We start from the raw sequence: 102,105 nt of genomic DNA, 5'->3' as shown, positions 1-102,105 counted from the left end.
AGTTTACTTTTGTGTATGATGTGAGATAGTGACTACCTTCCTTCTTTTGCACGTGGCTGTCCAGTTTTCCCAACACCGTTTATAGAAGAGACTATCTTTTCTCCCTTGTATGTTCGTGGCACCTTTGTCGAAGATTAGCTGTCTGTAGATGTGAGGTTTTATTTCCGGGCTTTCAATTCTGTTCCATGGGTCCGTGTGTCTGTTTTTGTACCAGTACCATGCTGTTTTGGTCACTATGGCTTTGTAGTACATTTTTAAGTCAGGAATTGTGATGCCTCCAGCTTTGTTCTGTTTTCTCAGGAGTGCCTTAGCAATTCGGGGTCTTTGGTTGCCCCATATGAATTTTTGTATTCTTTGTTCTGTTTCTGTGAGGAATGTCATTGGGATTCTGATTGGGGTTGCACTGAATCTGTAGATTGCTTTGGGGTGTATGGACATTTTAACTATGTTTATTCTTCTGATTCATGTGCATGGAATCTCTTTCCATTTCCTTATGTCATTGCCTATTTCTTTCAATAATGTCTTATAGTTTTCTTTGGATAAGTCCTTCACCTCCTTGGTTAAATTTATTCCTAGATATTTTATTCTTTTTATTGCTATTGTAAATGGAATTGTGTTCTTGAGTTTTCTTTCTGTAAGTTCGTAATTAGAGTATAGAAATGCAACTGAGTTTTGTAAGTTGATTTTGTATCCTGCGACTTTACTGTAGTTGTTTATTATTTCTCATAGTTCTCTGATGTATTCTTTGGGGTTTTCTATATATAAGATCAAGTCGTCTGCAAACAGTGAGAGTTTCACTTCTTCACTCCCTATTTGGATTCCTTTTATTCCTTTCTCTTGCCTAATTGCTCTGGCCAAAACCTCCAGTACTATGTTAAATAAGAGTGGTGATAAAGGGCACCCTTGTCTCGTTCCTGTTCTCAGAGGGATGGTGCTCAGTTTTTGCCCATTGAGTATGATGTTGGCTGTGGGTTTGTCATATATGGCCTTTATTATGTTGAGGTAGTTCCCTTCTATGCCCATTTTGTTCAGAGTTTTTATCATAAATGGATGTTGGATCTTGTCAAATGCTTTCTCTGCATCTATTGAGATGATCATATGGTTTTTATTCCTCATTTTGTTAATGTGGTGTATCACGTTGATTGATTTGTAGACGCTGAACCATCCGTGTATCCCTGGTGTAAATCCCACTTGATAATGGTGTATGATCCTTTTGATATATTGCTGTATTCGGGTTGCCAACATTTTGTACAGGATTTTTGCATCTATGTTCACCAGTGATATTGGCCTGTAGTTTTCCTTTTTTGTGTTGTCCTTGTCAGACTTTGGTATCAGAGTGATGCTGGCCTTGTAGAATGTGTTAGGAAGCATTCCATCTTCCCTAACTTTTTGGAATAGCTTGAGAAGGATAGGTATTAAGTCCTCTTTGAAACTTTGATAGAATTCACTAGGGAAGCTAGTGGACTTTTATTTTTTGGAATGTTTTTGATTATTGTTTCAATCTCTTTATTGTGATTGGTCCATTCAGATTTTCTATTTCTTCTTGATTCAGCTTTAGGAGGTTGTAAGACTCTAAGAATGTATCTGTTTCCTCTAGATCGTCCATTTTGTTGGCATATAGCTTTTTGTAGTATTATCTTATAATCCTTTGTATTTCTCTGGTATCCATGTTATTTCTCCTCTTTCATTCCTAATTTTATTTATCTGAGCTTTGTCTCTTTTTTTTCTTTGTAAGTTTGGCTAGGAGGTTGTCAATTTTGTTTATCTTCTCAAAGAACCAGCTCTTTGTTTCGATCCTTTGTACTGCCTTTTCTAATTTCAATTGCATTTATTTATGCTCTAATTTTTATTATTTCCCTCCTTCTGCTGACTTTGGGCTTTGTTCTTCTTTTTCTAATTCTTTTTTTTTTTTTTTTTTTTTTTTAAAGATTTTATTTTTCCCTTTTTCTCCCCAAAGCCCTCCGGTACATAGTTGTATATTCTTCGTTGTGGGTCCTTCTAGTTGTGGCATGTGGGACGCTGCCTCAGCGTGGCCTGACGAGCAGCGCCATGTCCGCGCCCAGGATTCGAACCAACGAAACACTGGGCCGCCTGCAGCGGAGCGCGCGAACCCAACCACTCGGCCACGGGGCCAGCCCCTCTTTTTCTAATTCTGTTAGGTGTAGTTTGAGATTGTTTATTTGGGATTTTTCTTGTTTCTTAAGGTAAGCCTGTATTGCAATGAATTTCCCTCTCAGGACTGCTTTTGCTGCATCCCATATGAGTTGGTATGGTATGTTTTCATTTTCATTTGTCTCCAGGTATTTTTTTATTTCCACTTTAATTTCTTCAATGATCCATTGCTTGTTCAATAGCATGTTGTTTAGTCTCCACATCTCTGTCCTTTTCTCAGCTTTTTTCTTGTAATTGATTTCTAGCTTCATAGCATTGTGATTGGAAAAGATGCTTGTTATTATTTCAGTCGTCTTATGTTTCTTGAGGCTTACCTTGTTTCCCAACATATGGTCTGTCCTTGAGAATGTTCCATGTGCACTTGAGAAGAATGTGTATTCTGCTGTTTTTGGATGGAGTGTTCTATGTATGTCTATTAAGTCCAACTAGTCTAGCTGTTCATTTAATTCCACGGTTTCCTTGCTGACTTTCTGTCTGGATGATCTATCCATTGATGTGAATGGAGTGTTGACGTCCCCCAACTATTACTGTCTTATTCTCACTATCTCCTTTTAGATTTGTTAATAGTTGCTTTATGTACTTTGGTGCTCCTATGTTGGGTGCATAGATATTTATAAGTGTTATGTCTTTGTGGTGGGGTGTCCCTTTGATCATTATATCTTGCCCCTCTTTGTCTCTCTTTGCCTGTCTTATCTTGAAGTCTACTTTGTCTGATATAAGTATTGCAACACCTGCTTTCTTCTGTTTGCCATTAGCTTGTACTATCATCTTCCATCCCTTCACTCTGAGCCTGTGTTTGTCGTTGGAGCTGAGATGTGTTTCCTGGAGGCAGCATATTGTTGGGTCTTGTTCTTTAATCCATCTAGCCACTCTGTGTCTTTTTATTGGAGAATTCAATCCATTTATGTTTAGGGTGATTATCAATATATGAGGGCTTAATGCTGCCATTTTATCACTCATTTTCTGGTTCTCCTGAATTTCCTTTGCCTCTTGTCCCATGTGTTTTGGTCTACCAATTGAGTTGTGTGGTTTTTTATGCTAGATTTCTTAGTCTTCTCTTTATTTATTATTTGTGTCTCTGTTCTGCTTTTTTGTTTAGTGGTTACCATGAAGTTTGTATGCAAAATCTTATAGATAAAATAGTCTGTTTTCTGATGGCCTCTTATTTCCTTAGACTAAACTGATTCAGTTCCCTTCTTCTTCTTCTTATCTTTAATGTTATACTTGAGTATTTGCTAACCTTTTCTGATGTATAGCTACAATTTTCTGATTTTGTCTACTTATTTATCTCCTTACTCTGGGCTTTCTCCTTTCTTCCTCTTTTTTCCAGGTATGAGGGCCTTCTTGAGGATTCCTTGTCAGGGGGAGTCTTGTGTCTATGAATTCCCTTAGCTTTTGTTTATCTGGGAAAGTTTTTATTTCTCCATCATATCTGAAGTGTATTTTCACTGGATAGAGTATTCTTGGCTGAAAGTTTTTGTCCTTCAAAGATTTGAATATGTCATTCCAGTCTCTCCTAGCCTGTAAGGTTTCTGCAGAGAAATCCACTGAAAGCCTGATAGGGGTTCCTTTGTAGGTTATTTTCTTCTGCCTTGCTTGCCCTTAGTATTTTTTCTTTGTTATTCACTTTTGCCAATTTCACCACTATGTGCCTTGCAGTAGGTCTTTTTACATTGACATATTTAGGAGATCTGATAGCTTCTTCCACATGAATTTCCATCTCCTTCCCTAGGTTTCGGAAGTTCTCTGCTGTTATTTCTTTGAACAAGCTTTCTACTCCATTCTCCTTTTCTTCTTCCTCTGGAATACCTATAATTCTTGTGTTGCATTTCCTAATTGAGTTGGACATTTCTCAGAGACTGCCTTCATTTCTTTTTAGTCTTAGTTCTCTCTCCTCCTCTATCTGGAGCATTTCAACATGTCTATCCTCAATTATGCTGATTCACTCCTCTATGATGTCTGCTCGAGAGTTTGGGGAATCCATATTTTGTTTTATCTCATTGATTGAGTTTCATCTCCAATATTTCTGATTGGTTCTTCTTTATCATTTCAATCTCCTTTGTGAAGTAGCTCATTGAATTGTTTCTCTACATTCTCTTTTAACTCGTTTTTTGATGATAGCTATTTTGAACTCTCTGTCATTTAGATTATATATCTCTGTGTCTTCAGGACTGATTTCTGGCTACCTGTCATTTTCTTTCTGGTTTGATATTGGTAGAGGGCACAGCTTTGCCATTACCACCTATCACCACTGGGTGGGGTTGAAGAGCTGCATATTCTGAGCCCGCTGTGTTCTGCCAGGATCCCATGCGCTGGGGCTGGTGCAGGAGCCGAGACTAGGAGGGTAGGGGGCAGAGGTGCTTTTTTCTGCAAGCTCTTGGGGGCTTCTCGCTCTGCCCTTACTATCTGCTCTCCTGGGGTGTTGGCTTGATGAAGTCACCCCCATGATAACTAGTCAGCTCAGCAGGGGGCTTTCCCCTAGCCTCCGAGGGACCTCAGGGATCTATGATTTTCCAGCAAAGCGGTGCCCCTTCCGACCTTCGGCCCAATCCCTGAATTGCAGTCTTTTGGGGCAGGAGCGAAGCTTTCTCTTACCCAGTTCCACCTCCTCTGAGGGGGGCTCCAGCACCTCCGCTTTCCAACGTGCAGCTGCCTGGGTCTCTCAGACATCTTCTGTGTTGAGTGGATGTCCTCTGTTGGAATATGAATGTCCTTTTCCCTATATTATGGAGCAGAGGGTCCACTGGGAGAACTCACTCCACCAAGATGCTGACGTCAGTCTTAAAGGCTTTTTCTGTGTCATTTCCACTCACCTCTCACTGGCAAAGCCCATTTTATTCCTGCCCCAAAGTGGTTGAATATGGGCTAGAGGCCAGTGGTGGCAGCTGTGGTGACAAGACCAGCCCCTTATCCCGCTAGGTTGAGGGTGTCCTGGAGGGCGGCAGGCTTCCCTTCCTTGGCTCAGACGGTACAGCAACCGGACCAGATCCAGCCAGCTTGCCAGATTCGCCTGGGATAGCTTCCTCACGGTGCCCCTCGACCTCCCTCCACCGGCCTCACCCCCGCTCTTCCCAGGAGGCCTGTCTGTTGCCAGAAAACCCACCCCTCCTGCCCCACCCAGCATGCCAGAGACTCCAGCCTCAGACCCAGCACGGATGCTGGAGCCACAGTGCAGAGGTGCTGGCTCGCTTGGAGGACCTGGGCCCGGGCCCCGCCTTCTGCCTCAGTGATGACAGCCCTCCCCAGAGCTCAGGCCTGCAGCTCAGTGGCTGCCCTGAACTTTGGCAGGAAGAGCTGGAGGGGGCCCACCTGGGCATCCTCTCCTAACGGCCTGGCCTGCCCCTTCTCAGCCAGGAGTCAGGCCTGAGGTGTGGGGCGCCCTCCTCACTGCCTACCTCAGTGGTTTTCCAGCTTGCCTTTGGCCAAGGCTCCTTTTCTACGTGATGTCTGATGGAAGAAGTGATTGAAACAGGTCGTGGGTGGCCTCCCGGCTGGAGTCAGGGCTGGAGCAGTGCCCGCCACTCCAGACTCCCCCAGAACGACGGATGCTCTGCAGAACACAGCCTGAGCTGCAGTGACATAGTGGCTGCTTGACCGAGAAGTGGCCGGGCTGGACTGGGAGGGGAGCGGGTTCAGGGTGGGGGTAGGGCAGACGCTGATATGCTTTGATTTTGTACTTGAAAACAGAACACCAAAAATCTGGCTTGATCTGTTTTGCTTCTACCAACCTGGGTTTTTGTTGCCTCTGGAAAAGAAGTGTTCCCATCCTGTGGGGAAAAGTCACGCTGCTCTTCCCCTCCTGGACTCCAGGCCTGCCAGGGCGGAGGGGGGCCTCACTTGGTGGTTTGACGGTCTTTATTGCATCTGGCCTGCTGTGCAGGTGGCCCAGGCGGCTTCACACTCGGGCCTGTGCACTTGCCTCAGACCCACGGCCACTGCCCTTCCCGTTCCTCTGGGGCATTCCTGCTGACCCGCAGGGCTCTCTCATGACTATATGAAATCGTTTCCAAAGGATGCTCGGGAGTGGCTCCCGCATGCTAGGCCCAGTGTGTTAGGTTGCTAGGGCTGCCTCAAGAAAGTACCACAAAGTGGATGGTTTAAACCACAGAAATGTATTTCCCACGGTTCCGGAGGCTGGAAGGCCCAGATAAGGTGTCAGCAGCTTGGTTTCTTCTGAGGCCTCCTTGGCCTGCAGACGGCGCCTCTCACTGCGTGCTCACACGGGCTCCTGAAGGCTGTGTGTACGTCTTAATGTCCTCTCCTGAGGACACCAGGCCCACTGGATCAGGGCCCATCCGTGTGACGTCGTTTTACCTTAATTTCCTCTTCACAGGCTCCATCTGCAAATACATGCACATGCTGAGGTCCTGGGGGTTAGCACTTCACCCTGAGTCTGAGGGGAACACAGTTCAGCCCACAACACCCAGGATTAGGTGCCAGAGAGCAGCATTGCCCAACTAACAGTGAGTTACAGGGAAGTAACGATCAGAGCCCAGATCAAGGGGGCAGTGGTATACCAGGTACTTTGGGATCAGAGAGGATGTGACATCCTGGAGGGAGACGGTTGACAAGCTGGTCTCATTCTTGAGTCCCTGATCCATCAGTCCTGCTGCCTCGAGTAAGAATAAGAGGCCCTCCAGGAGCCCGGGGAGGATGCTGGGATGCACCAGCAAAGGCTGCCGTGGGCTTAGGACCAGCGGTGGGGGACTTCCTTCTGTGTCTGCTGACACGGGTCGGGGAGGGTCGCAGGTGTTGGAGCCGGGTGTTGAGGGGTGTGCAGGAGTTGGCCAGGAGGAGGGAGGGAGGAGTGACCCAGGCAGAGGAAACGGCCTGAGCCAGGTTGAAACAAGCGGCAAACGTCTAGAGTTGAGGGAGAAGAACGGATAGAGTTGGAAAAGGAGCTCGGAGGCAGGGTGGCGAGGCGCCCTGCATGGTGGGGTGTGGGCCTCTGTTTCCAAGGTGATGGGGAGGGACGGAGGTTGGGGAGGGGTGAGCTGGTCGGAGCCGCTCTAGGTCCCTCTGGCTGCTTCACAGAGATGGAGCTGAGCAGGGAGGCCCTGTGACGGTGCCGGGCGAAGACGGGGAGGAAGACCAGAGCACGGGCTGCCTGAGCTCTAGGCCACATGCAGGGCCTCCATCTGAGGTGCTCTGTAACATCAGGCAGGGCATTCCCTCTCTGTGCCTCAGTTTCCCCATCTCTGAAAGTGGAGCAGGCTTAGGTGACCACTGTGGTGCCTTCTTCCCCTAACTTTCTAAGAGTGGCTTCTGGTTCCTACCCCAGGGCCCTCATGTCCGCACGGGCTGCCAGGGGGTTTGTCATCCCCCTCTCCAGGTTACACACAGCAAGGAGACGGGTCCAGGGAGCGACTGCCCTGGGCGCATGTTCCATTCCGCTCTCACCTGCCGTGTAGCGTGGGCATGCTGTGACGCCTCCCTGAGCCTCAGTGTAGTGTCCTCAGCTCTGAGGTGGAGACAGGAATGGGCCCTATGGCTCCGGGCTCTCAGGCTTCGCTCATGGTCACTGCCCGACACGCAGGAGCCAAAGAGAGTCACACGAGCTGAGAGGGGACGCAGGCCTGTGCTTCCCTGCCCTGACTGTGTGGTGAGCCATCTGGCTCCAGGGTCCCCTGCTGAGGGTGATTCAGTGCCTCTGGGCCCTGGGGTTGTAACAGGATCCCCCAGGGCTCTGAGCCCCCACCAGGTTGGGAGTGTGGACACAGAATGACCACTAGCCATTCAATGAATGAGAGGAATAAGGTGAGTTTTACTTGAGCCAGGGGGAGGACTAGAGCCGCGAGGCCTTCTGCAGAGAAGAGGGAAGGGTTCCAGGGAAGCGTGGCTTTCAGGACACTGTTGTGTCTTGTAGAATGGAGAGCATACGTTCAACACACCCAGGAGACGTTTTCAATGTTTCAAAGAAGTATTTACTTGCAAATGAGCAGGTCAACGTGACCTGATGTGGGGAAGGGAAAGGCATTAATATGGGGAGCATTACCAATGGGGCGAAGGAGGGGAGGGTGCACTCCTGTCTTCAGAGGGTGCGCTCTCTGATGGTTACGCAGGTGTGCAACGTGTGTTTGATAGACTTCTTTTTGTTGTTGTTGAGGAAGATTGGCCCTGAGCTAACATCTGTGTTGCATGTGGGACACTGCCACAGCATGGCCTGGTGAGCGGTGTGTAGGGCTGTGCCTATGAACCCTGAGTCACCAAAGTGGAGCAAAACTTAACCACTATGCCCCCATGACAGCCCCATAAGCCAGGCTTCCTTAGTTCAGGCTGCATCAGTTTGAACCCCAACGGTTACCCCATATTCCTCAGAATATATACCATCTTCTTCACCCCTCACTTCACAGGAGAGGACACACGCCCAGGGAGGGGAGCAGCTTTCCCTCGCCCCCAGCTAGGTACGGACACCAGGCCCCTGACTCCCTGTCCAGTGCTCTCTCCTTCCTGAGCAGACCCGAGGTCTCGGCTCCACGTCTCACAGCATCTATGCAGAGGCAGACCCGAACAACCGCCCGTCTGCCTCCTCTGGCTCCTGTCTGTCTGCGGCGAGTCCTTACAGGGGCAGAGAGAGGCACTGCCTGGTCCAGTCGCTGACGGCCACACTCCAGCTCTGAAGCCCGGCAAGGGCTGGAGTGGAACCAGGAGAGTCCTGGCCTTGCCCAGCAGCGGCCGGAGCTGAGCATCTTCTTGGACTTGGTGCCTAGTTCTCCCGGCTCCCTCCAGAGGCCTCCCCAGGAGGTGCCAAGGCAGAGCCCAGAGGCCACCCTCCCCCAGCTGGAGCTTCCGGGGACATCTGAGATGCTGCTGGAGTGAGGGGGCAGGCCCCGGGCTGGGTTATTCTGTCCCCCTGTCCTCCCCTCCAGGAGGGAGGCCCACCCAGGCCTCTGGGGAGCAATAGCCTCTCGCCTCCATGCGTGGCTCTGTCCCAGGCCCCTGCTCTTGGCTGCTCCTCCCTGCTGGGGGCCGGGCAGGAGAGGAAGAGGAGCTGATGCTGGTGCCCTGCTGGGGATGCCGGGTCTGCCCACACCTTCCTGGGGACCCCGGTCACCATCCCTAAGAGACTGCACATGGGCTGAGTCCCTCAGCCAGGCCTTCCCTGGACCCTGTGGTGTAGAGGTCGTGCTTCCTGAGGAGCCTTCCAGAGGCTGGGGAGGTGAGAGGGCCTGACACCACAGAGCCTCTCTCTGGTCTTCCGGGCTCGCCTTTCCCTGCTGGCCCTGAGCCGTCAACCCATCAGCAGGCGGAGCCCTGGGCAGGGGGCAGCAGCCTGGGTTCTAGTCGGCTCCTGCCCTGCGAGTGCCCTGAGCAAGGAGACAGGTGGGTCTCTGGCTCTGCATCCCTGGGGACTGGTTTTCTCCTGCTTCTCGGGGCAGGCCGTGATGAAGGCCTGGCTGTGGGCTCTCAGGCGGTGTGAACACGAGTGTGGATGTCACAGGCCTGGCCGGCTCCCAGTGGAGGACAGGCTTCCACTCACATGTGGGCTTTGGACCTGGGGTCTCCTCCCAGCTCCACTGAGCTGTGGCTTCACCTCCCCAGCTTCAGTTTCCTTATCTGCTGAGATGAAGACTGCCCTTATCTCCAGGGACTGTTGAGACAGAATGTGATAATGTGCATAAACGCTTGGCCAGGTGCCAGGCACAGAGGCTGGGATCCCTGCCGACTCTTCTCCCTGGAGGCAGCCTTCCCCAGAGACCCTAGATGGCGGGCTGGCTCCTCCCTGAGCCGGGGCCACCGGAGGGGGCCTGCCCTGTGGTCCCCAGAAGGTCAGGTGCCAGCCACAGGCCGCTGGGCACTGGCGACAGGAAGGGCTGGCCCAGGGGCCTGGGCTGGAGGGAGCATCCTGGTTGGGGAGGGCTCCACCCCTGAAGCATGGCTGACCCCGCCCCCTGGCCCGCCCCCCTTTGATGCGCAGAAGGGGTAAAAGGGGAGGAGCCTGCAGGCCCCAGACACCCTGCTTCTCGCAGGGGGCGGGGCTGTGAGGGAGGAGCTCAGGCAGGGCCTTGAGCCAGGACACAGGGCTGAGGAGGGCAGCGCCCAGCTCTCCTGATGCCTCGGGCTGTGCATCCTGAGATTCACGCACCAACCCTGTGGTCAGTGGTCTTCAACCGAAGCCCGGGGGTTTGGGTCACTTGCCCTGAACGGTGGCTGAGCTGTGATCTGTAACCAGGCCCCTGGGCTCCAAGACTCCAGCCCAAAAGGTCGCTGTGGTGTCAGTTGGAGGTGACCCCCAGGCGCCCTGTTGTCTCTCTGCCTCTCTCTCCCTCCCACCAGCCTCGGAGGCTCAGCTGGGCCTCCTGGAGCTGAGGCTGAGGTGAGCTTTCTATAACCGGCTCCAATGCCAGGAAACTACCACCCAGACCTGTGTGGACCACGAGGCCTGTGGGTCGCAGACTTGTCCTCAGAGTGGCCTGGCCTCTCACTGCCCTGGGTGACCTGGAGGGCACCTGCCTTTTTCTGCACACCAGCCTTGAAAACCACCAGTTGTCAAATAGGTATCTCCCCCACCCACCAGGGATTCTGGAGACATGGTGGGACGTGCCCCTGCCAGTGAGCCGTCATGCCAGGCCTGGGACGCAGGGCCTGCTGCCCCCCTGCCAGCCCCCTTCTCTCACTGCCCCCGGTGTCCCCGGTGTGCAGCTGTGGTGCAGGAAGAGGGGCCTAGCCACAGCCCAGCTCACTCGCCTCACGTGAGGGGGTTGCAAACCACAGCTTCTGGGACTATGGACACTCCTGCTTTCTGGAAAAGCACTCACTCTGCTGTCAGGACTGGCTCTCTGCCTGGCATCCAGCCCAGGCTCTCCCATCTCCACACGGGAACCACTTGTGTCCAGTAGCCAGCCCCCTGCCCCCACCAGGGTTCCCCAGCAGCAGCATCTCAAGCCCGCCATGGAATCTGGGGGAGATGAACACCACAGGCAGACCACACCACACCGGCGTCCTGTAGGAAGGACCAGCGGGCTGGGTGCTTCTCCTGTCCTAGGCTCCCTGGGGGTCCCAGGCCCCCCAGTGGTTCCCATACACTCCAGCCTCCCTCCATCCCGCTCTCCCCAGCTGTGGTGCACACCCACCCTGCCCCACTTTAGTTACTAGTCTGAAGCTGATCCAAAAACCCTTTATTTACATTTTCTCTTAGACAAAAATATACAGATCTGCTGCCCTGTCGATTCCTCAGGCTCAGGGTCTTTACGGGAAGGTGGGGGGGTGGGGGGGCAGGCAGCCCCAAGGCTGTTCTTGTCCATCGAGGACTCCTGCTCATCTGGCTCTGGGGCGGGGCTTCCCTGAGATCAGCCCCAGGGCCCTGGGGTGGGGCTGGCATGAGGGGCAGGGGCTGGGAGGTGCTTGGACAGTCTGGCCAGCAGGACTGGTCGCACAAGTGGAGAGAACGTGGGCCAGAGCCATCGTCCCTGAGGGCAGGACGCGGGTGCCTCAGGCTCCAGCACTGGGGGCCCTGCTGCGGGACCCTGGGACAGACGCACATGGGCCTCTCACACGGGGCCAGGTGACTGTGGGGATAGGACTAGTCGCTGTGCTCGGTGAACCACCGGAGCACCTCGTCCTTGTTCTCGTTCACCCACTTGATGTTGGATTGGGTCTTCTCCAGGGCTTGCTCCAGAGCCCGCGTGCCGGAGCCAAAGCCTATGTCACTGTTGTCCGCCTGGAACTTCTCCAACTGCCAGGAAAAGGGAGAGTCTTAGCCACAGGCGGGGTCTTCACACAGCCCGGAGGAGAGGGCCGCCCGGCCTGCGTCCTCCCTTCCACATCAGCCCCCTCCCCAGCCCCAGCGGGGACCACGGTCTGTTCTCCAGGACAGGAGCCTGCGGCCAAGTCCTCATCTAGGGCAGCGGTGGGAGATGACAGCCCCGGGGCTAAATCTGGCTCCTCAAAGGGTTTGCCCTTCACTGATGCTTCTTCATGGAGTCGACCTCACTTTGAATTGAATTGCAATCTTGATCCCATCCAGGTAGGAGAGGGGGACACATTAAACAGACACTGCAAGGACGCTACCCGCCACATTCAGAATGCGGCCCGTTCCAGACTACAAATGGCACAGTGGCTTCAACAAATAAATGGTATTTTTTTAAAAAAACAGATGTTACAGACTGAAAGATTATATTAGTACCAGAGGTTGTCCTCAGGGCAATTAGGCAAGAAATAAAAGGAACCCAGGAAGGAGGAAGTGAAACTCTCTATTTGCAGGTGACGTGATTGTGTATACACAGAACCCTCAGGGAGTCACAAAAAAACTATTAAAACTACTGTATTTGGCAAGATTGCAGGATCATAGAGCAAGATACAAAAATCAGTTGTATTTCTATACACTAGCAATGAAACATCTGAAAATGAATTTAAGAAAACTGTTCTGTTTCCATAGCAATGAAAACAATATAGTACTTAGGAATAAATTTGACAAAAGAACTGCTATATGGGTATGCTGAAAACTACAAAACATTGCTGAAAAAAATTAGGAAGGCCCAAATAAAAGGAGAAAAGACCCAAATAAACCTGTGTTAATAGATTGGAAGATTTAATATTATTAGCATGGCAATACTCCCCAAACCCATCTACAGATTCAATGCAATCTCTATCAAAAATTCCAAATGCCTTTTCTGCAGAAATTTGCAGAATGTGATCCTGAAATTCATAAAGAAATGGAAAGGACCAAGAATAGCCAGACAATCTTGTGAAAAAAAAAAAGCTGGAGGGCTCACACTCCCAATTTCAAAACTCACTACAAAGCTACAGTAATGAAGACAGTGTCCACTGGCAACGGGATAAACAGAGGGATCAAGGACATAGAAGTGGGCCCAGAAACCAATCCCCCCTTTATAATCAACTGACTTTCAACAAGGGCGCCAAGACCATACACTGGGCGAGAGAACAGTCTCTTCAAAACGGCACTGGGACAACTGGATGCCACCTGCAAGGGAAGGAGGCTGCACCCCTCCCTTCTCCACACACAAAAACTAAGTCAAAACTGATCAAAGTCCTGAATGCAAGAGCTACACTGACAAGACTCTCAGGAAAAGCGCGGGTGTGACTCTCCACGACCTTGGATCAGGCAACTGTTTCTGAGACATGACACCTAAAGCACCAGCACCAGCTGGACCTCCTCAAAATTGAAAACTTACGTGTATCTAAAGATACTATCAGGAGAGTAAAAAGACAATGCACAGAATGAGAGAAAATATTTGCAAATCACGGATCTAATAAGGGCGGAGTATTCAGAATATATAAAGATCTCTTACAACTCAACAATAAAAAGACAAATATCCCAATTAAGAAATGGGCGAAGGATTTGAACAGACATTTCTCCAAACAAGATACACAAATGACTAATAGGCACCTGCAAAGATGCTTAACATCATTAGTCATTAGGGAAATGCAACGCATAACCACGATGAGATACCACCTCCTGCCCACTGGGTTGACTATAATTCAAAAAGAAAGAAAATGAAAATAACAAAGAAATTGATTGGACCCCTCATACATTGCCGGTGGGAATGTAAATTGGTGCAGTCACTTTGGAAAACATTTTGGCAATGTTTCAAAAAGTTAAACTTAGAGTTACCAAATGACCCCAAAATTCCACTGCTAGGTGTATACCCAAGAGAAACCAAAACATATGTTCACTCAAGTATTTGTATGTGAATGTTCATAGCAGCGTTATTCATAATAGTCAAAAAGTAGAAACACGCTAACATCTACCTACTCATTAATGGATAAACAAAAGGTGGTACATCCATACGGGGGAATATTACTCAGCTGTAAAAAGGCATGAACCTGCCACAACGTGGAGGAATCTTGAAAACACTGTACTAAGCGAAAGAAGCCAGACACAAAAGGCCACATAGCATATGATTCCATTTCACGAGATATTCAGTATAGGCATGTCCACAGAGACAGAAAGTGGAGTAGAGGTTGCCAGGGGCCGGGGACAGGGGAAAGGGGAGTGACCGCTAATGGATATGGGGTTTCTTTTTGGGGTAATGAAAATATTCTAGAATTAGATAGTTGTGATGGTTGTACACCTTCAAAATATACTAAAAGGCACTTAAAATGGTGAATGTTATAATATATGAAATATATCTCAATTTAAGAAAATGACGGGGGGCCGGCCCCATGGCCGAGTGGTTAAGTTCTCATGCTCTGCTACAGTGGCCCAGGGTTTCTCTGTTTCGGATCCTGGGGGGGACATGGCATCACTCATCAGGCCATGTTGAGGCAGCATCCCACGTACTACAACTAGAAGGACCTTCAACTAAAATATAGAACTATATACTGGGGGGATTTGGGGAGAAAAAGCAGAAAGAAAAAAGAAAATGACAAATCAATCTAATGCAATAAGTTAACTTCGTTTGGCTTCTGATTGAAACATACGTGTCAACTGCAAAAAGAATTTTTTAAAAAAACAACTTAGAGAATTTGAAAATGGCCTGAGTATAAGATGGGAGGAAGGAATTGTTGATTTTCTTGGGTTTGCTAATGACAGTGGGGTTACGTTTAAAAAGTTCCTTTGTTTGAGATATGACTGAAGTATTTACAGGTAAAATTACATGATATCAGTAATTTGCTTGAAAATCGTCCACCCGAAAAAAGTGTTAGAAAATGTTGATAATTGTTCGGTCTGGGAATGGATCCATGGAGGGTCATTATATTATTCTCTTTACTTTTTGCCTACACAAAAATTCCAACGTGAATCTTTTTAATTGAATTGTCATCATGCAAAACGTCTGGACCTCCAGCCGCCCCTGTCAATGAGGAAGGCCTGGCAACACGGAGCCCAGGCTCCCCCGTGACCAGGTTTGGGGGAGCTGAATGGCGGCCCCTCTAGACTGGGGTGGCGCCCCAGAGCCCAGGGCTCCGTACCTGCTTCAGCTCATACTCGGTGGAGAAGCGTCGCGTCACTCCCCGGATGAGGTTGGAGAAGGAGAAGGACCCTCCACCGTAGCTGCAGGGCAGGGAGAGAGAGGGACCGTGAGGGGGCCGGGGACCAACGCTCAGTGATGGCAGGCAACACTGAGTCCACACAACTACGCTGTGACTGTCCCCGTCTTGTCGAGGAGATGAGATGACACGCCCAAGGAGACACGACCAGGGACCTGAATGCAGGTTGGGCTGCAGTGTCCCCGCTCCCATCTCTCCAGAGAACACTCCCACCGGCCTGATTCTTTCCCCCACGTGGGAAACAGATGGCATGGACCCGCCCTGTCTTCAGTTCCTGCCCCCCAGCCGACCTCCAGCTCTGCTAACTTCTGACCGCTCCTAGGCAGTGTCCACTGCCCCCAGCCCTGTGATGGCCCGTGCACACAGAGCACCCCGGGCCCCCCAGCCTGGGCACACACATCTCCCGCACGCTTCTGCAGACTCACTCCAGAAAGAGCTTCCTCCAGTTGCTCTGGATAAAGTCCCAGGCCAGAGTTTGCCCCACGACGTTGTTGGCGATGCTGATAATGGTGGAGGTGGCGTCCTGCTTCCGGATGAGGTCAGGGTTCAAGGTGTAACTCAGGTACCTGTGAAGGCAGGGTGCCATGTTAGTGACTACTTCCAAGGGCTGCCGTCGGACGACTGGAGAGAACCGAGGACGGCGAGGGCCCTGCCCTCCCCACACCCCTCCCCACATCCTCTCAATGTCCCTTCACAGAGGGGAGGGCTGAGGACTCCTTGGTCCTACCTCCCTCTTGTGGATGGGACACTGAGTTCCCTAAGCTGGGTCACTGGCTACGCCAGGTGTCGTGGCCGACACGACCTGGTGCCTGATAAATATCTGACAAGGAAGGAGCACTGGGCTTCGAGCCCTGCACCGTTTGGGCGGCCACTCCTGTCTCTGACGCTGAGGGTGGCTCCTCTGTACTGGGGCCCAGCTGACGGCACATGAGGCACGCAGTGGGAGCAGGAGCCCTCGTCCACGGGCTTGGGGAGCCAGCTGGACGTCCAGAAGGACTCAGGTCCAGCTGCACCGGAGCCCTCGACAGACAGGGGGACTGAGCTGCTGTCAAGTAAAGGCTGAGAGGCTGCAGGAGGTAAAGCGCAGGACACGCACGCAGACCTGGCTCCCATCTCCACTCTCACTGAAGCGTGCGGACCTTGGGCGAGTTGCTTTGCTTCTCTGAGCCCCAGCGTCTTTCTAATGGGGAGAGTCCTGCCCCACCCGCAGGTTTGTAGGACCCCAGGAACGAGGTGTGGAGGCCTGGCTGGTGCCTGCTCCTCCACAGCGGGCCCCTGATCCCGGGACGAGGGGACTCCCCTGCCCGCTCGGTCCTCACCTGTTGAGGATCCAGACCTGGGTGCTGCAGGCCAGGCCTGTGCGGAGCTTGTCAGCCTCGTTGACCAGCGTGGCGTTTCGGAACTGCTCCCAGGCGAAGCCCCACTCCCTCTCGCCACCCTGGGCGATGGCTTTGCAGTAGACAGTGGAGCGCAGGTTGGGGTGGATCCTGGCATGGGGGTGGGGGCGTCAGGGCTGGAGCAGCAGCGGGGAGGGTGGGGAGGGGCTGGGGAGGACAGGGTGTGGGCTTGAGGCACAGAGGAAGGTTGAGGGGACACACTCACGGGTTATTATCGGGGTCTCCCATCCACTGGGCGAAAAGGTTTGAGACCAGATCCTCACACGCAGAAAGCCCGTTGGAGCAGGCGGTGTTGATGGCATTAATCTCGTTGTACCTGCCCAGAGGCGACAGGTGGTCAGCATGCCTGGCCCCGACTCTGGCAAAGGGCCCCCTGCAGACACAGCTCCTGGCAGGGCGTGGGGCTGGGGCTCTGTCTACGCTGCAGCCCATCAGGCCCTCTGGGGTCCCCCGATTTGCTTTCGGCCTTGGGCCCCAGCTTCCTTGGTCCCAAAGGGAGCCCGGGGACACAGAGGGGCCCCGACAGGCTCCAGCCCCAGCTTCAACACCTACAGTCTGAATGACCAAGCCGGTGAGGGGACCTCGGAGTTTCCAGTCTGGTCCTTTGTACAAAGGGGCCAGATGGGCCCAGGGGCCCCACAGAGCCTCAGGCTGGGAAATCTCCCTGGTGGGGGTGTCTCCCTGCAGGTGGCCCTGGTCTGGCCAGGAGTCAGGAGCTCCAGGGGAGGACCCTGCCAGGGTGGCTGGGCCACCCGTGCCCTCCAGACCAGGAGAGGTCATACTCACTGGTCCATCAGGGTTTCTGGGCGCTGAGTCCAGTTGCTGGTGGTGGCCTGGAAATACTCGAAGAGGGGTTTGACCTGCTTCTGCAGGTATTTCTGGGGAAAAGAAAACATAAACAGCTTCAAGTGGGGCCTGACCTACCTGGACCCCACACAGCCTCTGACGTGGTCGGGCCCGTGGAGCCGCGGCTGATGGCTGCAGAAGCAAAGAGGCCAGAGATTCCGGCCTCACAAGGCCAGGCGTGCCCGCAGGAGCCAGCCCTCGGCCAGGATTCGGATGACTGCCCCGAGGTTCTTTCTCCCCAAAGCCTCTGTCCATTCTAACACCCCACGTCCACATGTCACCATTCTTACTGTAGCGTGGGACCCACCCACCCCCCTCACCCTCCCATCCTCCCCACACCCCGCCGTCTGATCATATCATCATACATATTCCGCAAAACACAGAAAAGCATGGGCAGAGGATAGGACTGCCCGGAGCTCACCAAAACGATGATTTCCGAGTTAGGGAGTCCACCCCTTCGTTTCTCTGCTCTACCTGGCACGTCTACAATGCTGCCCGCTGCTCTTCTTACCTCGCGTTGTACCGTAAGCCCCACCCACGTTATTAAGATCCTTTGCGACGGGCTTCCACACAGTAGATGGTCATGTGTGCCAACGGGAAGCCACTTCCGTTTGACAAAGGAGCAAACCCCGAAGAACCAAGAGAACAGAAAGGGATGGACAGCGGATGAGAGGCTGCACAGTGTGAGAGCAGAGGGCGCAGAGCAGGAGACGAGGGGGAGGGCGGAGTGGGCCCATCCCGGGGATGGGACGGGAGCAAGACTCGTGGGGACAAGGTCAGAATTAGAGGGACGGGACAGCAGGACAGGAGTGATGCAGGGCTGCAAACAGGGTGTTGGAGCCTCAGTCCGTAGAAGGATTAACTAAGCCCTGAGTCCCCCTTCTCTTCATGCAGCAGGCAGCCCCGCCCCTATCTCAGGTCAGGCTGAGCAGATGGCTAAGAACTGGGGTCCCCAGACACGTGGGAGGGTCGTTGGGCTGCAGAGAGGGCCAGAGGGGAAAGCTCACATAGGAAAGGGGTGCCCAGTTTCCTTCCCCACTCCTCTCCCAGAGTGTGAGCACCACCAGCCCAATCACAGGACAGAGGCCCACCCTCTGCAGATGCAGTGCTCTCAAGGGAAAACACTGACAGATACGCTTTTTTTTTCTTTTGCTGGGGAAGATTGGCCCTGAGCTAACATCTGTTGCTAATCTTCCTTTCATTTGTTTTTTCACTTCCTCCCCAAAGGCCCAGCACATAGTTGTATATCTTAGTTGTAAGTCTTTCTAGATCTTCCTTGTGAGCCACCACCACAGCAAGGCTACTGACAGACAGGTGGTGTGGTTCTGTGACCAGGAATCAAACCTGGGCTCCTGAGGCAGTGAGAGCACCAAACTTTAACCGCTAGACCATGGGGCTGACTCTCACAGACACTAATTTTGAGGGTCCTCATGAGGAGGGACTTGGCCACCCCATCCCCCCACAGCAAGACCCCCATCGAGAAACTCCCCTCCCCACGGGGCTTCCAATTGCTCTTTCCTGCCACACGCTCACATCCCAAGGGGCAGCTCAGCCTCCCACTTGAAAGGAGACCAAACACACAGGAGAAAAGGAAAACCAGGTAAACGCCCCGGGACTTCAGAGATGTTGCAGAGGACGCGGGAGCCGGGGCCAGCACCTGGATTTGAAAAGAGGATCCAAGAAGTGCAAACGGTCTGTCAGGAGGGGTGGCGAGCTGGGCTGAGGGCGCGCCCCCCAGGGCAGAACAAAACGTCAACAAGCTGGAAATGGAAGGACCAGAAGCCTGGAGGACCAGCGTGAGAGCAGGAGGATGGAGGACCAGGACCAGAGAGAGAGACCCGAGACAAAGGAGGGGAAGAGAGTGTGAAGGAGCCACAGAAACGTCGTGACTGAAGAGCAGGCGGCTGAGAAACGCCCAATGTCGGCCGCCCAGGTGGGAGCAGAGCCCACTGCCTCCAGGAGGGGACGGCCCCATTCAAGGAACGGAAATGAGAATGTCTCCGGGCTTCTCAGCAGCAACACCAGAGGCTCGACGTGGGTGGAGCAGGACCTGAACTTTCTGAGGATAATTTCCAACCCGGAACCTTCTAAACCCAGGAAAACTGTCAATGCAGTGGGAAGGGAGAAGAAGTTTCAGACAAGCGACCTCAGCAAGCCCACCTCTCACGAGCCTTTCCCAGGAACTCCTGGGGGACGTGCGCCCCAGGAAGGGGGAAAATCGAGGAAGAAGTCACGGATTCAGGAAAGAGGAGAGGCAACTTGGGAAAGCCTCCCAGCATGGAGCCGAATAGAAAGTTCTGGAAAGTTCTAGAAGGGAGCTAGGGACAGAGGGCTCCAGGAGGGATCCCTCCAGGAAAAAGCAAAGGGATGCGACATCTGATACCTTCGCACAAGATGTGTGAAGAAGGAAACATGACCCTAGTCCTCATAAGGCTCAGCAGAGGAGGATCTGTAAACAACCACAACGAATGAAGGCTGATTACCGCTTTCACAAACGTCGTGACTTAGCTGCATCAGGAGGATGGGGTGGATGCGAGGAAGGCAGGTAAATGAGTTAGAAAGAGTTAAACCTCACTCCCATCATACTTCTTCTACCATACTAGGAAGTTAATAAGTAATGTGAAAATAGTCTAAGAAAACATGATCTCAAGTGTGATCTCCAGGATATTCCATCAGACGGATGTGCTAGTTTCCTTAACCAACCGCAGCTGTTGGACATTCGTGTGTTTCTGTTTCTTTGTGTTTTATAAACAGCACTGCCGTGGACATCCTCGTGAGTCTGGCTCCATCCAGAGCAGGCGAGTTTTCCTGGGCCCCTGGCACGGGCTCACCCCTGCCTCTCTGCGTTAAGGCGCCTCCACCCCCTCACCTGGGCCTCACCTCCCAGGGCCTGCTCTGGGCTGAAGACGGAGCCCAAGGCCACGGCTGGAGAAGGCCAGGCCACCGCCCCAGCCCAGCCCATGTCCCGTGCCTCCTGAAAGTGCTCATTCCCCATCTGCCAGCTGAAAGTCTGTGTCCTCCTCGCCCCACCCCCCTACCCTCATCCCTTCCTCCCCTACTCCCCTTCTGGAGCCCGCGCCCTCCAGCCCTCTGTCCCTCTTGCCCCTCCACCATGAGCCAAGCTGCCCTCAACAAAGGACTGAGTGTGGTGCCCCCACCCCGGCGAGATTTGCACCAGCTCCCTCGCCGCCACTGCAGAGCTGCCCCGTGGCCACCACTGACCTGCATGGGGCCGTAGACCTCGGTGCGGTCGAACATGAGCTGGAAGTAGCTCAGGCTGCTCAGGGCCGCCTGCCAGGGGATGTACTCTGTCTCTCCACTCAGGAAGAGGGTGTTGTTTAGCGCCAGGGTGACAGGGACCTTTTGGGCACTGGGGACAAACAGAGTCAGCAGCCCCGCCCAGTCCAGCCCCACCAAGGGAACCCCAGCCCCGTCCTGGAGCTGAGTCCCTGAGCCCCAAGCGAGCAGCTTCAGCGGTCATGGGGTGCGGGGCTTGGGGGGGGCCGTGGATGCTGTGGGTACCACCAACCAGGCCAGCCCAGACCCTGCCCTCACCTACCGCCAGTCACCTTCAGTAAGGAAACTGAGGCTCAGCGAGGTGAAGAGACTGCCTAACGCCACACCGCCCGTAAGAGACAGAGCTGAGATTCCAAAGGACCCAAAGGCCCTGCTCTTTACTCTGCCCGCCTCTCCTCCGAGGGACTCAGGCCTCGGGCCTCCCTCCTCCCCCTCCTCAGGCCGCCTGTGCACATTTGTTCACAAATGCCCACGTCTATGGGTGACATCACTCCTGTCAAAGAACTTAGCACCTCTCGGGAACACAGTAGGCACTCAATAAATGTTTGCATATCCATGCTGCATCTCTCCCGTCCTGTCCTACCCAGAGTGTTAGGACTTAGCACGGCGGCCTGGCACTCAAGTGGCCCTCAGGCAGAGCCTGCTGCCCTGGAGGACATGTGGTTTGGAACCAGACAGGCCGGTGTCCTGCTGTCATGGGCCCCAGGACCTCAGGTGAGTACTCGGACTCTGGGACTCAGCTCCCTTACTGGGAAGGTGGGCTGGAACACTAACAGTCTCGGGGCGAAGGGCCGAGGAGGCTGGAGCTTGGGGAGCCGCTGCGTGGTGCCTGGCTCACGGGAAGACCGACAGGAGGGGGCCCTCACTCTGGCTGATGTCACCAGGCCCTCCACTGCTGAGCCAGGCGGCGCCCAGGAGGAAGGGGGCTCTCACCTGGCCAGGTTGAAGGCATCGTAGATGACCTGCGCACGATTGATGACGGGGATGGCCTAGGAGGGCAAGAGAGCACGTGACTGCAGGGCGGCGGTGGGGGAAGGACCTGCCATCTGGTGTCATCCTGGAGCTGGGTTCAGGCAGGGGACAGGATGGGGTGGTGACACCCACCGAAGGGTTTGTCTGCAGCTGAGTCTGAATCTTCCTCCAGTTGTCCTCATCGTAGTTCACCTGGTAATAGCCCGTCACGTTGAGGTTCAGCAGTACCCACTCGTCCCCTGTGGTTCTGAACAGCTCGCTCTGGTCTGCGGGAGAGTCAGAGCTGGGGCAGCTGCTCAGGAGGCCCAGGCGGGTCCTTGGGCCTCCTCTCTCTGGGCCTGGCCAAGGCAGCCTCCTCTGCAGCCTGGCGCCCAATGGCCCTCGGCCCCGGTGATGCCGAGGAGAGGGGAGGAGGGTGTGGGGCTCGGCTGCCAGGCCCACCTGCCTCTGGCTGGCCGGGGCCCTCAGACAGACCACAGGCTGGCTCAGAACCTCAGTGCCCGCCCGCCTCCCACGGGCCGGAAGGTGACAGCTGCCTGGACACCTCTATCGGCACAGCCTGGTCCCCTGAGAATCCCCTCCCCGCTGCCCCTCCTCCTCCTCCCTCTCTCTCTCTGTCTTTCTGTCCGTCTCTCTGTCTCTGCCTCTCTCAATCTCTCTCTGTCTCTATCTCTCTCTCTGTCTCTGACTCTCTCAATCTCTCTCTTCCTGTCTCTCTCTGTCTCTCCCTTCTTGTATCAGCTCTGTCACACCCCAGTGGCCGAGCGGGAAGCCCAGGGAAAGCCCCCTGTCCCGTCAGCCCCTGCCCGCTCATCTCGTCCTTCCATCGGCCCTCAGCACTCACCCTCATGGCCTCCTTCCCTCCTTTCTCCTGGCTGCCAGAGGGGAGCCTGCCACCCCTGCAGGTCAGACCTAATCGTTTGCCCACCTCCCGCCTGGCCAGCTTCCCTGGCCTGAGGACACAGCCCCTGTGGCCTGCAGCCTGCAGGGACCTCGGGCGCCAGCTTCCCATGGAGGGTGCACCTCTGCCCAGGCCCCCTCAGTCCATGCTCTCTCCCACCTCATTCCCCTGCAGTTGCCATTTCTTCTGCCTGGGGTGCTTTTCTCTGCCACCATTAGTCTGGATGACTCTGGCTCTTCCCCTGAGACTCAGCTCGCCTCCTCCAGGAAGCCTTCCTTGAACTCTCCGTGGAGTAGACTCTCCCCACTCCAGCTCCCTGCCACGGCGCCCCATAGCCCAGAGGCCTCACAGAGCTCCGGAAAGCACTCTGCCCAGATCTGGAAAGTTTCAGCTGCCCCTTCCCTCCATCAGCAGCTTCGGCCTGACAGAGGACGAGCCGCTCTGACCTCGGGTTCCTCAGTGCCTGGGCTCAGGGCTGCTCACACTCTGTGCTGGGCACTGATTAAACAGTTCCCGTGGATGCTCACCTTTAATCCTCACACAACTCCATGGGGTAGATATTATGCTCAGCCCCATTTTATAGATGAGGAAATGGACATCAGAGAGGGATGGTAACTTGCCCAGGGTCACACAGCTGGGCAGCAGCAGAGTAGAGGTTACACCCAAAGAAGTCGGCTCCATTTGTTGAATGAAACCATGAAGGAAGGCCTGGCTGAGGCCCGCCCCGACGCCCAGAACATGGGCCAGGAGCTGGGAGGGGGTGGTGGCTGCTGTGCACTAGGGCGGGGCTGGCTTACTTTGGGCTTCGCCCTGCAGCCAGTATTCCTTCTGCTGTGCACCATTTCTGATGGATGAGATGGGAACAATCCACAGGTAGCTGCAACGAGAGAGCCACAGGCCAGCTGGTGGGAGACGGCCGCTCATGGCCACCGCCAGCAGATGGCATGCCTGCCCGGGCTCACAGAGTCTGCCTGACTCCAGCACCGGGGGCCAGTCCTCTCGGCCCCAGAGGGAGAGCCCGCCTGCAGTCCCCGGGCTGGGACCGCAGCAGGCCAGGCCCTGGCGTGGTCGGGGGCCCAGAGCCACTGCCCCTCCGAACACTGGCTAGGACACCTGCTCAGTGACCCCATCTGCTCACTTGAACTCTGAGGGGCGGGTGACGTTGGAGTCAGGGTCAAGGAGGAAGTGCTGCTGGGAGATGTCCCCTGTCTTGGTGTCCACGGTGATGAGGGGGAAGCCCATCTGCAGGATCCAGCGGTCCATGATGGTGCGCACAGTGGCAGGCAGCCTGATGGCGGTCTGGTTGTCCACAGCCTGGGCAGAAGAGATGGGCGGCCCTCAGTGGACCGCCTGCCCCCCGCCCCGCCCCACCCAGGGCCACCCTGCAGCCCCTGGCCTCCCCCGACTGCTGCCCTCTGCTGGGAGGCAGTGGAGGAACATGGGGCCGAGGGCAGGAGCCGAGAGCGTCCCAGCCTCCGGTTCATCCCATACTGATGAAACAAATCCATGGGTGCCCATCCTGGGCCCCGACCTGAGGTGGGTGCGTGTTGGGAGGGGCACCCGGGCTGCCCAGGTTCAGCCTCAACAACCCTGGGGAGAGGAGACGGAGGGGAGGGAAACCAGTGTCCTTGTCACAGGCCGGCGGGGGGGTGGTGCCACCGTGGTGTGAGGAAATTGCTCCCAGGCGGGCTCTGGGGACAGGCCTGGGGGGGCGTTACTGTCTTCTCTCAGCTTTTCCCACCCACGTGCATTGCTTTCGTAATAGCAACAAAAAGCCAAGGACATGTGTCAGTAACTGAGAAAGTGAAACGCTCAGAACAGGGCAAGAGAGAGGGAGCAGAGCAGGGCAGGGGGACACGCTGAGGGTGGGGGGCTCCGGGGCTGCAGAGACAGGGCTCAGGGACAGAGGCAGGGCGGGGGTGCTGCAGGGGCGCCTGGCATGGAGGAGGGCTCAGCTCTGGGGAGGAGGGAGCAGGAAACCAGGGCAGAGCAAGGAAGACAGAGGCCCTGGAGGGAGCACAAGGCAGTGAGTGCCCCCTGTCAGCCGGCTGGGGCAGGTGGCGTGGGCACCAGGCTCAGGGCAGATGCAAGCTGGGCTGGAGACTGGCCAGGAGGGCACTGGAGCCCAGCTGTGACTCTGTGACGAGGCCCTGGGTCCCCCTCCCTGGTCAGACTGGCCGTGGAGCCTGAGCATCTGGGACTGGAGGGACCGTGCCAGCAGTGGGGGAGAGCTGGGGAGGAGGCCTGGGGCCCAGGGTTCTGGGGGTCAGTGGGGCTGAGGAGGGCCACAGAGAAGGGGCGGGGACAGCCGTGAGGGAGCGGAGATGCCGGGAGATGGAGGCGCAGACCCCAGCCCCAGGAGAGGCGGGGAGGGAAGGCAGGAGGCTGGAGGCGGGCAGAGGGTGTGCCCACCGACAAGGAACGCTGGGGTGTCAGGGCAGAGGAACACAAGGTGGGCCGGGAGGAGGGTCAGAGCTTGCTGAGGGTGCTGGACTGTGCAAGGTCTTGCCCGGGAGGAGCCAGTCCGGGCACAGGGCAGCCGCAGTGCTGCTGAGGACGGATGGGCTCCCAGGGTCCTGGCAGAGGAAGGCTCGGCACGTTCCCACCTCTGTGCTGGGGCCTCCGCGGCCCCTTCTGAGCTCCCGCAGCAGGAGGAGGCTGCCTGCCCAGGCCCTGAGCCCTGCCCTCCCACAGCCCTTCAAGGAGCCCTCGCGGCACCCAGTTTACAGAGAAGCACCCAGGCTCCCACTGCCGGCCCGGCTGGTGAGCAGCGGAGCTGGGCTGTGATGCACCAGCCACCCTGAGACCTCGGTGTCTCAGGGCCCAGCACGCAGCTCAGGGCGCGCCGGTACCCACCTTCTGCAGGTGCTCCCACAGGTCCAGGTAGGTGGTGCTCTGGTAGGAGAAGGCGTGCAGGTAGGACTGTGGGGAGACGGGACATGGTGAGGGCTGGCTGCGCCCCGGTGCTGCACTCAACCTCCATGGCAGGGGCTCCGGGACAAGGGTTGGGGCCGGAGGAAGCCCCCCTCCAGGGCTGGCCAGGGGCTACTCACCGCCAGGCCCTTCTTGAACAGCTCCTCAGTCAGGAAGTCGGACAGCATCCTGAGGACCGAGGCTCCCTGGAGGAGAGGCGGCTCAGAGGGCTGTGCTGAGCGAGCAGAGCCCTGTGCCCCCATCGTGCCAGCACAGATGCTCCTCCGCGGGGGGAGTCCCTCCTCCCTCCCCACACCCCCACTGTCTCAGGACCAGCACCGAGGCTGGGCAGCACCTTGTTGTAGGCGATGGAGTCGAACATCTCGCTGATCTGTGCCGGCGTGTTGACCTCATCAGCAGGGGTCGTCAGCGGGTGGGAGGAGGCCAGCGCATCCACGGCCATCACAGGGTACACGTCGTTCACCACGATGAGGTCTTTCTGCAGATCCCCGCACCCATCAGGGGACAGGCCGGGAGGGGGTGACCCGAGCTTCCCCCGCCCTCCCAGACCCCACAGACTCACCAGATTCCAGGTGGGCTCTGCGTAGTCAGCACCCAGGTACTCCACATAAGAGGCAAAGCCCTCGTTCAGCCACAGGTCGTTCCACCAGGCCACGGTCACCAGGTTCCCAAACCACTGCAGGGGAGGGAGGTCAGCCGGCCAGCCGCTCTGGCCTTGTGGTCACTAACAGTGCCCAGAGCTGCCATTCACTGTGGGCCCCTACGAGCCAGGCACGGGCTCAGGACTTCCCCGACGTCAGGGTGACTCCTCCCTGCTCCGATGGCCAGTGGGCCCTCCTCCCTTCTCAGCGGCCAAGGGCAGAGCTGGGACTGCGCCCTCTCCTCCCAGAGCCCCTCAGTGTCCTCCTCTGCCCTCCGCACGATGGGGCGGCTACCTGATGGGCCAGCTCGTGAGCAATCACGGTGACCACGCGCTCCTTGTTGCTGCTAGAGGAGGAGAGCGGGTCGAACAGCAGAGAATTCTCCCGGTAGGTCACCAGCCCCCAGTTCTCCATGGCGCCGGCGTTGAAGTCAGGCAAGGCAATCTGGTCTGGGGAGACCGGCCGTTGGCAGCGTGGCCTCTGGGTCTGGAGCCCCATCCACCACCCCCCGGTGCACAGGCCCCTCACTACCGGATTTGTCAAGTGGGTAGGGTGTGTCATAATGTCCAGCGAAGAAGCTTAGGATGGGGCCTGTCACATTCAGGGCGTAGCTGCCGTGGCCCTCTGCAGTGGCGCTCGGCCGAGCCCAGATCCGGATCTGCAAAGAGGATGGATGTGGCTCAGGGCCCCTCTACAGTCCTGGTGCAGACGGCCCGAGTCCCGGGGCCCAGCAGGCTGGCGGGGGCACCAACTAGGTTAAACTGGGAGGCCTGGTCAGCAAAGGAGAGGCTGGGGGCCTCTGAGGGGCTCTGAGTCCTAGGGAGGAGCCTTTGGGGAGTCACAAGGGTCAGAGCCACCATCGTCTGGTGGCCGTGAGCTGGGAACACCCGTCACGAGTTGGGACCCATTTTTCAGAGGCAGAGACTGAGGGTCAGAGAGCTTAAGACTTTGCTGAGATCCCTACCCTCAGAGCTGGCATTGCATCCTGGCATTGAACACCTCAGGCGCTAGGACAGGGCTGAGGATCAACAGGAATGCCCCTCAGGCCAGGACCATGCCATCCGGGGAAGGACGGGATGGCCCAGCTCCGTACCAGGACATCATCGGGTGACTTCGACTCCACATACGTGAACTCGCTCACGATGAAGGCCAGCAGGTATGTGGACATTACAGGTGTGCTCTCAAACTCGGTGATGCTCCAGTTGGGGTCTTCAGAAAGTGGGACACTGGGACCTGGGCATGGAGAATCCAAATAGCTGAGGACGCACAGCCCCCACCCGGCACTCCAGCCCAGGTCCCTGCTTCCCAAGGCCGTGAGGCCCCGGACAGCCCCGCTCACCTCTGGGCTGCATGTTGGACAGGGCCGTGAGGTCTCTGGGGTGGATGAGGGTGATGTTAAAGCTGGCCTTCATGGATGGCTCGTCAAAGCACGGGAAAGACTTCCGGGCATCTGGAGCCTGCATCTGTGTCGTGGCCAGCACCCTGCCCAAACCACGGTGTTAGAGGCTGTGCCGGCAGAAGGCCTGCACCCCATGGGGGTGGGGGGGAGAAGGGGGGCTTTAGGGTGTTGCTGGGCATGCAGAGGAAGGGGTGCACAGCAGGCTGTTCCGGCCTAACCCTGCCCCCCGCCACAGCTTCTGGCCAGGCACACCCGCTGACTATGGGGGCTCAGAGCTCCTCTGGACTCAGGATCAAAGTCCTGGCAGGCTCCATCCCCGTATTAGCTGGGAGACCTTGGGCAAATTTCTCTCCTCTGAGCCTGCAGAGGGAGGGATGGGCCAGCCTAGGGCTCCAGAAGGTTCAAAGGCCTGGAATCCAAGCCCTTCCTTGGCCCTCAGGCACCGACTCTGCCTCCACATCTCGGATCTGCCCCCGCCAGGCCGGCCCCTCCACTTACTTCCTGACATCGCCATCCATGTACTCGCTGCGGTAGAAGCCTGCCAGGTCATCAGCCAGCTCCCCCTGAAACTTTGTGTCCATCTCGTACAGGCTGCCCGCCTCCAGTGGGCCCTTGAGGTGCACCACCAGGTACTGGGTGAGCTCCACCAGCTCAGTTCTGTCGATGTCGGGGGCCTGGGCGCCACCCACACCCCGCAGGACCACCCTGTGCTCCTCGGTGGTGGTGTAGTTGAGCTGCTTGCTGTGGATGATGATGACGTCGGTGGGCTCCTTGCAGGTGAAGCGGACAGTGCTGGAGCCCGTGAAGATGTACAGGCCCTGCTCATTAGGGGTGAGGTAGGGCCTCAGGGTGACGTTGTAGGACTCTGGCACCAGCGTCGGGGGTAGGCGGTATCGGTTCCATGGCTGGCTTTGGTCCAAGGTGGTGGCCGCGGTGGTGCTGGGGCTCGTCGGGGGGCTGGTGCTGGCCGCAGTGGAGCTGGCAGCATTCTTGTTCTTCTCCTGGGTGTACACCACAGACAGAGCAACGATGGTGCACACGGCCGCCACGCACAGGACGATGCCCAGGATGCCCAGGGTCTTGGAAATGTAGAAGCCCTTGGCCATGGCTGGGAGAGGGAGCTTGGGGAGGCTGAGGGCAGGTGGGGACCAGAGCCACCTTGGGCCAGGCTTATATCCCCAAGGGGGAGGAGCCCCACTGCCTGAAGGCTGGGCAAAAATTAACCAGGGCTCAGACAGGCGAAGGTCACTGGACTGGGCAGGGGCACGCTCTGCCCCGGCTCAGGAGCGGAGATCAGGGAACAGCTTGTGGACTGCGGCTCAGGGCTGCCTGCTGGGAGCAAATGGTGTCTGGTTACAGGCTGCTGGCTGCCCAGGGGTCTGCCCCAGTGCAGAAGGGCAGGGAGCAGGCTTCAGGCTCAGCAGGTAGAGGGAGTGGCCAGGTGGCTTTGGTCAGCCTGCCAGCCAAGGCAGTGGGGACAGAGGCAGGAAGACCTAGGTTAGAGTCAGGGAAGCACTTCCCAGGAGCTCGAGGGGAAAGATGCAATGACCAGGAGAGTCGGCGTGTGGCTTGGTCAGGAGCACACTGGGCAGCCCGTGGTGGGAGCCTGGAAGGATGCCCGGGCTGCTCAGCGATGCGGCCCTTGTATCTCCCGGAGGAGGGAGTCCCCCCTCCAGCTTCCCCTCCCTTTCCCTCCCTGCCAGAACTTTTCCCTCAATTATCAGCTCACTGAGTCGGAAAAAACAAGTTGTTTCTCCTTTTTTTGTTTCAGAGAGGAGGCTGGGGGAGGATTAACCTCTTCCCAGTCGAGACCTCGGGCTGATAACTTTACCTTTCTGAGACCTCTCTCCTCATCAATAAATAGCAGTATTCCCCTCTCATGTGTGTTCAAAAGATCGAATGAGAAAACATGAAATGCCACACAGCAGAAACGAACAATCGGTCCCTTCTTTCTCAGAGCTCAGCCTTTGCCTCTTTTCCGATTGTGGTAGAAATGAAGACACTGTGTAACGTAGTCAGTAAAATCCGTCCTCACAGGAGAACGATGCTCATCGTCACCCTTGCCATCCAGCAGCCCAGTTTCCAAGGACTTGACCTGTCCTGACCCTCACTCATTTCCAAGTCCCTGTCCCCTGATCTGGCCATGTCCTCGGGCAAAGCCACTCCACTGTTTATGTGGACACTGCGGGACCCTCGTCCACTCCCCACTTCCACTCGGGACCCCGCAAACCTGCTCGCCACACAATTGGGTCATTTTCCACCACTGCTTAAAACCTTCCTTTTGCCGGTAGAATCCAGACCAAATACTCTAAAGGGACCCAGAATTCAGCGGCTGTCAGCCTGCCCACTTCCCAGCCTCGTTCTCACCACGTTCCCCTGTGTCATGGCACTCCAGCCACTCTGGCCTTCATCCAGCCCTTCCACCACAGAATCTTTGCACGTGCTGTTCCCTCCACCTGGCTCATCTTCTCTCCCTTGTTGCCTTGGTTCATTCCTACTCATCTTTCAAGTGTGTCTCAGAGAAGAGGCCTCGACCTCACTGACCTGCTCTAGCCCCATGAGCTCCATCAGCACCACAGACCTCTTCTTCAAAGCCCCATAATGCAGTGCAGTTTCCCATTTGATCTGTGTGGTGATGACTTGAGTCCTGACTGTCTCCCGCACCACCTGAGGCCCCGCGGAAGCAGGTCCTTGGCTGCTTCTGCTCTCCAGCACTCGGCACGGTGCCTGGCTCGCACGCAGCAGGTGCTCAATACACATCTGTTGCGTGAACGCACACACGCGTGAACGGGGAATGATACTTGAGTGAGTCGGGTCAGGAGTGGCTTCTTATCCAGTCTCTCTAGCCCCTGTCCACTCCTGTCCCCGCCGCCACTCTTGCCTTGGGAGAACCCTCTGCCCCCTTCTCGAGCCTCCTGCAACCACGGCACACAGGCAGCACTCTTGTTGGAGCCACACACATCTCAGGTCCCATTTGACTGCCCCGTCAGCTTATCAGCTCCTAGGGACCAAGCTCGTCCGCCGCTCCCTGCCCTGGCTTGGGCCTGCCATCCTGACCCTGCGGGAAGGCTCAGTGAGTGACCGCACGCTGGAACGCAGCGCACGCACAGATGAACTCATCCAGGTACAGCTGCAGAGGGATGATTGCCAGCCACCCCCGTCAGGCCCGGGCTGTTGGTCAAGGGGCATCAGAGGGAAGGCAAGTGCCCGGGAGAGGGCTCCAGCTCTGGCACGGTGACAGGGACCAGCAGCACCCGAGGGTGACGTAGCATGTGCTCCCAGTCCCCCTCCATCAAGGCCAGAATTTGCCAAGGGAGCCGTCTTTACGGTGCCCCTGTGGGCTGGCACCCAGGGCCCTGCCTCCCCGACCCCAGTCTCCCATGTCCCTGACTGGGCCCGCAGCCCCTCCCATCTCTGCAGAGAAAGATCCCCAAGCCACTTGGACTGATCGCTTCTCCAAACAAAGAAGGAGGCCCTGCCTTGCCCACCCTGGGCGCTTCCTGTTTGCCTTGGACTCAGACCACGGGCCCAGCTGCCTGGAAGCTTCACCCTTTTGGAAAAGGCCTGTGGTCTTCAAAGTTGGCGTGGCATGCAGCCCACCGCCCCGTGATGAGAGCTCCCTGCTCCGGGTGCCAGGCCGGCCCTGGCTGGGACGCAGAGAGGGCATGCTCCGCAGCCCCCACCTTCTGTGCTCCTGCACAGGGCCCGCCTCCAGCCCTGGCCGTGGCCCAGGCCTGGCCATCTTCACACCCCTCTGGGCAGTGGTGGCAGTGCTGTCCTGCCCATCACCCAAGCTCACCACACCCCTCGGCAGAGGCATCTTCCTCTCCTGCTCAAACCTGGTCTCCAGTCCTGGCTGCCTGTGGAGGGAAACCTCAACTCTGGCTGGAGCCAGAAGACTTCCGTGGACTCGATCCCCTGGCCTCTCCTCTTCCTAGTGCCTACTATGGCTCCAGCTGCCGGCATTTCCCCAAACCCTCTGGGTTTTTTCATAGCTCTGTGCCTTTACTGATCGTGGTTCCGCTGCCAGGAATGCCTTTCCTCTCTCTCCTGTGAAACTTCTACTCATCCTTCAAAACCCAGCTCAAATATCACTGCCTTCTCATACATGGCAGCCCCTCTCCCCTCTGTGCTCCCCTGGCCTCCGGTTCACACCTCTATCACAGCACTTATGAAAAGGCCATCTAGGTGTTCAGAAGCCTGCCACCAGTCCGAGGCACCTGAAGGGAAGGCTCTGTGACTTTGTGCACCCCTCCAGGCCTAGCCCAGGGCAGGAACATGATAAATGTCGGCTAAATGCGTGACAGCATCCACAATCCTCGCCATGGCTTACAGGTCCAGCCAGATCCAGCCCCCAGTGACTCTCTGGTCTCATCTCAAGCCCTCTGCCCCTGTCGCCCTCTGTGCCCCTGCCCCGCCCTCAAGACCACCACACTCTTCCCTCCCTCACCGCCCCACCCCAACCCAAGCTGCTGGAAAGCCTTTGTCTTTGCCTCACCTACCGCCCACTCGTCCTGGAGGCTCACTACACTGATGCCATCCCTGGACAGCCCTCCCAGACCCCAGGACTCTGAGTGCCACGGGGGTGGCATCCTCTACACCAGGAAGGACATAGGACACAGCAGGGGGCCACACACACTCGTGGGATGGACACATCAGTAGGAAGATGAGAGACTGCGGGTAAAGGCGGGAGGCGCAGTAACTCCGAGCCCGGCTCCCAGGACAGCTTCCCCACACACGCACGCCTCCCTGGGCCCCCAGACTGTGCGCACGAACCACCTTTGAGAGCTCTGCCCCATGTGCTCCTCCTGCACATCATTCACTGAGTGCTTTTCTTTAAATCAATTCACTGCCTACTCTCCTTCTGAGCAATAGTGACCAGGGAATCTCGTTGGGCCTCTCGTTATATTTCCTCCAATAGACATGTCAACTCATGACTGTCGGTTTAAAGCTATTCCTCTAGGTGGCCCCTAAAATCACCCTGAATAGCTGCCCCCACTTTGGGACTCACTCTCCATCCTGTATGGCTCTGGGACGGTGTCACCTGCAGACTGTCCCAGGAGGGGCTTTCTGCAGGCCAGCAGAGTGTGTGCGCCCCTCCTCCTGTTGGGCCCGCGATGGGGAGAAGCTGAGCACCTCTAGCCCCGTCTCGGCTGAAGCAGCCTCTCCGCGGGTGTTCACATTTCTGCCCTGTCTGCGTTTTGGTCCAGAGAACAAAAGTTCTCCTAAATTTAAAAAACAATTAAGGCTGACAACGATGATGCTAGAGAACATTTAAGTCATAGCCACACGTGTAGAAGACATGGATCAAGTAGAAAAAGGCAGCTTTGTCTCAGAGGTGGGATACTAGCTGCCTTCTGTGCAAACACGAACCTGCCAGGAGCTGGGCGGGGCTGTGGGGGGAGAGCCGAGGGCCAGAGGAGGGCAGTCAGGCAACCGCCCTGTGATGCAGGCCCCTGGCAGACCGCGGGGCCTGGAGATGCTGCTGGTCACCTCATGCAGCTTCCCCCATCGGCTGCAGGGCTGGGCCAGCTGGGAGCTTCGGGACATCCTGAAGCCACCTGTCTGCTCTGAAGGAGCAGTGAGTGGGGGCGAAGACAAGCCTGGGGTCCCAGCACAGGCCACACTCTGGCCCCGCAGGCCCCTGCCTGCTCCCAGGCTTCTGTTCTAAAGCCTCCACCCACAGCTTCAGGAGGCTGGGCCTGGGCCAGGCCCCAGGGTGCTTCCTGTGGGAGCCTCCAACTTCGTCCCTCCTGTGGGAACCTCAGGAGGCCCCAATGGAAAGTCAGCTGCTCTCTGGCCTCAGCCTCCTGAGCCCAGGGCAGGGCGCTCAGGAGGGAAGCAGCAGAGGGGCCCTCATGGGGCGGGGCAGAGACAACCGGCCGTGCAGGGTCCATTCTGGGCTGAAATCCTACCTGGCAACTCCCATCTGTGTAATTTGAGCACCCACTAAGTGCCCCCCCCCGAGATAATCACCACCATTTGGCTGCTGAGGAAACCAAGGCAGAGGGTAAGTGACGTGCCCAAGGTCACATAGCTAGTTAATGGCAGGTCCTATAGCCTTCACTACACATGCCTCGGAAAGCACCCTCCACAGAGCCCCCCACACTGTCTACTGCACAGCGCCCAGGGGGTTAGAGACGCGGGAGGAGACGCACGCCTTCAGCACACCGACACGTGATAACGAGTCACAGAAGCAGATCTGGGCAGGATGGAAGGTCTGACCATCTTTGAGAGGAACTGGGTGTCCCTTCTTTGGAATGTTCTAGGCGCACACTAAGGGGCATGGAGAGGGCGTGGCTGCTGCGAGGAACAGCTGGGAGACTGGAACCTGGTGGAAGCCTGCTTGGGGGCTCTGCAAACGGGCCAGGAACTCCAAACCCCCAGACCAGGCCCAGGAGCTGCAGGTGATTTTGGGAAATAGAACTTCTCATCAGCAGGGGAGCGCTGGGGGCTGCCAGACACAGGCCTGTGGAGGACCCTGGCCCTGCCTCCCGGTGGGGGGGGAAGCCAGAGCCACTGCAGGATCTCTGCTGACAGCACCCCGGGTGGGGCCCAGGCTGGGTGATGGCTGTGGGCTGGTGTGAACAAAGGCACCCAGGGGCCTCAGTGTGAGCAGCTGGCCCACGGTCCTTGTCACCCGCTCCTGGACTCTCAAATAACCCCCAGCACAGGGTCGCGGATCTTCCTCCAGAGCCACAAGCCCAGGAACTAGGCCCAATTCCAACACCTCAGCCCCTTCCCACGAGGGGACCCCCACGCAGCTCCCCAGAATTCTTAGCCAGAAAACTCTTGAAGCAAAGGGGCTGGAGGACTTGGCTTAAGGGCTGTGGGAGTGATGAGGGGCTGGCGCCCCATGCCCAGAAGGCCCCCGGGGAAGCAGAGAGAGGCGCTGGGCTGCCTCCCACTGGGGGGCCTGTTACCCCATCTGTGAAATGAGAGCAGCTCTCCCAGCATCCTTCCTGCGATAGGCCAGCCTGAGATTCCAGGGCTCCTCAGGACATGGGTTGGTGGCCGAGGTCTGACATGGCCCAGGATGCCAGCGCGCTGCCGGGAGGGAGGAGTCGAGAGGGGGCGTTGCCTGGCTTGCCCAGCCTGCTGCCCTGGCTGGCGGCCAGTCTCTGGTGGACTGGAACCCCACTTCCTCTCGGCCTCATCCTTGTTCTTGTTCCCCTGCTGGCCCAGGTCTGCTGCCCCTGCTCAGAACCAAATGACCCAGGGGCCCTGGCTGAGCCTCACCTTTTGCAGGTGAACAGACCGAGGCCCAGAGAAGCCCGGGGCGTCTAGAGACCCGGGGACTAAGCCTCAGTGGGCGCTCAGGTCGGCCTGGGACCAGGGCTCTGACCACGCGAACCACAAAACCCGGCCGCTGAGGTCCCGGGCTCGACCGGTCCTCCACCCCCTCAGATGCCAGTGGGACGGGGTCCGCGGCACCCGCGGGGTCTCTCCATCTTTCCTCCCCAGAGGGTCTGCGCCCCCGCCCCTGGGGCCGCTTCTCCATGTGGGAGGCCCCTGACCGCTGACAGGCCCACTGGGGGCTGCCTGGGCCGCGACATTGGAGCGGGATCTTGGCCACAAGAGTTCACCGCACCCAGTGGGACTCGGTGCGCCCACCCGGGAGGGGGCGTCGGCAGCAGACGTCGGGGCTCCGCACACGCTCGCGTCCAGGTCCCTTCCCGACCTCGGCGGCGCCCCCGGACCGCCCCACAGCCCCGGCGCCCCCCGACTGCCCCGCAGTCCCGGCGCCGCCCGACCGCCCCGCAGCCTCCGCGCCCCCCGCCCGCCCCGCAGCCCCGGAGCCGCGCTCCACTTGCCTGCGGCCGTCCGGGTGCTCAACCTCGGCCGCTCGGAGCCCCCTCCCGGGACGAGGAGCCGGCCAACCACCGCCACTGCCCCACCAGGACCTGACTCCTCCTTCCCCGACTGTGTAAAGGGAAGTAACCTGACCCGACCACCGCTCCTCCGGGGTTAACTCCTTAGGCCGCCCGACCAAAGCGCCGCCCGATTCCCCGCGCCTGCCCGCCCGCAGCCTCCCCGGAGCCCCCCGGGGTGGGGGTGGAGGTGGGGGTACCTGGGCTCCTGCTCCCCTGTGGCCCCTGAGCCCCGCTGTGGCTGCAGCCCCAGGGCTCCGGTCCCCCACATCTGGACAGCTTCTGCCACTGGGGGAGGCGCACAGAACCTCGCCCTTCGAGTTGAGGGGAGAGCCCGGTTCACCCAGAAAAAGAAACCACGCATCCTCCGGTTAACTGAATAATCTCTCCAGGGGACATAATTTACCTTTCGGGATACCTGGGGCTCAGCATTAAAAAGGTAGACGTGCGGCAGGACCGAGTGAAAAACAGACCCGAGCTAGAGGTTTGTGCCTCTCATGCGGATCCTGCTTCCAGAGGCCGCGCCCCGGGACAAGGACTCCTCCGCTCTGGGCCCCTGTTTTGCGCAGTGCTGGATCCTGTTTGTGGTCGTCTCCTAGGCTGCCGTGAGGAGCTAACACAAATTGAAACCCTGCACATTTATCCTCGTGCAGCTTTGTCAGTCAGGTCCAGAACGGGTCTCACTGGGCTCAAGTCAAGCACGTCCCCAGGCTTCCTGCTGGACGCTCTGCGGAGCATCCTTTCTTTGCCTTTTCCAGCTTCCAGAGGCAGCCCACACTCCTGGGCTTGTGGCCCCACCGTTTTCAAAGCCGGCGCGGCCCATGCAGTCTCTCTGACTTTGTATCACTCCGACGGAACCCTTCTTCTGCCTCCTGCTTCTGCTTTTTTTTGTTGTTGTTAGAATTTTTTTTTTTTTTTTTTTTTTTAGGATTTTATTTTTTCCTTTTTCTCCCCAAAGCCCCCCGGTACATAGTTGTATATTTCTCGTTGTGGGTTCTTCTAGCTGTGGTATGTGGGACGCTGCCTCAGCGTGTTTGATGAGCAGTGCCATGTCCGCGCCCAGGATTCGAACCAACGAAACACTGGGCCGCCTGCAGCAGAGCGCGCGAACTTAACCACTCGGCCACGGGGCCAGCCCTCCTGCTTCTGCTTTAAAGAATCTTTCTGATTACATAGTGTCTATTCAGATAGTCCAAGATAATCTCCCTATTTTAGGGTTTAAAATGAACAATTTTGGTTCCATCGGCAACTTTAATTCCCCTTTGCCACACAGCCTAACAGAGTCTCAGATTCTGCGGATTCAGGTGACAAATAAAAATGGCAAGTAATAGGATATATTGGAGTATATGAGGAAGCCATTTTGTGTGGACCTAATTCGGCCTGACCTTGTCTTTCCAAAACGGCCTGAAGGAGGCCATTGAGCATGCATTGTATATCTGCTTTAGAGAGTCCCTATGGCAAGAGCAAAGGCCCTTGAGATAAAGGTGCAACGTCTCTCCCCCTCCCAACGTTGGCATCTCCTTGGGGATTAAGCATCTTTCTTTAGGCTGGGAACCGATTGCAGCGCTCATCTGTGACCCCCTAGCCCAAGGCAACACATCTGCCACCCCGCGGCGGTCACTGAGACGGCAGACCTATCTGCTGTTTCCATCAATCGCTATGCTGACGGAGCAGCCTCGTGACTATTGTAAAAGGGACATTTCAATCATATGTGAAACATACTCTTTGAGGGTATATAACCACCCTGTATACCCCACTTGTTTGGAGTGCTCTGTTCCTTTGTGGAAAGACTCTCCCGGGTTATAATCCTCAGATTTAAGCTCAGAATAAACTCACCCACATTTTCATTTATAGATTGGTTATGGACTATTTTCGTCGACACGGGGAGAGGCCTCTTTGGGGAGGGGGTGTTATTCCGCCTACCACAATGTTCAAGATGCCTTCAGAATCTCAGGTTTAGAAGCAAATTCAGAGATGGCCCAGTCGAATGTGCTCCTCCTCGTCATTGCTGGGACCTGTGGGACGGCTCAGCCCTGCGCTGAGTGGTCCAGGCTGTTTTCTGACTGATGCCTTTTACTCTGCTCGTACTGGCTCCTCCTTTGGAAACTACAGGGGCCCCGGGGCCTCTCAGGAGCAGCCTTACCCCCTTCTGCATGTGTTGCCTTGCTCCTAAAGCCAGGCGCAAGCTGACTGGAGTACAGAATTCCGAGTAAAGGAGGCTCTGAGTGAGACCCCAGCGGCTATTCCGGGTTTCCCTGCTCCCCCTCCAGGCTCCTCCTGCTGGCCCCCTCCGCCAGCATCTTGGACACAATCCCCTCTGTGGCTCACAAGCCAGGAAAGGTGCAAGCAGGCCGGGAGGGAGTCTCCCCCTGGGTTCTCGCCTCTCTGCCTTGGGCTCCAAGGGCATTTTAAGAGGCATAAATGTGCCCCGAGGCGGAAGTGCAGCCCGACATTCTGGAGGGCCATTTGGGGAAAGGAATGAGGGTCACTGTTGGGAACGTAACCTAATAAAACAGAATATTTACGGACGAGGCTTTCTACTGCTGTGTTGTTTGTAATTCAGGAAAATCAGAAATAGCCTAAATGTTCAGCTGTGGGGGACTGGTTAAATGAAGGGTGGTCTCCCCACCTGATTATGGGCCATCCCACGTGAAAAGCAGACCATGTTTTGTAATACTCAGTGAAACCCCGGAGAATGAAAAAATAAAGATCCCGGAGTGGGGAGGCCTTCCTAGGTATCACACAAAACCTGAAGCCTCAAAAGAAAAGATTGATAAATGTGCCTACATAAAAAAATAAAAATTTCTGCATCGCAAAAACTACCACAAGCCAAGTCAAAAGAAAAACTTTAAACTGGGGAGAAACTGCAACTCATAACGTAGGCAAAGGGCTGATTTCTCTAATATATAAAGAGTTCCCAGAAGTCATTTAAAAATGAACCAACTATGACTCAAATGGAGGAAAATGGGCAAAGGCTATGAAGAAACAATTACTGGAAAAGGGGAAATTCAAATGGGCCCTTAAACACGTGAAAAGATGCACAATAACGCTCTTAAAAAGACAATTGAAAAGTATGTCTCCTAGCATACTGTTCTTCACTTACCAGATCAGTGGAGATTAAAAACATGGTGACACGCGCCATTTGCAAGAGCAGGAGGAGGAGCACTCCTGCTCTACTGGCCAGTGTGTAAACTGACTCAGCCGCCAGAGACCAGTTGGCACCGTCCATCCATCGTGAACACGTGCCCGCCTTGAGCCGGCACTTCCGCCCCCAGAAACTGACCCTGCAGACACCCTCACACACAAGAGCGAAACGGTGTGTGTACAGGGCTCGTCCCTGCAACACTGTCCATGCTGGAAGGCAGCCAAATGTGCGCCAGTCGAGATGGGGCAGCTGAACTCCGCTCCACATCCACGCAAGGGGAGGGATGGAGCTAGAAAAAAGAACTAGGATGCTCCCTATGAAACAATCTCCAAGGCATGTTGTTAAGTAACAAAACCTGAGCGCAGATCATTGTTCAAGTAGCTTAGCTATTGTATTTTGAAAGGGGGAAAGCACATAATTCGCTTTTATATGTGGTATATAATGACCCTAAAGATACACAAGACGCTGATAATGCTGGTCATTTCCCAGGAAAGGACCCGGGCAGCTGGAGAACGGGGTGGGAAACGAAGTCTTCAGTGTATTCTTTTGTTCTTCTGAGTGTTGAACCCTGTGAATAGGCTGTCTATTCAAAATATAAATAAGATTGAAAGTGCAAGACAAAAAGACCAGAGGATTAACAGATTTTATGATAGAAAAGGTTTTAAGGTCTTGTGTTTGTGGATGAAATGATTTGATGTCTGAGGTTTGCTTTGAAATAATCCCGGTGAGGAGGCAGAAGTCAGCCTGGCTGCTCAGTACAGCGTGACTTACAACAGAGGGGAATCAAAGCCAGCTCGTGTTCAGGAATGAGGGCTGGGTCAATAAACGACGGCCCTCCACATGGAAGACTGCCACGCCACCATTGCAAAAATAAGAAGTCATGTTTTAAGAGGACTAGAAGAATCTGTTTGGCTTGGTTTGGTTAATAATCGTGGAGAGGGAAGACCTTTCTGAGTAGCATATGAAGCTCAGAAGCCACAAAAGGAAAGACTGAGAAACTCGACTACGCACCAGCAACCACCTCCGGATTGCAAAAGCCACCACAAGCAAGGCTGACAGGGAGCTTCACAGTGGGCGCAAAGCTGCCTCATCTCCGTCACGGCTGGAGCTGGGAGGTGGGCGAGGGGGCAGTCCATCATGCTATTGCTACTCCTTTTGAGTATGTTTTAAAATTTCCACAATAAGAAGTTAAAAAATTATTTAAGTATATAGAAACTTCCGTATAGCAAAAGACAACTGTTACCCTGGAGTATAATATTTGCAACACATATAACAAAGGATTAATATTGTCGATGAAAATAATCCATAACCAATCTATAAATGAAAATGTTGGTGAGTTTATTCTGAGCTTAAATCTGAGGATTATAACCCGGGAGAGTCTTTCCACAAAGGAACAGAGCACTCCAAACAAGTGGGGTACACAGTGTGGTTACATACCCTCAAAGAGGGTGTTTCACATATGATTCAAATGTCCCTCAAACAATAGTCACGAGGCTGCTCCGTCAGCACAGCGATTGATGGAAACGACAGATAGGTCTGCCATCTCAGTGAACGCCGCAGAGTGGCAGGTGTGTTGCCTCGAGCCGGTAGGTCACAGATGAGCGCTGCAATCAGTTCCCAGCCTAAAGAAAGATGCTTAATCTTTAAGGAGATACCAACGTTGGGAGGGGGAGGGGAGTTGCACCTTTATCTCAAAATGTCTAAGCAGATATACAGTACATGCTCAATGGCCAGAGTCAGGCCGTTTTGGAAAAACAAAGTCAGGCTGAATTAGGTTTATACCAAATGGCTTCCTCATATACTCCAATATATCCTATTGCTTGCCCTTTTTATTTGTCAATATCAATAATGTTCAAACTGGTCCTATAAGGTAATTTTTAAAAACAAAGACACCACAGTTGAAAACTGGGCAAAGGATTAGATTCAAAAAGTCACGGAAGAGGGGGACCAGCCTGGTGGCGCAGTGGTTAAGTGCGCATGGTCCGCTTTGGTGGCCCGGGGTTCGCCAGTTTGGATCCCGGGTGTGGACACGGCACCACTTGGCAAGCCATGCTGTGGCAGGCATCCCACATATAAAGTAGAGGAAGATGGGCACAGATGTTAGCTCAGGGCCAGTCTTCCTCAGCAAAAAGAGGAGGATTGGCGGCAGATGTTAGCTCAGGGCTATTCTTCCTCAAAACAACAACAACAAAAAAGTCACAGAAGAGGAAATAAAAGAGGCCAGTTGACACATGAAAAGATGCTCAACCTTAGTCGTATTTAGGAAACACAGTTTCAGAAGAATGCGCCGCCAGCTTTTGCCCACGACACTGGCACAGGTGTAGACAAGTGAGAGCGAACATCTAGGGCGGCCAGGGCAGGGGCAGCGGCACGCACGGGCCGGGAGCGCTTGTGAATGCTCTGAGCACTTGAGGCAGTAAAATGGCAAGATCTGTTAAAAATGGAAATGCGCATACCCTTTGATCCCGTGACCCCTCGGTGGGGAATTTGTCCTAAGCCCAGGGGGAACCCAACCAGAACTTAAGGAAGAGTAGCAGGACGTTTAGTGCAACAGTCCTTGTCACACGGGGGAAAAGGCCGAGGTGTCCATAGCGTGCCATTTAAACAATTACACGCCCCCAGGAAGCACTACACAGCAGTTAGAGAGAAAGAGTTAACTCTGGATGCATTACCTTGGGGTGATGTCCATAGTATATTTTTAAGTGCAAAAAGCAAGTGTCAAAGTAACGCATTTCCTAGTATCCCACCTTCCCAAGGACTCGGTGCACGCACACCATGTCGTGTCACAAGTGTTGGGATGGAGCGGGAACGCACCTGCCAAATGATTACCCAGATGGGGCTCAGGTCGACTTGATGCGGTGGGATTCCAGAGACAACCATTCATCCTTAGGCACTGGTGTCTGCTTCAAACTGATGGAACAAACGTATACTATTTCTGCAGCGACCACCAAACCATTAAAATACTATTTAAAAAAGAAAAGCAGACAAGAAAGCATTGGGAAGGGGGAGACAGTAGGGGCCAGGCCCTGCCTGCACCACGTGGGGCCCTCAGTGCCCCTGCACCTGCTCTGAGCTCGAGGCGTGGGCAGAGCTGGGGAGAGGGCTGGACCTCAGGGAAGGGCAGGGACCAGCTGGAGGAGCTCAGCCAGCCTCCCTGGAATCCCCTCCTCTGAGCTGGAGGCCCTTGGGGACAGGCCACCTCTCCCCGTGAGTTCAGAAATAGTTGGGAGTAGAAGGGAGAGGGCTGCAGACTCCTGGGCTCCCAGCCCTGAGGACCCAGAGCCCTCAGTTTCCTCACCCCTCACTGCCCCCTTCCCTACTCGCTCCTCCCTCTCCCAGGGGAGCAGTGTGTCCTAGGACTGAGCACCTCCTGTGAGCAGGTGACTCAACTCAGGCCAACGCAGCCCCTGCCCAGGAGCAGGGAGACAGTGAAGAGGGAAAGGGTTATGATTATTCATTCACTCATTTGGTCTGTCAGTCAGTCAAGAAACATTTAAGGAGCACATACTGCGTGTGGCACCGAGCTCAGCTCTGGGGAGCCAGGCGGTCCCAGTCCTGGGGGACTCACGATCTACCTGGGCAATGGCAGCAGGGATCACAAACTCGAGGGTGCCAGGGCTGGGTCTGCCCTGTTTTTGCCATGCCCAGGGCATAGCACCAGAGTTGGCACTTATCAGGTGAACAGATAAACCAAGCCCCACACGACTGTCACGACAGTGAGCAGGAGGTCTCCTGGGCAGGTGGAGGAAGGGGGTCCCAAGCGGATGGACCAGCACACGCAAAGGCAGGGGGTCAGGGGCGTGGCCGGGCATGAGGACTGGACCTCCAAAGCTGGGATGCCCGGCTACGGAGTTAAGGGTGGAGAACGTGGAGGAAAGGGCACTGATGGAGTCACAGTTGCCGTTTAGAGTCAGCCTCTGGGGACGGTTTGGGGACCAGCTTGGAGGGGAGTCAGATGGGAGGCAGCGCGGGCAGGTGGGAGGGGGCAGGGCGGGGACCGAGCGCTTGGAGGAGGGGGCTGTTCCGGGATGTTTAGGCCCGGGGGCTGGGAACTGGGGCGGAGGCAGGCTCGGGGAGGGAGAGCAGGAGGCAGCTAGAGCTGCTGCTGGGGCTGCGGTGGGCGGAGCTGGGTCAGGGCTTCCTGGAGCTGAGATGTTTTTATTATTTCTCCTGGCTGTTGTTTTCAAGAATTCAGTTTGGGTTTTATTATAAAATTAATTAAAAACACATTTTTCGAAAAAAGGAGGACAAAGAGCAGCTTTTAGAGCGATCCCTCTTGGGCAGGCAGGAAGAGGGAAAGGGCCTGCTGATGTGACGTTGGGCTCAGCGGGGTCCCAGCCGTGGAAGAGACAGAAGGGACCCGGAGCCCAGCAGGAGGGACAGAGGGCCCCGAGGCAGGGTGAGAAGGAGGGACAGGCCAGGCTGGGCAGGAAGGCAGAGTGACCCTGCACCCCTTGCCAGGCTCCATCCTCGGCTCCCTCAGCAGCCCCCCACCCGTGCATGGACTGCCCCCCGCACTGCGCTCAGTAGGAGGCCAGCTTTGCAGTCGGACACATGGCTTCCCCTCGGGGTCTGACACTTACACGCTGGGCAACTGACCCCAGGTGGTGACGGACCCCAAGCCTTCACCTCCTCACTGTCAAACGGGGACAATCCCTCAGAGAGCTGCTGTGGGAATGAAACGAGAAAACGTGCACAGGGTTACCAAGGGCCGCCCACGAAAGCCCCCAGCAACACACTCCAGGACGCCGTCTGAGAAGGGTCTGTCCTCAACCAGTTGGCATGGCCCCTCTGGCCGTGCCCCTCCCTAGAGGCATCAGCCCCACTCCCCAGGAATCCTCGGCTCTGGGGCAGCCCCCCTTGCCTCCTCTGCCATCCCTCCCGGGTCCCTTCCCAGGCCCTGCCATCTTTGGAAAGTGCCCCACCTGAAATGCCCTTCGCTGGGTGCCCCTCCTGGACCAGCTCTCCCACCCTCCTCTGAGCTCCCGGCCTCTGCCCCCGTCTTTCCTCCCATCACCTCTGCAGGCCCACCTCTGCCCGCCCAGCCTGAGCCCCTCCACCCGGCAGCCCCGGTCCCTGGCTCCCCCTCGATGCCTGGGCTGCCAGCCTGTGAGCCTCCTGGCTGGAGGCGCAGCCCCAAGCAGGGGAGAGAGGTCTGTAATGCGCCCATCTTCACCCACTGGATCGTTTCCAGAGCTTCCATGACAAATTACCACAAACCAACAGCTTAGACACAGAAAGTCATCCTCTTACCGTCTGGGGCCAGAAGTCTGAAACCCAGGGTTGTCAGGGCCACGCTCCCGGCGGAGCCTGCGGGGCAGGTCGTTCCGTGCCTCTGCCAGCTCCTGGGGGTGCCAGGCGTCGTGGCCTGTGGCTGCAGCACTCCCACCTCTGCCTCCGTGGTGATGTGGGCTTCTCCGCTGTGCATCTCTTACAAAGACGCTTGTACCAGGCGTTGGGGCTCGCCCGAGCACTCCAAGATGATCTCGTCCCAGATCCTTAACTTGATGACACAAACACCCTCTTCCCAAATGAGCCCCCATTCGCTGGCTCTGGGGGTTAGGACGGGGACATATCTTCTCCAGGGCCACCACTCAACCACCTCACCCAGCAGGGCCCTGCAGTCTTCCTCAGCCCCTAGGCCTCTCCCGGGCCAGCCTCCGTCCCCTCCCCACCTGGCTCACCTAGAGCAGGCCACCTCTCACCCCACACCCGCATCACAGCCTCCCCCACCTCCAGCATCAGAGAGAAAATCAAGACGTCCTTCCACCCGCCTTGGGGGCCTCACCCTCCTGGGCCCTGGAGACCTGTTTCATCTCCTCTCGCCTCCCGGAGCTTCCTCCTCTAGCTCCGACAGCCTGAGACCATTTCTAGAATTCCCTTCTGTGAAACCCCAGACACCAGACAGGCTGGCGCCTTCCAGCTCAGGGACCTAGGGGACCCTCAGGCTGCAGCATTCCTGGAACTGGCCTCCTTGGAGCCCTCTGGAGGCTGAGGCCTCCACCAGCCCAGCATGGCCCCAGGCTCTTTTGAGAAGAGGCCCACCTGCCTTGGCTGAGGTCACAGGAGACAGGTCTGTCCTCTCCCTGGCACTCAGATCTGCACAGGACGTGGCCCCCGAGACTGGCTGTCCACGGGAGAAGTGGGGCCATGGGCCTGGTGGTCACCGAAGCCCATTCCAGGCTTCTGGGGGGCCTGGGTCTGCACCCGGCCGGAGGTTTCAGGAAAGGGTTAGGCCAGACCCCATGTCCATCACTGGTAATTTTGGGGATAATTTTGGGGTGTGGTCAGTGGCTGTTAAGTGTCAGGCTCTGTGTCCTGGCTGTGACAAACCGTCTCCACAATTAGATCCATCACCCCAAAAGAGTCCTTGTGCCCCTTTCAGTCCCTCCCTCTGGCCCCCCTCTTCCCTACCCGGTCCCTAGGCAGCCACTGATCTGCTTCCTGTCACTATAGACTAGTTTACGTTGTCTAGAATTTTATATACGTGGAATAACACGGTGTGCCCCTTTGCTGCTTTTGCTGGCAGAGTTGTTTTAGGATTAACCTCACGGTGCCTGGGGCAGAGGTAACACGCAAGTCCGGGCGTCGCTGTAGCGGTCAGCTGAGGCTGTGTTATGCTGCAGTGACAAACAGCTCCCGAATCCTAGCGGCCTACAACAAGGTTTCTTTCTTGTTCACACGACGTGTCTGCCATGGGTTGGATGCAGCTCTGCACCAAGTCAGCTCCACCCCGTGACCCAGGTTAAAGGAACCGCCCTCATCTGGGACACGGCTGGTCTCCCAGCAGAGAGAAGTAAACACAGCAGCACCTTCCCGTGACTCTAGAAGTTTCTTCTTAGAAGTGGGGCAACTCGCTCATGCTCAGGGCATTGAGCAAAGCAAGCAGGCAGCCAAGCCTGACGTCAAAGGTGAGGGGAGCGCCAGGCCCCCCCGAGAGCCAACAGACAGCCGAGCAGTCGTAGAGTCTAGCACAGCTGCTGTCACTGTTGTTATTGTCATTGCTGCTCAGCCCCTTCGATGCGTTGGAGACCGCACAAGGGCTCCACACAGGACCCACCCTGTGGTCTCAGGCACAGCACCCTGGACTGCGGTCCCTCCTCCCCAGAGGCCAGGGACCCCCATTTACCATTGCCCAGGTCACTGTTTTGGAAATTTACGGACTAGCTCAGCCCTCCAGGCCCCGCATCTGTCATCCTTGGCCCCAGCCCACTCTGTGTACCACCCCTTGTCACCCCTGCCCGACCTTCCACTGAGCTGCAGAAACCCTCCGGGCAGGGCCCACCCTCCCCAACCTGGCGGCCTCCCTGCACACAGCTCTCTGCACACGGCTCCCCTTCCCTCCCTGACCAACCTCCACAGGCTTTGTCCACGGCTCTCGGATCTTCCTACTCTGCTCCCAAACCTGACTCTCAGCCCGCCCCCATCCTGCTCCTCCTGGACCCACGGAGCAGGGCCCTGTGTCCACAGGCTGCCCCACCCTGGGCGGGGCCTGCCTCACCCTTCCCACGCCTCCGTCCCCTCTGGACGCCAACCCCCAGGCCCTGGCCCTTCTAACCCCAGAATGTCCCACCAGTCCTCCACTTCTCCCCATCTCCACGTCCCACCCTGACCTGCTCTCGGCCACCAAAGCTCCTAATCGGGCTCCTGGAATTTGTTTTTCTCCCTTTTCACTCATTCTCCACACCAAAGCCAGGGGGCACAACTGGACACGTGACCACCCTCCCTCGTGCCCCTCCCGCCCCCAGACGCACACTGGCTTCCTGCCATCCTCAGGACGGACTCCGGCCCATGCCCGGCTCACGGGGCCTGGCTCCCATAACCTGCCCTGTGTCCACACCTGCTCTCAGCTGCTCGCCAGCCCTTCATCTGAGGACTTGCTCCCCTCCTGGCCCTAAGGTAACTGGCCGATTCCCTGATGAATGAGCTGAAGTGCTGACCCAGGAGTCTGTCCCCAGCTCCACAAGGGCCGGGAGCCCTGGGCTGGCGGCACCTGCTCTGTCTGCACACAGATCTGAGGGCCGCGAACGCTGGGGTCTCTTCCAGCCTGGGGGATGGGGAGGGGGAATGGAGGGTGAGAGAGACCCACCAGCGACAGGACACGGGTGGCAACAAGGACCTAACATTGATTCAGCTCCCACCACGGGCTGGGCACAACCCCAAACGCTTCCCATGGATTAGTTTTTTTCTTAAACCCTTTTGTTACTTTTATTGAAGCGTAACCAGCCTAGAGGAAAATACGGACTCGTAAGTGAAGAACTCAAGGACGCTTCACAAAGTGGACACGCAGGGCCCGCCGGTGCCCAGATCAGGAGAGTGACCGTTCACAGCCCCCGACGCTCTGTCTCCACCCTTCGAGGGACCCCCTCCTGGCTTCTGACAGTGCCCGCTCCTTGTACCGGGCTTTGAGCGGGGTGCAACCTCACACGGCTGACCTGGCGTCGCGCTGGCTTCCTCCCTGTGGCGTGTTGGTCAGTTATCCGCGGTGGCTCCGGGGCTGTGGTTTGCTTTCTCACGGCTGTATAGAGTTCCAGGTGCTTCTTTTCTCGAGCATCCACTGTGGACGGGCACTTTGTGTTTTCCGGTTGGGGCCATTCTGCATAGCGCTGCCATCGACATTGTCGCCCACACCTTCTGGTGGACACACGCACCCATTTGGCACCACTGGGTGGTAGGAGAGCATATGCTAACTCCAGTGGATTCCACCAGACACCTTCCCAGGGTTGCCACCAGCGGGGCACGAGAGTTCTGCATGAAGCCTTAACCCTCACGCAGCCCCGGCCTGCGCTGGGATGGGCTCCCCTCCATGGGACCTGGGGCCAGCCTCCGTCTGCTTCCTGGCCTGGCTGGGACCTGAGCCTCAGCCGTCAGAGGCACCCACCTGGGAGTCTGTCTCCTCAGGGAAGGCCGGCAGGGTCTGTGGCCCCAAGGTCCAGAGCTGGCTGTGCCAGGAGCACGTTCCAGAGGATTTTTTTTCCTGTGGCCTGCTCAGCTTGGTTTTGGGCTCTCCACCTTCCTTTTGAGCCTGTGAGAGAACCCTCGTAGCCCATTAGGATTCTGGATTGAGACCAAGAACCTGACTGATTCAACGGAGCTGTTTTAGTCCCATTTCAAAGATGAGGAAACAGAAGCACAGAGAGGTTAGGTACATTGCCCAAGGTCACACAGCTGGCAGGTGGTGGAGCCAGGATTCAAACCCAGTTTATACCTCATTCAGAGTTTTATGTCTATATAGTTAAATACTTTCTCATTCACTATTCCTACAACTAGAAATCAGCCGCTATATGACTCACTCAGGGTCACACAGTGCATCAAGAAGCCTGGCCCCATGACTCCCACCCCACAATGCTTACTGCCCTCGAGCATGGAGTGAGCATGGAACTTCATGCCCCTTTGGAGGGAAAGAGGAGTGTGTATTCATTCATTCATTCGTTGAACAATTATGTATTTACTAAATGGCTATTATTTACTAAATATTTAATATAAATATTAAGTATTTACAAATAAGTAGTTTACTAAATGATAGCTAAAGTGGGCCAGGCACTGTGCCAGGCACCAGCAAGACAGCAGCAAAAGATAGTGAAAACAGAGGTGACATTACAGACGGTATTGTGTCAGGTGATCACTGCCATGGAGAATAAAGCACAGAGAGGAGCCGAGAGTGACTGGAGAGGCAGGCAGGACAGGGAAGTCCTTCAAAGATGACATTTGAGCAGGGACTCGCGTGAAGCAAGGGCGCGAGGAAGACCTCAAGACAGGCCAAGGGGACAGCCAGAGCGAAGGCCCCATGGTGGCTGTGAGCCTGGCCTGTCAAATAGCCCCGAGGCCAGTGTGGCTGGAGGGAGGAGCGAGGCAGGCAGCAGGAGATGAGGACAGACAGGCAGGCAGCATCTAGCTCACAGGGCCCTGTGCTCTGTTCCACGGCTGCTGGGAAGCTTTTGAACTCTGCAGGGCTGTGTTGTGGTCTGATGGATGCTTGAGATGTTCCACTCTGGCTGCTGAGTGATGAAACGGGCCAAAAGGCAGCCAAAGGGGAGGCGGAGAGACAGTTCAGGGCGGTGGTGGTATCCAGGCAGGACACGGGGCTGGTGGACAGGGGGCTCCCAGGGAGAGGACTTAAGCTTGGGGTGATGAAGGGCTGAGAATAGAGGGGCTGGGGGCGCCTGAGGCCCCAGTCAGGGACAGAATTGGGGACTGCAGGCTCAGAGCAAAGGGGCCACCTGTGAGGACACGTGGGAGCTAGAGGTCACGCGGAGGCTGTGGGGGGCGGGCCCAGCCTGGACTCTGAGGCCTTTGTGGGGCCACAGGAGCCCAGAGCAGCTCACAGGGCTGGGGTGGGGCCAGCAGTGGGGTGACCTGACAGGAAAGGGTTGTAACCCTGAGACCTGAGGCTCAGGCAGGGGCCTGACAGGAGGGCCCACTTCAGGCTGTCGCCCTGTGCCAGGCAGCATCACTGTTTCACTCGCCTGTTTGGCAGTTTGGACCCAGGGATTTCCGTCCAATCCTGTAACGTCATCGTGCACTTTACACAGCTCATGGGTTGGTTGGCACTTCCTAAGGCCCAGCAGGTGGAGAAGAGGCAGGCAGAGGCCGGGAAACTCAGGATGGGGAATTTGAGTAGAAAATGCCCCAAAGTGCCCAGTCCAGCCTCTGAGTGGGAGCTGCCTCCTCGGGGACCGGTGCTGAGGGGGCAGGTCCAGCCAGATCTCCCAGCCACACAAAGGAGGTCCCAGAAAAGCTGGTTTATCAGTTGGCAGTTGAGACCCTAGCCCGCCTCAGTTAGAAAAGCACTTCCCTAGCAAGAAAGGGTGACTTCCCCAGCTGAACATGTTGCCACTTTTGATTCGTGTGGGCTTCAGCCAGCTGGGGAGCCACTCGGAGGCAGCTCAAGGGAAGGGCGTCCAGGGCCGAGTGATCAGAAGCGAGAGGCTGGAGGAGAGTGTCACTCCCAGGCTGCCCAGGGCAAAGGCCGTCGTCTTCTGCACTAGGCAGTGCCCTGAGCCTGTGACTGTCTCTTGGCTTCCCAGTTTCGCTGCCAGCTTGGGAGGCTCCAACCACCATCTCCCTGGGAAGGACCCTCATTTCCTCTCTGCCCACTCCCAGGTTCCCAGCTGGTTGGTGGACACCTGCCCCAGATACTCTCCAAGAACTCCCCCCAAATATGTCCACATCCAAACTCAGGACTTTTCTCCCTCCCAGACCACCTCCTCCTTTCTCAACTGGTCCTCCAGTCATCAGCTCTGCCTTTCTCCTCTCCCTCATCCGCCACAGGCATCACCTGGTCCCTCCCCACCTGCTGCTCCCAACGCCATTACCCTGGTTCTCCTTCCCAAAGTGCTGAGCACAGAGCCCTGGAGAGCACAAGCTGAGTGACTGCAAGAATGAATTCCTGGGGCCGGCCCAAGGGTGCAGCGGTTAAGTGCGCACGTTCCACTTTGGCAGCCTGGGGTTCACTGGTTTGGATCTCAGGTGTGGACATGGCACCGCTTGTCAAGCCACGCTGTGGCAGGCATCCCACATATCAAGTGGAGGAGGATGGGCGCGGATGTTGGCTCAGGGCCGGCCTTCCTCAGCAAGAAGAGGAGGATTGGCGGGAGACGTTAGCTCAGGGCTGATCTTCCTCAAAAAAAAAAAAAAAAAAAAGAATCCCTGTCTGTCTTAACCTTGCACTCCTTCAGCACTTCTTTATTGCGCGGTACAAACCAGACACTGTTCATAGCAGCTGGGATACAGCAGTGAACAAGAGGGACAGACCCCTGCCCTTGAGGGGCGTGCATCCTAGTAGGGAACAGTAACCACAACCCAAACACACAGTGCATCACAAAAAGGACAGGCAGTGCAAAGACAGGTCGTGCTGAAGTAGGGGTGCTATTTTATACAAGGTTGCCTCGGAGGCCCCTCCTCCCTACAGAGAACGGCATGGGTGCACTGGGCTGAGGTCAATCACCAAGGTCAAATGGAACATAACTCATCCAAGAAGATACACTCTTTCAGTTTTAGTAATAAAAATCCAGGGACTGTTTCTTAATCCTTTAAAATGGAAACACTTGTTGCTACCAGGCATGGGGAGCTCCGTGGTTTCCAGGAACAGGGTGGGAGTCCGGCTGAACAGCCTTTTGTTATCTTCAAGTTTGAACTACATGAAAGTGTTCCCTTTTTAAAACATTAATTCATTGAAATAGGAAAGAATTTAAAGTCTTTTGGAAATGATTAATCATTTTCATGGAACTATTTCCCTAAAGGGGACCTATCTGCATATCTGCCAGCTGTGGCCAGAACGCAGCAGATGCAGAACCCCCAGTGCTTGAGAGGGCAAAGCCTCAACCTCGAGGACAGCCATTCAGCAACCTGTGAGCACTGACGACACGCAGGTGTCCAAGTGGACGAGGAGACCAGGCTAACAAGGGCCACAAAGGGAGAGGCACCTCGCGGTGGGAGCGAGAGGGAGACACGACTTGGGAGCTGAAGAGCAGGGCGTCTGCGAGGAGCCCACAGCCCCTGGGGTCTCTCCTCCCTCAGTGGCTCTCCACCTTGGCCATCGCTCTCACTCCTGATCTTTGTCTTCAGGCATCCATCACTCTGCATCCTATCTGGAAAGCCACGGACAGATGGCCACACTAAGGAGACCCCCTACTAAAGACTGGTCCACAAGACAGAACTGAGCCAGCAGCCTGGTTTTCTCCAGACTCCCCCGGTTTCTTTTCTGGTGAAGCTGGGGTCAGAGAGCACTTCACCAGGGTGGCCCCACGGAGGTGGCGGTGGTGGGGAGGGAGAGCTGGCTCTGTATGTGGCAGAGGCCTGAATAACAGGCACTTCAGAAGACTCGAGATATCCTGACCTGCTCCTCAACGTGACAAGCACAGGGCCGTGAACAGGCCTGGAAGGCAGGTGGTAAGTGGGTGCACCGTATGGACTGAATGTGTCCCCCCAGATCTCTATGTTGACTCTAATACCCAGTGTGACCTTATTTGGAGGTGGGCCTTTGGGAGACGATTAGGTTGGATGAGTCCATGGGGGTGGAGCCTGCACTGCCTGAGAAGGCCAGGAAGAGCCCAGAGCTTTCTCTCTGCTCTGAGGACACAGCAAGAAGATGGCCCTCTGTGGTACAGGAAGCAGGTGCTCACTACATCTGGATCAGCCTGCAGGACTGTGAGAAATGCTGGCTGCTTAAGCCACCCAGTCCATGGTATTCTTAGGGCGGCAGGTTGAACTGAGGCAGGCTGTTTGGAGCACGGCCCAGCAGGCATGATGGCGTCAGCTGAGGGTGGGAAGTGGGGTATTGTCCCGTAAGCATCCCATGTAACACAAAGGCACTGACTCCAGTCTCCACAAGTTCAGGCTCCCAGTCAGACCCCGTCTGAGCATTGAGAGATCTCAGCACAGACAACAGCAGGAAGCAGAGCCTCGTTTCTCTCTCTCAATCTTCAGCGCCTAGAACTGAGCCCGGCAGTCACCAGGCACCTAGAAACGGCACAATGGAAGAACTTTAGATTTTACTTAGTGGCAGGGAGCACTGAAAACCCAGGATTCTGTACAACTTCAGGAAATCCTCAGTGTAACTATTTGGGCCAAGGAGGCCCAAATTCAAGCCCGGCCCCAATTTTTATAACTGACATGTCTCGGCAGCAATATCTGTATCCTCGTCCAAAGAAAGGCCAATGAGGATTTACTCTTACTTAAAAAAAAAAACACAAAAAATCTTATGGCTTTGCTGATTGCAAGCAAGAAAGCTAGTTGGATTTGAGGCAACCTGAAGCAGTTAATGAACAAGTATTGTGGCTTGTCCAAGGGATTGAGTTTTCTGAATAACAAAGCAGACTGAGGTTGTAGGCTGTTTCCAGGGGCTGTGTGAGGGATGTCCTTGGGATCCCACTGTTGAAGTCTCCAGGACCAGTCAATGGTTTTTGGGAACCATTACTTTCTGGCAGGCAAAACATGTGAAGACCATCCCAGGAAAGCCAGGACATGCGGAAGTCCTGCATTAAACCACAAAACAAATAACTCAAGAAAAACGGCGTGGTTCTAGCTTTGTAACCCTCAACACAGCACTAGACACTCTGGGCGGCCACCTCCTCACAGCACCCTGGGGACGAGCAGAGCACCTCCTGATCACACTCTGTGGTGGTGTCACCCGCCACCTTAGAAACCGAGCCTGTTTCCACTAGAGCTTGTGAGGAGCTACTTCACCTCTTTGAGACTCAGTTTCCTTATCTGTAAGAAAGAACATAAAATTGGGAGAAGCCATCTTGAGCAGGGAAAAATACAGACTTTGGAGACAGGCAGACAGGCAGTCTTAACTCTCAGCCCTGGGTGACCTAAAGCAGGTTACTTGACCTCGGAGTTTTACTTCCTTCGCCTGCAAAATGCAGATGAGAATGTCTGCTGTAAGGGCTGTGGAAGGACTGTGGTCATGCCACCTCTCAGTAGGGGCAAAATAAACATTGGCTTCCTTCCTTCGTTCCTGTTTCACATTCAGCAAATCTGAGAGAGAAGGATGTGAACATACTGAAATGTTTGTGGGGGAAAAAAAAATTAGGGGCCGGACTGGTGGCACAGTGCTTGGTTCGGCATGCTCCACTTTGGTGGCCTGGGGTTCGTGTGTTCAGATCCCGGGCGCAGACCTACACACTGCTCCTCAAGCCATGCTGTGGCAGTGACCCACAAACAAAATAGAGAAAGTCTGGCATGGATGTTCGTTCTGAGCTAATCTTCCTCAAGCAAAAAGAGGAAGATTGGCAACAGATGTTAGCTCAGGGCTAATCATCCTCACCAAAACAAAATAAGTTAAACCCTCAACAGAACGCTATCAGAAGTTTTTACATCAGATATATTCGCCCACATTTCCCTCTTTCAACATAAGAGGGCCCACCTGCTGACCAACACTGCCCATCTCTGAGGTTATCAGAGGGCACCTGAAAGAGTGAGGACAAGAGGCTGCAGGGAGCGATGGGCACCAAGCACAGGAAGCACTGTTCCAAGTGGGAAAATACGTGGTCCTGACACACGGTCCTGTTGGGCACCATCTCCAATGGGCTCTGCGACAGCATGAGGAGGCCTGAGGAAACAGTCTGGGTCCCCGGCCAGCAGGTATGAGAAGTCCCCAGCCTGGGAGACTTGACTATGAAGGAGCAGTGAGCTCCCTAACCTCAAGGCAGCTCCACAGCAGAGCTGAGACCTGGCCTCCGAGGCAGCGCAGGAGCAGGAGGTCTGACTCCAGGAGCAGTTTCAGCTCTAACTTCACCACCGGAAGAAAGACTCTTATCACACGAAAACATTCACAGGCTTCCAAAGCCAGCTCTGGGAGAAGGTCCCCTCAGGGGAACAGGCCATGCCCATGAGCAGAGCTCAGGGAGGGACCCCCTCAAAGCAGGGAAAAGATGCTGCACCGTGACCAGTCTCACCAGCACGCTTCCCGGGTCCCCAGCCTTCCCCTGAGCCAGGTCTGGAACAGGTGGCCCGGCCCAGGCTGTCCTGCTCCAGAAGCAGCTCCAGGGGCAGTGGGTTCCCCGGACTGACAAGACTCATCATTCAGAACGTGGCCACAGACCTGTCTGCTCCTCGTGAGGAGAATGTATTTCAAACCTGGAGAGTCGGAATTCGGAGACGGTCCACGTGTTCTACAGACACAGGGCCTCTTCCCTGGGAGGGCTGGGGTGTGCTGGAGAGGTGGCCGTGCAGGGGCTCTCTCCCCGTTAGCAGAAAGGTGGTGCGCATGCCCCAGGGTTACAAGTTGGAGTGTCCTGCACAGAACGCCTGTGAGAGCAGACGTAGGACTAGGGCAGCGGGCACGTGTATTCTGCAGGAGGCGGTGATCAGAAAGCTTGGCTAACACAGAAGGATTCTGGGTATGATAACCCTACTAGAGCCAGGGGGCAACTCTGGTTCTCCTAAAATCCCGCCTGGTGTGCCACTCAGCACACCCCCAAATCTGAAGCATCAGCCCTTTTTGAGCTATGGCACCTCACCAGCAAAAGTAAATGCTACAGGAGCTCAGAAGCCTCGTGGTGCTAAGGATGAAGCCTCCAGTCAGAGAATGCCCTCGTGAGGGGGCTCTGGGAAGCAGATGGGCTCTCAATAGTCCCCAGCCCCTGGGAGTGGCTGCAGGCGGGAGGTAAAGGGTGTGAGTGGCTTGGGCACGCGGACCCCCCATTGAGGAAGCCAAGGACCCCACACATCGGCAACGGCCACGTGCATCAGAGACCGGCAAAGCTGCACATGTGAGAACCGAACACCGGCTGGCAGTGGACACAGGACTCCGGTCCCCATGCCGTGACAGCAAGGGTCTGGGCCCAAGGCCTGACTTCTGAGGCTGGGAGTGGGTGCCATGGCAGGACAGGCTTGGCTTTGCTGGTTTCAAGGACTCCAGTTCAGTCCAGTCTTTGACCCTCAGACGAACTGGGACAGGTTGGGGACTTTGATGTTGAGATCGCCGATGTTGATGTTCCGAGGGATCTCTGGCAGGTTGATGTTCTTCACAGCAGACACGGCCCGGGCGGGGGCTGCCGAGAGGCCACCCTGAGGAGAAATGAGAGGTGGGCATGAGACAACCCTGTGTCATCCGTTTAAGGCTTAAAAAACAAGTGAAGGGGCCTAGAAAACGTCCAAACTGAGCACACACAACATGAGTGCTGATTTTTCCTCCCTATTCCTCAAGGGCAGCCAGCAAAACGATCTTAGGTTAGATGGGGACCACGGTGTAAGACCCAAACTCTGTGCTCCGAAAGGCGGGGTTGCAGCTCATGCAGTTTTATCGCCCCAGCACCTAACAGTGCCCGGCACACAGTAGGTGCTGAAATAATCTGAGATGGTTTAACCAAGTCCTGTCCACTATTGGGGCACTTTTCAGGTTACAAAACAAAATAAAATGAAACCCTTTCTCAAGAGACTGAAGACTCACAGACAAGCGCAGTCACAGGGAAATTCTTAAGAGGAAAAGGAATGTCACAGCTCAGGGCAAGTGCTTGCCAACTAATAATGTGCCTGGAAAGAGCTGGCTTTGGAAATGTCACGTGGCACAAGATGGGAAGAAAGACATGGAGGTGGAGGAGCCCAGAGACACGGAAGGACGGGAGACAAGCCCAGAGAGCCACCGGGACTCTGGTCAGCCCTCACCCTCCAGGCCCAGCCGTATGCAGAGAAGGGGAGAAGCTGACCAGGACGCTCTCAAAACCATTTCCTCTGCACTGACTGCTTTCGGGATACCACTCCAATTACCCCTCACCCAGCAAACGCCCACTCCTTCTGGTTTCCAAACCCCCTGCCTCTGACTCATTCACTACTCCTGGAAGCATCCCAGCCTGCATTTCTAAAGGAACGACAGTTGCCACAATAGCTGTGGTCTGGACAAGCTTCTTCAGCAGGCCTGCCAGCCCTCACAGCAAGAATTCCTGGTTTTGCAAGATCAAGTTCCTTTACACAAAGCAAGGCAGCTCTTTAAGACACCCAGGTAATTAAAGAGGTAATCTGCTCGCCTGTTTCTGCCACATGTGAAGGAGTATCCTGTAACCTCTGCTCCCCGAGCAGGCGGACAAGGCAATGGAGAGCCCTCAGGGGGACAGGACAGAACCTACTGTGAGCATCTGGACCAAGCCCCGCACCAGGTTGGGGTGGATCGGGGCACGTTATCTTCAAACTCAGCCCAAACTCTACTGTAGCTTTTTATAAGCCCAACTGGAAATAAGGAAATTGCTAACTCTGAGTCTAAAAGACACCACGAGAAACGGCTGCTGGGAGACCAGACTCACACAGCACACAAACAAGGCAACCACACGGGAATCGGAGAGGAGGATTCTGGGTCCCTCCAGGGAACGTGTGGCTGTGCGAGGAGGAATTACAACCACAAACATGGGCAATGACCCCCAAGCCAGAAGCTGTTTGCCTTCCGTGCCGTCTGGCTTTCCTTTCACACCTTTAGCCTCCTTCTTCCCCGTTTAATTCTCAGGACGGGCTTTCCAATAGATGAGGTTTGATGGACTCAAGGAAGACAGAAGATGAGTAGGAAACGCTCCTATGGCCCCACAGCGACACAAACCAACATGCGGATCCACTGCTCCTCCCCCAGGTCTTCTCTAACTGCCAGGGCAACAGCGCAGCTGCGCACTCACCTCGGATTTCTCCAGCCTGTTCTGAGCTTCCATCTGAGCCACGATTTCATTCATGTTGGTTTCCAACACCATCCCACCCATCACCACCTCCTGGAGGATGTAGTGTACCTAAACAGGACGCAAAAACAAGGAGGTTAGAGCACTGGGTGGTAGGCAGGGGGTGGCCCCAAAGGAAACCTCGTGGGCTGTCCTGTGGCGGCAGAGTGGCCAGACTGGGCACAGCTCCTGCTTCACAACACACACCTGAGCCCCCTGGACGTGAACTGCTCAAGTGAGACCACAGGGGTCTCCCCCATGTCCCCGTGCATCATGACATGAATCCCACCGAGAAGTACTGGAGACGCCTGGCTATATAGTCAGGAGGGGAGGTGGTGGCTGAGAGCACAGCCTCCGGAGGCAGACAGACCTCGTGTAAATGTCAGCTCAGCTCTCTCTCAGGTGGCTGACCTCGGGCAAACGATCCGTCCAGGGCTTCAGCTTCCATCAGGACTGAGGTGAGGACGGAATGAGATGACCTGTGTCGAGCACCTAGCCTGCTGCTTGGCACACAGTGGGTTCTAAAGAAACACCGATGTCCTTCACTACTAATACCATCACCATCAACACCGACTGGCACTAAGTGGGTCCAGTTATGGATGAACCTTGAGGACACTATGCTGAGTGAAAGAGCCAGACACAAAGGACAAATATGGTACGATTTCACTTCTATGAGGCACCTATGGTCAAAACCATAGAGGCAGAAGGAGAATGGCGGTTGCCGAGGACTGAGGGGAGGGGGAATCGGGAGTGGTTGTTTAATGGGGATAGAGTTTCAGTTTTGCAAGATGAAAAGAGTTCTGGGAACAGGTTGCCCAAAAAGTGTGAATGTACTTAACACTACTGAGTCGTGAACTTAAAAATGAAGACGGCAAACTTTAAGTTACGTAAATTTTACGACAATTAAAAACATAGGTCTCTACACCAGTACTGTCAGTATTCGTTCCCTCTGTTTAACAAAGCCCTTCTTCCTGGGGGAAGTCGCACTTGCTGAGCATCCACTATGTGCTCAGCACGTGAGACGTAACTTATTTTAATTTTACAGCATCCATCTGAGGCAGGTAATGCTATCTCCACCTTATATATAAAGAAACCGACACTTGGCAAAGTCACCAGACTATCCCAGTGTCACGTATATGAGCAGCAGAGCTGAGCACTGAAGCTGGAGGTCAGACTCCAGAGCTCACGTTCCACCCCTTCCACCAAACCACCTCAAAATCCCAAACTGTCTTCCCCTCCGTTCATCGCTCACCCCCGGGCCTGTGGAGTCATGTGTCAGACTCGCCTTTGTGTGTGAAGATCTTGTATGAATCCCCCCACGCTTTCTCCCCAAGGCCTGGAACAACGCCCAGTGCAGAGGGGGCATGCTCAATGAATGAAAGGCGTTGCGTACGTCTGCGGAGCACACGCCTTGGGCTTCAGGTGCTCGGAGCCGGATGACAGTGAGGTGGTGGAGGCTGTATGGAGAAGGTGTAGGCAAGGCTTAACACACGACATCACGGGGACCAGCGGTTGGTTAAAAGAAAACATCAGTGAAGACTTGTGATTTGAACACTGCATCAGGAAGTCAGAATTTTAAAATGCTATTTAAATGTACTCTAAGCGCAAAAAGGAGAAATAAATAAAAGCACAAACTCCATTTTCAACAAAACTAGAAGATAACCAGAATCCCAGGCCCCAAAACAGGTGGAAAAGCTGCCAAGAGCAGGGAGCCCAAGCAAGGGCTCTTCCTGTTAGAGAAGGGAAAGAAGGACGCTATGGAAAGAGCACACAGGGGCGGGAGAGCTCAGACAGACCTGTAAGAACATGCTTCCTGGGGGTGAAGGACACACCCTCTGGGACCAAAGGGACTGCTTGTTTCGGGAAGGCAGGAACTGCCTTGGACCTGGAGCTGGGGCTAAATGAGAAAGCACACAAACAAGGGGTATGCGCCTCATAGTCGGTCTCTGTGGCCGTCTCTGCATTGTGGAAAAGCTCGCAGATGCTTACCCTTCATGGCCGGATAGAAATAACGGGGAAATGCACTCACCCAGGACCCCAAATCATGAGAACTGCAGCCAGCCTGGAACACAGACTCGGGTCCTCCCCTAAACAAGCATCCTGCAAACAGCTGGTGCCTGAAAAACCTATCTATTTAAAGTTGAGTTATAAACACGAAATCGGCTGAGGATCCATATAAAGACACAACAAGGAAAAATTAGGAAAGAAACAGGAACACCAAACGGTAGGCTAAGACTACACACTGGAAGAATGCTGCCAGGGAGCAGGTGAAATAAAATTAAATATTTTGCAAAATCAAAGAAAGAAAACTATGAAGCAAGAGGCCAAAGCAAAAGTGCAAGAGCTTACGAGAGAAGCAGGGAAGACACATACCAGCACAGCTCAGGAAAAAACAGAGAGAAATGAAGAGGAAACTGGAAGGAGCGAAAGGCAGAAGAGGCGCTGCTGAAAACACAGTAAGGAACAAAAAGGAGAGAAACGGAAAAAGCAAGTAAAATGAAATGAAAAAGAGTTAAAAGGAACAGAGAGAAAATGAGAGTACAGAAGACAGCAAAGGAGACGGAACATACGCATAAAAAAAACGAACATGGAATGGAGCAAATATGTAAAGATTAGTCCATAAAGATTACATAAAGATGTAACTCAAGATGTTTCTTGAAACAAAACAGGATTTAGCTATGAAAGGGCACTCTGCAGCTCACGGAACACCCACCCAGATGAGTCAGTGCCGAGACAGATGTGAAGGCAGATGTCGGGATTTCTGCAACCAGGCAAAAAGATCAAGTCACTCAAGAGAGGGACGAAATCTCGAAAATTTCCACAGTAAAATTCATTGCTAGCAGAAAAAGGAGCAACACGCACAAAATTCCCAAGGAGAGAGAGCGTGACCCAAGAATTTTATACCCGGTTAACTGTCAATCAAGAGTACCGGGAAATATTGTTCCCATGAGTCTTTCTTGAGGAATCTACAAAAGGAAACACTTCTGCCAACGAAGGAGTGACTGGAAAAACTATGGCAGAAAGACTGGTAGTGAGCATGGAGTCTACTTGATGGTAGGACTAAGACTAAAATGGGATTAAAGGGACAACAGAAAGTCGGTGCTGTGTGCTTTGACAAGGTAGAAAAGCTGCAGCTGGCAACGAGGAGGACAAGGGAGGAAGAAGGTGGGAGGTAGAATAAGAACACCGAGTTCCTCATCCGCCATAACTGAGAGCCGATGGATAGCATCTAAAACCAACAACTCACGGAATAAAGACACAGTTATTAGGACTTACATTGTGACTTTTGTGCCAACGTCCAAGCCCACAATCATCTGCCACAAGCAATACTTCGAGAGCCACCAAACTTCTGACTTAAGACCAAAGAGCTCTTTCCTGCTGACTGGAGTTCTATGTCAACTTTTCTTGCATAAAATTCTCCCATAAAGCATCCTCTGCGATCTCCAGCTTCTCTAAGGTACAGGGAGATCTCAGACTCCTGTGAAGCAGGAAGCACAGAATCATTCTAGAAGTTTAGGCTCCCTCCACCTCTAGTCTTCTATAGTATCTTGCCCAAACCTGATTCAATTTCATTTTCTTTTTTTCAGTAAACTTGCCTTTCCAAAGTATTCACAGAACAGTTCTCTTTTCTCACTCATGGTTCATCAGTATATTATTAATTAAGTTACATAATTATAATACCAGTAACTGGCATCAACAGGTCTGAACACATCACAACTGACCTTCGGTCAGCATAGTCACTCATGTGGTGTCAATGAGCAAAGGATGAGCAACTAGGGATCAGCTTACCAGCTGCCATGTCAAGCTGACAAGTCAGCAAAGACTCTTCCACTGAACATGAAGTAGACCATGAAAGATGCATATCATTTTCCCAGTGGAGACAGAGGGTACCTGAGAAAGCTGGAGGTTGGGCAGCCAAGAATCAATACTAAACTCATGTACCTAAAATACTAGAGACACAGTCAGATCACAAAGAATGGTTTTGTTAAATGACAGGAGTTGCCCGATGGACTGATCTTGAGGATGCAGCAGAAATGTAGGTAAATACCTTAGAGAACACTGAGAGTTAAAGAACCAAACCGCCAAATGGAGGCGGGGGAAAGGAAATCTGAGTCATGTTGGTGCCAATAAAAACCATGAGAACAGAAGAAAGCAAAGACGTAAAGGTCCTCAAGAGCCCTAAACCCAGCCTAAGACAGCGTGCAATGAACAAATATGAATTATCAAGTAATGATAATTCACAGCTTTCTGCTAGGTCAGCAACCATCTAAAATAATGAAATAGCAAAATTCATTCAGCAGTGTTTGTTAAAAGAGTTCAAACAAAAGCGTTACTGATTTCTTAGCTCCTGGCAAATCTAATGGTGATTTGACCCAGGAACATCGCAACCAGGAAGAGTTTCATTTGAACATAAGAATTAAGATAACGCCAATAAACCAAAAGGTTATCTCGATGTAAGAAGGAGGAAACTGAGAAAATACTTTGCGTGATGAATCTGAAATCTCAACAGGGAAACGGCTGGGTGTAAATCAATGCTTTTCAAGACCAGGATACATATATTTATGGCCACACTTTAAAGAATGAAAGTTGGTGTTTATAATTTTGTGCTATTTAAATTTTTCTTTTAAAACTCCTCAAAACAGTCAAAAGTAGGAATGATTACCTAAAGCAAAACACCTATTCCTCTGAAGGCAACCTAACCTGCTAGCAAGCCTCTATTCTTTCCTCTCAACACCTCTGGACATCTGTCTTCCTTTCCTTTTCTTTCTTAGGAAGCTGTCACATCGTCCTCCCTCCCAGAAAGGTACTTGCTTGTATAACTGGATCCACTGGGCATCCAGTCTGGCCCCACTATTCTTTTCTGTCCATATAAGTTAACTGACACCCTTCAAATCTCATTCCCTGAGGCTGTATGAATGTCCTGATCAGGATGGGGACCTGTACCTTTGTGCCCTGGGCTGCCCCAGGTAGTTTCTCCCTGACCCAGTGTACTAACAGACGAACAGCAACAACAAATCTGGTGCACGCTGAGGATTCAACAGGGCTGAGGTACAGCTCCGGGACTCCTGGAAGGCGGGACTCTCCTGTTCTGAAGAGCTTGAATCAGGGGTTTGGTGCCAAGAAAAGCTTTGGCAGCAGGCCCACTGTGAAAACGCACAGAAAGGGAAAAATAATACTGGGAAGCATGCGGGGCGAGTTAAACAACTGTCTAGGCTGCTCGGACTTCCTGATGGAGAGAAAGCACTGCTCCACGTTGGAACAAGGGCTTGTAGTGCGGCTGATGCTCCTGGGATGTGTTAATCCTCATCCTCACTACCTTCTACCGTGCTCCATGCTGATCCTGGGGAGCAGTTCTGTAAACTCGGAGACATTCTTCCAGGACTCGAGGTGCTGAATACCCAAGGCTTGGGCGGAGCAAACTCAAGAAAGGCTAAGAGCCCTCTAGGCGGAGACACTCCCCTCTTCTCAGTGATACTTCTGAGCCCGGTACGCGCTTCCACTGAGGTACTTCGTTCAGTGCACTGTCATATCTTCTGTCTCCTCTCCTCGACTGTGATTTTCCTTGAGGCAGGTTCTATGTCATATTCATCCCTGGGTCCCCAGTGCCGAGCACTGTGCTTGGTAACAGCCATACTTCATAAATGCAGGCTGAAGGGATGAGAGAGGCTCATCTGGTTCAAAAGTCTTCACTGTAAGGAGCCACAGGCCTTTCGAGGCAGCCCAGCTTCCCATTCGGGTACTGAGAAATATGCTCCACTGCCTGGGACATGGCCTGAGTTAGCCTCTGCAGAGAAAGTGGGTTAAAATGAGGTGGCCAGTTTCCTGTCAGGATTGATAGAGTCTAAGTGGGAAAATAAAAGTGTCACTTCAAGAATGGAGGTGCTCCTGAGGGACACAGCTCTGGAATCGCTGGAGACGGAGACAACTCGGTTCCCACAATCCTATCCAAGGACAGAGGAGTCCGGGATCCTCAAGAGTTCCATCCTAGGTTATGTTTCTCACTGAAGCCAAAAAGTTCTGAATCCAGTCCCTGGTCAACAGAGACCATCACGAAAAGCAAAGTGATGTGGAGCCTGAAGATAACAAACAAGACATGACAAGACATATAGTCTCCAGACCATAGACTGGCCGTGTTCCAAAAGTTTATTTTTAAACATTAAATGTACAGCATATTTCTCTATAGACATAAGTAAGGTTCTCCTACTAGCAGCTCAAGAAAGCTGACTTAAATCCATGATGCCATCTAGAATGTGGTACCATCTCTTGCAGCTATAGCTAAGTACCATAAATAATCCTGCAGAGAAAGGCAGTTCTACACGGGGATGGCAGGAGCACATCTAGCGGACCTCCATGGGCAGAGAGGGTACGTAAGACCTTCTGAGACACGAGTGGCACACTAATCGCACCACACCCCAAGCTCTGTCACATCCCTAGAAACCTCTAGCCTGGATCGATCCCTCCCCAGGTGTTTTGCTTTGGAGGACAATAGGCTGTTGCACCACCAAAGACAAGGGCTCAGACGCCCACTGCCTTCTCATACTCCCATATCTTTCTTAGAACAACTGGATGACCACAGAAGACAATCAAACACGGATCAAATACAAAAGAGCATGGTCACAGCTCCTACACCGGAACACGAGGATGCCAACATTGCAACACTCAAGTTTTAAAAAGGAATTGTTAGATAAGAGACCTCGTTTACCTTACAAAAAACTAAATGCTATTAACTTTTTCTTCCCCTTCTTGGCTTGGTTGGTTTCATTAATTCCCAGGAAAGGCCTCCAGAGTGCAAAGAGGGAAGAGATTCTGGGTAGGTGGGGTGCGCATCATCTTCTTGTCCATGCTAGAGGGCGTGGTGGCTCTTAATAGGCCAAGGGTAGGCGGACACTAAGCAGACTCGGCATGGACAGGGGAAGAGAAAATCATTTGAATCATCTTGGTCCAGAGTCAGTGTCTAGTTTCCAAATTATTCATTTTAGAAAGAAATGAAAAGCGGAAGAAGGCATAGAAACGCCTTCCAGAAACCTGGTGAAATGTGCCTTCTCTCTTATCCCGACTTTCACTGGAAAGTCCGATGTTTTCTCAGTATTTTAAGACATGGTAAGGATGGCCTGTCCTCACTCCCTGTGGCATGCCTTCATCTCACATGTCTACAAATGAACACAGGGTCACTGGATTCAACAACTGTTGGTTCAGTGTCTAAGTAAATAGAACTGCAATGAACAATACGGAGACACAACGAAACACCAGTTCCACTGGGAAGCTGACTTTCTAGCCAGGGAGACAAAACGACGCACGGAAGAGTCAAACATGAAAACACCAGTCATCTGTCTTAATGGAAACCTTCCGTGTGTACACACTCCCATGACTTCTAAAACAGAGTATTCTGAACATAACTTAGCTGTTTCCTTGGCACTCGTTGCTAATGTCGATTAAGGAATCCCTCTATGCTGAGACACCCTCGGGGACTCTCAGTGGCACAGGGTTGCTTGTTCCCAAGCAGCTCTGCCGAAGTAAAGAAAGCAGGCAAAGAAAGCAACCTGCTTTGTAGACTTTTCTTTTTCTCCTTTCCTTGCTATTAGTGTCTCCTGAACCACTTTTATGACCTTCCTCAGTCTTCAGACAGGACATTTCCAAGGTTTTCCCCAGATGTCTTCTTGCCATGAAATTGCAAAAGACGTGATCCCTAGCCCTTGATTTGCTTTCTTTCTCTTTCACTCATATGACCATACATTCTTTCAATGGAAACAATGACTCTAGTGGAATCTCACTTTATATGAGGTTTAAGTTCCAAAGTCACCAAGTAAGACATAAACCATACATTGCTGAAAATTCTTTTTTTTTAAAAAAAAAAAAGACTTTTTTCCCTTTTTTTCCCAAAGCCCCCTGGTACACAGTTGTGTATTTTTAGTTGTGGGTCCTTCTAGTTGTGGCATGTGGGATGCCACCTCAGCATGGCTTGATGAGTGGTGCCATGTCTGTGCCCAGGATTCGAACGGGTGAGAAACCCTGGGCCACCGAAGTGGAATGTGTGAACTTAACCACTCAGCCTCAGGGCCAGCCCTGCTGAAAATTCTTTAAATCACCCATGCAGTCCAACCCGGCTTGTTTTTCCTCCACTGATGGAACTGATCACTCATTTTCTCCAGTTGAGCACTAGACGAAGGGGCTGGCTTGTTTAGGGAGCACAGAGACTGAAAATCTGTGTTGTATCTTTAAGGAGTAAAATCACGGTAAGGACCGAAAGATGCTTATGAGAGCACAGGCACGCGGTAGAGGCAGAGAAAGGCCAAGTCAAATCTTCCACCTCATGCTCACTCCAGGCATGCAGTGGAGTGCCTGTCCACGCTTTCTCTTTGCCCAACGGTTAGAGCTGAACCCATATAAGCTAAATATGTGTCTGTGAGTCCCCACTACACATGAGATAATGTGTTAGGTTCAAGGAATTCACTCATTTTCACCAAAAGAATGTGACCTGTTACAATGTCTATTTTCAAATATGCTTAACATCATAGAATGTTCAGAGCTGGAAGGAGGAAATGAAGATAAGATGTGGACCCTGTCCTCAAAGGGCTTAGAATCAAGTAAAGAAGATAAAACATGTACGGAATTACCTACAATAAAAGGAAGACCTTGATAAGTACCATGACCAAGCACAAAAAGCCATGGAAGTTCAGAGAAGGGTAGGCCTTACACTAACTGGTGTATGGGGAAGGCATCCAGGCAGAGGGAAGGGCAAATCGCCTAGCAACTCATTAACGACTGTTCATGCTCATCTAACAATAATTCTTCTTCTTTAATACAAGTGTCGCTCACTCTCCAGCTTCATCTTATGCTCTTTCAATGTGTATAGTTGACTGGAGCAAAGTATACTCATGGCATGTTATTCTGTCCTTTTTTAAAAAAAGAATTCCTATTATGACTCAGTTCTCTGTGAAGTAATTTTTTAAAAACGTTCCAGCAGGACTTTTTCTTTCTTGTCTACTGTTTCACCCTCTCTCATTTGCTGCCTGTCTGCAATCCTGGTCCCAGATGCTAAGCACAGCACTAGGTAAAGAAAACGACTGTGTCCTTGTCCTCTTGAATTCTATCTTCTCTCTGGCTGGTTATCTACTAACAAAACACGACCCAAATATGTCTCTTTCCACAAGAATACTAAAGCAGGAGAGAACACGAAGGGCAGGGCAGCAGCGTGGAGAGTGGAGGCTCTGGAATCAGAGTCCAGAGTCTGAATTCCGTCTCTGCCACTTACTAGTTGTGTGGCCTTGGAGAACCAGACGCGTCCTAGCTCTACACCTCAGTTTCTTCCTATGTAAAATGTGGAGAACTAGACTTCTTACCTGACATGCCTAGTCTAAGGATAACAGAAGATGATGCAGGAAATAAATGAGACACTGTAATGAAAGCCCTTAACTATTATGAGCCTGATGCTTAAGTAAGTACTTAATGAGTACTAACTAACGTAGGAATTACAGTCAAAGTCATCTTGTCCAACCTCCTTCCCAATGCAGGAATTTATGCTCTGGCTGCTGAGACAGAATAGATGCTTCAGCCCCGTGAAGGGAGCTCACTGCTGTTCCTAAGCTGCCCAGTCTACTGTGGAGCAGCAGTAATCGTCACAAAGTTCTTCACTGTGTTGAGCCACAATGCACATGGAACTGTTTCCATCCCCTGGCCCTATACGCGTCCCCTGGGGAAGCAAGGAATAAGTCCCTGCCCTCTACCCTGAGAGTCCATCCCTCTTCCTAATCTGACCAAAGGGCAAGCAGTTAGGTAAGTGAAGCACGATTTATTTGACAATCAAGAAAAAATTCCACGGGGCCAACCCCATGGCCAAGTGGTTAAGTGCGCAAGTTCCGCTTCAGCAGCCCAGGGTTTCGCCAGTTCGGATCCTGGGCGCAGACATGGCACCGCCCGTCAGGCCATGCTGAGGCAGCATCCCACATGCCACAACTAGAAGGACCCACAACTAAAAACATACACAACTATGTACTGGAGGGATTTGGGGAGAAAAAGAAAAAATAAAATCTTGAAAAAAAGAGAAAAATTTCCAAAAGCCATGCCTGGACCCACAAACATGCTTCTGAGATGATCTCCATCCCCACAGTTTCTGTTCCTTCTAAAGTGCTGCTCCTGGCATGGTCCTGGGCCCTGCTCCACCCACTCTAGCCCTCTGCATGCTGGGTCAAAACTTACAAAGCTAGAACATCCTTCAAGACAAGTGACACAAACAGCTCAGTCTTGCTGCAGCACAAAGCTCAAAGCAGGAAATGGCAAGAGGTGAGGCCAGAGATGCAGCAGGCTGAGAGAGATCTCGGAGGTCTTCATAAATGATGTTAACAGGCCTTAGCACCATTCTTTAGGCAGCGGTCCTCAACTTTTTTCTACAATCACAAGAATTCACTGGCATCACACACTTCCCTCGATCACTCGGTGTCATCAGGCATTCATAAGGATTTGGAGGAAGGCAGGGGAAGGAGTGAGGCAGGTTCTCCTTCTCCTTACGAATTACTGCTATGGGGAATAGAGAGCCACTGAATAATTCCAACAGGGGAGGTGCACAGTCAAAAACATTCTCAATATGTCATTAGAAGGGTGTATAAAAGATAGATTAAAGGGGATAATACTGGAGGCAGAGAGAACAGTAGGGAAAAAAGTAAATATCAAGACAAAATCACCATTTATTGAGGTAAGCAATTATTTACTAACTCAAACCCTCAAAATAACGATGAACGGTGGATGGTACAGTATTTCATTAAAGCTAAGACTCCATGGATTATAAAACACACTACCATTTTATGTTCCACTAAAAAAGAACAATGTTGCTAATTAAACAATGTAATGCCACTGATTGTAAGACAAATCTTGACTTGAGATGTTAAAATCTCAAGCATTACCAAAAACAAGGAATCTGAGAATTGATGAAATATGGTATCACCCCTGTGCAATGACTGGAGAAACAGAAGCACAAAGATGTCTTTAAGAGGCTGCCTACAGGACGGTGTCAAGATGGTGGTACAAGCAGACTCTGAACTCACCTCCTCCCATGGACATAATAAATTTAAATGCAGGAGGAAAGGAGTAAAGAGTGGAGCTTTTAGCAAGAGGTTAAAACTAAAGAGACCATCAATTCAATACAGATTGCTAAGTACATAGGTTATCATACATGAACCTCATGGCAATCAAAAACCAGAAATCTATAATAAATATACAAAAACATTAAGAGAAAGGAACCCAATCATAATACTAAAGAACACCATCAAACCACAAGAGAAGAGAGCAAGAGAAGGAGAAAGGAACAGAGAAGAACTACTAAAAACCCAGAAAAAAAGTAACAAACTGGCAATAAGTACATTCTTATCAATAGCTACTTTAAATGTCAATTGACTAAATGCTCCAATCAAAAGGCAGACAGTGGCTGATTGGATAAAAAAACAAGATCCATATATATGCCACATACAAGAGACACACTTCAGACCTAAAGACACTCACAAACTGAAAGTGAAGGGAAGGAAAAAGATACTCCACACAAATGGCAATGAAAAGGAAGCTGGGATAGCAATACTAATACCGAACAAAACAGACTTTAAAACAAAAACTGTAACAAGAGACAAAGAAGGGCACTACATAATGATAAAGGGAACAACCCAACAAGAAGATATAACACTTGTAAATATCTATGCACCCAACATAGGAGCACCTAAATATATAAAGCAGTTACTAACAAACCTAAGAGGAGAAATAGACAGTAACACAATAATAGTAGGGGACTGTAACACTCCACTTACACCAATGGATAGATCATGTAAACAGAAGATCAATAAGGAAACATTGGCCTTAAATGACACATTAGACCAGAGGGACTTAGTACATATATACAGAGCATTCCACTCAAAAACTATAGAATACACATTCTTTTCAAATGCATGTGGAACATTCTCCAGGATAGATCACCTATTAGGCCACAAAAGTAGTTTCAATACATTTAAGAAGACTGAAATAATACCAAGCATCTTTTGTGACCACAGTGGTATGAAACCAAAAATCAACTACAGGAAGAAAATTGGAAAAGTCACACAAATGTGGAGATTAAACAAAATGCTCCTGAACAATGATTGGGTCAACAAAGAAATCAAAGGAGAAATCAAAAAATACCTGGAGACAAATAAAAATAAGATATGCCAAAATTTATGAGATACAGCAAAAGCACTTCTAAGAAGGAAGTTTATAGCAATACAGATCTACCTCAACAAACAAGAGAAATCTCAAATAAAGAATCTAACAGTGCACCTTAAGGAACTGGAAAAAGAAGAACAAACAAAGCCCAAAATCAAGAGAAGGAAGGAAATAATAAAAATCAGAACAGGAATAAATGAAACAGCGACTAAAAAAAAATAGAAAAAAATCAATGGAACTAAGGGCTGGTTCTTGGAAAAGATAAACAAAATTGACAAACCTTTAGCTAGACTTACCAAGAAAAAAATAGAGAGAAAGCTCAAATAAATAAAATCAGAAATGAAGAGGACAAATTACAACAGACACCTCAGAAATACAGAAGATTATAAGAGAATACCATGAAAAGCTATACGTCAACAAATTGGATAATCTAGAAGAAATGGATAAATTCTTAGAATCATACAACCTTCCAAAACCGAATCAAGAGAAATAGAGAATCTGAATAGACCAATCACCAGTAAGGAGATTGAAACACTAATCAAAAACCTCCTCCAAAATAAAAGTCCAGGACCACATGGCTTTCCTGGTGAACTCCACCAATCATTCAAAGAAGACTTAATCCCTATCCTTCTTAAACTCTTCCAAAAGTTGAAGAGGAGGGGAAGCCTCCTCATTCTACAAAGCCAACATTACCCTGATACCAAAACCAGACAAGGACAACACAAAAAAAGAAAATTTCAGGGCAATATCACTGATGAACATCAATGCTAAAGTCCTCAACAAAATACTAGAAAATCGAACAACAATACATTAAAAAGATCATACACCATGATCAAGTGGGATTTATTCCAGGTACGCAGGGATGGTTCAACATCCGCGAATCAACCAACATGATACACCACGTTAACAAAATGAAAAACAAAAATCACGTGATCATTTCAATAGATTCAGAGAAAGCATTTGACAAGACACAGCATCCACTTATAATAAAAACTCTGAATAAAGTGGATATAGAAGGAAAGTACCTCAATACAATAAAGGCCATATATGACAAACCCACAGCTAATATCATTCTCAATGGAGAAAAACTGAAAACTATTCCTCTAAGAACAGGAACCAGACAAGGATGTCCACTTTTACCACTCTTATTTAACATAGTATTGGAAGTCCTAGCCAGAGCAATCAGGCAAGAAAAAGAAATAAAAGGAATCCAAAATGGAAAGGAAGAAGTGAAACCATCACTATTGCAGATGACATGATTTTATATATAGAAAACCGTAAAAAATCCAGCAAAAGACTTTTAGAAATAGTATTTGAATATAGTAAAGTTGCAGGATACAAAATCAACAGACAAAAATCAGTTGCATTCTACCCACTGACAACAAAGTAGCAGAAAGAGAAATTAAGAATACAATCTCCTTTACAATTGCCACAAAAAGAATAAAACATCTAGGAATAAACTTAACCAAATAGGTGAAAGACCTGTTCACTGAAAACTATAAAACAATGTTGAAAGAAATTAAAGACACAAAGAAATGGAAAGATAATGTGTGCTCTGGGACTAGAAGAATTAACTTAGGTAAAATGTCCATACTTCCTAAAGCAATCTAGATTCAGTGCAATCCCTATCAAAGTTCCAATGACATTTTTCACAGAAATAGAACAAAGAATCCTAAAATTTATATGGAACAACAAAAGACCCCGAATAGCCAAAGGAATCGAGAAAAAAGAACAAAGCTGGAGGTATCACACCCCCTGATTTCAAAATATACTACAAAGCTAGAGTAATCAAAACAGCATAGTACTGGCACAGAAACAGACTACACAGACCAATGGAACAGAATTGAGAGCCCAGAAATAAACCCACACATCTATGGACAGCTAAATTTCGACAAGGGAGCCAAGAACATACAACAGAGAAAGGAAAGTCTCTTCAATAAATGGTGTTAGGAAAACTGGACAGCCACAAGAATGAAAGTAGACCATTATCTTACACCATACACAAAAATCAACTCAAAATGGATTAAAGACTTGAATGTAAGACCTGAAACCATGAAACTTCTAGAAGAAAACATAGGCAGTATGCTCTTCGACAGTGGTCTAAGCAGCATATTTTCAAGTACCATGTCTGACCAGGCAAGGGAAACAATAGAAAAAATAAACAAATGGGACTACATCAAACTAAAAAGCTTCTGTCCAGCAAAGGAAACCATCAACAAAACGAAAAGACAACCTAACAACTGGGAGAAGATATTTGCAAACCATATATCTGCTAAGAGGTTAATATCCAAAATATATAAAGAACTCATACATCTCAACAAGAAAAACCTAACAACCCAAGTAAAAAATGGGCAAAAGATCTGAAGAGACATTTGTCCAAAAAAATATACAGATGGCCAATAGGCACCTGAAAAGATGTTCAATATCACTAATTATCAGGGAAATGCAAATCAAAACTACAAAACAAACACACACATAGAGACAGAGATTGGAGTGGTGGTTACCAGAGGGGAAGGGGGGAGGGAGGAGGGTGAAAGGCCTGATTAGGCACATGAGTGTGGTGATGGATGGTAATTATCAGTCTTTGGGTGGTAAACATGATGTAATCTACACAGAAATCGAAATATAATGATATACACTCGAAATTTATATAATGTTATAAACCAACGTTACCGCAATAAAAAAAAGAAAAGAAAGAGGCTGCCTAAGTCACCCAGTTAAAACCTGGTAAATCCAGAAGCTCACAAAGCCACTGCAGGCAGACTCCCACTTGAAGAACACATGGCTCCTCCTGAGCCCGTCCAGCAGTTCTCTCCCAAAGGAGCAGACGCAAAGCTGCCTGAGTCCCACCGAGACCCACGAGCATGCTTAGGTCATCACCTTGAAAGTCAAGGTCTAACTAGAATCTACTTTTTTAAAATAGGCCTCTAGCTGCACTAATCGACATTCATCTGAAAAGTACTTTGAAAATTTTTTTAAAACCCACAAAGAATTAGAACACGTATGCATTACACATCCACCAATCAACTATTTGAGCGCCTGCACTGTTCAGACAACCAAGCAAGTACCACATGCTGACACTATTCCAGGACTTTACAGTCTGCTGGAAACAGTTAGGACTGAACACTTCAGAGCACGAGCAAGAAGACGAATAGCTTGGAGAGCCACACACTGGAGCTCAGAGAGACTTCCTCAAACGTAAAACTTGCGCTGGGCCCTGAGCCTGGAGAGGCTGCTAGGGGAAGCTGAGGGTAATTCAGGGTGGGAAGTGGGCTGGACAAAGGCAAAGAGGTGGGAATGGGTATGCATGGGTGGAAGACACATCAGATGGGCATGAGGGATCTGGGTCCCTGAGCAGAGAGAGCCTGAGAGCCGAGAGAGTCCATAATCCAGAGATCCTCGGAGGCCACAGGGAAGAACACAGACTGAAGGGAAAATGGCAGAAATGTGTTCTATGGGAGATGAGACCAGTGAGGGATGTCAGGGGAAGACTGTACAGAGCTGCAGTAGTCACCTAGAGCTGATCTGTAAGTTTCTTGGATTCAAGGAAGGGGAAGAGAAAAGAGAGAAGAAAAGAAAAGAGGGGTGGATCTAAAGAAAATATTGGAAGAAGTTGTACATATCCAGTAATCACTACGAAACAGAAAGTAAAGTAGGCATCCCTGAGTCCAGGCCTGGGAGAACGATGGCACTGCTGACACAACTAGGAAAGTTCAGAAGAGAAGAGAACGGTGATGGTTAAGTGGGTGGCGGGCAGGTAGGAAAGGAGGTGGAGCAGGGAGGAGAACAGGAGCGGGCTGGCGCACACTAAGTTGGAAGTGGTGGCAGGTCATCCAGATGGAAAGGTGCTGGACACTCCTGGAAACACAAGCTTTGAGCCTGGGTCAGAAGGACATGGAGATGTGTCACCCATCTATGTCAAAGCAGATGAGCACTCAAAGGGGAATGCATAAAGAGAACGGCAGCAGGGTGCCAGGGACAGAGCTGTGGGGAATGTGCCATTTCTCTCCCTCTCTGGGTGGGAAAAGGAGCAGCAGCCTTAAAGCCCAAGGGTCAGCCCGGTGAGCAGGGACTCTTCCCCTCCTTCCCTGAAATTTCCATAACCAACATCAAATGTGACACCTATGCGGTAAAGTCAGGTATATGGATTCTGAAAATCTAAAGGGACACACTCATGGAGTACTTGGGCAAAAAAACCGGAAGTGCTCAGCGCCAGGCTGTGACAGGATGGCTTCCCTCAGTGCTACCAGCAGTTAAACTACAGAGAGGATGGCCCTGGGCATCCCCGTGCTATCAGCTGCTGGAAACGTCTCCTGGTACAGACCTGGCTGACTTCAGAAACAGGTACAACAATCTGTTCTCTACAGAAGGTGAACCGTACTTCTTGACGTCATAAGCAGATACGGCCACAAGGATTTAACAAGGACCGACATGTCAATGTCGTGTACGGTCTTCACTAAGCTCACAGATCATCTGCTTTCAGACTCTCATCATGTGTCCTAAGGCCACTCTGGGCCATTACCCTTGCTGTGCACACCCTCCCGTGGGCCTCCCAACGTGTGCTCCAGGAGTTAATCACAGCTCCCAGGCTAGGGGGAAGGCATCACTTGCAGACCATCTATCAGCTTCTCTGGTTTCAAGCTCAGCCTTGGCCTCTAAGCAGCTGAGAGTGATTTAAGTGTTTACTGTGCCACGCAATAAAGCTTGTCTAGAGAAAGGACTGTCTGTAGTCTCCAGTGCATGGGCCTAAAAGATGCTGGGTGGCAACAGGTAATTCAGGCCGATGGTATGACATTTCTGAAAAGTCAGTCCCCACACTTACCTTGCTCCCCTCCCCGGAGTCAGTGACTCTTATCAATTTCCTCGGGAACAAGGACCTACAGTGACCCATCCGATCCTCTTGCCCACCCCTAGCTCATCTCCTGCTACTTCCCACTTGTCCCACTTCTATCCAGCCATACTGGAATCACGGTCTTTGTACTTGTTCTTCCAGCTCCCTGGAATGTTCTTTTCCAGAGAGCCACATATCTCTCACTTCTCTTATTTCCTTCAGGTTTCTGCTCAAACACCATCTTATCAGAGATGCTTTCCCTAGCCACCTTACATAAAATCTGAAGCCACATCTCCCATCCCTTAGCCTGCTTTATTTTCTCCCCCGCACTTATCACCACCTAACATTTCATTTGTCTCCCCTGGTAGATATAAGATTCACAAAGACAGGAACGTTATATTAACTATTTCCCCAGCACCTGGAATAGTGGACGGATAAATGAATTCAACGATAATTGAGCAACCAGTATGTGCCAAGTATTGGCTAACATCTGGAAATGCAGTGGTGAATAAGACCGTCTGATCCTTACCTTAATAATATCGGGAGGGTGGGGGCGGGGGGGTGGTGGGTGGGAACCAACCAAAGAATGAAATACTTACCAGGCACAGGTACTGCTGCAGGTGCTTTCGACATATTTAACGCTTACATCCACCACAGAAGCCAGGTGCTATCATGATTCCCTGTCCAGATCAATTCCTAAGGCACAAGTCCTAGTTTCTAAGTGGCAGAGCCAGGATACAGCCCAGCCAGGAAGGCTCTGGAGTTTGTGCTCCTAACCCCGTGAATGAGCCACAGCAACATACTGTGTTAAATGCAACAGCAAAAGTAGCCGAGGGTACTGGGGGAACAAGACAAGTGTACCTAGTTCAGTCAACTGGCAAGGACAGGAACGTCAGGAAGGTTCTTCGCAGACTAACTTCCTTGAAGGGTGAGGCCGAATGTCAGCCTGGAGCTGCAGGGGCTGCAGATGCAGCTTTGGATTTAACTGAGTTTGAAGGGCACTGAGTTCAGATGGTAATTTAGGTTTCACAGCAGACACATAAACTGAACTCATGGGATTCTATGAGATTTCCTAAGACAGTGTCTAAAAGCAAAGAGACGGGGACCATTTAAGAGGCAAGAAGTGCAAAAGCCCAGATGCAATGGTCAGAAAGATAGACAAAATATCAGGTGAGTGGAAACTAGGACCAAAGAATGCTTTAACAATAAGAAAGTGTGAAAACTGCTTGGTGAGAAGGGCACTGGGAAATGTCCACTGACTCAGAAATGCAGAGGACAAGGTTCTCCACAGTCAGGTCGCCATCTACTTCTCTCTGACTAATCGCTTGCAAACATCTTGAACTCTAACCCAGTGCTCTTCATCTAGGACGGTACCACTCCCACCCCAGTGGGCATCTGAAAATGTACCAGCCAGCAGCCCAACTGGCATTTAGTAGAGGAGGTCAAGGATGCAGGGATTGCTAAACACTAGCAATTCCATGAAAAACGGTCCTGCCCAAAATGCCACTAATGCCTCCACTGGCTGACCCTTTGTCCAAATCTCCAGTGGCTCTCATCCCTAACGTTCACACATTCCTCCCTGCTCCTCGCCACACCTTGAGCCTCTGTCTCCTAGAATTCTGGTTTTGGAAACAGAAATCAACAAATTCTTTAAATTGTTACATATCACATCTATCATAACATTCATGCTTTACAATTCTCAAATCGTGGTTTAGTGAAAAGAACATGGATTCTTTAAGTTTCAGGCACTTTAGCCTAAGCCTCAACTTCCTGATGTGTTACATAGGGATATCACTCCTTTATAAAAGATTACTGGGCATATGGTACCTAGCCTGGCACTTGGCAGCTACTCAATCAACATTCATTTCCCTTTCTGTGACTACCTCTCCCCTTGATGACTGCTCTACTCAAAATTTATACAGTCTTCATTGCTCTTCTACCTAAATTACTAGTGTTTTTCCCCAGCTATCTGACTTGGGGCCATCACACCTGTGGGGCTCGCCCAGCCTTGCCTATGTTGGCACACACACAGCCCAGGGCACTGCATTCGGTCAGGAGGCTGCCTCACATGCTTCCATATCTAGGACCCCAGACCCTCAGCCAAAGGCCGCAGATGGGCCACTATCTACCATGTCCACCTCCACTTCAGAGCCTAGCCTCAGAAACAGCCACATCTTCCAAGTCCCACTCTTTTTTCTCTACCTCTAATCAAATATCATTAAATAGAAGAGCTCAGGATTAGATACTATATTATTCCATATAAATAACTTATACATACTTTAGTTTTATGAAGTGCAATATGCAGATATACCATATATATTTGACTAAATGCAGTGTCTGTGATCACTTCTATAAAAAGTAGTGCTAGGGGCTGGCCTGGTGGCTCAGCGGTTAAGTTCACATGCTCTGCTTTGGCAGCCTGGGGTTCACCAGTTTGGATTCCAGGCGCAGATCCATGCACTGCTTATCCAGCCATACTATAGCAGGCGTTCCACATATAAAGTAGAGGAAGATGGGCATAGATGTTAGCTCAGGGCCAATCTTCCTCAGCAAAAAGAGGAGGATTGGCAGTGGATGTTAGCTCAGGGCTAATCTTCCTAAAAGAACAAGTAGTGCAAGATGACAGCGCCCTCATATAACACCATGCCTACTGAAAAATTACATTCAACTTATGGTACCTTTTCCAAAAATGTTGCTTACTCCAAGATCAAGGAATGTCTCTCTGTGACCCATCTTTCTAGTTGGACTATGAGCTTCTTGAGGATAGGGCATTTGTCTTTTCCATCGTTGTATCACATCTTGCACAGTCATTTTCATTAATAATTGTTAATTTATTATAAATAATTTACCATAAATAAATTGTGGTTAGTCTAATAATCAGAGGAAAAAAGACAAAAACACTGTCAACAGACACTAGTACTTTTCCAAGATCAGAAAGCCAAGGTAAGGACATGATTTGAGGAACGTCTCTGTAAGGAGGGAGGTACCTGCCTCCCAGATATGGAGGCAATTATTCTGCTAGGCAATTTTAATTTCTTAAGTCATCTTAAACTTATTTGGTAAGTATTTAAGACATGAACACCCCAAAATTCTGTTAGAGAAATTGAAAAGCTGCTACATGAGATGTCTTTTTCTAAGATTCAACCATGTTTCCTTCTTATAAGAGCATTCCTCTATTTTTCTATACCAAAATTTCTAGGATCCCACCTATAGTGATAAGAAGCAAATGTCAGCTTTTCCTCTAAGAAAATAAATGAAAAAACAGTAGTAGTCATTAGTAATACTCAAAGCTATTTCAGGTTCTCCCCATCCTAGCCACACAATAGGACTACATGTCCCTTGCCCCTTAGGTGTGGCCATGAGACTTGCTTTGACCTATGAAATGTGAGTGGAATGGGATGTCCCAGGTGGAAGGACATGCTGAGAAGGATTTCCATCAGCCTGGACCCGAGTGACTAGTGAGCAGAGACACCACAATGGCCACATGAATGAGTGAGAAATAAACCTTGTTGCTATAAGCTATTTCAATTTTGGAGTTATACATTACCTAGTCTACCTAGACTAATAAAAACATGAAGCCTGGCAAAAGGTTCCCAACGAAGGATCAAGAAATTCTGCTTTTTACCTCAGAGTAGGCCAATCCACTTCTGCATCATAAAGGATAATAGTAAAAACAGTAGAACTGAATCTCAATTTCAGCCTTTTAGGGCACCTACGCATCAGCAATGAAAGCGATATACAATTTGTTTTATCTGCAACACATGCAAGTAATACCATTGGTAATAAGCTTTGCTATTGACTACAATCCTGATGAACACTAGGTTTCATTGAAAAGGCCAGATAACAAACAGCTCTAAAGCTCACGTTTTGCTTTTTTGTGTACACTGTCATCCTAATGCCTTTAACCAGTAATAAGGAACAATTAAACAAACCAAAAAGGTTCTCTGTAATTTCGAATGGCCGGCAATCAATGATACTGTGCACACAGGCAGAGCAAAGTTCAAGTAAGGAAAGTAAGAGTGTGTACTATAGCAGATAGTAAGTGTAGCTTGGCACAATCTTAGCTTTTCTTTCTTTTTTAAAAACAACGTATACCGATATTGGAAATTTAAGAAATCATTATTGCTCGTCTCTGTCAGTTGTCCTGAGAGAATAAGATAGTGGCCAATGAAAAATATTCTGCCACAAATTCTTACCTATCAAGCATTAGCACAGATGGGCTCAAGATGCCATGGGACAAAAGGCAGACCTCAGCTCCCCTCATCTCTCTTAGGCATATCCAGAAAGTGAAACAGATGTCACCAGGGACAGTGAGACAGGCCAACTAGCACCTTTCACAAGAACTAAAACTCAAACAGAATGTCTTATTCTTCTAGGCCAAAGCAGCTCGTCCTTGATCACTAAAAACACACAAAACATGTGTCCCTCACTCTTTCCTCCACTCCTGGAGACTAGCAATCAGGATACCTGCTTCAACGTCATGAGGGTGTGGACGGCGTTAATGAGCTCTGTTATCACAAGCTCTTTTCCCAGATGGGGCATTTAACAAGCACCATCCATTATTACTGTTTATGATCCTTTCATCTTAAGGCTCACTAGTTCATTTCGATTTTGAGCCTCAGCATTTTCCCATTTCTGTACCCTATACTTAGCAGAGATTTTAAATTCTATACTATGAGGTTTCTCGGGCTCAGATTCACCCAAAAGCATATGTTCCAACTCTCCTGAGATAGCCCATTGCAGACTGAAATCTATAAAGAGGCTGGATAAATTCCCTTGACATACCCACTGAATTGTGATTCTGATGACCAAATCTTGAAAGCCCAACTGAATTCCAAATTTTGCTTTGCTGTTGAAATATTTGTAGAGCAGAATATTAGGCTAGTCACATGGTTTTCTTTGAACAAAACTCAATTCACCATAATTCACATCAATACCCAACTCAGTCATGATGCTGAGCTGTGTCTGGGGATTTCTGAAAGCAAAAGGGAACCACCTGCCCCAGGCAAGATAAGCTCCAAATGGCACAGTCTGGAGAGCAGGCGACTACCCCAGAGAGGAAACCAGACTGCTCCCAGAGAGGAAACCAAACTGCTCCAGCCGGCAGCAGTTTCAATCCTGAACAACTTTAGAGGCTAGAGACCTGAGAAGTCTTTAGTGACACTCACCTGAAGACTACCTCACTCAGTACAAGGCACCATGCCAGAGCAAGTGAGGGGGATGAGGGCAAACACAGAGATAAGGATGGTCTAACCAAGTTGGGAAAATACACTTACAGAAACTAAGGTACAGAAGGACAGAAACAGCACTATATATGGTCCACAGAGATCGCGATAGGCCAGGGTGATGAGGACAAACTTTAGGGTAGCAGGATTTGAGCTCAGATTGAATGACAAGGCTGGATTCAGTTATAAAAAGGTGTAAAAAGACAATTCAGGCAGAGGTTCTGAGCAGGAATTACAAAGTGACTAAGACTGGTCCACTCTGGCTGGAGCAGAAGGTATCTGGGAAGAAGTAATGGTAAGTAAGGCCACGACACAATGGGGACAATTGTGCACAGCCTTCAATGCCTGGCCAGGGGTCAAGGCTTGATAATGGCAGACCAAAACAGGTCTGTGGCCAAGGGAAGCCTACAGGGTGCTTTAGGAAAACAAATCTAATTCTAGTGTGCAGGATCAATAAGAAGGAAAAGAAAATAAGGTTAGAAAACCTGATAGACACAACTGAAATCAAGAGGTACCGTAACTAAAGACAGTGTTTGACTCAGTCAGAACTAGGATTAAAAAAAATCTATATAAAGGACATTACTGGGACAAGTGAGGAAATTTAAATATGAACTATATATTGAATAACAGTATTTATTAATGTTAACTTTCCAAAATATGCTAATTATGTTTTGGTTTAATTGTGTCGTAATTAAGTATGTTAATTAGAAAATTATGCACAAAATATTATATAAGACAATGCCCCTGTTCTTAGGGGATGTCTGCTGAAGTATTTAGGAATGAAAGTTATGATGTCTGCAACTAACTCAAATGGTTCAGGAAGTAAATACCCATATAGAGTGATATAAAAGCAACTGTATCAAGTATTACTAATTGGTGACTCTAAGAACAAGATATAAGGATTCTACAGGAAGGAGGAACAGGTTTTAGTTATTGAGCAGGGAAGAGGGAGGGAAGGTTTTGAGTGTATCTGACAGAAAATGGTGGTAGCACCACTGGAAAAGGGAAGCTGGGGGAAGAAACAGTTTTCAGGAGGCACAGGCTGAATCTGGCTGTAGACAAGAAGTGGCAAGAGGAAATAAGATGCTAGAATGAAATGAGGAAGAAATGTCTTCAGGCAGTTGGAAATACAGGAATAGGACTCAGGCCATACATCAGGACTAGAAATTACCTAGATAGATAACAGTTTCAGCATGAGAAATGAATGAGATCTACAGTAGAAACACAGGAGGGAGAAGAGCAAGGAAAGAGATGCCTGACAACATAATTTAGTGATAGAAGGTGGGAAGAAAGTAAGAGTAAAACCAGGAGGGTTCTATGTGACAGAAACAAAAGTGGAAAAAGCATTAAGAAGGCAGTGCTCCACAGAATGACGAATAGCATCAAATACTGCAGAAACACTGGAGAAGGTGACAAGCGGCAAAGGGGATTACGAAATCATCAGTGAATTTTGGGTGGGAGTGAAAACCAGGCTATAGGGCTCCAGAAAGGGAACAGAGGAAGTAGAAATGCAAGGCTGGGTGTAAATCACTCACTCATTGAAGTTTACCTTAAATGAAACGACGGAAATGGAACTATAGGTAAAAGGGGCAGTAGAAACACAGGAAGAGCTGTATTCTGTGAGAGACTGGGGCCATCTGGAGAGATCTGTAGTTACAGAAGAAGGAACAAACAAGGACCCCTCAGAGACGAGTTGAAGAAGTGCGATTGTGCTGTACGTTGGGGAAGCATAGGAAGAACACTTAGCTCCAGAAACGGAATGCAGCAAATCGTCCTTTAAGACAGGAAGAAAGGAAGAGAGAAGAAGTAAAGAGAGCAGAAGTGATAAAAAGAGTATTAACAGAAACAATTTAAGAAGCCGAAAAAGAAATCTCAAGATTAGAGATAAACAAACTGCCAGGGCAGCCAGAATCCAGTCCTGCCTGGTCCTTACAGAGGCCTGCTACTCCAGCCACATGTGCTCAGGGCAATGGGGCAGCTCTCTGTGACAACCTAACGCAGAGTGCAACGGTCTAGGGACTGATGGGAGTTCTGCCTTCAGGTGGAGAGATTCCTCAATTAAGAAGGAGGGAGTTCAAGGTGATATTCCTATTGTCTTATCACAGGTCCTTGGCCTGAGTAAAAAGACTATTTTCTACTGTCAGTCGGAGGTATGTCTGAACCAGTAACTGCTCTACGTGAGGGCAAAGCTAAGCTGGAAATCCCACTAAAAGAAAATCACCTGCTGCAAGGTACCTTCGGACATTCTAAAGGTGAGCAGAGTGAGATTCTGACTCCTTACATGGTCACTTTTCAAAAACCTCAGCAGACACAGAGAGTAATTTCCTGATGTCATGTGAACTAAAAATAAACAGTTTTATAAACTGTAAAAAAAATTTGCAGCGGCAGCAAAATATTTTATGGAACTTATTTGAAGATAAGACGTATGAGAAAGAACATTTTTATGGCCTTTTATTTCCTTTTAAAGCCATGCCCAATAAAATAGTTAGGACTGGAATTACTTTACTGCGTTAGCAGGTACCCTTACAAATATTTAAAAAACAGTACTAGAATGATAAGGAAAAAACATCATGATTACCTCAGGAAATGGAGAAAAAGGTTTGGATACATTTTAACACACTTTCCTGACTCAAAACTCCTGGCCACTAGGAAAAGAAGGGAAGCAACTTCCTTAATCTGATAAAGAATATTTACCAAAAACCTACTATACTTCAAATATCATATATATAACAAATATTATACTTCATGGTGACCGGAAGAAAGCTTCCCTTTGAAATCAGGAACAAAATGAGATGCCCACCAGCACCACTTCTATTTTCATTACACTAGAATTCCTAGTCCACAAAGTAAAACAAGACAAAGACCTGAAAGGTACAAGGATTGGAGATAAATGGGCAAAACGTTTAAAGACAAAATATCAGAATTAATAAGCGTTTAACTCAATATCTGGATTCAACATCAACAAACAGAAATAAAGTGATTTCCATATAGCAAAAATAAACAAAAAATGAATATTTAAAATATCATATACATAAAAAACAGGTATCTAGGAATAAATTTAATAAAAGGTATGCCTCTGTGGGGAAAACTACAAAAGTTCATTGAGAAACCTCAAAGAAGACATAAAGAAACAGATATACCATAATACAGATAAAACTCAATATTGTAAATTCTCCTCAAATGTTCTATAGATTCAGTGCAATTCCAATCAAAATCCCAACAGGTGTGTGTGTACGTGTGTGTGTGTGTGTGTAACTTATAAACTAACTCTAAATTGTATATTCAAATGCGAAGGACCCAGGCTCAATTTCCCACAGGACCTGCAACTGCTTCCCCCGGGTGTACCATCCCACAGGCCCCAAAGTTTTCAGGTGTTGGGCAGCCAGCACTCCCAGACAACTTCTATAAACAGCTAGCACCCAGATACAGACTGCCTGGTGTCCACACAGTCTGTGTATCTCCTCACTGGTAAGGTTACTCCCACAGTTGCCTGATAAAAACAGAGGGCACTGGGAGAGGGGGGCGGTGTGGGGAGTCACTCCAGCAGAGACTGGCCCTAACACCCCTCTCTGTGGGGACAATGGGAGGATGGGAGACCTGTGCCTTCTCTTCCCTTGCTTAGGAATTTCCCCTTTTTCTAGGGGAAAGCCTATCCCTTAATCCATGCTTTGAGATGTGGATTCATGTCTGGCCTGGTAAGCAACAGGTGGCATCTGCAAAGGAATCCACTTTCAAACTAGGTGGTAAGCCCAAAAGTAACACCTTGTATTTCACAATAAAAAAAAAATTGTTTTAAAACATTAACAATAAGGTCTATAAAAGACATTCTTTTATTCCCCCCATATTCTCAAGTCTCTTTAACCTTAACCTTTTCTCCACACTAGTACAGAAAGGAACTAGATTTGAACTATGGCTCTCCTTAACAGAAATTACAAGATAGCAGCACCTTCAACAACTGACAAGCCTCAAGCAATTCTAAGTGCTTGCAAAGAGGGGGCTAGGAGGTCTCTGAAATTTCTCAAATCCTTTCATATGAAAAGGCAGCATGACCCCTCAAAAGCACAGTGAGCTCCGGAAGCCTTGTGAGGCTGTCAGGGAGCCCCAAGTCTGGTATCAACAGAAGGAATGGGGTTCTGTGATTCTCCCTCATCAGGCTGCTCATGGAGCCACAGAGCCGAGCCAGATGTTGAGAGAGAAAACGTCACTCCTTTCCCACATCCAACCTTAAGAACGCACTCACTGCATAGGGCCAGAAAGTGCCATCTGAGAGCCCTGAGAGAGTTAACTGAGACTGAAGATCCTATTGGGAAATGACAAGAAAGTCCTATAGATGGATCTAGACACCTACCTCATCATGATGAAAACAAATTAATAAAAGATCACGGTTTAACAATGAGTAGTAGTCTCCTAAAAATCATTCTGTCCCTCCAAGGGCCATGAATCACAGTGACAACGATCAGTTGAAGAAAAACCAGGATCAAGCAAACCTATAATGCACCAGCCTCCACCAGGGGATAGCTCTGGGTACAGCATGTGCCTAGCTGAACAAAACAAACGTGGCAGTTCCTATCCCCTTGCTGGCTGTCTCCCATGTTTAATTTGGCACAAGAGGACACAGGTCATGTCAGTTATGCTACTAACACAAATCTGAGAACAGGTACTTTAGAACATTTCAATTCTGCATCTGACAGCTGGCATCCCCACAGAGTATCACCTGACCTCAAACTATGTTATCGATGTCTTAGTCACTCTATTGCTCTTTAGGAAAAATATAAAAATATAAATTTTACTAGCTAAGTTAAAGCCCCTGCGCCATGATTATCCCAAAGCTTCACTGTCATTGGACTATGCCCAGGAAACTCATTTTATAATCAACATAAAATCAACTATTTATCTCAACTTTGGCCTGGTAGCCAGTCATTCTAGTGACATCATTGCCCTATACCAAGAAGTCTGTCTGTGAAAACATGAACCATGATATAGGCCCAGTAATAATCTTGTGTGTGTTAGAACTGGTAACAGATCTTAGCAAAATACCCCCAAAACTATTACACTCAAGTTATTAAATAAAACCGGTTCTAGGACTATCCCCAGAGTAAAAACATCCAAAGAAAGAACAGGAAAGCAGAGAGGTGGCTAGAGGTGTCCTATGCTCTTAGTTTTCTAGTAACCTGGTTTGGGAGAGAAGGTACCTTATCCATATGGAAGATCAAATCCAATTCACAAACATTTTCGAAACACTTATCCAAGGTCTCCACAAAAACCTAGAAAACAAGGAGAAACAGATAAAGGAGAGAAACAGGGACATACTCACGTCTCCACAAATGTCACACGTCAAAGTAGAGGGGGCAGTCGTGATAGTACTTACCTCATGATAAATCTACAAACAACTGCCAGCATTAGCTGATCACTCTACTTATTCCAGTTCTGAGGGGAAAATCTAGCACAGGACAATCTTGTTTTGAGAACAGCAAGACAACCAGCAGACACATGTGGCTTTCTTTCCTTCTTTATAAGATGCTAATTTACATAAAATAATAAAATGAAATACCAATTACGTACAATACTATGTCCTTTCCCCAAGCCTCCATGTATACACGTACAAATATTTTTCACTATTACAGTGTTAACACAGTTTTGTCCTGCTAATTTCAATTAACACTAACATTAAAACACCTTTCCATGAATCAATTTATATGCTTACAATTTTAACTTTTTAATATAACATTTAAACAGAAAAGTGGACAAATGATAAGGGCAGCGCTTAAAGAATTTTCAGAATGTACTATCACGTCACCACCATCTATACACTGAAATGGAGTACCACCAGCTCCCGAGAAGCGCCCTTCCTGCCCCTCAGACACTACCCCCTCTCCAGGGGTAACCACCATCCTGACTGCTATCTGCATGCTTGAGTTTTGCCTGTCCTTGAATTTACACAGATGGAGTCATACAATATGGACTCTTTTTATCTGACTTCTTTTACTCAACAATGTTTGCGAATTCTTCCATATCACTGGCTGTCACAGAAGCTTGTTCATATTCATTGCTGTATGGTATTTCATACTAAAATTTATTTATCTATTCTCCTATAGATGGCACATTTGAGTTGTCTTCAGTTTTGGGGTATAAATTGATAGAAATGGACATTATATTTCCAAGCACTTGGAAAACTATTTGACATTATTTACTAATATTCTATGACCTAGCAATTCTATCCCTAGGTCCATACTCAACAGAAATGCATATATATATATATATATATATGCCAAAACCACATACAACAATTTCATAACAGTACTATTCATAACTTTAACATTTTCAACAGTGACAATAGTTCACTGTAAGGATTATATACTAAAAATGGGCTTATTCTCAATCACTGTGCTGGGCACTTGGTAAATCCTTATAATCCAGCAACTCAAGTCATTCAGTGTGGGGAAAGTTTATCGAATAATTTTTTTGAGAATTTCCTCCCTTCCATGTTCCAATCTTTTTGGAGCTACTTATATTAGAATATTGGATCTCCTTATTTTCTTATCTTTTCTCTCCCATTTTCCATCTCTGCCCATTCTAGGAGAGCTCCTTAACTTGACCCTCCGATACTTCAACTGAGGTGGGGGTTTTCCCCCCATTTCCCTTTCAGGTTTTTAATTTGTAAGAGACCACTTTGTTCTGTGTTTCTTATTTGTTTGGCAGCCAGTTTTTGATGATCTTCTTTTATTTCTCTGTGGCGTAAGGACAGGGTTTTATCCCTTTGTTTGTTTCACTGTTTTCCTTTCTCTGCACGGTCTCTAGCTCCTGTAAGTGGTTTTGTACTGTCTGTTAGTTTTAGACCCTATCTTCTACGTTAGAGGCTTTCCTCAGATGTCTGATTATCCGGGTTTTTTTATTCATAAGGAAAAAAGGCTGATTGGAATCTCTGGAATCATGGCTATTTGTTGGAAATCTTCCCCCCATCCTTATGGTTTTTTTTTTTATCTCTTCCCCCTTAGATTGGTCAGATTTCCCAGAGAAATTTTCTAATCTCCTGCCTGAAGAGTAAAAGACTAGCTGCCAGAAATTTAGGAGCCGAGCAGCAGTAAAAGGGCATATATGCTCACCCATCCCCCTGATGTGCACCATCAACCATGTCTGCTGTCCCCCAAACCAGACGCTTGCTCTCACCCTCTGCAGAGAATCAACCTCTCGTCTTGTGCTGGAGGAGGGCAACTGCCCAGAGGACTGGAATGGGGGAACGGACTTAGGGACCTAACTGGCTCTCAGACAGCCTCCCCGTCCATTCTGCCCCCACACCATAGCGAGACTCTGTGATGCCAGCTCCGTGCCTGCCGAGGGTTCTGCAGTGTGGAGCAGCTGGGCCGTCGGCTTTCTCTACTGCTGGCCAGCATGTGGCTTCCTCGGGTTTGCCAAGTCAATACCAGGCATTCCTACTCTTTCCTGCTTTCAAACAACTGCTTGCTATTGTCTCCTCTCCTGTTCTCTCTGTGCTTTTATGTATATATGTTCTTTCAAAATTCATGTTCTATGGTTTTAAAAGAAGAAAATAGAAGCATAGAAGTTCCCAAAAGGGCGTTTAAAAAACGAAACTGACAAAATCTAAAGTTCTTACAGAAAATAAAATGTGAAGATACTCTGCCAATAACATTTGGAAAAATAATGATAATAAAAAATGACTTGCCTTACTAGGTATCAAAATTCATTGCAAAGTTTTGGTAATTAAAATAGACTAACACTAAGATAGGAATAAAAGTATGGCTCAGTGGGACAGAATATAAAATACTGAAACATACACGTTTATAAAAAAATACATTTTTTTCCAGATGTGGTAAATCATTTTCAAAAGTGTTAAAGGCAAAAACTAGATTTGGGAATTTATTAAAAGGCTAAAAATTCATACAAAATCTGCAGCAAATTTAGACAAAAATAGATGAAAATACATCATTATCTGTCTCTTAAATAAAGTAATACTTTCCATAAAAAACAAAGGTGGACCTTTGCCTTAAGTCTGAACAATGCTGGCTCCAGAATTCTGTGCAATTCTGAACAAAAATACATTCTCTGAAAATTATTTTCCACTTATTGTGAACTTCAATATGACCATGTTCAAAGGCAAATCATGATAAAACTGCCATTGTCTTAAATTCTGCAGGCTAAGAGTTTCAGACAAGCTGCAGTAAAATGCCATGGTTGAGAAACCCAGTGAAGCCCAGGAACAGAGCATGAATACTTTGGGTGTTAAAGTTCAAGAAAATTGGAGAAAAAAATGTGACGTGTTTCTAGGGACACCCAAAATGAGAGCCAGAGCAGTCTGTGAAAAAGTCACTGCAGCCTGCTGTCACTGAGTTGCCTCCATCCTGCAGCTCCCACACCCCAATACCCACCATGACACTCATGTACGCACCATGGTTGGCGCCACCAAAGCCTCTTCCCCGTCCTGGCAGGTTTGGGGGTGGGGGGACTTCATTGTGCATGCGGCCTCCCATGCCAAGAAAATACAACTTTTGATAAAGAGGGTATTTTAAATTGGTGGGGGAAAAGATGAACTAGTTGATACACTAGTTGTTGGGACAAACAGCTACCCTTTGGGGAAAAAATTAAGGTAGTTTACCTAGCTCAACGCAGACATAAAAATGCGTTACAGATATTAACGAGCCAAATGTAAAAACAGCAATGGCAGATCCCCCTTGTGCCATCTGGGTCTCCTGTGGGAGCGAGTTAGCCAGTGTGTGGGAAGCTTCTGGGCGGTTGGTACTGTTAAAAGCAGAAATTGGAGGTGCTGCCCTAGCAGCCGGGACTCTGGACTGAGATGCTCAGAGCATATGTGAGGACAGGCAGACCATATTTCTCAGCAGCACTGTACTAAGGGGCTGTTTTCATTAAAAAGGGTAATGACATTAAGACTGGTGTATTAGTCTGCTTGGGCTGCCATAACAAAACACCACAGGCTGTGTGGCTTAAACAACAGAAATTTATGTTCTCACAGTTCTGGAGGCAAGAAGTCCTAGATCAAAGTCAGGCAGGACTGGTTTCTGGTGAGGACTCTCCTCCTGGCTTGCAGACAGCCACCTTCTTGCTGTGTCCTTGACAGGGCTTTCCTTAGTCCATGAGTGTGGAAAGAGAGAGATCTCTGGTGTCTCTTCTTCTTCTTATAAGACCACCAATTGTATGGGGTCAGGGCCCCACCCCATGACCTCATTTAACCTTAATAACTTCTTTAAAGGCCCCATCTCCAAATACAGTCACATCAGGGGGAATGTGAAATGAATTTGGGGAGACATAATATAGTCCATAACAACTGAGTTCTCAAATAGGCTAGTGATACAGAATAAGATGGACTAGCTCCAAAAAAGACATTTCCCCGAAAAGAGTAGTCAGATGTATCTGTTTCGCCTAGAGCCTCAAAACATCATTATTCATGGTCACAATCAAGGTCAAGAGAAAGAAAATAAAAGTCAGATAATGAAGGAAAAAACGCAGGAGCCGGAGCACAAGCAAAGAGCATGCTAATGCATGAAGAGACTCAACTGAAGATGCTGCAGACTCTGGTAGCGAAATAATACAACATGAATCCAAAAATAAATTCTCTAAGAAAAACAAATCTGAGGAATGTAATGCAAAGAATATTCTTCTCATACCGGAAGAGAGCAACTAAATTCATCTGAAAATGGTGAGGACAGACACAAATGCAAAGAAAGTCAGTCATCAAGAGGCAGAAGTCAGGGGTTGCCCAGTGGCCGAGTGGCGAAGTTCGTGTGCTCCGCTTCGGCGGCCCAGGGTTTCGCCAGTTCGGATCCTGGGCACGGACACGGCACTGCTCATCAAGCCATGCTGAGGTCTCATCCCACATGCCACAACTAGAAGGACCCACAACTAAAAATATACAACTACATACCAGGCAGCTATGTGAGGAGAAAAAGGAAAAATAAAATCTTTAAAAAAAAAAAAAGAGGCAGAAGTCACTCAGGATGTAGGTCTCATAAAAGGTGTCATCACAGTAGAAGCAGGGAATGGAAGAAGTCTCGATCCAGGAACAGGGAGCAGAAGAAGTCAGGATCTAGCAGCAGAGAGAAGAAATCATGATCCAGAAGCTGGGAAGGAAAACTGCAGACCAGATCTCGCTCCTGCTCAAGATCGAGGTACAGGCATAGGGGTAGAAGCAGGAGTGGTACGAGAAGTAGAAGTCGAGACAGAAAGGAGAGAATGGAAAACCATGAAGATTTAGCAAAAGTTGAAGCCGGACTCCTACTCTGCCTCTCTTCAGAGGAACAAACACAGCAGTGGATGCACAAGAAGCTTTAGCTAGGAGGTGGGAAAGGACAGAGAAATTACAACAACAGTGAGAAAAGGAAATGGCTGAAAAACAGAAACAATAAGAAATAGCTGCAGCTACTGGAGATTTAGTCGTCAGTGTTGCCGCCCTCTTGGCATCAAGAACACAAGCAACTTCTCAGGGAGCTACGGCAGCTCAAACGGCAGCCCTGCAGGCTAGAGCTCAGGGACCAGCACAGCCGTTTCTAGCTATGATGGCCCAGCAGCTGTGAATCCAAGAAAATTTGCTGAACAAGGAAAACACTTTGGCAAGGTAAGAAGGAAGGGGACAACTCCTAGCTTGCTTAAATATGGGATAAATTGAGTTTTGAAAACCAGGACTAAAATGTCAAATTTAGAAAATGACTGGGTATCAAGAGTGAAGACAAAGCTGGATGTAGCTCAGCTGATGAAGAAAGTTCTGACTTTGAAGCAACAGGAAGAAGTCTTTGGAAATCCAGATGCTCAGTATGAAATGCCAAGATCATAAACCCATACCCAAAGAGGAATGGGATCGGGTCTCACATCTTCATTGTGAGGAATGGATCGAGTTTGAAAAGATCACACTTACAAAGCTTGGGACTTTACAGACTTCTTGTTCTGATGTCAGGTCCTTGTCCACCAAACAGCTAACATTCTAGCTTGCATGGATATCGCACTGACTTTACTGAAAAATATGATTCTCAAAACAAAAAAGAAATGGTAATGATCTGACGTGACAAGAGGTGTCAGCTAGCGCTATGGAGGTGATCCCTTTGTAACATAGAAGTGCACCAAATGAACACACGGTCCACCTTAAACTTACATGCCACGTCTCAATTATATCTCAATAAAGTTGGAAAAAAAGGAAAAATAAGATTTTTTGTAAATATCAAATCAGTGATACTGGAGTTAGTATTGTAATCAGGTTAAATCCACTTTCATTAAACTTGACAGGACACTATTTTTCAGTTCATGAATTCTACTTTTCAAATATATAAAAGCTGCAGGTGTGACAAAATCTCATACATAGATTTTTTTTGTGTCCACTGTCTGGTGCACTCTTGTACTTCACATTTTAGTTATTTTCATCTCTTGAAACATGAAAGAAACATTATGGAGATGTTCTTTAGACAATCTGGCCATGTGCTACATAATCCAGTACAAATAAGCTGGGTGGTAAAGATAAAAATGGTTTTCTCAAAAGAAACTAAAAACAATGGCAATATTGGAGAACTTTTTTTTTTTTGGTGAGGAAGATTGGCCCTGAGCTAACATCTGTTGCCAATCTTTCTCTTTTTGCTTGAGGAAGATTAGCCCTGAACTAATATCTGTGTGAATCTTTCCTTATTTTGTATGTGGGACACCACCACAGGATGGCTTGATGAGTGGTGCACAGGTCTGTGCCCGGGATCCAAATCCATGAACCCCAGGCTGCCAAAAAGGAGCACACAAACTTAACCACTATGCCACTAGGCCAGCCCCTTAGAGAACATTTCTATACCTTGGAGCTATAATTAAAAAGATCAGTAGACCTCAGTACATAAAGTTAAAAGACCAATGGACTAGGAGAAAATATTTGCAATAAATATAATAGAAAAAGGATTAATATCCATAAAGTTAGGAAAAAACTCAACACTGACAAATGAATAAAACAAATGAGCCAACAGAAAAGTGGACAAATCCTGTGGTCAGACACTTTCAAATACAAATGCCAGTAAACACTAAAAGATATGTAGCCTCACGAGTACTCAAGGAAGGCCTAGGGAAAACAATGAATTTCTATTTTTCACCCATCAGATTGGTAAACATTTGAAAATATTCTTAATATTTAAAGTTGGTGAAGTAATGAAGCAACAGGCCTTTTTTGCTAGGCAATCTGGCAATATCTATCAATTTAAAAAGCACATATCCTTTAATTAAAGCAGTATCTATCCTAAATAAACTAACAGGTGCATACAGATGCGTGTGCAAGGCTATCACTGCAGCATCACCTGCAATAGCGAGAAACTGGCAAAAGCCTAGATGCCCACAAGTAGAGTACTGAATAAAAGATTATGATACTTCCACTTTATGGAATACCACGCACCACTAAAAAGAATGCATGAAGTGGAAAAAGCTACAAAAAATTCAACTATTATTCAATTGAAAATTCAATTTACTATTAAGTGATAAAAAAGCAAGTTGCAGAACTATGTATATAGTGTGATTACTTGTTATTTAAAAAATTAAATAATGTAGATGACACGTGTGTGTGTGTGTGTGTGTGTGTGTGCAGGCATTTAAAAGACTTAACAGCAGTCACCTCTAGAAAGGAGACTAGGGCATGAGAGAAAGGGGATGATACTAAGGAGGAGGACCTCTCCATCCTACTTAATAAACTTATCGTTTGAATCTTTTATAAAAAGAATATATTCACGTACTACTTATATAGTTTAAAAAAACCCAAACAAAACAAAATAACATACTTGAAATTCCAGATACAGGCCTAAGTTTATACAGAAATGTAAGTTAAACTAGGAGTAGTAAAACAATGGGACACTGAATAATTTGGAGAAACTGGATAACAATATGAAGAAAACAGTTACTTGATTCCATATTGTAGCATATATTGAAATAAATCTTTGTGTTAAAAAGCTTATAATATATATTTTTAATTGGAAACAGTTTAGAATTTTGTCCCAATTGTGACAGGAAGATAAACTTATGACTAGCGAAGAAGTAGAGGAGATCAGCATAAAGCAAATAGTTTCAACTATGCTGAAGTGCAAATAACGAACATGGTAAATTAACAAATTAAGAATTAAAGTGGGGGCTGGCCCTGTGGCTGAGTAGTTAGGTTCGTGCACTCTGCTACGGTCGCCCGGGGTGTTGCTGGTTTGGATCCTGGGTGCAGACATGGCACCACTCATCAGGCCATGCTGAGGCAGCGTCCCACATGCCACAACCAGAAGGACCCACAACTAGAACATACAACTGTGCACTGGGGGGCTTTGGGGAGAAGAAAAAAGATGACGACTGGCAACAGATGTTAGCTCAGGTGCCAATCTTTAAGAAAAAAAAAGAAAGGGAAGGTTGCATAACGGTAAAGAAATATTTATGAATATAACGATGAATGAAAGTTTAATATCCTAAACTCCAGAATAAATCATGAGATATTAGGACCTTTTTTCAAAACAAAACTTTAACGTAAGATTCGAAAGAAGAAATGAATATGGAAGGAAATGCTACTTTTAATTCACTTCTAATTATAAATCCAACAGGGACTTGTGGGACTTTTATAAATTATTCAAGAATGTATATGGATGAACAAATGGTTATAAATATCAGAGAATATAACGAAAAAGAACCCAAGGGGAATAACCGGTCTTACTAGATACATGAACCTCTATTAACAACAATAAATAAAACAGTGTGAAACTAATACAGAGAGAGCAACATAACTCAGTGGAACCCAATGAAGAGTAAAAACTAAACCTAACTATCTATCAAACGTCTATTCAATCACCGCACAGTGAGTGATGACCATGCACTAGCACGTACCTTTCTACCCCAGGGACTCCAAGGTCAACAAGTCATGTCCTCATCTGGCATATATTCTGGGCGTGAAAGAACAGGAGGCAAAGAAACAAGATCTTTTCTACTGTCCTAAGTGCTCTGAAGGAGGTAAAAAGGATGATGCGACAGGGTTACTTCAGAGGGTGTCAGGAAAGTCTCTGAGGAACAGTATTTGAGCTGAGTCATGAAAGATGAAGAAGCCAGACATGTGAAGAGCTAAAGGGTGAAAGAACCTAGGCAAGAGCACTCTAGGGGACAGAACAAGTGCAAAGGCCCTGAGGCAAAAATGTACTTGTGTTTGAGGAACAGAAGGAAGGGTGGGACAGCTAGAGTACAGTGAAACTGAGTGTGTGTATGGTGAGGTCAGACGGAGAGAGATGAAGGAGCCAGATCACGTTGGGCCTGACAGGCTGTGAGAGGGAGTTTGGCTTTTACTGTAAATTTAATACATTATACATTGAGGTTTCTTCAACAAGGGGAGGTAAAAATGAATTATTTACATTTAATATAATTGTTTAGAAAAAATAAGTTAGTTTTGAAAATATTAGTTTTACAATAAACTAAGAAATACATAGGGGCTGGCCCCGTGGCCGAGTGGTTAAGTTCGCGCGCTCCGCTGCAGGCGTCCCAGTGTTTCGTTGGTTCGAATCCTGGGCGCGGACATGGCACTGCTCGTCAGACCACGCTGAGGCAGCGTCCCACATGCCACAACTAGAAGAACCCACAACGAGAAATATACAACTATGTACTGGGGGGCTTTGGGGAGAAAAAGGAAAAAATAAAATCTTTAAAAAAAAAAAAAAAAAAAAGAAATACATAGCAAATTACTTTTTCATTGATTATAAGACAGAGTATTATTTCTGTGTTAAGAAAAAAATCCTGTCAATTGTCATTGTAAGATGTCATCTATTGTAATACACATCCTGATTTTAGTTATTAAAGTGTGAAAAAATGTGCATCTTAGAATAGATGAAATATAGTATTATAAACCAGGATCCAGACTTCACTGGACAAGTGGTTCAATTATCTACAAAACATTTATGTGAAAAAGAACATTTCAGATTACACGTGGAAAAAATAGGCATGATTAATAAAATAAAAACTCAGCCATTTGAGAGGTACCACTCTACCTCTGCACAGAAATTTAAAATGACATATTTCAATGTTGGAGCCTGGAAGAAACATAAACTCCCAAGTCCTGGAGGTATTATAATTACTACAGCCTTCCTGAGTATCTACCAGCAACATGCATTAGAAATAGAAATATTAATTCCCTTTGACCCAAGAATTCTGTTTTCAGCAGAGTGTGAACAGGCACAACAGTTTGTGTAAAGACTTAGAGTAGTTTTATTCATGTTAATAAAAAAAAAAAAGGAAAATGGAAACAATCAAACTATCTAGTACTGTTCTGCTGCTCTACTGCCTGGATCAGCTGAGAACACTTGTTTTACCCCCACTGAAATGTTCTGCTTTGACCCACTCTTGAAACAGACAGGTAGGTCATGGCAAGCTGAGCAACAGAAAACGAGAGCAGTCCACGTTCCCGCTACACAGCCAGAGTCCAATGCCCAACTGTGGTGAGCAACGTTCCCCGGGATTCCCTCACATCACCCTGCCCTCAGACTTGCCCAGATGGGGCTCCTAGGGACTCTCAGCGACACTGAAGCCAGACCATGACCCAGAGTCTCTGTTCAGCTTATCTTCTCTTGGAAGCCTTCATCTAAAAGTGGCAAATTAACCCTTCCGTACACAGCTAAGTCTGTGCTTGCCACTCAGTTTTTCCAAACTAAGCAAAATCTCATTTAGGGAATATCCATCACATGGTAAGACTACAAATAGAAGCAAAGGAATGATCAACTCAAACGTCTGAGGAGGGAAGCAGTGAAGGAGGGGGATGGAAGTGAGGTTGGACATAAGGTACTAGCAACGTACTGTTTCCTAATCCGGGTGATAGGTACATGGGTGTTCATTTTACTGGCATTCTTTAAACTGTACAGGCATGTTTTACATATTTTTTTGTATAACCAACGTGTTTCACAATAAAAGTAATTTTAAAACAACAATAATCTTACTGGGATTCTGACTGGGTTTTCAGTCATTTATAATCCGGAAGTACTGACATTTTAATGAGTTTTCTCAAGAGGCAAAGGGTATGTTTTATTCACTTATTTTGCTCTTTTTTCATATGTTTAGTAGAGTTTGAAAGTTTTCTTCGTATAGATCTTGCACATTTTTATGTTTATTCCTGGGTATCTTATGGACCTTTTTGCTACTGTGAGTGGGCCCTTTTAAATACTATATTTTCTAACTTATTATTGTTAAAGGAAGGCTAATATTTATATGTTAAACGTGTATCCAGTCCCCTTACTGGGCTCTATTATTAGTTCTAATTGTTTTCCAGCTGATTGTTTTGGATTCTCCAGACAGACGATAAATTTACTGCAACCATTATATATTCTGAAGCCTAGTAAAGCCAATATCACATTACTGCCCTTTTTCCCTCAGATCACATTTTGCCTTTCTTGGCCATTCATTCTTCCCGATAAATTTTCCCTTCACCAGGTTCTATGAGATCTCCTGATGGAATTATACTTGGTTTCCCATTTAATCTATTGATTACTACTGTTATCTTTGCTTGACTCTTCCCAACAAGAGGAGGGCTTGTAGCTCTATCTTCAAGTATGCCTTTATGTTTTTCCTTTAAGATTTTACAATTTTATTGGAATCAATGTCACGCATTCCATACTAAATTAATTTCCAAACACTACATATCCTTTGTTACTACTGTAAGTGAAATTTCTTTAATTACAAATTTTCTAGCTGTTTTCATAGAAACAGGAAATTCAATTTTGATGGACTTACCTTGTATTCTGCCATTTTGTTGACATCATGCATTACTTATTACGATCTTTGCTATTTTTTTAGGTTTTCTAGGTACATAATTAGGACATCTTACAGTGATAACTTTCTCCTCCTTTACCATGTTACTTCATTTCTTTTTTTATCGCTCATTACAAATGTTTGTTCAAATTAGAGTAAACGAGACACCCTTGTACTCACGAAGGCCTGTAGACTTCTCCCCCAGGAAGGGGAAGAAAGATAGTTTCACTGTATACCAGACTTGATGTACTCTTTGAATTTTGAACCACATAAGTATTATTTCTTCAACAGTTTACACTAAATAAATATACATGCACTAAATAAGCAAATAAAAACGCTTCCTATGCCAATTTAAGAGTATTTCAGGAATATAATTTGGATAATCATTTCTCTTGGCATCTACTGATGCAATTATATCAATTTCCACTATTTTTCTTGCATTAAAACCTTCTATTGAGTGTTTTTTACTTAAGTGGCTTATTCAAGTCACTTAAAAGAAGCCCACCTAGAATTTCGTGAATAAAATTATGGAATTTTACTAAATTAATGGTTCCCAAGCTAGGGCCCCTACACAATTCAGTTTCCATGAAGGTAATGAAAAGAATCTGTACGGCATTTCTAATTTTCAAAAAGCCTGCCAAAATCATGTTTCACTATGTCAAGATTGCACAGACTAACTAAAACATCAAGTTTCTTTGCTTTAGCCTAGAACTACAAGTGAAAATATAAAGTAGAAATTATTAAATGTCATTTGGTTTGATACTTGAAAAAAATTTCAAAGCATGATGCGATACTGTAATTTATAATAAAAAGTATATATTTGATATTCACCTCCATTTGTAGCACAGAGCTCCTAAAAACCTTGGTATTTCCTAAGTGATAAAGGTGTCTTTTGCTTCACCTTATTAAGGTGACTTTTGGAAAGCAGCCAAGGATGAGGGCTGACTGCCAGGGAACCAGCCTCGTGATGAGAGGGTTGGGACTTTCAGTCCCACCCGCCCCTGACCTCCAGGGAGGGGAGAAGGCTGGGAGCAGAATCAATCATGCCTGTGTAATGAAGCCTCCACAAAATCCAGAAGGAGGGGGTTCAGAGAGCTTCTGGGTAATGAACATGTGGAGTTGTGGGGAGAGCGTCAGCACTCAGAAAGTATGGAAGCTCGGTGCCCCTTCCCACATACCTTGCCCTATGCACTTCTTCCATCTGGCTGTTCCTGAGTTACATTCTTTACAATAAGCTGATAATCTAGTAAGTAAAATGTTTCTTTGAGTTCTGTGAGCCACTCTAGCAAATTAATTGAACATGAGGACGAGGTCATGGGAACCTGCAACCTATAGCCAGTTGTGAGAAGCACAGGTGACAACCTGGACTCGTGACTGACGTCCATCTATCTCTAGGTGGACAGTGTCAGAATTGAGTTAAATTTATGGGACACCTGGTATCCTAGGAGAATTGAGTTAATTTCTCGGTGGTAATGGGAAAAAAACACACACATTGGAATTTGTGTCAGAATCGTATAGGAAAACCAAGGGCAGTGAGAGGGCTGAGTATAAATGAATGAATCCAGAAGCTCTAAGAGTTTTTGAGGACTGCTCAGGAGCTTTCTCACAGCACCACCTGGTGGACATCTGGCAACTTTTACCAGAATCAATAAAGCGACTGACAAAAGGATCTACAGGTCAGTTACTAAAAAATCCAGCACAAACTCTCTACAGTGGCTGCCATCATTAGCTGACTACACATACCTGGATGAGGTCCAAGATTCCAAGTTCACTCTCCGATGAATCCACACAAAATACAAAGTAGAGGGTAGCATAGTGCCGGTAAATCAGCTTGTAGTCAGAGCCGCCAATCAAACTGTGGAAGACAGAAAACATTTAAATGGCTGCATCTCTTTTTTTTTTTTTTAAAGATTGGTACCTGAGCTAACAACTGTTGCCAATCTTTTTCTTTTTGTTCTGCTTTTTCTTCCTAAATCCCCCCAGTACATAGGTGTATATTTTAGTTATGGGTCCTTCTAGTTGTGGCATGCGGGATGCCGCCTCAGCGTGGCCTGATGAGCGGTGCCAAGTCCGCGCCCAGGATCCGAACCAGCGAAACCCCAGACAGCCATAGCAGAGCGCACAAACTTAACCACTCGGCCACGGGGCCGGCCCCAAATGCCTGTATCCTAATTAAACATATCAAAGAGAAACCCTGTGCCAAGGAATGAGAACAAGACCAAGAGAAAGGGGGAGGACAGGCCAAACAACAGCCCACGTCTCCCATGTGAACGGCAACCAAGTTTCGCAGAGCTGTCTAAAGGCACTGTACCTCCTCCATTCTTCTGCCCAGCCTCCCAGGAACCAAACACCTAAACAAGTAACAGCTGAAGCATAAGCATTCCACAGCTTCCAGAACTGGGTCTCCAGAATCGGGTCTCTCCCTGAGCAGACCATGCTAAAATCAGCGCAAGTTGCATCAGAACCCACCTGACACTTGAGTACTGACTAAAGATGCAATGATAAGGCCACCCAAAAGTGGACGCATGGGGAAAAAGCTGAAGCTGACTGTTTACCTTCCACCCTCCAAGAAGTTACAGATGTTGTCATCCCGCTTGAGAACTAGATGGAAGGTCTCTCGAACAATCTGCTGCTGGATTTCTTCTGGCTATGGAATAAAAGGAAGAAAGAGAATCAGTGAAGAAGCCTGAAAAACTACATCCCCTTGACGGGGAGGGGCAGCAAGAGAAGTGCTTCCAAGCCAGGAACAATCTGAACATTTGGTATTGGTTTCCAGAGAAGATAAAAATGATGAGGAGAGAGAAAATAAAGAGTGAATCTATGGGAAAATGGACGACAAGGCTCTGTTACAGGAATTAAGACAAGGTATATTTACCTAGATAGACAGTCACTAGCCATTACTGTCATGATAGGTAAGCTGGTATTTCTTTATACTAGTTAATAAACAAGGAAAAGAGAACTGATAAACTCTCATGCAAGGTCAAAGAGTAAGTGGAAGGCCTGGTCCTGAAATGTTTTGTCTTCCCTTAGAAAACATCTATACCAGGTACACAACAAAGGTCAACAGGTCTAACACTTCAAGGAGGTCAAGATGCAATCATGTACACGTTTTAAATAACTGAATTTGGACCTTTTGTGCTGGTAATATAGGTATTACATGTACGATGCTGTGCTGCTCACCAACAAAGGATTACTGAGAAAGACAGAAAAAAAAGTTGCACTTACAGATTAGAACTTTGAACACTCACAGAGCTACAAATATTTTTTTTCACTTACTATTCACTTACTACACGTGAGAAAGCTCAACTGTGATGGAATCTCTTGATAATTCGCATTCAATTTCTATTTATACACGAGGTTCATAGTAAGTATGGTTAAAAAAAGAACGATAGGACAGAGAGACCAGTCAAGACAAAAAACAATTACAAGCTCTAGACCAGTGCTTCTCAAATTCTAACGTGCAATGAATCACCAGGGACTGATATTAAAATGCAGATTCTGATTTAGCAGGTCTGGGGTAAGTCCTGAGACTGCAGCTCTAACAAGCTTCCAGGCGACACCAATGCTGCTGGTCTGGGCACCACGCTTTGAGCAGCAAGCTTAAGAGAAGCTTCCCCTAAGACTCAGAAAACAGACTCAAAAAATGTTAATCTCTTTCTTTCAACAGCACTGAACCTAGGTTTGAAATGGTTAGTTCTTTAAAAGAAATAGAGGGAAAAAAACAGGGGAAATGTCACTGTGGAGAAATTACTTTTCATAACTTTGACTCAACGTGGGTAAAGAGTGGCTCTATTATTTACTGAATGGACAAATGCGAACTTGCTGATCACTGGTCATTGTAATTCGGGTAAATCAATCACTATTTTCCTGGTTTCCATTTAAAAAACTTACAGAGCTCACGGATGCCAGGATGCTGTAAAGGATTAACTAACTCTAGGTCTAAGCATCAGCACTTTTTTAAACTGACAAAAACATCTTTCAATGTAAGGCCTTTTAGACTCTAGGGGGAAGTGGCAGCAGTCAGTGGGGAAGTGGCATGAAATGACAAGGCTACCAAATTTCTAATTCAGCAAAAAGGTAAACTACCAATTGCTTACATGACTCACTTATTTTAATAATCCCTCATATCTTTTATTATTCTGTAGTTTTCAAGATAATTTTCACTCATGAGCTAATTTGGTTCTTTCAAAAACCCTATGTTCTCCAAAGATGATATGCAAATAGTCAATAAGGACATGAAAAGACGCTCAACATCATCAGTCATCAGGGAAATGGAAATTAAAACCACAATGAGATACCACTTTATACTCACTAAAATGTCTTTAATCAAAAAGATAATCACAAATGTTGATGGGCAGGTGGAGTTGGAACTCTTATACATTGCTGACGGGCACGTAAAATGGTGCAGCCACTCTGAAAAATGGTCTGGCAGGTCCTCAAAATGTTCACCATAAAGTTACCATACGGACCAACAATTCTCCTGGGTATATAACCAAGAGAAATGAGGACATATGTCCACACAAAAACGTGTACGTGAATGTTCTTAACAGCGTGACACACAAGAGCCACAGGTGGAAACATCAACTGATGAAACGTGGCACAGCCACACAGCAGAACGTTACTGGGCAATAAAAAAGAATGAAGAAGCGATAAATGCTACAACATGGATGAAGTTTGAAAACATCATACGAAGTGAAGGAAGCCAGTCACAAAAGACCACATATTGCATGATTCCATTTATACGAAATGTCCCGAATAGGCAAATTTAGAGACAAAAAGTAGATTAGTGGTTACCTAGGGCTGTGGGAATTCAGGGGGAAATACATAGTGGCTGCTAGTGGGTACGGGTTTCTTTTTGGGGTAATGAAAATATTCTAAAGTGGATCGTGGTGATGGTTGCATAACTTTGTGAACATACTAAAAACCCTTGAATTGTACACTTTTAAATAGGCAAATTGTGGCTTATATCTCAATAACACTTAAAAAACGGAGGGGGAAAAAAACACACACACCCAAAAATTGAAATACAAATTGAACAGCTATATTGAATGCTGATATTTTTACCTTGACATAATATTTAATAAAAGGTAACTAGCTAAAAAAATTAAAGTCCTAGGAAAAAGGTAAAATTATTTTTTCATTTCTATTCGACAAAAGAGGAAATAATGCCTGAAAGAGTCTGTTAACGTGTCAACAGACACTAGGCTAAAAAAGGCGGAGCTGAGACCTAAACATCAGTTCTGCGACTCTTTCCCCTCCTGGGTTTCACCCGTCTCCCAGTTACGGGTGTGACATTGTGACACCTAGTCACAAGGAAAGAACACGTTGGGGGAGGAGGAGGGCAGGAGGCAAATAATGATGTTTGCGTTTTCCCAGAAGAGCGTTTTTGGAAAATTCACATTCGCTTTCTGATGTCTCGGGCCTCACGCGGCAGCATTTATCCTTTCTCATCACTTGCACTTTTAAACTGACTTTCACTCTGCAGAGCGCGGGGGGACGTCCCCGGGCAGCCCCAGGCCACACGGAAGCGAAGTAATTCCAAGAAAGCCCTTCTCCAGACCCTCCGGCTAAAGCAAGACTGTAAGAAGCAGCATGTTTCTTCGTCCTCGGGAAACGGCCTTCAGCCACCCCCAGGACTACAAGAGCCCACCCCGCCGTCCCTCAGGGGGCCCGAGACCCACAGGAAGGGCCCCAGGGGGCCCAGAAGCGGGTCCGGGAGCACGGGGGCAGCGGGGACCGGTCCGGGAAGGAGGTCAAGGGGTCCGGGGGTCATGCAAGGCGCAGGAGCCCCGGCGGCCAGCTGGCGGTGCCCGGGAGCCGGAGGGGCAGGAGGGAGCGGGGAGCGCGGGCGCCCTGAAGGGACGTGCGAGGCTGGGCCGCACTCACGAAACGCTGGTAGAAGCGGACCAGCCGCGGCTTCCCGTGGTTGTTGAAAACCAGAATGGCCTGAATCATCTTCGCCCGCCACTCTTCCGTCAGCCGCCGCGGCTCCCAGAGAGCATCTCCTTCCGCCACAACACGAGCACTTCCGGCTGGTGCGCCGCCGAGAGGGGCCAGGGGAAACTTAGCCCGGTGCCCGGGGGCCCGACCGCGAAGGGTCCGGCCTCCCTGCACGCCTTGGACAAGGCTCCGGACACCGAGGCTGGGGAGGGTCGTCGGTCGGCCAGTGGTCATTGGACGCCCAGGCCTGGCCAGGGCGCAAAGTCCCCGCCTGGGCAGCATGCAGCTCATTTTTATTGTCCAGCGTTACATACAATGCTGCAGTGAATTAGATAGATGTCTCCTCGTGCAAAAGGGCTATTTCTCCATGGGAGGTTGTGAATAGTGGGAATTAAGGGATATTTAATGCGATTCCATTTAAAAGGTACCGGCGATCCCAAATTGGTAGTTTTTTTTCTTATAATGACTTAAAGGGCGTGAGATGAAACACGTCCCTATCCTGCAGATGGAGCTGGATATTGGAATCGCCTATCCAGAG

General features: G+C 49.7%; 2 protein-coding genes, 1 long non-coding RNA gene and 1 pseudogene across 4 annotated transcripts; 1 reads left to right on the top strand and 3 right to left on the bottom strand.

The window, feature by feature from the left end:
- Window positions 1-11,276: 11,276 nt before the first annotated feature.
- Window positions 11,277-35,454, bottom strand: LOC111767504 (aminopeptidase N). Of its 2 annotated transcripts, none has more exons than XM_070266423.1 (21): window positions 35,321-35,454; window positions 28,009-28,835; window positions 27,451-27,593; window positions 27,205-27,344; window positions 26,643-26,769; window positions 26,406-26,560; window positions 26,033-26,146; window positions 25,805-25,948; window positions 25,590-25,655; window positions 25,393-25,458; window positions 23,675-23,850; window positions 23,334-23,413; window positions 21,768-21,901; window positions 21,597-21,652; window positions 20,589-20,736; window positions 17,307-17,398; window positions 16,726-16,836; window positions 16,443-16,610; window positions 15,549-15,689; window positions 15,046-15,127; window positions 11,277-11,848 (listed from the first exon to the last, which is right to left on the bottom strand). In XM_070266423.1, exons 2-21 carry the CDS (start codon window positions 28,614-28,616, stop codon window positions 11,696-11,698), a joined length of 2,904 nt encoding a protein of 967 aa, XP_070122524.1. In that variant the 5' UTR covers window positions 28,617-28,835; window positions 35,321-35,454; the 3' UTR covers window positions 11,277-11,695. The 2 variants fall into 2 exon arrangements, with proteins under 2 accessions (XP_070122524.1, XP_023505693.2); XM_023649925.2 differs by having other exon boundaries at window positions 28,009-28,842; window positions 35,325-35,425.
- Window positions 35,455-39,843: 4,389 nt separating this feature from the next.
- On the bottom strand, window positions 39,844-44,257 carry LOC111775220 (uncharacterized). Its single transcript, XR_002810723.2, has 4 exons — window positions 43,780-44,257; window positions 43,110-43,194; window positions 41,341-41,489; window positions 39,844-40,148 (listed from the first exon to the last, which is right to left on the bottom strand). It is a non-coding gene; the product is annotated as an uncharacterized lncRNA (long non-coding RNA).
- Window positions 44,258-50,184: 5,927 nt separating this feature from the next.
- On the bottom strand, window positions 50,185-101,745 carry AP3S2 (adaptor related protein complex 3 subunit sigma 2). Its single transcript, XM_001499219.7, has 6 exons — window positions 101,514-101,745; window positions 98,183-98,274; window positions 97,371-97,482; window positions 84,092-84,163; window positions 56,631-56,738; window positions 50,185-55,041 (listed from the first exon to the last, which is right to left on the bottom strand). Exons 1-6 carry the CDS (start codon window positions 101,580-101,582, stop codon window positions 54,913-54,915), a joined length of 582 nt encoding a protein of 193 aa, XP_001499269.2. The 5' UTR covers window positions 101,583-101,745; the 3' UTR covers window positions 50,185-54,912.
- On the top strand, window positions 87,285-89,766 carry LOC138919074 (arginine/serine-rich coiled-coil protein 2 pseudogene; annotated as a pseudogene).
- Window positions 101,746-102,105: the final 360 nt, after the last annotated feature.

This window comes from Equus caballus, chromosome 1, assembly GCF_041296265.1.
Source record: "Equus caballus isolate H_3958 breed thoroughbred chromosome 1, TB-T2T, whole genome shotgun sequence".
Classification (NCBI taxonomy): domain Eukaryota; kingdom Metazoa; phylum Chordata; class Mammalia; order Perissodactyla; family Equidae; genus Equus; species Equus caballus.
The sequence above is the reverse complement of the archived record's forward strand: the minus strand, read 5'-3'. Positions and strand labels throughout refer to the sequence as shown.

What these genes read in the sequence shown, in the direction of transcription:
- LOC111767504 (XM_070266423.1), bottom strand. Translation starts at nt 28,616, where the DNA reads ATGGCCAAGGGCTTCTACATTTCCAAGACCCTGGGCATCCTGGGCATC. An exon ending in AGTCACCCGATGATGTCCTG is followed by an intron (nt 26,770 to 27,204) that starts GTACGGAGCTGG and finishes TCCTCTTTGCAG; the next exon opens with ATCCGGATCTGGGCTCGGCC. An exon ending in CAGGTCTGGATCCTCAACAG is followed by an intron (nt 15,690 to 16,442) that starts GTGAGGACCGAG and finishes CTGCCTTCACAG; the next exon opens with GTACCTGAGTTACACCTTGA.
- AP3S2 (XM_001499219.7), bottom strand. Translation starts at nt 101,582, where the DNA reads ATGATTCAGGCCATTCTGGTTTTCAACAACCACGGGAAGCCGCGGCTG. An exon ending in TGATCTTCCATATGGATAAG is followed by an intron (nt 56,739 to 84,091) that starts GTACCTTCTCTC and finishes CGTCCTGTTTAG; the next exon opens with GTACACTACATCCTCCAGGA. An exon ending in ACAGGCTGGAGAAATCCGAG is followed by an intron (nt 55,042 to 56,630) that starts GTGAGTGCGCAG and finishes ATTTCTCCTCAG; the next exon opens with GGTGGCCTCTCGGCAGCCCC.